The sequence below is a fragment of the Cimex lectularius genome, unplaced genomic scaffold (genome assembly GCF_000648675.2).
Source record: "Cimex lectularius strain Harlan isolate CLEC.00 unplaced genomic scaffold, Clec_2.1 scaffold49, whole genome shotgun sequence".
NCBI lineage: Eukaryota > Metazoa > Arthropoda > Insecta > Hemiptera > Cimicidae > Cimex > Cimex lectularius.
The window spans coordinates 857205-985259 of record NW_019392644.1 but is presented as its reverse complement, the minus strand read 5'-3'; the positions used below and the strand labels follow the sequence as shown (position 1 = coordinate 985259).

The window sequence follows — 128055 nt, the reverse complement described above, 5'->3', positions numbered from 1 at the left end:
TTAATTGCTCGATTTTTATACCATCTGAGGTGTGAACATTGTTTTGAATTATTTACAGACCTTGCTTCCCCTAGTCAGTAACTGAGACGTGGTTTAAGGGGACTATCAATGACGAAAAAATTACTTACAAAGAGATTTTCTGTCTGTGATTTTCCTTTCAAAAGGTCAGAGATCACAATTTATATTTGAACTTTTAACCCAATTGTAACTTTTTTAAATTTAGATTAGAGTTTAACTTTACTTTTTAAGTGGATTTTAAACTATCGTATGAGTGGTGGTATTTTATTTTTTAATGTTTAGATAATGTGCTTAAACCGTTTTTGTTGATGTTTTTCCTGTTACATTGCCAAGCCCAGGGAGGTAATTTTTGTCCAGTATGTATCCAAAGTTCCAAACTATATTCATCAGTGATAGAAAATTCTCTCTCTTGCCTAAAAAATATTGCGAGATTGAGGACGGAAAACTCCAACAGAGGTGGAGGCGGAGGAGCTCTTTTTCCTCCGCCCCCTCGATTTTGCCTGTCTGAGAAGCTCAATTGAAAACTTTTATGACTTATCTGCCAAAGATATTTTTCCTGTTGATGACAATTAACCAAAAATCCCTGATATCCAAGACCACCCCCAACTGACTTGATTTTTAGATTATAATTCAAAATGATTATTTCTTTTTAATTTATATTGTGTTAATTGGTAATAAACCTTATTCTTTACATCTTTAGTGAATAAGTTTTGTTTTTAAACCGATTTTGTTGTTTAAATTTAGCCTTTATTAAGTAAAAGAGTGTAAACATGAATTTTTCAAATTGTATTCTTTGCGTCGCGGGAAATACAAATTTAAAATTCAATTTCCAGAAGGAATTTGTTAATAAACTTACAACGTATAAACAGTTACAATCAAAATTAAAAAAAAAGTTTTTATAAAAATATTTAACTTTTTTTTCTTTGCCAAGTTAAAGGTTTCCTGAACAAACTAGACCATCAAACTGCGTAATTTTAGAAATATTAGTCGGTGTTTGTGATTTACATTACGAAAAGTTAAAAAATAATAATAATAATAAACTATGAAAAACCGGAAGTCAGAATGATACAGACTAGTCCAAGTGAAAAATGAATCAAATATGAATCAAATATCGATAATTATGAAAAAGGCAAAAATAGGCAAAAGGACTGGTTCTGGCTATTTTGAATTTTCTAGTTTTAAGACTTTTTACATTTGTCAATCGTCCCATTTGTCATAAACTGTTTATTCATCCTATTCCGAGTAATTAGGAAGTGAAAAATGAATCAAATATCAATAATTATGGAAAATGGCAAAAGGAGGCTAAAGGACCAATTTTGTTTTTCAAATTTTCTAATTTCAAAAATTAGTCCAACTTAATAGGAGGTGAAAATTGTACGAAATATCGATGAATCTGGAAAATGGCAAAAATAGGCAAAAGGACCAGTTTGGTTTTTTAGAATTGTCTAATTTCATAACTTTTTACATTTGTCAACCGTTCCATTTATTATAATCTGTTTTTTCAGCCTAGTCCAAGTTAGTAGGAGGTGAAAATAGTACAAAATATCGGTGAATCTGGAAAATGGCAAAAATAGGCAATAGGACCAGTTTTGGTTTTTCGAATTTTCTAATATCAGGAATTTTTACATTTGTCAATCGTCCCATTTGTTATAAACTGTTTATTGGGGCAAGTCAACGTAATTAGGCAGTGAAAAATGTACGAAATATAGATTAATCTGGAAAATGGCAAAAATAGGCAAAATGACCAATTTTGGCCGTTTCAACTTGTCTAATTTCAAGACTTTTTACATTTGTCAATCGTCCCATTTGTCAAAAAACTGTTTATTTATCCTAATCCGAGTAATTAGGAAGTGAAAAATGAATCAAATATCGATAATTATGGAAAATGACAAAAAAAAGGCTAAAGGACCAATTTTGGTTTTTCGAATTGTCTAATTTCAGGACTTTTTACATTTCTCAAGCGTCCTATTTGTCATAAACTGTTTATTCAACCTAGTCCAAGTTAATAGGAGGTGAAAATTGTACGAAATATCGCTGAATCTGGAAAATGGCAAAAATAGGCAAAAGGACGTTTGGTTTTTTTAGAATTGTCTAATTTCAGGACTTTTTACATTTGTCAACCTTTCCATTTATTATAATCTGTTTTTTCAGCCTAGTACAAGTTAGTAGGAGTTGAAAAATGTAGGAAATATCAATAAATTTGGAAAATGGCAAAAATACCCAAAAGGACAAGTTTTTGCTTCTCCAATTTTCTAATTTCAGTACTTTTTATATTCGTCAATCGTCCCATTTGTCCTAAATTATTTATTCATCCTCGTCCGAGTAATTAGGAAGTGAAAATGAATCAAATATTGATAATTATGGAAAATGGCAAAAATAGGCAAAAGGTCAGGTTTTTGCATTTTTGAATTTTCTATTTTCAAGACTTTTTACATTTCTCAATGTCCCATTTGACATAAACTGTTTTTTCAGCTTAGTCCAAGTTAATAGGAGGTGAAAATTGTACAAAATATTGATTAATCTGGAAAATGGCAAAAATAGGCAAAAGGACCAGTTTTGGTTGTTTCGACTTGTCTAATTTCAAGACTTTTTACATTTTTCAATCGTCCCGTTTGTTTTAAACTGTTTATTCAGCCTAGTCTCAGTTAATAGGAGGTGAAAAATGTTTGAAATATCGATAAATCTTGAAAATGGCAAAAGTAGGCAAAAAGGCCAATTTTGGCTTTTTCGTATTTTCTAATTTTAAGACTTTTTACATTTCTCAATCGTCCTATTTGTCATAAACTGTTTATTCAGCCTAGTCCAAGATAATAAGAGGTGAAAAATGTAGGAAATATGGATAAATTTCAAAAATGGCAAAAATAGCAAAAAAGCCAATTTTGGCTTTTTCGAATTTTCTAATATCACGAATTTTACATTTCTCAATCTTCCCGTTTGTCTTAAACTGTTTTTTCAGCTTAATCCAAGTTAAAAGGAGGTGAAATTGTATGAAATATCAATGAATCTGGACAATGACAAAAATAGGCAAAAGGACCACTTTTGGCTTTTACGAATTGTCTAATTTCATGACTTTTTACATTTCTCAATCGTCCTATTTGTCATAAACTGTTTATTCAACCTAGTCCAAGTTAATAGGAGGTGAAAATTGTACGAAATATCGATTAATCTGGAAAATGGCAAAAGGACCAATTTGGTTTTTTTAGAATTGTCTAATTTCAGGACTTTTTACATTTGTCAACCTTTCCATTTATTATAATCTTTTTTTTCAGCCTAGTACAAGTTAGTAGGAGTTGGATTTGGAAAATGGCAAAAATAGTCCAAAGGACAAGTTTTGGCTTTTTCCAATTTTCTACTTTCAGTTCAAGTTTTTTCAGAATTCATTAGAATTAAATTCTTAAACTTATATAGAACATTAAACTGGTCTTTTTCAATTACAGAATAATTCAAGTGTAAACAGCGGATCTCTGACAAAATGGTGCATTCAGCTAAAAAATGAACTATGTCCTCCCTAACACCTGAATCGCATAGACACTGTTCATTTCCCAAATGTTGAAAAGGGGCACCATTTAGATATAAAAGATCACCTCTGATCTTGAAAAGCCAGCAAAGTTCACCCAAATACAACCCTTGGGAATTATGTATCTGTAATTAAGCTAAACATATCTGAGCCATTTGTAAAATAACAAACGTGAAGTAGGATGAGACTCTTTACTAGAGTGCAGAAACAAATTTTAATTTAACAAGCATTTCTTTAAAAATAGCGGGCCGATTGTTTACATTATGTGGCGAAAAATCACCAACTCTTCCTGTTACAAAAAAAAAAAAAAAAATCAAGAAAAAACATCAGCACCTAACGAATAAGCCAATATACCAAAATAGCCCAAAAATCAACTCCTAAAAAAAATTTATAGTTCATTCACAGCTCATTAGAGAGATAATAGAAGGCAAATAACTTTCTTTAGAAGAAGCGTTGAATCTTGTCCCGCGATTCAAACCTTTCATAGCATACCTGAGCAGCATAACAGAGAATCAAATGGCATATTGAATTAAATAGTTTTAATTTTGTAGGCAGGGGAATCATATCATGTGAGATGAAGTCATGCCAAATGCTGTTCAGAGCTAGTTTTGTTGCGGATACTTTTCTATTAATGTGATGGAGTAGCGACAAACGTGAAGACAAGGAAACACCAAGATACTTATACTCATTTACAATTTTGTGGTAGTTTTTGTTAAAGATTGACTGGTCCCTAATAGCCTGTCTCCCTTCTTGAACTCAATTATTTTAGAGCTTGCCGTATTAACCACTAAATTCTTCAGCATACATCAAAATCTTGATCGCTGTTCTGCCAGTTTCCACTCCTGACTAAATCATGCTGGAAGAGTGCAAACAGGAGTGGGCTCAGTATGCAGCCTTGTTTCACCCCAACAGTTACCAATCTGTTATGCCTTCTCTAACATACTGACGATTGAGAATTTGTGTAGAATGCTTGTATAACTTTTATTTTAAAATAAATTTCTCAGTATATGTCCAATCCTTTTTCATATGTTCAGGATATATAGAAGCTGGCCAGTTCTGTTCCATAGCTCTACGTTTCTTATTTGTTCAGAATCTGCTTCATCACTTGTCACAGTTTTGGTGATTTTCCAAGTCCCTGATCCATATAATACGATGAACTTGACATCCATGTTGAACTGCTTAAGTTTGGTTTGCGTAGAGATGGTTTTGTTTCTCCATGTCGGGTATAAATTGACAGTCGACTCCTAATTTTATTCTTCACCTCCTCCTAGGTAGGTAAAGAAATCAACGGCTTCTAGTTTGTCTTACAGCACCAGCAAGCTAACCATTCTAGGATTTATTCTTATTTCCTTCATTATTTTATACTTTTTTTTAAAAGCCCTTTGGGTGTAATTTAGGGCCATTATTTTGGCTTACAGGTCACTTATACCTGCAATACCATTGAATACCTATTTCCCTCAATTCCAGAGTGTGCATTGACTTCATCCTGTACCAGAAACGAATAGGGTGGGTGGCAAGACGCATCCTTGATTAACCCCACATTTCACTGTACTAAAAGCCTTCATAGATCACTTGACAATCGTATCCTTGGTATATACATTTAATCACGTTACGATTTTTGTGAGAATGCCATCTTTCCAGAAGGAAAGGAACCACATTTGTCCACAATTGGTCGATTCAGCCTTTTCAAATATGTATTTAAAAAATACACAGGCTCTGCACTTGACACATTGCTCGACTATAATTTGCATTGTATTAATATCTATACAGCTGTTTTTCAGTAGCTTTCCCACAGCGGCTTTAATTCTTTTAACGACAATCTTAGCCAAAACTCTGCAGGCTGGTAACATCCCTTATTGTTGCAGGTGGTATATATATTATATATTATGCGGGGTGGGCGACCAAGACCCGAGGGGTTAAATGCCTGGGTAGACTCGTACCCCATCCCTAAAAGGTCCGGGACTTGGTCGGTTCACGTGTCCTGCATAAACCTCTTGGACTTGTTCACAAACCCCAAGATTTTGGACCATTTTATCTCAGGGAGTGATGTCCTCTCCTTCAAAGATTTCAAATCTAGACCTAGCATACCTATCACATTCTGCGAGGTAGTGCCCTGCCGTTTCTTCTTTTATTTCGCAAAAACAGCAAAAGGGATCTGGTAGGATACCCATTACGAAGAGGTGTCTTCTCAGTGGGTAGTGGCCGTCAGAATACCTATCAGCCTCCTAATTCCCTTCCTTGAGATAGAGAATAGCCATTTCGATTCTGCTGGTTTGATCGCCTTAACAAACTCTTCGATTTCCTGTGTCCGGGGGATAAATTCCACTCCCTAAGGAATTGTTTCATGCCCCAGTTATTAATACTCTCTTTCGCTGTGCTCATAGAGTGAGGTAATACCGGTTGTGGTCAGACAAATGCAGTATTAGAACCTTCTTTGGCTAGGCCATCCGCCTTTTCACTGCCATGGTGTCCTTTATGTGCTGGTATCCAAATAAGGGTCACCTTATTCTCAAACCTGAAAGAGATCCTATTGATAAGATCTATAGTTTCCTCCACCAGTCATGAGGTTGACAAATCTTTTTGTAATGCCCTAAGACTAGCCAGACTGTCAGAAAAGATTTTAATATCTTTTCCCTTAATTTTATTTTCCATAAGTGTTCTACAACACACTTGATGGCCCAGATTTCCACCTGAAAAACGGAGGTGTTATTGCCAAGAGGGGAGGAGATGCTGATTCCTAATTTTGGTATGTAGATTCCTGCACCACTCCCTCTACCTTTGATAAGTGAACCATCTCTGGTAGCAGTTACGATAGTCTTCATCAAAACTATAATTGTAATCACAAGGGGTGACTACCTGAAAGTGCCTTTTCCCCGAAGGGGTTTTAATCTTTTTATCACTAACGCTTAATAATTGATCGTTAACCTTACACAATAGTTGTGAAATTTTTGAGTGACCTATGTTGTTGCACTTATGATTCCAGTTGCCCTCGCTAATTAATCTGTAGCAGCTCTGACCTTAACCTCAATGTGAAGTGGTGTGGTATTGGTTATGATTTCAAGAGCTAGGGTGGGTGTAGTTGAAAATGCTCCTGTCATCATCAAACAACCTAGTCTTTGAAATGACCTTAATTTATTACTATTCCCTTTATTTTCTAGACCTACTAAAGCTGCGAAAAAGAATCTAGGGAGAATAATTGCAATAATTTGGCTACCCAATGTTTTACTGACAATTCTCCTACATTGTACCATTGATATAGTGCCTTTCCTGTATGACCTATATATGACTACCTGTATGTTTCCTAATATGACCTATCCAATCGAGTTTCCTGCCGTGTCACACCAAGGAATTTGATGGAATCCACTAACTTTAATTCTATGCCCTGACATTTAGGGTTTTTAAAATTACCTGTTCTCCTGCTAAACATCAATTCTAGTTTAGCAGGATTAATTGATAAACCTTTGTCACAACACCACCTATAAAGCAATCCCATGGTGTTTTCCATCAGTAGTGAGAGTCAAGGGATCTCTATCTGTGAGCATTATGGTACCATCATCTGAAAATAATTGACTGTAGAAGCGTGAATTATTCAGAAGTTCTATTAAGCTGTTTACTGTAATTAGCCATAAAAGAGGTGACAAACAGCCTCCTCATTAATTCTAAGAGTGCTACCACCTAAGCACATATTGACCATCCTCCCCACTTAGTAGGTCTTCACCCATCTAGTAAGGTGATGGTCGACATTGTAATTATCTAATGCTGATATAATGCAAGAAGTATCAGCATTATGAAACGCCCCTTGGGTATCAAAGAAGCAACCTAGTGTATATTCATTATTAAATGATTTCTCGATCCTGCCTATTAGTGAGTGCAAGGCAGTTTCCACTGATTTTCCTGCTAAGTTGCAGGTGGTAACACTTTCATGATCTTTACTCTGAGACCAGAAATGTAATCAACTTAAAGAACCACGGTGACCGAATGGTTACGGCTTCTGATTTGTATTTGCCATGCTAGGTCAGTTCAAATCCTAACTATTGTAATTGTCAATATGCAAAAAGTATTGTAAAAGTGATTTGACCATTTTTCAGCTGGAACTAAAGCTCTCCTGGCTCCTTTACAACAGGAAATACTTAACTTAATCTAAATTTTAAATTAATTACTACTAATCTAATCTGGGATGAAATTTTAATCAACCAGCAATTATTTAATTTTTTTTTAATTCAACAAACTAATCCTAGTATTCTTTATAAATGAAATTATTATCCTTGGTAATATAAGTTTATTAAATGAACAAATTGAAGTATATACTTAAAATAAACATTGATATTAACCAGACAATTTGAATAAAACCACAAATAACTTTAACTTCATGCCTTTAACATATATAAAAGTCATTTTAATTTCACAACCAATAATTAAATATTATAACTGATATAACCTGAAACATAACGCATTATTTTAATAACATGTTATTAGATAAAATTATAAGTTGTGATGTTTGAGTAAATTGTCATTTGTTCCACTATTACAGATGATAATAATCAACAGATATAAATCCGATGAACCATGATCATTAATTATCAAACATCTGACAAGAAATAAAATCGATGAAATAAAAATGTGCTAAAGTTCTGTTTTCTCATGTCCTTTCTGCCATAGTGAACCAAATACAAAATTTACTATTTTTATACAATTATCTTTTACAAAATGTTCTTGTTATAGTTTTGGACATTTCTTTGAGACAATATAAATTAAATTAAATAACGAAACGTGTTAAGGCTTGCAATTGAGTCTAATTTGAACCGAGTGTTTAATAAAGCATAGCTATGTTGAGAACGCTTGTTCAATAATCTCTTGGAAGCGTTTTTGCTTTAATTGCGTAAACAAGTACGAGCTAAACCAGAGAGGTCATCTTAATCCAAAAATAAACGCAAAAATAAAATATTTACTTACAAAATAATTTTGGTGGCACAATTACTGACTCAGTCCATTCCTTATTTTCACAGATATTTATACAAAGTTATGACAATAAAATAGACAACAACAAAACTGAATGATATTCAGTTTTTCCTTTAACATACCTTACCAAAAGACTTCAGTTTGGTTTAAAATAAAGGTAACCCACATGCCACATCTTTTTTCACTAATGACCAGATACCTCAAGGTTGAATACACATATTTAAAAAAAAAATAATAATAATAATAAAATAAAAGGGAGTCAAAAAGTTCAAATTACTGAAAATAATGGGAAATACACCACTATGTTATAAGAAATTTACCCTTCTCATGATTTTATGTTTATCCAATGTTTATAAAGGAAATAGCATTTTATAAAAATTTAAAATTATCAATGTTTTTATCAATTAGGCACGCATTTGGTTTCATTTTTAATCTTATTTATACAACAAATGGCTCACTTTTATTTTACAAATATTTATTTATCTTCTTTGTATTATTCATTTGAAAGAAATTCTTAGGCGAAACACATTCACTGAGGGTTCGTTGCTGTAGGTGGTGATGCCGCTGGTGGTTCATAAAGCTGTTTGTTCTTCATTAGGTAAGCTGCTAAGTAGCTGATTGGATCTGGGGGCCTAAAATAAAATCTAAAGTTAGTCAAGAGAACAATCAAGTCTTCAGGTAGATTACCTTTCTTTCACTAATGTCTGCAAGCCTTGGAGAAGTATCGGAACAACAGTTTGGTCGAGGTATTGCCTCGTGGGTAAAGACTGTAAATCGACTTTTGATTTCTTCGTGGGCGGGTGTTCTGCGGCTTCTTTTTCATTTTGGATTATTTTCTACAACAAGAAAACTTGTCATTACAAAAAAGATTTCAAAAAATGTAAAGATACTCACGGCTGCAACTTCGGAAACACCATTTGTCGTGCTTGCAGGGAGCTTTTTTTCTACTGGTTGACCTGGTTGTGGCACTGTGGTAACATTTGGGGCGTCTTCTAAAAAATTACAATTAACAAATAATCATACAAATGGTATAATTATACTTCCAGACTTTAAAAAAAATTGCAATCAGAAGACAAAAAATTCATTATTCATCAATAAATAGAAAATTGTAGTATTTCGTTTTGTTAACTCTAAGGTAAATCTGTAATTTGGTCTGCTTATTCTCGCTGGTTTGCACTATCAGATTTTCACCATCGTCAGACCAAATTACGGGTTTATCACACCACAAACTACAGAAGGAAATTTTACTATCTACAGTGAAATTTAAAATAAATTTAAAAAAATTTAATTTCAGAGTATATTCAATCAAACAAATTATGAACAGGGTATAATTTTTTCTATAAATTTATTGACTTTCCTCAAGAAAAAACAACAGCAATGATCTAACTAAGAATAATTTTAATGGCCAAAACTTAGTGAACTAGCAGAACCAAGTTTGGGTTGGTACTCTGAGAATTTTCTCGGAGCTAAGCAAAATGTATGATTATATAGCATATACTTTTATCCTTAGATTTGTGTATTTTGCTCAGAAAAATTCTGTTAGCAAATGGACAGGTTGTAAATCTCGTTTCACTATCACCTCGAAAATTCAATATGTTTGAAACCATACGTTTCAGAACTGTAAGTAGAAAAAGAAGAAATATTAATAATATATTCAATGTCTTGATGAATTGGGTATATTCCTCGAAAACCTGATGATGAACAGAGTGTCTCTCAAATTGACCGTATTCCTGACTTTTTATATTAAAGATTGATATCAATCATACCAAGATAATTTAAAAAGTAATAATTAAGGAAATTATATAATTCTAAATTGAAGTAATAACAATAAATTATTATTTTACACATTAATATTTCTTATAGATTGATTTTTTCCTCCTGGATCTCCCACGTCCCCTCAATAGCGACAAAAAGAGAACAAACACAGTTTTAATGGAAATAATTACAATTATTTATGACAAAGTTATGAGCGGTGTTGCTGGGTTGGTTCTCCAAGTACCATTACATAGCATACTAAGCTGTCAATTTATGGGATTTTCACCAAGAATATTGTTAGGAATTATGAAACAGCTGTGAACTTATATAACCCATAGCTCATTGAAGTAATAACAATAACTGATTATTACTGCTTTAAATGGGTTCAACCCCGCCCCGAGGAATATCGAGTACTCTGGGGGAGTGAATGTGACCAGACTTCTATGTTTGTGGCGATATATATGTTATGTATTGTATGTTGTGTATCTATTCTTAAATTGACAACCTGAGGTACTAACAAGAGGCTAGCTTTTTAAAATAATGGCGTAATATACAAGTAAAAGCAGAGAGTCAGTAACCAGATCGAGATGCTCAAATGGCTGCAGTTCAATACAAAATACGCGAGAAAGACAGGAAAGAGAAGGAATACATGCGGAGGGCCGGCGATGACCTCAGCTGTTTGTCGGCCCATAAACCTTCCACTTTATATATATACTGCTTTAAACATATAATTTTGAACAAAATAAATATTTCTGTCAAACATTTAACTTGTGATGAAGGGTTAGAAATCGGAATGAATCTCAGATCTGACAAAAAGTACAATCAGCAGAAGTTATGCTAGAAACTTATGTTTTCTTCTGGAAAATTATCAGAAACAATCAAACAGCTGTGAACTTATATAACTCATAACTCATTGAAGTAAAACAATAAATTATCACTTTAACCTCTAATATTGATCAAATTAAATTTTCTGTCAAACTTTTAAGTTGTGATCAGAGTGAACCTCAGATCTGACAAAAAGTATGATCAGCAGAAGTTATGCTAGAAACTTATGAGTTTTTCTTCTGGAAAATTGTCAGAAACGATCAAACAGCTGTGAACTTATATAAACCATAACTCATTGAAGTAATAACCATAAATAATTGTTATTGCTTTAAACATATAATATTGATCAAATTAAATATTTCTGTCAAACTTTTAACTTGTGATGAAGGGTTGGAAATCAGAATGAATCTCAGATCTGACAAAAAGTATAATCAGCAGAAGTTATGCTAGAAACTTATGAGTTTTCTTCTGTACAATTGTCAGAAATGATCAAACAGCTGTGAAGTTACATAACTCATTGAAGTAAAAACAATAAATAATTGTTATTACTTTAAACATTTATAGGGTCAAACTAAGTTGTGATGAAGAGTTAGAAATTGAAGTTTATCTCAGACCTGACAAAAAGTACAATCAGCAGAAGTTACGCTAGAAATTTATGGTTTTTTTTTTTTTTTTTTTTTTTTTTTGGACAATTGTCAGAAATGATCAAACAGCTGTGAACTTATATAAACCATAACTCATTGAAGCAATAACCATAAATAATTGTTATTGCTTTAAACACTAATATCGATCTAATTAAATTTTCTGTCAAACTGGTGGTGCAGGGTTACAATTGTACGTTTATCTAAGAGCTGACAAAAATGTATGATCGGCAGAAGTTATGCTAGAAACTTATAAGTTTTCTTCTGTACAATTGTCAGAAACAATGAAACAGCTGTGAACTTACAACCCATAACTCATTGAAGTAATAACAATAACTAATTATTACTGCTCTAAACATATAATATTTATCAAATTAAATATTTCTGTCAATCTTTTAACTTGTGATGAAGGGTTAGATATCGGAATGATCGGCAGAAGTTATGCTAGAAACTTATGAGTTTTCTTCTGTACAATTGTCAGAAACTATCAAACAGCTGTGAAGTTACATAACTCATTGAAGTAATAATTATTTATTGTTATTACTTTAAACATTTATTTAAATTAATTTTTCTGTCAAACTAAGTTGTGATGAAGGGTTAGAAATCGGAGTTTATCTCCGATCTGACAAAACCTATGATCAGCAAAAGTTATGCTAGAAATCTATGTTTTCTTCTGGAAGATTCCTTTTGAAGATTAAACTGCCGTCAACTTGTAAAAGTCAGTCACAACAATCATGTGAATAACTAACCAAGTATTATGGGGCCGAAACTTAAAATTAAGCCTAATTAAGAGTAAAGGGTTAAATATTAAATTGTCTATGACGAAAAGCTAAAATTTTTAGTCTAATAAGGCGTTCTAGGTGTTTAATTTTGAGAGGGCAGGAATTTAAATTAAAATTTTGTTAATTTTGAAGTTGGAAGTGGGCAACTGGGACATTGCGAAACAAGCTTTTCTATAATTATTAACCTAAAAATATTTTATCCCTTCCGAGAGAAAATGAGCGCATTTTTAAAACTGATATTTTAAATTTGTAAATCCGTCAATTTAGTCGGATAAAACGAATTAGAACAAGGTTGAAAAATATTACCAGCCACCGCGGTTGACATTTTCTCAATCCTGACAGCGAAAACCTGGTGTAAAGGGAAACGATATCGCTTTTGTCCTCGTCGGCTTTAGATATAAAACGCTGCCGGCCCTTTGAAGGGAGAAACTCGAGTGCAGAGGAGGCCCTTTTTTCCGATCCACCGGGAAGAACTTCAACGTCGATTTGACCGAAGGGACGGCGAGCAATTCAGCCTTGCCTGGATTCTCTGCTGAAACTCCGAAAGTAAACTCGGCGGAAGGTTAACTTTCACAGGAAACAATTCATTTTTAGTTAGTTCGACGGCCGTAGGATATTAGAGCAAATTGGGCCTAATCAAACTATAAATCATAAAAAGAAAGAAATCTATTTAAACAAAGAAAAAACCTAATTAAAAAACAACATATGTTCAATGATTCATTAGAGATTTTTGTATGATTTATTTTTGTTCCCATTCGGTCACTCTAGAGACCAACAAAAAGACAAACATTGCTCTAGTTCATTTTCACTCAACTTTCGATTTTTTCTTATTAAGTCAAAATTTTGCCATAAAGATTAAAATTAAACCAATTATTTTTAGAATTTTTAATAATTAAATTAATCCAATAAATCATCTATAATAAAGATTTATCTTCTTGTCTAAATCTTGTAAGACTAAGTCTTGTCTAAATCCTCTTGTAAATCCATTATTTCTGAACAACATGAGTTCATGAAAAAAAATCTTTTTCTTCTAATTTGTTATTTCAAAACTATATTCTTGAAACTTTCAACAAATCACCTGCTGATGTTGTACAACACAGAATTTTCTTAATTCTTTGACACTATTTTTTAACTTGCATTCTAAGGTTTTGGTCCTAATTTGCTGGAATTGTTTTTCTTGCACTACTTGATTTTTCCAATGCATTTGGTTTCAAAGATTCATTAGAGATTTTTGTATGATTTATTTTTGTTCTCATTCTGTCACTCTAGAGACCAACAAAAAGACAAACCTTGCTCTAGTTCATTTTCACTCAACTTTTGAATTTTTTCTTATTAAGTCAAAATTTTGTCATAAAGATTAAAATTAAACCAATGATTTTTAGTCTTTTTAATAATTAATTTAATCCAATAAATTATCTGTAATAAAGATTTATCTTCTTGTCTAAATCTTGTAAGACTAAGTCTTGCCTAAATCCTTTTGTAAGTCCATTATTTCTGAACAACATGAGTTCATGAAAAAAAATCTTTTTCTTCTAATTTGTTATTTCAAAACTATATTCTTGAATCTTTCAACGAACATCTCCTGCTGATGTTATACAACACAGACTTTTTTGACTGTCTTTGACACTTTTCTTTAATGATTATTTGGAGATCGTGAGATGCGGTCTGGTGTGACGTAGTTTTCAGAAAAACATTTTCTTTATCGTGCCAGCGTTTTGATCTTTATTGAGATCATCTTCAGGGCCTGGGATTTATAAACATTATTTAAATTTTACAAATACATGTATGATGTTTAAAAAAATGAATATATACAATGCTAGACATTTTAAATTCAATCAAAGTATTTGTACTCATTCAAAGTGTTTGTTTTCCCTGTAGATGTGTCACTTTTGTGTGTACAAATATTTTAATTGAATGTAAAATTTTTAGCATGTACAAATTCATTTTTTTCACATCCTACTTGTATTTGTAAATTTTAAATAATATTTATGAATCCCAGACCCTGAAGATGATCTCAATAAACATCAAAACGTTGGCAGGATAAAGAAAATGTTTTTCTAAAACCTAAGTCACCCCAGACCGCATCTCATGATCTCCAAATAATCATTAACTAACGGTCACTAAACACCACACACTTTTCTTTAACTTGCATTCAATGCTTTTGGTCCTAATTTGCTGGAATTGTTTTTCTTGCCCTACTTGATTTGTCCAGTGCATTTGACTCCATAAATCATACTTCGCTTATTTGGACACATCTTTTCTGTTTTTCTTCTACTTCTCCCCATCTATCCGACAGGAAAAAATTCAAATTTTTTCAAAATAAATTCCTTCGTACTTTTATTTCAAATTAAACTGTCACAATGATAAAACACTCTCTCATGCTCCCATTAAATCTTACTTCAAAATTTCCAATCTTAGCTGCAAAAGAACGTGTTTTGAGATTATTTTTATTTTCAAATTAATTAATAATTGTATAGGTTCCCCAGAAATGTTTGGCAAACTTGCCACCTCAGAAATCAAAAAATATATTTTCTGAATATAAAGGAACAAATTTTTCACCACTCCCCAATGCATATGCAATACTGTTGATTTATTTAATACTTCTGTTTCCTCATTAAAACATCAATTACTTAAACCATAATAATTTTATTTAGTTAAAAAACCTAAAACTTTACTATGGATTATAGTATATACTACTTTTTCTTTTTGTCGTTTCCTTTTGTCTTCTTTCTCCTTCTTATTTCTTTTCTTAATATGGTTTCATCGCTCAATTATAAACAATTAATATTTTAGAGAATCTATTATTGTCATTAATGTTTTGTATGTTATGTTCTATGTTTTATTATTACTATTGTTATTATTTTACTGTTTATAAAACTAAATTTATTTCAAAGATATGAACATGTAGTGGAGCTTAAAGCCCTATTTGTACCTTTGAAACAAATAAAATATAAATGGTTAATAAAAATTAAAGTGTGATGTTTTTTAAGCCAAAACAAACAAATTTTTACAAAAATGATGTCATTGGATGACTAATTTTCAATTAATAAGTGTTTTAGTTTTACGGTATCTTCATCTTAGTAGATATCTTTTCTTCCATAAACATTTGGCCATCTGAACATAATTAATTTAGAACCAAGTGTATTCGTGCTATTTCCGATTTGTTTTCATTATTGGTTTTTCATTTTTCAACTTAACAAATGCTGATGATTATGATGTTATCAGCAGAAAATTGTCAGTGACTCATCATATATCGATATTGCATTGTGATTTGTGATTCGTTACCTCCTCAGTGAAAACTCCTGAGTCCTGTTGTCTGTCGTTCAAAAGCCGACGAACTAATCTAGTCAAAATTCGCCCAAAATTTTTGTAAGGTAGTGTAAATGTTTAGCCAGTCGAGTTTTACGAGATCATTAGAAGGATGGTCAATTTGAGCGATTTCGATTGGAGCTGGCAGGATTTCTGCAATAGAGATTCATTCGTTGTGTGGAACACAAAGCACAGGGATTTTGATTTATGCTTCCAGTTCCTTATTTTCCACATACCCGTCCTGACTCTGGTCGCTGTCTTTTCTGCTTATTACACAGGAGCTTTGTTCTATTACTTCAGGAGGTCTAGAATAGAGAAATGGGTGTTGAGGGTGAGGACGGTGACAACCCTGGTCCTGGCCGGTCTGCCGGTCGTTTGCGCTTACATGGAAGAGGTGATGTTCCCAGGTCATCTGAAGCCTGTCGACTACCTGTTGGTGGCGATCGAGTGCTTCGCCTGGCTCATGCATTTCTGCTTCCTTCTTGTCCTCTGCAATAAACTGGGCCCTAATCTCCGGGGACCGGTCTTCCTCGGTGTCATCTGGGCGGTCAATTACATGCTTTCGTGGGTCAGCCTTCATTCGAATTATTTGATCGTTCAGGACCCGGACTCTGATTTGTACGCCTCAGGTGTGCCGTTCCGCTTTTCCATAATTAAGGTTGTAGTCCAGTCCATTTATCTTTGTACGCTTATACCATCTGGGGCGATTCCTGCTCAGCTCCAGCACTTTCAGTCACTCTGCAATCAGGTAAGCAGACTCACATATATATCTTTAAAAAAAATCATTTTCAAAAAAACATTCCGTTTTTCAAGAGTTTTTATTAAAATATGTAACTTAAATCTTAGCTTAGTGTACTGAATTTTAATACCAATGATACTCGTTAAAATGCAAAAAATAGTAATCCATTTATGTTTTAATGGTCTAATTGACCAAATTACTTCTTTCAATTAATTATTCCTTTTATGTAAGGTCTTGGTTGAGGTGAAAAAGTTAGTGTCATGAGCGGGGATAGGGAAAAAAGAGGCAGACACAAGTCCTACCGCACCTCGACCTGTGGTGCTCCCCTGTTTTTTTATAACTCACTGGCCAGCTTCAGGTTGTTAATCAGCCTCCACAGCTTTGCCAGCGGCTCCTTAGCGTAGGATCTTGCTTGTGATTTTTTTTCCTGTCCTTGTTTCAAAAACATGCACCTATGTGGACCTTTACCTCCTCTCCCTGGCAGTATCTTCTGTCTATAGTCCCATCCGGTGCATGTGCTCCCTCAAGTGGTAGTACCCCGTCAGGAGTCCTACCAGAATCCTGGTTCGGTTGCGGTTGCCTTCCAGTAATTCTTTTGTAAGTTTTGTGATGGTCCTTCTATGAATCTCTTCATGTGCCTCATACCTGTGGTATTATTCCACCAGGTTTGGACTCATTAAGGATCCATTTTAAAATGGAGTTGCTAAGCCCAGTAGGTTTCAGGGCCCAGAGGTCCATGTTGGCCCCCTCTTTGGCCAACATGTCAACCTTTCCGTTGCCTCTAGGCCCCAAGCGCCCTGGGGACCACGCCAGGATCAGGTCATTACTGTTACGTTATGAGTTTTGTGAGAATGCCATCTTTCCAGAAGGAAAGAAACCACATTTGTCCATGATTGATCAATTCAGCCTTTTCAAATATGTATATAAAAAATACACAGGCTCTGCACTTGACATATTGCTCGACTATAATTTGCATTGTCTATACAGCTGTTTTTCAGTAGCTTTCCCACAGCGGCTTTAATTCTTTTAACAACGATCTTAGCCAAAACTCTGCAGGCTGGTAACATCCCTTATTGTTGCAGGTGGTATATATATATTATATATTATGCGGGGTGAGCGACCAAGACCCGAGGGGTTAAATGCCTAAATGGCAGAGCCCTGTCAGGAGTCCAACCAGAATCCTGGTTTGGTTGCGGTTGCCTTCCAGTAATTCTTTTGTAAGTTTTGTGATGGTCCTTCTATGAATCTCTTCGTGTGCCTCATACCTGTGGTATTATTCCGCCAGGGTTTGGACTTCCATCAGGGCCTCCATGCAATTCCAAACACTTTGCCGTCATCTCGCATGATCTAGGGCCTTTAATGCTGCCTGGCTGTCAGAGAAAATGGCTATCTTCCGGGAATGAATTCCTAGCCTTGTTATTCTCTGGCGCTTGATTTCAGATTGGAAAACAGTAGCATATTTACCTAGGTTATCTGTCAGTTCAATCTGGGTTCATCCCCTAATCGGTTTTGGAACCGTCAGTATATATATTATATATTATGCAGTGTCCATCACAGTGTTTGCATGATGTTTTTTTTACTACTAAGATCGTCCACATAGCCTAGGTAGTCGCATTCAAACCCATGACCTTCGGCTGAATACGCCGCTGCTCTAACTACTTGAGCTATTGTGATGTCAATCCACTCGGACGCCAACTCCTCATCTCAACCTACAACCTTTCGAATTTAACCTCTTTTTTTGTGCCATTTTTTAACTTTTTCATCTCAACCAAGACCTTACGCAAAAAGAATAATTATCCTAAAAATAGTCTTCCTGTGTGATTTCTTACTTGAGGGTCAATGAAAATAAGTATCATTTAATTGAAAATTTTCCCACTTAGATTTAATTAAATATTATAAGTATGGATTTGTTTTTAAGCTAATGTTTAAATTTTAAAGTCAGGAGAGCAATCTCCTCCCATAGGTGCTTATACGAGATTCAGGGAAGACCTCGATGTGAATTATTTGGGAGTGGCTATGGAAGGCTGGAACAGTTTGGCACGGCTCACATTCTCCTGGGTGAACCCTCTGATAGAAAAAGGCGTCCAGGGCCTGCTGGACTCCACCGAGGATCTGTATGACCTTCCCAACAGTATGACGGTCGCGCAGCTCAACATGAATATGTCCGTGGCTCTCTACCACCACCCCAGGTACAGGAGTACGCTTTTACGTGCACTCCATAAATGTTTTTGGAAGGAGTTCTATGGTATAGGTGTTCTGAAGTTTATCGCTGACGTCTCGGGGTTCTGCGGGCCCATTTTTCTCAATCTTCTTGTTAAATTTATCGAAGACAAAACTGAACCAGTTGGATATGGCTATATGTACGCCATCGGACTTAGCATCACAGCTCTAATCAGTAATTTTTATTTATTTATTTTTTTTAAATCTGAAATGTATGACTTATTTTGCAATTTCTGTTCAGGTGCTTTCTGCAATTCTCATTTCAATTTTCTTATGTCAAAGGTCGGCTTAAAAATCAAAGCAGCTTTAGTCAGTACAATTTACAAGAAGACACTGACAGTCAATACAGTCACTATGTCTCAGTTTAGGTAAGTTTACAGTTAAAATGTTGGAATGTGATATGCATATATCTATGTAATATTTAAAAAAAAAACTTCATTTTGGCTTGGTATAAATAGAAAATAATGGCCTGAAGATCCTGAGGGATATCAGAATCTTTTGTACTGTGAACAGTATTCACATCAACACAGGTGAACTCTCGTTCATACATAGCCATCATCTTGAAGATTTTTTTCTATTGCTAAAATTCTTTCCTTTTCTTTTTTGCATATACAACATTCTTCCTCATTTATCTAACGTGCATATCTCTAAGCCCCTTAAGCCCCAAAATTATTGGGGGACCGGAAAGTAATGCCGTTTCTGCCTGTGTCAATATTCATTTGTCGTTTATCAGCTCATTGTGTACTTCAAAGTCATTCCAAAGTCATTTTAAAGTTAGAATGACTTGTTTACTCGTTAATTAAATCTTTTTTCTTTTTTTTTTCAATTTATGGTGAAATGGCCAAATACCAAAAGAGGTACATAACCAGCATTGTATGCTTTTTGAATTTCACAAGGGTAGTAACGCAACAGTTGCTAACAAAAACATTTACGACGTTAGTTTTTTCTATTCAAATCCAGAAATTTTGATCTTTTCAACTCGTATTGATCAGGAAGTTCAACAACTTTAGACAATGACATGTTAAAGATGGAAGTGGAAGCAGATCCGTGTCAGACAATTGAGGAACTGTCAGACACAATCAACCTTGGCCGACCATCCAAAAACATTTGCAGTAGATTGATAAATTAATTATTAATTAACCGGTGTTTGCTTCAGCAGCACAATACAGAAGCGTTTTTTGATTGATTGATCACTGGATATGAAAAATGGGCCCTCTATGGTAATCCAAAATGCAAAAGGCAGTGGCTCTTTACGAGCCCGATTTACATCCAAAAAAAGGCAATTTTTGTTTATTTGGCGGAGTATTCGTGGGGTTTTTCATTTTGACGTGCTGAAACCTGGAGAAACTGACCTTCTTGACGGCAGACCTTTACTGAGAACAGTTAGATCGAGAAAATCAATCAATTGAAAAGTGCCTAGAAATTGTCAACGGAAAAGGGTTTTTTTTCTGCAGCACGATAATGGAAGACGAACCTGGAAAAATTAATGAATTGGGTAGGAGATGTTGCCTCATCCTCTACATTTACCTGATATTGCACTATTGGATTTCCATTTATTCCAATTGCTACATCATTTTCTAAGTGGCAAAAAATATGAAAATTTGGATAATGTCCAAAATGCCATTTCCAGATTTTTGCTCAAAAACTAATTGATTTTTATCGATCCTGCATTGAAAATTTGTAGATGGCAAAACGTTGATAATGAGGGTGATTACGTCATTGATTAAAAATAAAAACCTGTTAAAAATTTATTTATATAAGCCGATTCATTCTTTATCTTTTAACTCTCATCCTCCTCTTATTGCTCAAGTTCAGATCTGCATATTCGGGAGCAGAATTTTTTCCTGTTGTATCCAGATGAGTAGACGGTAGAGTAAATTTCCGCCTGTATCACCTTTGATTTAGTTTCACCACTGAACTCTGAAGTTTTGACTCTTACAACACTCACTAAATAAAATATTAAATAACATCTTAAACCTGTGCACCTGGGATAATTATTCCAAAATAAAAGGAATATCAATTGTAAAAAATTATTCAAGTCTATTCCTGGTCATTCTGGTATCAAAAACAACAAGACAGACAAATTGACTATTTTAATTAATACTACCTGGGATAGGGTCCTCTTCAGTGACCTCTGCTGTCAAGCCTGGAAGCAAGTTCCTTGGAATAAAAAATATTTACGATGGGAATCCCAGAATTTTCCAAAACTAAAAAACCATTCTAGCCTAGCGTAAAATTGGCCTGAGAGAAGGCCTGAATGAATGGACAAAAAATTGATAATCAAGCTCAATCAGCAAAAATCAGAACATACAAATTTTACATACAAAAAAGTGGTCGATGCATCTTGTCACATAAGGAATAAGGGCTTACAAACGGATCGTAAAATCGCTGCCAAAAATCGGCCAACACGAGAAAATTGAAGTGACCAAACTCCTACACAATCGATATATTGTTAGAAGTCTTAAGACCAGTTTTAATTAATAAATAAAATAAAAATTAACCATTTGCCCAGAAATACTCCTAGTCCTCTTTGTGTAAATTGTTAGAAGAGGAGAACATGGAGCATATAGTTTTAAATTGTCCAATTTACCAACCGCAAAGATCCTTTTATTTAAAGAAGTACGTAGATACAAGTGTAAGTAGTAACAATTTAGAAAAACTTGAGTTCTTGCTAAAATCTGAAGAAAGAAAAGTGTTCAATTTTGTTTATGAAGCACTTAAATTGAGAGCTTTTATTGTAAATGAATGATGTTTTATTGTTGCGTGATGTAATTATTGATTTTAAGTTAAGTGCCATGTAATTATTATTATTAGTTACTTTTTTAAATAGTGTCATGTCAATTTAAGTTGGAAGATATCTTTAATGATGTATATCTTTATTTTGCCATTTGGCTCCCCCACCCCGGATATACAGTATTAATCTATCAAATAAAAATTAATTGTCCTTTATAACAACACTTAATGATCTCTACTCCTTACTAAACAATAATTAATAAACAAAATTATCAAATTCTTAGCACACGTAAAATTTATATAAACACACATATTACACCCTCTCAGTTCTTGTTTCTTCTGCTGGAACCCCATGTCAGAGGTGTGTCTGGGCTCAATCGTGGACCGTACAGGTTTTGGGTGTGAGTCAGGCTGGATTGACGGATGCCTCTCCAGATTCTAAGATGCATGCCATTGCTTGGCTGTGTCGCTGACGATGCATTCAAGGCTTTTTTTTTTTTTTTTGACGGGCTTCCGACATCTAGGTCATTTCAGCCCCCAACTATGTCTATATTCTTCCCTTTCAAACACTACATTCATACACATAAATTCATCCGTACAGTACACTCATTCCGTTTGGTCGGTGGAGTACTTTTATAAATATTCCGTCATCGACCCTGAACACACACTCATATGCTCTCAACATTCGAGGGGCGATGATGACGTTATATTTCACCCTCACCCCTTGACATTCACGCTAATAAATACATGCACTCAGACAAAACATATAGATACAACACATAAGACATATTATATACAATAAAAAAAAACCAATTTCCCATAAAAAGCGGAACAGGGGACTCTGAAACTCGCTACCATGCTCGAGATCTCTTCTTAAGTCCAGCGGCATTAAATTTGGTTCAAAAGTTCCTTGTGTTCTATAAGTCCTTGTGTCAACCTCACATGGCCTATTCTTAACCGGTTGAATATGATCTATCTCTTCAACTTGTCAAATCCTCCAAGGGCCACCTACCATCAGCACCTTTGACACGCGGGAGCTTCACTGGCGATCCGGCCGACCACTCTGTTTTAATCATAGTGTGAATGAATGTGTGGATGTAATTTATTAGCGTGAAAGGTAGCTTATCCCCAATAACTTCGAGGAATATCGAGTACTCTGTGGAAGAGAGAATGTATGCGCAAATGTAATTTAATAGCGTGAATGGTAGGGTTTAACCTCAATTACCCCAAGGAATATCGACTACTCTGGGCTAGTGTGAATGCTAACCAGTCTATTACGTTTTTTATCTTGTTTTTGTGTATTTGTGTTTGTTATTTGTCTATTTTATCCACGATTGACGAGCCCTGATCATAAAGAGGCTAGAAATAGTACAAAGAAAAGAGAGAGTTGGCTACCGTAGTACTATAAAATATCTAAACTCACCTGGAGAAATATAAAAATAAATTAGTATTAGTAATATGCAAGAAAGGTAAAAAAAGAAATGTAAAGCTAAGGAAGAGATGGCTGGCGATAACCGGGCTAGTTTGTCGGCCATAAAACTAAAAATAAAAATAAAAACTATTAAAAAAACCACTACTATTATTGATGAGTACCAGCGTGTTTTTACAACAGAAAATATGAAAAATATTAAAAACTTTATGAACTGTTTAAAATTAAGATAATTTTTAATACATAAATAAAAATAGAATACAGAATTAATAATGTAAATATAAATTAAATATGACATTGATATAACTTAAATTTATGAATAATTATGCTGATTAATATTTTATCTTGTTTATTTAGCATTGTCACTTTGTTTCCTTCTCCCCTTTATTATATCTAAATATTATATTATTAACTAATTTTATTATTGTCTTTTTTCCAATCTTCATATTGAATAGTAAAACAAATTTAAACTGTTTTTAAAATAATATAAATTTTTCATATATGTTGTTGTTTATGTAATATTCAAGCTTGTTTGTCTGGGAATCTCCTGAAAGACAAATAACATACAACTATTTTTTTTTATAGTTTTTTTTTTTAGTACTTTTATAAATATTCCGCCATCGTCCTGAACACACACTCTTACGCTCTCAACGTTCGAGGGGCGATGATGACGTTATATTTCACCCTCACCCCTCGCCATTCACGCTAATAAATACATGCACTCAGACCAAACATATAGACACAACATGTAAAACATATTAACATACAATAAAAAAACCCAATTTCCCTTAAAAAGCAGAATAGGGGACTCTAAAACTCGCTACCTAGTTCGAGAACTCTTCTTAAGTCCGGCGGCATGCCTACACGCTCTCTGTATGGAGCCAAGGCATGACACGCCTCTATTAAGATTAGATCCGACACTAGATTAGAATTTATATATATAATCTTTTGTTCCAAACAAATAATTATTTTGCCTCAATTATTTAAAACTATATAATCTATCTATTTTAGCTAAAAAGAATCATAATTTAATTTTAGTAAAGGCGAAGTTGCAAATTATATGAGTACGGACATGGACCGGATAGTAAACTCATGCGCAAGCTTCCACGCATTCTGGAGCATCCCTTTGCAGGTAATAATTAGCGTTTGGAACGAAATCGTACAAATTTTACACGTTCAATTTAAAATTTCCAGCTCTTCGTCACATTGTACTTGCTCTATCTTCAAGTGGGGTTGTCTTTCTTGGCTGGTATTGCGTTCTCGATCGTCTTAATACCGATAAATAGATTTTTGGCCAAACAAATAGGTTCGGTGAAACTTATTGAGGAATATTTGACAGTTTTTTCCCCCCCAGTGTAAAACTTGCGCTGTTTCAGGTAAATTAAGCGAAAAAACCATGTCGTACAAGGATGCCCGTTTGCAGATAATGATGGAAATTTTCAGAGGCATTAAGACAATTAAATTACACGTCTGGGAAAATGAATTCGTTCAAAAAGTTGAAGGTCTGTTTCCTAGATGATAAAAGAATAGTAATAATAATATATAACCAAATATTGTATTAAATAATGATTTTTAAGAAGAAAGAAGGAATGTTCATCTTTATTTTAAAATTATTATTATTATAATGTTTGAGTTGAAAAATTAGTGTCATAAGAGAGACTCGAACCCACGACCACCAGATCAGTACCCAGGAGGTTGTGAGTTTGCGTCTCGTGTCACTATTTTTCAACTCAATCAAACTGAATAATATTTAAAGTGATTCTTTGGTCAATAGGGCAAATTAAAACATAATCGCTCATTTAAAATTTTTCTTTTAGGTGTTAGAAAACAGGAGATGAAATTTCTATCTTGGAGAAAATATTTAGATGCTCTTTGTGTTTATTTTTGGGCGACAACTCCTGTTTTAATATCACTATTGACATTTGTTACCTACACTCTTACAGGAAATCAACTGACAGCATCAGTAGTGAGTATTTAAAAAAAAAAAATTGAATTTAATTGTACAATTATTGCAAAATATTTAATTTTGATCAGGTATTTACAACAATTGCTTTAATAAACATGTTAATAACGCCGCTCAACGCCTTCCCCTGGGTTTTGAACGGTTTGACTGAAGCTTGGGTATCATTAAAACGCGTCGAAAGATTAATTAAGGTAGATTTTATATTTTTAAGTTATTCATTTTCTAAAGAGTTTCTTGCGTAGATTTGTCACGATTTTTGACCTTTTTTTTCATAATGGGAGGATTTAATTTGTTGCCTTTTTAGTGTAATACACTCAAAGTAAAAAAAGACACTTGTGTTTATTTTCCATAATTACTAGGGGTAAAGATTAGTACACTGCTCCACAAAAAAGTGGCACATTATGAAATTTTGATTTTTTTTAAATTTGACTACTTTAAAAGTGATTTAATAATTATAATTAGACAGAAAGTATTGCTTTTATCGCCGATAGTGAGGCAAAACTGTTTAATTTATAATTTGATTTCAATTCTAATTTATGCAAGAACTCCTATTATTAGTTCAAAACCCGATAAGAAAATATTTAATGCTTTATGAAGCTTCCAGATCGTGTGTTGAAAGCGTATTACGACAAATCTGAAGGTGAAGCGCTGGAAATAATAAATGGTAATTTCTGCTGGAATGAAACAAGGTTTTCGTTAAAGGGGATCAACGTAAAAATAGATAAAGGCCAACTCATCGGTATAATTGGACCCGTAGGGAGCGGGAAATCGTCGATGATTGCCGCCATTCTTTCAGAAATAGAAAAATCCTCTGGGTCGGTTTCAGTACTAAACTACGAAGAAGGTAAATTTCAGCGTTTATTTTAATTATAATATTCACTAATAAAAATGTAATTTAGGATTTGGTTATGTACCACAAACTCCTTGGCTTCAAAAGGGAACAATTTTAGAAAATATTCTTTTTGGCGAGCACTTTTTGAGACATAGATATTGGTGATTGAACAGTAATTTTAATTTTACTGTAATTCTTAATAAAAATCCTTTGTATATTTTATTAGGAGTGTGTTGAATGCATGTGGACTGACAGAGGATATCAATCTGCTACCTGGTAAAGATTCTGCTAAAATCGGTGAAGGAGGGTGTACGTTAAGCGGTGGGCAAAAGGCAAGAATCGCCCTTGCAAGAGCCGTTTATCAAGTATGTTCATAACGTTTACATTTTTTAAAGTAATTTCTTTTCTAAGTAATTATTCGTTTCCTAGGACAAACAGATATACCTTTTAGATGATATTTTATCCGCAGTAGACCCGCAAGTAGCAAAACACATTTTCACACAGTGTATCTGCGGAATTCTTCAGAACAAGACGCGCCTTCTATTCACTCACCAGTCGCGCTTCCTCATAAACGCGGATCATATCATCGTTCTACAAGACGGGAAAATTGTCTGTCAAGGTGGCAAAACCACTATCTGAAATTCAATGAATTTTTAAATTGTTTTATTTATATTTAATAGGAAGGCCTTCAGAGGTTCTACCCAATTATATAGAGTATGTGACTGATTCGGAGCTAGAAATTGACGAGAGTGCAAAAGTCGAGTCAGAGGAAAATCATTCTGATAAAAAATCACCCGAACCTGAAGTTGAAGTTGAAATTGAAGAAAGAGCTCATGGTAAGTGACGTGAGGTTAGTAGAAAATAAATAACAAACAAGAACTCAAGAGAAACGGAATAGTAATTAAAAAGAGGTCTGTTTAAAGCATTGACATTTTGGGTTCGAATCTCAACGGCCCTGAATGCAAACCAAAAAGTACTACTAAACGGATTTTTAATGGAAAACACATCTAAATAAGGTGAAATGTATAGTGGTGAATTGAGCTGAATATGTTAGACAATTGTTTCAAGTTGAAAAAAATTTTTTTTGCACTGGGATGACCGGATTCAGCCAGATAGGGGTGCCCTCGGCAAAGTTGAGTGAGGCCGATTACGTGTGGGGCCCATCTCGTGGTGTCATAAGTGGCCAGCGAGGACAGATGAGCTTGAACAGGTCAGCATGGACAAGTTAGAGTGGAAAAAGGAATTTTTTTCTTTTTGTCGCTGCTGTTGAGCAGAGTTTGTATATGTGTGAGGAGGAATGAGGTAAAAAAGATGTTCAAACTGTTATTTTACACGATTTGGTTTGTTCGTTTTATTATTTTTTGAAAGAGAACTTTTTCTTTTCTTAACACAGAGGAAAAAGCCACAAGAAAATATCCAGGCTGGGTGGATTGTCAAAAGTCTGAGGGATAACAATCATCTTACCTGTGTCTGTGTAATTCTATGTTTAGTCACACTGAAGAAGGCAAAAGTTTGACTACTCTAGTGAGGAGAGGTCAATCAAAATGATCAATAACAACCACATTACTAAACTAACCAAATCAAAATTTGTGTTAGGTGTTTAACATTGGGATGTGATATTTTGGTTATTTGTAAGGTGCTTAAAAATGAGATGAGACATTAATATCAAGATGTGACATTTTAGTTGTTTGTAAGGTGTTTAACATTGAGATGTGACATTTTCGTTATTTGTAAGATGCTTAAAAATAAGATGAGACATTTTAATTGTTTGACATGCTTAAAATCTAGATGTGACATTTTTGTTTGTATCGTGCTTTTAAAATCTAGATGTGACATTTTTGTTTGTATCGTGCTTTTAAAATCTAGATGACATTTTTGTTGTTTGTATGGTGCTTAAAATTAGATGACATTTTTGTTGTTTGTATGGTGCTTAAAATTTGATGGCATTTTTGTTGTTTGTATGGTGCTTAAAATTAGATGACATTTTTGTTGTTTGTATGGTGCTTAAAATTAGATGACATTTTTGTTGTTTGTATGGTGCTTAAAATTAGATGACATTTTTGTTGTTTGTATGGTGCTTAAAATCTAGATGTGACATTTTTGTTGTTTGTATGGTGCTTAAAATCTAGATGTGACATTTTTGTTGTTTGTATGGTGCTTAAAATTAGATGACATTTTTGTTGTTTGTATGGTGCTTAAAATCTAGATGTGACATTTTTGTTGTTTGTTTGGTGTTGAAAATTAGATGTGACATTTTTGTTGTTTTAAAAAAAATGTGACATTTTTTCTTGTGTACAACGTGCTTAAAAACAAGATGTGACATTTTTGTTGTTTTTAAAAAAAGTGACATTTTTTCTTGTGTACAATGTGCTTAAAAACAAGATGTGACATTTTGTTTTTTTATAAGGTGCTTAAAAATAACGAGTCATTCTTTTTTGTTGCTTAATATCAAGATGTGACATTTTTCTTGTTTCTAAGTTGCTTAAAAACGTCGTTCTTTTATGTATACAAAATATAATCACAAGAACATAAAGTTAAAACATTGAAACGTATGGTTTCAAATATAAGTTATCTTTACAGAGATATCCCATCCATTGTTTATAAAAATATGTTGAAAATTAAATATTGAATATGGAATTAAAATTTTTTTTAAATTGGCAATTATTGTATGTTCAATTTTTGTCAAAGTCAAATTACTAAACTAACCAAATCAAATCAATCCGAGAAATTTATGAGAAAAATTTCCTTTCTCTTGAGATCAACAAATGCTAGGTGTAATTTAATTATCTTTCGTAAAGAAAAAATACAATTTTTTTTAGGCTCTATGGATTGTAGAGTGTTTGGAATGTATATAATGTCTGCTGGAGTATGTCTGTGGCCGTTGATTTTAACTTCGATCGTTCTGATGCAAATTAGCCGAAATGGAGTTGATTACTGGCTGTCGTACTGGGTGTCAAATTTAAACTATACACAATTCCAAGGTCATTTATCTTTTTAAAAGGGAATTTTCATATAAATCCTTCTGTTATATATTTATAATTTTTTTTCTCTCGATTTTCAGAAGAATTGTCTTCCAATAGTACATCTAAATATTTAATAATTTACGCTGGAATCGCCGGAATGAATTCTCTTTTTACATTATTCAGAGCATTCCTGTTTGCGTTCGGTGGTCTAAATGCAGCGCGTAAAATTCATAAAAAACTTTTAAAGAAAGTTATTGATGTAATTATTTTACCAGTATTTTCATTAATCTAAATTGCTGATTTATTTTAATATTTTAAACACTTTTAGGCTAAAATGTTGTTCTTTGAAACAAATTCATCTGGAAAAATTTTAAACCGGTTTTCATCTGATGTCTATACTATCGATGATTCTCTTCCTTTTATTTCTAATATACTTTTAGCATCAATTTTTACAGTGCTAGGTAAAAAATTTATCTTACTTAGAAAAAATGTCTGTTTTAATTATATTTTATTTAAAATGGACGTTTCTAGGAACGCTTGCAATGACTCTTTATGGGCTTCCATGGCTATTTTTGATTTTGGCCCCTCTCGTTCCAATTTATCACAACTTACAGTCCAACTACAGATTGACTTCGAGGGAGCTAAAACGACTTACAAGTACGACAATGTCACCTCTTTACAGCCACTTTAATGAGACACTTCAAGGGGCAGCTGTAATACGAGCATTTAGAGTGACTTCGAGGTAAATTAAATTGTCTATAAATAATTCAATTTTTAATTTAATTTTTAACAAAGGTTTATGAGGGACAATCAGTCTTGGCTTGAATCTAATATAAAGGCTCAATTAAGCGCTAGCGCCGCTTCGCAATGGCTCGGTTTACGGTTACAACTCATCGGAGTTGTCATGATCACAGGAGTCGCTATATTAGCTACACTCCGACACCACCTCGATTTTGCCGAACCAGGTGATTACGACAAATAAAAAGTAAATTTCGTTTTACTATTTATCTCAATTTTAGGATTAATCGGATTGGCGATTTCTTACGCCCTAACACTAACGAGTTCGATCGGAGGACTTGTAAACGCAGTCACAGAAACCGAAAGGGAGATGGTTTCTGTCGAGAGAGTTAGCCAGTATTTGAATAATGCTTATATAGGCCTGGAGGGAGAAGACAAATCGCCCTCGTCAGTTGTTATTCCTTTCGGTTGGCCAACACAAGGCGTCATTTCTTTTCATAACGTATTTTACCGATACAGGTAAGAACTTAATTTTTTTTTTAAATAATTTGTTGTAGTGTATGGATAAGTAAATAAATTATATACATATACATAGGTTGTTTTTTTTTCATGACATATTAGTATGACTTTTTTTTTAGTGAATCTCTCCCTTATTCCTTAAATGAAGTGACTTTTGTGACAAGACCTGGTGAGAAAATAGGTGTTGTTGGAAGGACTGGAGCAGGGAAGAGTTCATTGATATCAGCTCTTTTTAGATTGAGCGATTTGACTAAAGGGGAAATTTCCGTTGACTTTGTCAACATCAAATTGATTTCTTTGGATCAATTGAGGTAAAGTTTTCACTTAATTTTTTTTAAACGAATAATTAATCGAGTAATCTTAAAATCTCTTAGGTCACGTATGTGTATAATACCTCAAGATCCATTCATATTCGAGGGCTCGATGAGGTCTAACCTAGACCCGCATAATATTCACACTGATGACGAATTGCGCGAAGTCTTGGAAAAAACTTATATGATGACAGCGGTGGAAGAAAATGGGGGCTTGTATGTAAACATCAATAAAGATACTTTCTCCGTCGGACAAGGTCAACTCATATGCCTCGCTAGGGCCATCCTTAAAAACACAAAAGTAAGCGACAAATTTAATAATATTTAAAACCAAACAACTGTCTTGAATTTTTTTTCCTCAGATTATTTGTATCGATGAAGCGACAGCAAATGTTGACGAAGACACCGACAGACTAATTCAACAGACTATAAGAAATAGTTTCCTTCAGAGTACTGTGATAACTATAGCGCATAGAGTTAAAACAATTATTGATTGTGACAGGTAAATAATATGACTGTTTTTTTGTTTTTTTTTTAAATTTGGATTAATTAATGATCTTTTCCCCCCTATAGGGTTCTTGTCATGAAAGATGGGAAAGTGGTAGAATTTGATACGCCGAGCAACTTAATGGAGAATCGTAATTCTCATTTCTACCAGCTCGCACACAACCTGTAAATAAATAAAAACCTAGTTTATAATTTTCTAATATTATAAAACAATAAATAATATTATAAAATTATAGACACATCGATAAAACAGCTTTATCCTAGCAATATATTTTTTGTTTTATAAGATTTATTGTAATATTTTTAACCAAAAATATATTTTTTAAAATCTCTGTATTGTAAACTTAAAAATGTGAATAATAAAAACATAATTAAATGTGATCTTTTAAACACCATTGTTTTTATATAAGATTTATATTTAATGAAAATTGATTGTAAAAATGTGATAATAAATTTTAAGAGTGTTTTGATTATAAATATAGTTTAAAACAACATCTGAAAAATCACATTCCACACGTAATAGGATTAAGAATAAGAACCTTATTTGTACAATGACTGTTATATATTTATAAATTTTATTGGTACATAGTATTTAAAGATATTTTTGTGTCAAATCTAATATATAAATGATTGCTCCAAAATTCAGATTTTTAATCCTGTAACAATTATACCCTTTCCTTTACAATCCTTTTTGACATTTAGTTCATACCAACTTAATCAGTATTATTATTTTTTTATATATATTGTTGTGGTGTTAATTACATCAGAATTGAAGTACTTTTTGCCCTGAGGATTCAGTGTAAAAATTATTAAAAATAAATTTATAATAAAATCCTTATTAAAAATTAATGTCTATACATTGGAATTACATTACTATTTGACATGACATAACTATAGACAAGTTTATGATTTTCACCAATGGCCAGAAAAACAGGTAGTACAATTATTATGTTTATTTTGTTGTATATTTATTTAAAATTTGTTTTTAGGGCTGGACCAACTGTCACGGTCATGATTGACTAACAATTTACGTTGATTCATCATTTTATTATATTGTCAATGTCCGTAAGTTAAAGTATTACGTTGAGAGGATATGTTGTACTGTCATCACAAATGATTTGCATTGTAGATGGTAATAAATGAGTGGATGTTTACGGTAACACTAATAAGTTAAATGCTCAAAAATAAGATGCGAAATTCTTTCAATAAGGTGCTTAAAAACAAGATTCGGTCCGTTTTGTTGGACAAGTACTTAACAATAAGGTGAGACATATTTTTATTGCTTACTAGGTAACTTATAGGTACTTATAGGATGTGGCATTTTTGTTGTTTGTAAGGTGCTTAAAACAATACGTGACATTCTTCTGTAAGGTGGTTACTACAAGATATAACATTTTGTTTTTTGTAAGGTGCTTAAAAACAAGTCATGCATTTTTGTTGTTTGAAAGTAAAGTAAGGTGCTTAAAAATAAAATAAGACATTCTTCTTTGTAGGGTGCTTAATATCAAGATGTGACATTTGTCATGTTTCTAAGGTGCTTAAAATCAAGATGTGATATTTTTGTTGTTTGTAAGGTGCTTAAAAACAAGTTGTGAAATTTATGTTGTTTTCAATGCGCTTAAAAACAAGTTGTGACATCATTTTTTGTAAGGTTGTGTTGTTTGACAGTGAAGTAAGGTGCTTAAAAATAAAAAGAGACAGTCTTCTTTGTAAGGTGCTTAATATCAAGATGTGATATTTTAGTTGTGTGTAAGGTACTTAAATTGAGATGAGACATTTTCGTTATTTTTAAGGTGCTTAAAATCAAAATGAGACTTTTTGTGGTTTGTAAGGTTCTTGAAATCAAGATGTGACATTTTTGTTGTTTTTAAAGGGCTTGTTAAATAATATCAAAATGTAATATTTTTGCTGTTTGTAAGGTATTTAACATTGGGATGTGACATTTTGGTTATTTGTAAGGTGCTTAAAAATGAGATGAGACATTAATATCAAGATGTGAATTTTTTGTGTGTGGTGCTTAAAATCTAGATGTGACATTTTTGTTATTTGCATAGTGCTTAAAATCTAGATGTGACATTTTTGTTATTTGTAAGATGCTTAAAAATAAGATGAGACATTTTAATTGTTTGACAGGTGCTTAAAATCAAGATGTGAATTTTTTGTGTATGGTTCTTAAAATCTAGATATGACATTTTTGTTGTTTGTATGGCGCTTAAAATCTAAATGTGACATTTTTGTTGTTTGTATGGTGCTTAAAATCTAGATGTGACATTTTAGTTATCTGGCAGGTGCTTAAAATCTAGGATGCGACATTTTTGTTGTTTGTATGATGCTTAAAATCTAGATGTGACATTTTTTTGTTGTTGGAAGGTGCTTAAAATCTAGATGTGGCATTTTTGTTGTTTGTATGGTGCTTAAAATCTAGATGTGACATTTTAGTTATCTGGCAGGTGCTTAAAATCTAGGATGTGACATTTTTGTTGTTGGAAGGTGCTTGAAATCAAGATGTGACATTTTTGTTGTTTGTATGGTGCTTAAAATCAAGATGTGACATTTTTGTTGTTTGTATGCTGGTAAAAACTAGGTGACATTTTTTGTTTGTATGGTGCTTAAAAGCAAGATGTGTAATTTTTGTTGGTTGTAAGGTGCTTAAAAACAAGTTGTGAAAATGTTGTTTTTAAAAAAATTTGAAATTTTTTCTTGTGTACAATGTGCTTAAAACCAAAGATGTGACATTTTATTTTTTATAAAGCGCTTAAAAATAACGAGTCATTCTTTTTTGTAAAGTGCTTAATATCAAGATGTGACATTTTTCGTGTTTCTAAGGTGCTTAAAAACGTCGTTCTTTTATGTACACAAAATATAATACAAGTTAAAACATGAAACGTATGGTTTCAATATAAGTTAAATTTACAGAGATATCCCGTCCATTGTTTATAAAAATATCTTGAAAATTAAATATTGAATATTGAATTTTTTTTTTTAAATTGAGAATTGTATGTTAAATTTTTGTCAAAGTCCTGAGGCTGAACGAAGAAACTGCATGTTGTCTTTCAAATTGGCATTATCCCTAATTTTTTGAGATAACGATGTTTTTATTTTGTTTTTCCCTTCGATATGAAGAGTTTACGCCAACGGAAATGGAAAGTGTCATGAACAATCGTTAACGGTATTCGACAAATGGAAGTTTGAAAATTCGAAATGAGCACGCAAGGGACTTGAAGGCAAGGTCGCAAGGAAGGCGTCTCCGGTCGTCAAGGAGACGGTCGCGAAGTAAAAAGGAAACAAAACGTCCCAGAGGCAAGGAATTTTTCGTAAAGGTCGGGGATGAAAAAACGATAACAAGCCTCATCACAAAAAGGGGTGCGTGTTCGGGAGGTGCACCTGTTCCGATCGAGGCTCAGGTACATAGAACTAGGCGGAATCAAAGATGGAGAACGGTACAAAAAGGTGGCTTGGTTCAACATCATGACGTTCGCGAGGTGGGAGGTGTGCCACGATGGAGGGGATCTGGCTTTCAGTTGTTTCGAAACAACGGTTCAGTTCGTCGGAGCTTTTCAGTTAATAAGTTTATTAAGTTCATTTTGGGTTCGGACGCGGTCAGTTTTGCAGAAGTTCCGGACCGACGGTGCTTAACGTGCGAAGAGGCCGAGACGGGCCTCCAGTGTCAAAGGGCAACGGGTCCGAATCGGGATTTTGCCACAAGAAGCCAGTACTCCTGAGGTGAATGGGCGTAGGCCAGATTTTCACCATATTTCGCGCTCCAGGCGCAAAGTGCAAAAATTGAATTCATCCCAGTGAAAGATTAGACAGAAAAAAATCGAAATGGGAGGCTGGAGGAATTTTGGGATTTTCCTCTTCTGCCTCATAGCCTTCGACTCCGCAGAGCAGACCACTCCGGACCCGAGCATGTACAACTGGTACTCCAGCTCGGAGCCGACCAGAAGCGGCTTCATCGAACTTCAGGGCGGCCTGATGACAAACAGAAAGCTGAAGATCGACCGTGGGGAGTACATCCTTAAAGAAGATCTCATCGTAGACCACACGTCCGAATTGGCCCTCCTCCCTGGTACCACTATAAACTTCGCACCCACGGTTGGCATCACGGTCAGGGGGATCATGAAAGCCGAGGTAAAAGGAATTTATGCAAACATTTGATTTATATTATCACACCATACTTATCGACTTAATTCATCTACTACTTGGCTATTTAAGAAGTGCAAAAGCTCCTTAATTATCCAATCTGTCAAATTATTTATAATGTTCACTTATTCAGTTCATACAATATCATAAAAAGCAAAAATACAGTTAAATATGCATAATAAGTCGAAATTTTTATGATTATGAATATTTTTTTTATCAAAATACAATATAAAACTTTATGAAATTCTTGTAAGTTTATTAATTTATTTATTATTAATGATAATATTAACACACAATGGACCATAGCCTAGGGGTTTTATGATTATGAGTTTACGATCACGATTTCAACGGAAACTTTTAGGTTCAACGGTTTTCAATTTGCTGAACGGAATCAGCCCTCAAGACTTAAAATCACAAAAATACCATTCATGGTTGCTAATATTAATAATAGAACCATACGTAAAAAGGACCAAAGCCCAAGAGTTGCTATGTTTATGAGTTTATGATCAAAATTCCAACAGAAGCTTTTAAAAATAATGGAATGTTTTCAATTTCCTGAAGAGCATCCGCCTTCAAGACCGTTCAGATCATCCAAAAATTCAATGCAATGTAATAATATTAACTATAGAGTGGCCGCAACGGTTTAGGCGTTGACTCGGCGCTCATCACTGTAAGGTAAAGGTCCCGGGTTCGAATCCAGCGGCCCTGCATTCGAATCCGACATACTTACAAATGGGCTTTTTTTTTTTTTTTAAACACCGGCACCCTGAGGGTTGATATATCTGTTGTTGCGAACCTCGTAAAAAAAGACAAAAATAGAGCTATACGTCTGATGGACCGTAGCCTAGAGGTTTTTATGATTATGAGTTTATGATCAAGATTCCAACAGAAGCTTTTAAAAATATCGGAATTCTTTTTCATTCGCTGATCAGAATCCGCCTTCAAGATCGTTCAGATCATCCAAAAATCCAATGCAATATAATAATATTAACAATAGAGCTATACATCTGATGGACCGTAGCCTAGAGGTTTTTATGATTATGAGCTTATGATGAAGATTTCATCAAAAAATGAGACTGGTCAGGCCAAAAAATCCGGACAAAAAGCAGATTTTCAATTTGTAAAATTTTATTTGAGCCTACCAGTTGATATATCAGTATTTTGTTCTGTCACTCTTTGCTACATACCAAACCAGCAAGGATAGTCAGACTAAGAATATCGGAAACGACTAAACTTTAAGTTATTGATTTGTGCGATTTTCTCTTTGGGTCTGCGAATGACAACGTGTTTTGGTCTGCCCAAGTTTGTCTACATACCAAAGCAGCAAGGATATCAGACCAAACACATCAGAAACGACTAAACTTTAAGTTATTAATTTGTGCGATTTTCTCTTTGAGTCTGCGGATGATGAGCCTGTATTTTGGCCTGTCAATCCTTGGTACAGACCAAAACCGCGAGCATAGTCAGCCCAAAAACATTGGAAACGACCAAACTTTAGGTTTTCATTTTGCCGAAGATGATTAGTTTTCAAGACTATTCAGACTAAAAACAATATTAAAGGTTGTTTAGAAGAAATATTAACAAAAGAACGGTTGCTTCATCGAAATAAGGTCGGTCGGTGGCAAGGAGTGTTAATTGGAACGAATCATTGTAAACGGCCCTGCTTAATTTCCCTGATCTTTTAGCATTCTTATTTTACACTTTGTGACCACCGGAAGATAACTGACCTAACGGATTGTTACACAGAGCGTGTGGTTCAACAAACTGAACGCGGTCCGCGCGGCGACCTTTTGTCGAATCGCGTTGAAATTTTTTTTGGGGGGGCTAGGATCAGGTCTAGGACCGATTCGAAGGAAGTTGAACCCGGACGGTAACTTTCACTCGGCGGAGTAACTGGACCCGGCGTGGTGAAACATTGTCCACGGCCTCTTCTGCAGGGGCACGTAACCGCAGGAAAGGGATTCGTGGAGATGAAAGCCTTGGCTTCTTAACATTGCCCCGGATCCTTGAGAATAGAGCTGGCAGAACAATGACAGAAAACGGTCGATTGGCTTCCGTTTACCGTTTTTCCCAGGAGTCTGTGTCAAATCCTAGATCGGACCAGTAGATTTGGCCATTTAGAACGAATGGACCGAGCAAATGACTTTTAAAATGCTACGAAACGGCCTCTGCTTTAACAGGTCATTTTTTTTACATTTCTTAGCGAAACAGAAAAAACATAATGGACAAATTTTCTCAGATGGGTCAGAGATTCTTAAGCATAAAAACTCCTGTCTGCCAGGCAGAAAGAATGAAACTTCATTATCAGGATGAATTACACCTTCATCATTGATGTCGTCTTTCGCCACGCCTATTGTCATTTTCTTAGCCGGACATCATCCGACGGTATAAAAAAAAGAAAATAGACCGAAGATCTTACAAATTGTCAATTGGACCTTACCATCGACTTTGAAATATCCAATTTTTAAGAAACCTCAGAAGAAAGCAAACTTAGCCAATGCTGTACATTAATAATAGTCAATTTATTTCAAAATATGTCCATAAATCGTAATAATAGGAAAAGCAAGTGAATTTTTGACTATATGATGGACTATTGTACTCCTCTTCTCCTATAGCGTCTATAGCTTCGGGCTTTTCTTCGCTCGTGAGTGAACCGACAGCCCGATAATTACATATTTTATACTTTTGTCATAATTGATAAAAACCTTAAAAGGTTAAACTATCTGGTCGTTAGATCTTAATAACCTTGAAACGTATTGCTGTGTGCTCGACGCTTTCGCTTATAGCTTTCCATCAGCTTCTAAAGTTATACTTGATGGATTGGGTTTTTCTTTCTAGTAAGTTAGGTTAAACTATCTGGTTGTTAGATCTTTACAACATTTGATATGTACTGTTGTGTGCTGCTTTCCTTTTCTGCTATACTTTACCATAAGTTTCTATAGCTTCAGCCTTTTTTTTACTTAACAATTGCTCAGGTTAATTGCTGGAGGGGCTATTCTTTGCTAGTAAGTTAGTAGCTATCTGGTTGTTGGATCTGTACAACATATGATATGTACTGCTGTGGTCGACTTCTTTTCGGTTATAGCTTACCACCAGTTTCTTTTTTTCACGCTTTTTATTACCTAATAGTGGCTTGGTTATACTTGCCGCAGTAGACTTTTCTTTGTTCGCGAATTAGGTTAAACTATCTAGTTGTTAGCTCATAAAGCATATGATATGTACTGCTGAGGGCTCGACCTTTCTCGCTTATTGCTTTTCATCAGCTTCTGTAACTTCAAGCTTTAAGTTATACTTGCTGGAGTGGGGTTTTCTTTCTAGTAAGTTAGGTTAAACTGTCTGGTTGTTAGATCTGTACTACACTTGATATGTACTGTTGAGTGCTGCTCTATTTTTCGGTTATAGCTTACCATCAGCTTCTATAGCTTCAACCTTTTTTTTACCTAACAGTTGCTCAGGTATACTTGCGGGACTGGGCTTTTCTTTCTTGTAAGTTAAGTTAAACTGTCTGGTTGTTAGATCTATACTACACTTGATATGTACTGTTGAGCGCTGCTCTATTTTTCGGTTATAGCTTACCATCAGCTTCTATAGCTTCAGGCTTTTTTTATTTAACAGTTACTCCGTTATACTTGCTGGAGTCGGCTTTTCTTTCTAGTGAGTGAGGTTAAATTATCTAGTTGTTAGGTCATAAAGCATATATGCACTGTTGTGGGCTCGATCTTCCTCGCATATAGCTTTCCGACAGCTTCTGTAACTTCAAGCTTTCAGTTATACTTTCTGGAGTAGGCTTTTCTTTCTAGTGAATTAGGTTACGCTTTCTGGTTGTTAGATCTTTACAACATAGGATATGTGCTCGACTTCTTTTTGGTTATAGTTTACCATCAGCTTCTAGCTTCAAGCTTTTTTTTATTTAAAAGTCGCCCACTTGTACTTACTGGAGTGGACTATTCTTTGCTAGTAAGTCAGGTTAATTATTTTGTTGTTAGTTGTTGTTAATATTTGAAGTGTACTTCTATGTGCTTGACTTCTTTGCGCTTATAGCTTACTATCAGCTTCTAAAGTTGCTGGTTTGGGCTTTTCTTTGCTCGTTAGTGAACCGACAGCCCGATTCGGTATTTTATTCTTCCCTTAAAAAGCTGGTACAAATGTCGAAACATAGTCGTATAAATCCGTATTGAGTGTGATAACATTTTAAAGATGATATTAATTGAGAAATTGTTTCGGTTTGTTTATTATGCTGACCATTGTTAAGTTTTGTTTAGGAAGAGAAGTTTGTCGGTGTCCTCGTTTAATCCACCGAGCCTTAGTCACCATTTTGTCCAGCTTAGCAAAAACTCTCCTTTGGACAAAAAATGTTCCTTTTGACGGAGTAACTATTAAAAGAAACGATCTGTGAGAGATCACGCAATGGAAAATTATAGAAAGTGTGAGAAGAACCCTTTTTTTGCGTTATACTCATTTTTCGCGTTGGTGTGGAACAGCTTGTTTAAAATAATCGTCCTTCTTTTTTTAACAACGGATTCACCTCGGATTTTCAGAAAAGGGTCACAAATCTTATCACGCGACGATGACTAATTAGCCGCGAATGGGAAAACGGTTGTCAACGTAGGTGATGCAACATCCGGGAATAATTCCAGGTGTCCATGCCTTGGTTTTTAATTTTCTCGATGGATGGTCGTGTACGGGTGGAGGAGAGCGTGGCCAATTTAAAAGTCTGATCGCTCCCGTATGGTGCATTGCCCTTGAAAAAGTGAACGCATACCTCGTTTCAGCTGGAATGATAATTGTTAAGAAAGCTCAGTGAAAATAAAAAAAAATGACTTAACTGAAGTTAAAATATGGATTGTCGAGCTAAAAACTCCAGGGTTTTAAAAACATGTTTGTTAAGCAAAAATCCTTATCGCCCTATTTCCGATCCTTATATACACGACTTTATAAAATATTTCTTACTACGAAGTATCGAGACTGCGAAAACCAAATTCGGTCGATATTAATCACTAGTTACTTACTCGACCAAACTGATTTTTTTAATATAACTTATGCTTGACGCTCACAAAGTCGACAATTTTTATTATTATGTCTAAAATATTTCTTTTATCACTATATAAAGTTCAGGATAAAGGAGATATTCATCTATTAGAATAATTTTCGCGTACATTTTTATCTACTTTCAGCCTTATTTTCTAAGCATGTTTTGATTTCCTGATTTAGTTTGCATATAATGTTTATAAAATGCTGCATTTTTTTATTATGTCTAAAGTCTTTCGATTAAAAAATAGAAAAGAGAAAATATAAGATTCGATCAATTTATAAGATATCCTGCTCATGTTCGTTTTTATCTACTTTAACCTTTTCTTTCTAGCCGTGTTTTGAATTTCTTATTTAATTTGTAATTAACTAATTAATAATTGTTTATAAAATTCGCAGAATTATGTCTAAAATATTTATATTCTTCTTATTACACTTATATCCTATTATATGCTTCTTACGTTCGTTTTTCTCTACTTTAAGCTTTATTTTTTAGGCATGATTTCATTTTATCACTTAATTTTACTTAAGGCTTTCAAAATGGTGCAATTTTTATTATTATATTCAATTCACTAGTTTCGTGGTCCGCTTGACCAATTAATATATTACAATTAATTAAGGTTTTTAGTTGAGATGAAAAAGTCAATGGCACGAGCGGGATTCGAACCCACGACCTTCGGCTAAATAGGCCGCTGCTCTACCACTTGAGCTATTGTGACATCGATCCGCTCGGACACTAACTTCCCATCTCAACCCCACCTTTTGAATTTTCCCTACTTTTTGCCATTTTTCGAATGTCGTGTAATCGGATTGGATTCTCGACGACAAATGAAATGGCCACGGAGAGCTTTAGTGAAGTATACTTCATTTTAATTAATTAAATTCACTAATTTCGTGGTCCGCTTGACCAATTAATGTATTACAATTAATTTATCTCAACTAAAACCCTTAATTAATTGTAATATATTAATTGGTCAAGCGGACCACGAAATTAGTGAACATAAGAAGAACATTTCACACTGATAGATCGAATTTTCTTATTTACATTTCTCAAAAAGAAAAAAAAATTAGACTAATATAAAATTAGCAGCATTAATTAAGCACGAAAATTAATATACTGATATACATAAAAAACCTTGAAATACAGGAACATGCATTAAAATTACTTTTTTTTTTTTTAATTTCTACCTAGAATCGCCAAAAATGGTTTAATTATAGTCATTGATCCAACCTAATAATCTTTTCTTTTTTGTAGAATTTATTATTTAAAAATTTTAAATTGGGCTTAAACGAATTTGAATTTTGTTTAAAACAAAAGTNTTAAACGATTTTGAATTTTCTTTAAAACAAAAGTGTTTTTGTTTGGCCTACTTTAATGAAATCGTCTTTTTGCTTTTGTTAAAAAAATGAATATACTGATATACATTAAAAAACCTTGAAACACAAGCACATGTATTGAAATTACTTTTTTTAAATTTCTACCTGGAATCACCAAAAATGGTTTAATGAAAAATGGTCAGTGAGCCAGCCTAATAATATTTTCTTTTGTTTACTGTATAAATTGTTATTTAAGAACTTTAAATAAGGCTTAAACGAATTTGAATTTTCTTTAAAACAAAAGTGTTTTTTTCCCTACTTTAATGAAATAGTCTTTTGGTTTTTTGTAACATCTTATGTAACAAACCTCATTTAATACGATTTTACATATTATTTTATTATCCTACGTAAAAAAATTAATATACTGATATACATAAAAAACCTTGAAACACAAGCACATGTATTGAAATTACTTTTTTTAAATTTCTACCTAGAATCGCCAAAAATGGTTTAATTATAGTCAGTGATTCCACGACCCTTGTGAAATGACCAAAATTACTAAATCATCAACTTAATATTTTGTTTTATTCGTGAATAAAATATCGGACGGAAAAATCCTAGCGGTTAAGAGAGGACTAGCGAGGGTAGGCGGACCCAAAGAGGAAACTATTAACCGTCATTCATTTATAGTTGTCAACCGTGACCACAAAACTATAAAACACGTTGGGTTATTTTTTTTAAAACTCTTTTATCATTAACGTGGCTTTTTTTTATATTTATCATGTTGTACGTTCGTTGTATGCCGATTGCAGTTTTATTTCTTCGGGAGACTTTAACACACCGGACCGAGAAAAAGGAAGGCGCTGTTGCCAGAATCCTTAAGTGCACGGGGTACTGGCCGATGCCGTGACGGGCCAAACGGCGCAAAGATCCGGCTTGAAACATACCTCTACCGGACTTAATTGCGAAAGAAAAAGATCTAGGAAAATAGGGCAGACTCGAGAGGCTAGAATGAGTTTTTTATTTTTTGGGCGTTTTTTATAGCTAGGTCGTTGTTTTCGTGAGGAAACAACTGTTGCAACTCACTCCCCGAGTCACTGTTTTGTCTGAAGTTAAATTGCATCCGTCCTACAAACAATAATACAAATAATTGAAAGAGCGGAGGCGTTGTGTCAGCCAAGATTCAAGTTGTCATATTGCTTTCTTGCTTATAAATCATACGAGAGCTTATTGTTGTACTTGGAGAATTTCATGACGAACCCTGAACGATGGGATTAGAAAAACCACTTATGAAGTTGTGTTATAATTAGGACATGTTAATGGACAAGTACTCTCTGGGTCCTTCTGGCTTATTGTACCTTCCTAGTTCCTTAGTGCAGTGCAATAGACCTAATCCTTCTCCTGAGAAGTATCAGGTCATTGGTTGTCTCTGTTACAATTTGATTCCCTAAGTTTTTTCGTTAGGTTAAATCTCCATTGAGCTGTTGCTTCGCTTTCGAAGATGATATGGGTGGCTGTTTCCTTCTCTTTATTACATAGTCTGCAAATGGGATTCATTGTTTGTGAAACTCCCTTTAGCAGTTTTTCACTACTTCAAGGACATATTGGTTATTAAAGTCATTGTGAATGGTAAGGTAGATAGAAAGGAGCATTGACGATGGTTCGAAGGATTTTTAGGGGGGTTACGTTGGGGGTTCCCAAAGTTCGTATGTCCAAATGGTCAGCAATATTTTGAGAAGTCTGAATCGTCTGTTTAGCTCTTGTCTTTTGGGTCGCGTGTGTGGGTTCCATGTTGTTTTTCAATATAAAGCCGAAAGTAGCGGACTGCAGCTGGTGGAGGAGGGATACTATTAAAACAGATGGGAGCAGTATTCTCCGTAGGGTGAAAAGTGACATGTTCAGATTCATCTTCCACTGCTTGAACCACTGCTCTCGGGATGTGACATGGCCTTGTAAGTTTCATGTTGAAAGTCTTTATAGCAGGAAAGGATGCATAGATCGTTTCCGGAAGAGTAGAAAGGTCTGCGGTATAAGTGTAGAGGATGGGTCCTAAGATACTTCCTTGCGGTACTCCTGTATCTGTGCGATATCCGGCTGATAGAGAGTAGCTACTGATGAAAGTATCAGTCGGTTATGTAGTATTTTAGGATCAGGTAAAAGTTAGGATTTCTTAAGCTTCCAGACGAGCCCCGAGTGCCATATCCGAAGGCTTGCTCACATGTAGGAATAGACCGGATCACTCCTTTTGCTCATTAGCGGTAGATATCTACAACACGATGGCAGCGCTGAACAGTGGAAAGAGAACATGCAAACCCAAATTGGTGGTCAGGGATAAAGCTAAAAGAAGGGTGGGAAGAATGTGTACAAGCAGAGGTTTTTTTAAGATTTTGCCCATTGTAGGCAACAGACCAATTAGACCTTAGGATGATGGAAGGTTATGTGGTTTTTAAGCTTTAGAATCATTCGGAGGAGGGAAAATTTCCAATGAGATGGGAAGTATGTTGTTCTAAGGAGACACAAAAAGCGGACGCTTGTATTTTGTTTTGGATCGCAGAGGGCCTTAAGCCTCCTAAGCATTGAGTAAATAAGCAATCGGATTTCGTCTTATGAAACAGAGTGCCATTCTGAAGAAGAGCGGTTTGAAGCTGTTCACGGCTTGTTAAAGGCGGCGAAGGATGTCAAATCCGCTCTTTATGATGTCCCATAAGTGTTCCATGGGATTCATGTCAGGAGGACGTGATGGCAATTCATTGTGGTAGTCCTTACATGGTCTAAGTATTGGACAACTCGAGCTACATTCATTACTCTAATAGGTTGAAAAATTCCAAGTTCTCCGTGGTTGAATAACCTTTATTCAATTTAGTAAATTACATGGCGTTTCGGGCTCCTGGCCCATCATCAGCAACTAAACATAGAGAAATGTCATGGTATAATTCCCATTCTGAAGGCACACCCGTTACTAATTTCCAATTTTTTTATTGGAATTATACCATGAAATGTCTCTATGTTTAGTTCCTGATGATGGGCCAGGAGCCCGAAACGTCTATGTAATTTATTAAATTGAATAAAGGTTTTTCAACCACGGAGAATTTGGAATTTTTCAACTTATCAATAGAGAAAATATGAACCGTGGAGTTGGTAATATATAAAATACATTCATTACATTATCATGCATTAACACGAAGTTGTCCCAAATGGAGCGAATGGGACAACAGTTCACAGGAGTGTGTGGTGATTAGTGACCGTTAATAGATATTTATTTAGAAATCGTGAGATGCGGTCTGGTGTGATGTAGGTTTCAGAAAAACATTGCAACAAGCAAAATTGGCAAACACCAGACCGCATCTCACGATTTCTAAAAAAAAAAGTTTCACAGAAGAATTTCCTCAATGTACCTTAATTCAGGCTAAGATCAAAGATTAGTCAATTGATGAAATAATTAATTTTAGTCCATTATATTTAGTGGTCTTTTGGCTAAATCACTTCTTTCATTTAATAACCTTTTGTGTACGGTCTTGGTTGAGATGAAAAAGTTAGTGTCACGAGCGGGATTCGAACCCACGACCTTCGGCTCAATAGGACGCTGCTCTAACTACTTGAGCTATCGTGTCACGAGATGTAGAGTTGATGTCCGTGTGGATCTAAGTCACGATATTTTGAGCCGAAAGTCGTATGTTCGAATCCTGCACTTGACACTAACTTTTTCATTACAACCAAAACCTTACATAAAAAGATTAATTAATTGAAAAAATTAATTTTACTATGGGATTTCCAAGGGAAGTTCCGACAAACTTTCGTTGTTTACCAGTGGCAAGTAGGTACAATGAGGTCGGTTATAACAGCCATCCTCCGGTTCTTTCGCACTGAGATGAACGTAACTTTACAATTGTGCAATCGTCATTCAAGACCTGGAAAATTTCGAAAACTCTGTTGTATCATTGTCGTTATTACAAAAGGTCCTGAAGCACTATTGACCGGGGCGTAATGAATTTTTGCCCCGAAGACGCGTTGTTTTATTCCGATACTTTCTTTCGGTCCAAGGAGGAAAAGCGTAACGACGTTCCAAAACAGGGCCGGGGTTTTTTTCCATGCCGATCTTCGATTCCGGATCTTGTGGAAACTGCCGCAGCCTTTGGACGGTGATGATTTTCCACGCGCTCACGATCATTGATCTCCTTTTATTCTCGAAGAGGGCAACAGTCTACGGGGAATTTTCTCTTTCAACTCCGGTCGTTTACAATTTCACCGATGAAAAGAACTATACAATGCATACACCTCGGAACACCTAAAAAAACACCAAATGTCCAAAAACCAACCATTTTCCTTTAATAACGAATCACCGAGGAAAGTCGAAACGTGCAATTTTTGCATAAGCAATGAAAGAGATTTCATGATCTAATTGTCTCATTTCCGTTGCCCGGTGGAAAAGCATACGTGGGAACGACCCGGAGAGTACTTCTGACACCCTTCTTTTCGAATTACCAGCTTCATTTTGATTCTCTCCTGTAAATAAAGGAAAGTTTTGCAACTTTTTTTCTCTCTCCCTCCATCTCTCTATGTTAAGCAAGCATGAATTTATTACCTAATTTTTATACCGATAAAAGACACGTATCCGATAAAAAGCAATGATTGAATTGTTTCTTAGTGAAAAACTTTCACCAAGGCTATTGTTATCTTGTTAGGCCATCGGAATAACTTTAAACAAATAAATTTTCTTTTTGTACTGTATTAACAAATCGATCAACTAAAACCGATTTTCATTTCGATGAGTGAAAAGGGATTTAATGATGAGACAGCATAAAAAAATCATGAACGTCATAAGCAAGACGAAAGTCTTAAGCATTTTGATTTCGATGGGAGAAAAAGTGTAAAAGACGAGATTTTTAATAATACATTGCACAATATTTACAATTTTAAAATCCTAGATTTACTTTATTTACATATACCACACTTACGATGGAAGCCACACTCTGTCTCCCAGTTTTTTTTAATTCACGTACAAATAGTAGATTTCGAGTGAGGACCCCTGAGATACAAGAAGAAGCCGAGAGAAAATTCTAGAAAGATAATTATTCAGAAATCGTGAGATGCGGTCTGGTGTGATGTAGGTTTCAGAACTCTGGGGTGAGTATATGACGTCTGGAGAGTAAAAGTAATTTATTAGCGTGAAAGGAAGGGGTTGCTTATAACCCCGCCCCGAGGNATTATTCAGAAATCGTGAGATGCGGTCTGGTGTGATGTAGGTTTCAGAAAAACATTTTCTTTATCGTGCCAACGTTTCGATCTTTATTGAGGATCATCTTCAGGGCTCAAAGTGTTTTTCTTCTGTATAATTGTGCCATTCTTGCGTGTCGTGTCGAGAGTGCCTTGGGCCACACTTTGAGCCCTGAAGATGATCTCAATAAAGATCGAAACGTTGGCACGATAAAGAAAATGTTTTTTTGAAACCTACATCACACCAGACCGCATCTCACGATTTCTGAATAATTATCGATTAACTGTCACTAATCACCACACATTCTAGAAAGAATTAAAATAAATGAAGTACCAGATAAAATTAGAGAAAGACTTTGACAGACCATGTGGTCATAGATAACAGAGACCTTTGAAAGAATGGCAACCCAAAGTTTCAGAAAAGGGCACTAATATGGTACATTGATGGATCAAAGATAAAAAAAAGGTATATAAAAAAGGGTAAACTGGGCGAATTATACCCTAATAAAACCTCCTGGACTTCAACTATCTTACACGCTGAAGTCCATGCAATCCAAGTCTGTCACTGGGATGGTTAAAGGACAAAATTGGAGAAATACTTAACTTTGACAAAACTTCCCAAGAGGTCATAGATAAAAAAAGACCGTTGGAAGAAAGACAACCCCATGTTTCAGATCTGAGCCAGGTACAATTATGCATCAAATATATAAAAAGGTGTTTAAGGGTAAACTGGGCGAATTACACTCTAATGAAACCTCCTGGACTTCAACTATCATACAAGCTGATGTCCATGCAATCCAAGTCACTCACGGGGATGGTTAATGGAGAAAATGAAGGGTCCAAAGATCTACATACTTTCTGTCAGGCTATAAGACGCTAAATACGTGATTTGAACTCCAGACGCCTGACAAAATTGGAGAAATACTTAACTTTGACAAAACTTCCCACGAGGTCATAGATAACAGAGACTGTTGGAAGAAAGGCAACCCCATGTTTCAGATCTGAGCCATGTACAATTATGCATCAAATATTTAAAAAGGTGTTTAAGGGTAAACTGGGCGAATTACACCCTAATAAAACCTCCTGGACTTCAACTATCTTACACGCTGATGTCCATGCAATCCAAGTCTGTCACGGGGATGGTTAAAGGAGAAAATGAAGGGTGCAAAGATCTACATACTTTCTGTCTATAAGACGCTAAATACGTGGTTTTAACTCCAAACGCCTGACAAAATTGGAGAAATATTTAACTTTGACAGACCAAGTGGTCATAGGTAACAGAGACCGTTGAAAGAAGGCAGCCCAAAGTTTCAGAAAGGGCACTAAGGTAATATCCATTAATAATGGATCAAAGAAGGAAAAGGATGTGAATTACACTGCAGCAAAACCTTCGGGCTAATTTCAATTATCTTCGAAGCTGAGGTCTATGCCATCCAACTATTCTTAAGTGGACGGATTTACATACTGTCAACCAGCTTTAAAAGCATTATTTGTGCATGCTTTTAGCTTCAAACAATCATGAGAATGCCTAAATTGCCTACTGCATGAACGCAAGCACCGGCTTGAGGCAAGCAATAAAATTCGTAAATCTCTCAAAAAAGAGGAATATCTCTCTCTCAGCAGGCAAGATTTGAAGAAAATTATAAGCCTCTAAAGAAACAAATGTCCTCTTCTCTATCACCGCACTTTCCACGGGATGGACTTAAATCGCAGTGGAGTAAGCATAAAGTCTTTACTTGACGCCCCCGCAAAGCAACAACCATTGTTTACCTGTTCTGGCTTTTCTTTTCTGTGTGGAACAATCAGAACTTCTACTTACGACCTTTTTAGAAAAGAATGTTAAACGAAGTTTTTTAAGTGTGGAGAAGTATCTCGTAGAACTAAAGTTCATCATACCATTACATGCTAATTTATGCAAATCCTCTATGTCCCGTACATTTTTGTATTGTTCTGACTGGTTAATGAACGTTAACCTCAACGAATTACAATTCGTTAGCTGTTAGGAAAATTACAACTTGATAAAGCTGGTAAAACACAATTGACTTGATTTTTTTAAATAGTTTACATATTTAAGGTTCGACTCTTGTAGTCGAATAACCTTAGTGTATGGTATCTCAAAGATGAGGCGCCTGGCTTGTGATGCCATCTTTGACTAGATGTAACTGGTCATATGCACTCCTTGCTATTCTCGCAAATTCCTAAAGGTTTAGTTACCTATGGAAGAGTACTTTCGAATGAATCTCCGAAATGGCATTCCTTAGTGCTTCCTTTTTTCTAATAAATTTACCTGTACACATTTAAACTGAGATTCTGATGTGATTAAGAACTCCATAAACAAGATGAACCTTCAAAAATTCAAAAAACTGTTGCTGTTTATTTTTTTTTTAGAAAAACCAGTACTTTGCGTCCCCTTGCCATAGATGGACATATTTTATTTGTTTAAACAGTGAATAATCTGGGTTTTAGTTTGACTTGGAGTATATCAAATACTGTCAGTAAAACCTTACATTTTTTAGGGTTACCTCATTGGGTACCACAGAACATACTTAGGCTATGGTTGCATTGAATGCGTGTTCTGACGAACTCTATTTCATCAGTACTGCTCAGATTTATTATTCAGAACTCAGTGGGTAAACAAGGTGAATATTCTGAGCAGTATGCCTCTGGTTTTTAGCATAAAAAGAGACATGTTCAGTTATTTTTTTTCTTCCTGGCAATATCTACACAGGCATGCTTTCCCGTATACTCGGTCATCCTTAAAAGAACAATGAGGATCTTTAACGTCCGCACCTAGCCTTCCGGCCTTATCGGACGTTTAGCTTCTCAAGATGAGAACTGACGCACCTCCTCATACGACAGAAGTGTGTTACTGCCGCAGCGTTGGTGTAGAGGCAGCTCAGCCCCGAGGTCCAAGACAACCTCGCTCCCCGCTTGACCATTCCGAGTGGTCGGTTCCGCATTAAGCATCGAACCATGCCGCGCGCAAAGGGCTACCTGAGCTGAAATACATCAGCCTGGTCTCCCGCGCACTCCCTAGATAGAAAAGAAGGTCACTCTATCTCCCAGAGTATTGGGGCTTCCCAAGCGAAGAAACTACCGCATCTGCTCCGGCCGCGGTTTTGTTTAAAGTGGAATTGCTCACCATCCCCTAGAGGAGACTGTCTACGGTAAAAGCCGCCAATCGAACTCAGCCTACACCTGCGTGCAAAGCATACTCGAATAGGCTTGCTTCTGCTACTACTAGTCTATAACCTCCGGAGATGCAGTGTACAGTCAGTAGCCCTGCTATCATTCTATCCTAAAATATTAGTTATTCTGCCGTTAGTTGCCATGGTCGCTTGATGCATTTTTTGCTTCTGTCCTGGAATTCCAGTGAACCAAGTGCTTACTTTTAACTAATTAAATGATGGATCTATATTTTTGGCAATTTCATATGGTGCAAATGAGTTCAGGGCTGATGGGTGATCTGATCGAACTTTCCTTGGCTAATTTATCTTCCTCTTCTTTGCCCCTCTGCCTTGTATGCCCTACAAGGGTAATTTTGTTGTAGTCCACAATGTCTAACAAGGCCTTGATGCATTCCCAAACAGCTCTGGACTTTATTACTATAATGAAATGTTGTAGTTAAATACGAGCTTAAATATTTAGGAATAATCTTTGATAAGAAGTTAACCTGGATCTCTCACCTGCAGCGTACCCTAGCAAAAAGTAAAATATCGCTAATGAACACAAGAAAAACCCTTGGCAAATCTTGAGGGTTAAAACTGATAATGGCCCATTGGCTATACACTGCATTAATAAGACCCAAAATAACTTATGGGTCATTAATCTGGCGGACCAAAGCTCAACAAGTAGCTATTCAATCACTAGGCAGCATACAAAGATTAGCAAACCTATGTATCACAGGGACAATGAGAACAACCCCTACAAGTGTACTAGAAATTTTCCTAAACCTACCTCAACCGGAAACATTTATACAAGGTGAGGCTAGGAATAGCTCATTTAGGCTACAAAAATATCAAATCGGATAGGAACTAAGCAATTCGGGCACACAACCAAAACTAATAAAATCAGACACCCATTCCTAGAAATGGGGACCACTGTAAAGGAGAGGAAGAACGCAGAGGAGCATCAGATACAGTATACAGATGGTTCCGAAACAAAAGAAAGAACAGGGTGTTTTCTGAACAAGCCCAAAATATGAGCAATCAAGCTCATTAGGGAAGTATACTTCGGTCATTAAAGAAGAAATACATACCAACAACGCTTATAACATAGAAAACATTATAACATAGCCATTTTTGTTAGACTTTTAGGGTCTTTTTTATGAAAAACTTAAAATACAATTTTAACAATTACAATAATAATTGTAATTTTTTTACTATTACTATTATTTTAATAAAAGGAAAAAATTAAAAATAAAAGGCACTGTAAGAGAACCAGAATTTATTCAATCCAATTATTTCTTTTCTAAAATTATATTTACACTCTTCTTTCTTTTAAATTGATTCTTCAAACTTAAATTTTTACAAAAAAATAAAATCAATTCTTCTTGAAACAATATTAAAAAAAACTTAAAATATAACTAAGAAGTATTTAAACTATTGTTAAAAATAAATGAATTCATATCTACAATACGTACGCGCAATCCCCAAGGAATAAAATTAAGGGAATATGGAATAGGAAAAGACTCACACGATGTATGCTGTTTTCCTGATGTTTTCTCATAAGATGATTCTTCACAAGCCAAGTTGAAGCAGCTACGTTCGAGGTGGTTTGTCCGCAGTCTCTCAATGGAATGCTTCCTGGCCACCGCCTTTTAGCCTTTCTGCACTTTTGGCTCCCACGAGTTCCAAAGTCCATCGCCTCCTTCTCGTTCATTTCAATTTGTTTGTTACAAAATTTCTAAACCCCAAAAAATGTGCGAAAATACATGACGAAGTCTGTGGGAGCACATAATTGGTCTGCGAGATACATAACTGGTTGTTGAAGATGAAGATCATTCTATGTAGATTGTTTTGAGTTCCTTCCAGATGGTAGTCGGATAGGTAGTAGGATAGGAGAAGAAAGGAGTACCCCAGTGTTTTCTTTTTGACCCTACAGAAATTAAAATTAAAATATAATCTTGTATTCTTAATATAAATTATAATTTTATGAATTTAATACACTAGATATGTACATATTATTATATTTACAGAAAATTATTGTTGGTTTCTTATTTTTAAACAAAACTGTTGCACTATGTTATATAATTTGGTGCTGGGTGTACTATTTAATTTATTAAATTTTATGTATACCTTATTAACAAATTTACTAAATTCAAAATCTATTTATTATAACTTATTATATTTTTTTGTTAAGTGCCAATTATTTCTAATGTTTAATTTAATTTAATTTAATTTTTATTTAAGTATTTTTTAATTTTTTTACGACTTCAGGATCACAGAATTTCAATTGTGTGTGCTACAATTATTTTATCTTGTGCAACTTTGCAATTTATTATATAGGAAACTCTAGAACGTACGTTTATGATTTCATATGGGCCTGAAAATTTCGGCATTAATTTGGCATTTTTTTGGTGCAATTTACTTGATAGATGATATGTTTTATACGAAATCGCCTACTTTAAATTCTACATTTTTTGCATTTTTATTAAAATTCTTGGAGGCAATATAATGTGCATTTTGTAAGTTTTTTAATGCATTAGTCCACATTTCTATCATTTTATTTTTGTCTGTTATTTGATTAATGGATTCGTCTACTGTAAATTTAAAATTTAGTGGGTGATTCATTTGTCTTCCCAAAAATAACAAGGCGGGAGAATATCCCGTTGAAGAATGTACAGAATTGTTTAAAGCAATTAAATAAAGATGTAAATTTTTGTCTCAATTTTTTTGATCATCACTAAAATATGCTGATATACAAGTTTTTAGGGTTCTGATTGTACGATCTGCGGCATTAGCTTGAGGGTATGCTTAAGTAGTAAGTGATTCCAAGAGAAAAGCAAAAGTTTTTATATAAATGGGATCTAAATATTGCTGCTTGATCAGAAAGAAAATGGTTATGGCCAAAAATTCCTCGTAAGTTCTGATAGCCTAGCAGCTATTAAAGCATGAGCATGTAAAAAATCACATCAAAATTAGACCGTGAATGCATCCAAAAACTCCAAAACCTGGATAAACACAACAATCTGATATCTTGCCAGGGAACGAAGGAATTTTGGGTAACGAAAAAGCAGATGGCCAGAAGAGGTTGTACAAGACCATACAAAGGCCCCGAACCTACACTTGGGATTACAAATAAACAAGGACAGAATCCTCCATCGCAGAATGGATCCAACTAAAACAAAAGGAGAAGTGGATAAACTCTAGCGTCACAGTAAACTTATCTTAAAACAACCCTCACCAAGACTGGCAAACTCACTGCTGCAGTTGGAGAGGGCTAGACTCAGAGCAGTCAAACTATTAACCGGTCAGTGGCATCTGAGAAAACATCAACACAACATGGGTATACAACGATGATCCCATTTGCTGACTATGTAATGAGGAGGAAACAGCCATCCATAGGCCCCGAACCTATACTTGGGATAACAAAAACAAATATAGAATCATCCATCGCAGAATGGATCCAAACAAAACAAAAGGAGAAGTGGATAAACTCTAGCAGTGCTAGACATAGTAAACTTATGATGAAACAACCCTCACCAAGACTGGCAAACTCACTGCTGCAGTTGGACAGGGCTAGACTCAGAGCAGTCATAGGACTATTAACCGGTCACTGGCATCTAAAAAAACATGGGCATATACAACGGTGATCCCATCTGCAGATTATGCAATGAGGATGAGGAATCTTCGAATGCGATGGAACGGAAATTGTAGCAGCAACAGTCAATGACCTAATACTTCTGAGAAGACGGATTGAGTCGATTGCACTGAACTAGGGAATTAGGAAGGTACAATAAGCCAGAAGGCGGCAGTGCTTGGGAGCACAAACCCGGCTTCCTAGTAACCTCATCACTATCACCACCGATGAGATGACTATGTACTGCCGGGTATAGAATAGCCATTCACAGATGATTGATCTTGGCTCTGTTTGAAATACGGTAGAATATTGCCCAAGGCTTATGTAAATACCAGTACTTGCTTTTTCCATAGACTAGTCGGCATTAACTAGGATCATTTTCCCCTAGCCTCAGCTATCAAGGGTTTTTTCTTCTCTAAGCTAGCTCAGAAGGAAATTAATTTATCTAAAATGGAAAGAAAAATTGGACAAAGCAGAATATTAACAATATAATTCGAGCATGTTTCCTTCAATGCGCGAATGCAGAATAGAAGAAACTGCTGTAACAAAGACTAAGAATCGGACATATTCGGCTGACACATGGCTACTCATTAGCTAATGTCAATCTGTTAACCCAACTATCTAGCATATTAGAGACCTCGATACTGTACAGAATCAAAAATCAATAAATAAAATAAATTGTTAATTAGACCTATTGATTCATATTTCCAATTCTGCAACGTGTGGATAAAAATGGGCCAATTATTTTATTTTACAACGGGAAAATCACCCACTCGTAGAAATTGTGAGTCATTATTATGACGATTTGTAAAAGGAGGCCAGGTTTATATAATTACGTAAATTCAAACTGACTCATTCAATTTAGAAGAGAGGAGGACAAGCCAGAAGGTCAAATTTGTTACGATTTGTCTAATAGATGTAATTATTAATATACATGCTTTTGCAGGCTTATTGTTGTTTATTAGTATTTATTCGAAGATTGGTAAAGATCTAAACGAAATTTGGTCTGTTCTTAATTATTCAGAAATCGTGAGATGCGGTCTGGTGTGATGTAGGTTTCAGAAAAACATTTTCTTTATCGTGCCAACGTTTCGATCTTTTTAAATTCACTAGTTTCGTGGTCCTCTTGACCAATTAATATCTTACAATTAATTAAGATTTTCAGTTGAGATAAAAAAGTCAATGGCACGAGCGACATTTGAAAAATGGCAAAAAGGAGGGAAATTCAAAAGGTGCGGTTGAAGTGGATCGAGGTCACGATAGCTCAAATGGTAGAGCAGCGGCGTATCAAGCCGAAGATCGCGTGTTCGAATCCCGCTCGTGCCATTGACTTTTTTATCTCAACTGAAAATCTTAATTAATTGTTTCAATCTTTATTGAGATCATCTTCAGGGCTCAAAGTGTTTGTCTTCTGTGTAATCGTGCCATTCTTGCGTGTCGTGTAGAGAGACTTTTTTTGTTCTGTCCGTTAAGGCAGGAATGTGTACCAAGTATCGGGAGAGCAGGGTCGATTTCCTGGTGGTACCACGCGATGGGTTTCGAACAAAAAAAAATCCTGCATACCAATTATATTGAACAAACTCGTTATAAATACTTACGAAAGACGGAATGACAGAACGGTCAGGTCGACCTCTTTCTACAAAGCCAGCCAGTTCCTAGATTACTTTGTCCAAAGGAAGCTAAAATGTTGAAACTTTTCTATTACTTTGCCTATAAACTAATCCCAGCATCATCTCCAGCTCGTGCAAGTTTTGAAACCGTACACATTTGTGATATACAGTCGTACCTTCCTCTTCCTAAGCCCCTTGAATTCTCAATAGGTAAAAAGAAAAGTGCATCCGGATTGGTTTAAAACGGTTTGTTTTATCCTTGAAAAAAGTGGGAGCTTTTGATATAAGGATTCCTTAAGTGGCTATGACTCAGAAACCGGTTGATATAATGCACACCTTGACTTACCCGCATTATGAAATAACTTTTGATTTTTTTAACGTAATAAGCCTTCGATGGAAACATTTTTGCGTTTCCATGATTATGATGATATAAACTGACAGTAGGATTAGATGAACACCTGTTTTATGTGACATTTATTGACAATTGACTTCTATCATGTTCATTTTTCTCCTAGACCTATCATCAGATAACATTTCTATATTTATATTTGATATTGCTTTCGACCTTTTAGAACTGAATTACAGAGTACACGATATCCAGCCAAATTGTAATTTTGGTGCATCATCGGGTGATTTTAGCAAAAAAAAATACCTTCAGTAGAAGTCAATATGTGCCTAATTTCAGACTGGTACCGATTGATAAATTTACCTGTAGACATTTAAATTCCGAGTGCAATAACATAGGTCACTCGAAAATCTCACAACTATTGAGTAAATTATTAAGCGTTAGTGATAAAAAGATTAAAACCCCTTCGGGGAAAAAGCACTTTCAGGTCACCCCTTGTGATTCTAATTATAGTCTGGATGATGACCATCATAACATAGACTGCTACACAGATGGATCATCAAAGGAAGAGGAAGTAGTGCAGGAATCTACATACCAAAATTAGGAATCAGCATCTCTTCCCCTCTTGGCAATAAAGCCTGTGACCTAAGACTATGGGTAGGTGGACCAAAACTCTTCAGGCCAAAGAATAAGGCTATTAAGTGGCACCCAAAGACAAGCCTGTCTCAGTGTCACTGGTGCCATGAGCACACCGCTATGCTGGAACTGTTGTTAAACCTCCCACCACTTCATATTTTAATCCAAGGAGAAGCCAGAGCAGAGGCCCACAGGCTCATAAATGGACAACCATCTGCAAGGATAGGCCATGTAAATAAACAACGGAAACTGAGGGAGGAGATACAGGCAGATGCCATTCTAGACATGCCAAGTGATGCCACAACTCCAAAGTACAATTTTACTAAAAAGTACAAAGTAGATACCAAAACGGGAAGAATGGGCCAAAGGAATACGGCTAAAAGCAAACTCCTACTGGTATACTGACGGTTCGGAATCAGCATCTCCTCCCCTCTTGGCAATAACACCTCCGTTTTTCAGGCGGAAATCTGGGCCATCAATGTGTGTTGTAGAACACTCATAGAAAATAAAATTAAGGGAAAAGATATTAAAATCTTTTCTGACAGTCAGACTAGTCTTAGGGCAAAAAGATTTGTCAACCTCACGACTGGTGGAGGAAACTGTAGATCTTAGGATCTCTTTCAGGTTTGAGAATAAGGTGACCCTTATGTGGATACCAGCACATAAAGGACACCATGGCAATGAAAAGGCGGATGGCCTAGCCAAAGAAGGTTCTAATACTGCGTTTGTTGGGCCACAACCGGTATTAACTCACTCTATGAGCACAGCGAAAGAGAGTATCAATAACTGAGGCATGAAACAATTCCTTAGGGAGTGGAATTTATCCCCCGGACACAGGCAATCGAAAGAGTTTGTTAAGGCGATCAAACCAGCAGAATCGAAATGGCTATTCTCTAAATCAAGGAAGGGAATTAGGAGGCTGATAGGAATTCTGACGGGCCACTGCCCACTGAGAAGACACCTCTTCGTAATGGGTATCCTACCAGATCCCTTTTGCCGCTTCTGCAATAAAAGAAGAAACGGCAAGGCACTACCTCGCAGAGTGTGATAGGTATGCTAGGTCTAGATTTGAAATCTTTGAAGGAGAGGACATCACCAAATCACTCCCCGAGATAAAATGTTCGAAAATCTTGGGGTTTGTGAATAAGTCCAAGAGGTTGATACAGGACACGTGAACCGACCATGTCCCGGACCTTTTAGGGATGGGGTACGAGTCTACCCAGCCATTTAACCCCTCGGGTCTTGGTCGCCCACCCTACGATCTGATTAAGAACTCCCTAAACAAGATGAACCATCCAAAAATTCAAAAAAACTGTTGCTGTTTGCCTTCCCTTGCCATAGATGGACATATTTTATTTGTTGAAACAGTGAATAACCTGGGTTTTGGTTTGACTCGGAGTATAACAAATACTGTCAGTAAAACCTTACATTTTTGAGGGTTACTTCATTGGGTACGAACTCTACCTCATTAGAACAGCTCAGATTAGTCAGAACTCGGTGGTTATACAAGGTGAATATTCTGCGCAGTATGCCTCTGGTTTTTTAGCATAAAAAAGGACATGTTCAGCTATTTCTTTTTCTCCCTGACAATATCTACACAGGCTTGCTTCTGTTGCACTTACATATATTAAACAGGGTGGGCGACCAAGACCCGAAGGGTTAAATGCCCGGGTAGACTCGTACCCCATCCGTAAAAGCTCTGGGACTTGGTCGGCTCACGTGTCCTGCATAAACCTCTTGGACTCACAAACCCCAAGATTTTGGACCATTTTATCTCGGGGAGTGATTTGGTGATGTCCTACCTGCGAACAATCTAGGTAGAATAATTGCGGTATATAGCCATTTGGCTACCCATGGTTTGAGACCCTGTTTTACCAACAATCCTCCTATATTGTACCATAGATATTGTGCCTTTCCTGTATATATTATTAATATGACCTTTCCATTCAAGTTTCCTGTCAAGCGTCACGCCAAGGAATTTGATTGAATCCACTAATTTTAATTCTTTGCCCTGAAATTTAGGGTTTTTGAAATTACCTAATGTTCTTCTCCTGCTAAACATTATCAATTCCAGTTTAGCTCGATTAATCGATAAACCTTTATCACAACACCGTTAGAAAGCAATCCCATGGCATCCTTCATCAGTAGTGAAAGAGTCAGAGGATCCCTACCCGTGCTCACTATGGTACCATCATCTGAAAATAATTGACTGTAGAAACCTGAATTATTCAGAAGCTCTATTAAACTGTTTACTGTAATTAACCATAGAAGAGGTGACAAGCAACCTCTCTGTGAACAGCCTCCTTGGACATTAATTCTGAGAGTACTACTACCTAAGCACATATTGACCATCCTTCCCTCCAAGTAGGTCTTCACCCATCTAGTAAGGTGATGGTCGACATTGTATCTATCTAGTGCTGATATAATGCAAGAAGTTTCAGCATTATCAAACGCCTCTTGGATATCGAAGAAGCAGCCTAGTGTGTATTCATTATTAAGTAATGATTTCTCAACCCTACCTATCAGTGAATGCAAAGCAGTTAGTCTATAACCTCCGGAGTCTGCAGTGTTCAGTTAGCATCTATCATTCTATCCTAAAATATCCTTTAGTAGTTCTGCCGTTAGTTGCCCTGGTCCTTTGATGCATTTTTTGCTTCTGTCCTGGAATCCCATTGAATCAAGGGCTTATTTTTAACCATAATAATAACCATGGATTGGTTTCGATTCAATATGCGCCTAATTTCAGAGAGCGAGGGTCTTTATAAACCATGGTCTTTTGCTATATGTGGTTCTTATTGAAACGGCTTATTCGGGACAAAGTCCTGGCCTTGAACTTTTAAGCAGGACGAAATGTTTCGCATCGCTGTGCCATACTAGAATCCACGTCGGGAATCACCTGAACTTTCAACAGCACAATAAAAATAAAAAGAGTTTTTTTACCACTCATTAAAATAACAGAAACTTGTAAAGATCATACAGACATGAATACAACCGAGCAACTAAAGGCAAAAAGTTACTTAACTTCCAAGATTTACTTCCAAAGAAACAGCAAACAAACAAAAAAACACCTCACAGTCATACTAGGTAACTTATTTTCATGATAACGATTCTATAACTATACTTAAAAATACTAAGGAGTTGAGCAATCCAAGACATACAGTATTTCCAAAGGAGGTTGAAGAAAGCTGAAATAAACTTGAATCAAACCAAAATCAAAAAGGCTCCTAATTGTCAAAAACGTCACCTCTGATCGTCATGGTTTTGCCTCATCGACTCATGTTTGGCATAAATTGACAAAAATAGGCAAACCAGGATGATCGATCAAGTATACCCGATTAAAAAACTTTTCCAAAGGGGCATTGGACCATCTTTACTCATGGATCTTGACACCCATGAGATGTTTAACGTCCGGACTTATCCCCGAGGGGACTTCTCAGACGCCCAGTATTCTCAAAGAAAACACCAAGAAGATTTTACATGAACTTGTCACATTCCTTGGCTAGCGAGGTGGTGCAATGCTAACCAAGTTCAAAAAAGCAGTTTTGTAGTTTCTGGCACAGCCTTTCAGCCGTGCCTTTCACCACCCCCGGAGAGATAGAGAAGGCACTCTGACTGATCGCCCACCCGGGAGTTCAAACGAACACCCGTTGCCTGAGGGGTGCGGGTTCAGTAACCCAGGAAGCCTCCACCAAAGCAGAGAGGGGAAGAGAGGGAAAAGGAAAGTTTTTGATACCGCGACGGACAAGACCCAAGACAAGACAAGACTGCAGATGTTTGAAGAAAGCTGACATAAGCTTTAAAAATCTTTTTTTCTCCTAATTCAACCACGACTCAAGTGAAACATATCAGCATTTTTGTGCCAATGTGTTTGTCAGTTGTGCTCATTTTACACTTTGGAAAAATGGAAAGCGGTGAAAATCGTCTATTGACTGACAAAACAAAGTAAAATAGGCAAAGGGGGGGCGTCGGTGGCCGCAACGGTTTAGGCGTTGGCACGGCGCTCATCACTGTAAGGTGAAGGTCCCGGGTTCGAATCCAGCGGCCCTCCATTCGAACCCGACATACATACAAATGGGCTTTTTTTTCAAAAACACCGGCACCTGAGGGTTTTATATGACCTCTGCTGTTGCGAACCCTCGTAAAAAAAAAAAAATAGGCAAAGACATCGAAGATCAAGTGTGATCAACGTCATCAATGTTCTGGGTAAAGGAAATAGTTTATTAGGGAATGACTATGATTAGGTCAAAAATTGCATAAGTTTGAACCTGAAAAATTACCTATTTGTTACCTTGAGCCTAACTTGGACAGGACGGACAAGATTTGACCTGTCAACAGCAATGGAGAAAGTGAGAAGTCCTAATCTTAGTAAAACAGTAGTACATCTTACTCAGGTAGAATAAGCTCGATTATTCAAGTTCAAAACACTAAAGAAACCAAAATCTGATCCTTGCAGCTACCTGAGCAATAATAACTCTTAAACAATTTCTGAAAGGCTCCTACCGAATCATCTACCTCACCTAGGAACCCTAATAAACGATATTTTGGATTTCAGTAGGCAAACTCTTACTTTCAACCAGGTAGTTATCTTTACCCGAGATTTTATGGAATGGTGCTAGACTATTCCTAGACGGTGAAAGCCTCCAAACAAGCCATTACCTGACCATAGGATAATCGAGTCACCTTTCTAAATAAAACGTTTTCCATAAGATGGGCTGTTAAAAGACCCAAGGAAAATACACAAAAGGGGTGTTAAATGGGGAATCATAAGCCAATTGTATCCTATTTTTATCAGACTTAACTAAAATTTAGGACATCGTGTTTTAAGACTTACTGTCTATTGGTCATGATGGACTGTAAAGCAATCACCTCGTTCTTCGGTATTTAAAAAATTACATTAATTCTGAAAAGAAAATAATGAAACTTTAATAATAAAATAATTCTTTATGTTGTCTACGGGTTGAGGAAAATGTAGTTTGATCGTTACCAATCATTTTGGTCTGCCTATCCTCGCTGGTCAGCTGTCAGACGCGCTTCGGCATTTCGTGGGTCATGCCTTAAGCAGCCTCTGCATGCATTTGGACGATAGGATCAAGGAAGGGTATGCTAAGACTATGGCTATCTAGTCCCTCGAAATGCGTTAAGGAAGTAGCTGGCCGCGAACGGCGGATGCTGCATCAGATGCACACGCAGGTTAGGGTACCAGATCCTGTTTATATATATTTATATGTACGGACGGGGAAGGTTGCATGACCATCTGAACTGCGGGCCAGCGAAGTTTCGTTCCAAATTCAAGCCCAACTGCATGGATAAGGACTCGACCTAGCGGGTACCTAGTGCAGAGGTTGTGTTTCATTCGTGGCGGTGGACCTTGCGTATGACCTCCGTGTAACCTGACCTCGCGGGAATCGGAGCGATCGGACTGCCGAAGCGTACATGCTTTCTCGAATATTCGGTCGTCCTAAAAAAGACAATGGGGATCTTTAACGTCCACACCTAGCCTTTTCGGGCTTATCGGACGTTTTAATTCTCAAGATGAGAGCTGACGCACCTCCGCGAACGACAGAATGGTGTTACTGCCGCAGCGTTGGTGTAGAGGCAGCTCAGCCCCGAAGGCCCAAGACAACCTCGCACCCGCTTGCCCAAAATCGCGGCCGGAGCGGATCCGTAGATTTCGACGCTGGCGGAGACCCTCCATCCAAGGAGATAGAGTTGTCTTCTCTATTTAGGAAGTGCGTGGGAGACTCAGTCGATGCATTTTGACCCTTTTTGGGTTTCCCTTTACACGGCAAGCGGGAGAAGTCGACTTGTCGGCAGGATGATGTGGGCTTCTACACCGAACCGGAAGAAGCAGATTTTCCGTGCGCGGAGGCGAGTCGCTCCCAACTTGAGAATCTAAACGTTCGATAAGGCCGACAAGTACCTCTATGTTAAAAGACATTGCGACCCCAGTGGGAAACATAAATTTCGTGCGTCAAGAATGTAAGCTAGTCCTAAAGCATTGTCTAACTCGTCTCACAGACAAAAGCAGCAATGCTAGACAGACTAAGCTGATCGGTAAGGATCAAAGAAAAAAAATTAATTTAAAGAATCAAGACTTTTGAAAATTGCCTTGCCAAAACCAGATCTGAAACTATCGGTTTTCTGCTTTTCTAAAGAAGGCCTTGAAGAAACACTCCATACCGGGATTCTTACCATGTTTTCATATGCTTCACTACAAATTTCATCTACTAAATCTTACTTTTTGTAACTTTATACAATTTAAACAACCAGTCCGTAACTTTTGCCTTTTATTGGTTCAACTGCCATAAAAATTACACGGTATTGAAAAACGATAAAGAAGGATAATAACGTTTACTTCCTATATTTCTTTTAGATTAGGTTATCGCCTGTAGAAATAATAACGAACACTTAACGCACCCAGTTTATAAATGGTATCTCGCAAACACTTAAAACACTCCTATCTTTACACAAAAAAAAATCTTTGTGGAAGCTTTAAAATTATTGAAGATGATAAAGTTATCAATTTAATTTTTTACTTGATAACCAACGACGTGGGATTCTGTATTCGAATAATGTTATATCGTTAATAAAAACAATATTTTATTGACACAGTCAATTGGTATTGCACAAAGGAAAGGTTTGTGCAATATAAGAGGCATTTTGATATTTTCTGCACTTTTCATCTTTCGGTCCTATTAAAGGATCGTTATCTTCACTCAATTAGAAACAGTCTGTCGGTCAACGAACGTGTACCAGACTGATAAGGCCAAGTTAAAAAAAAAAAAAAAATGTAAAAACTACCTTAGCTCTCTCAACCGATTAGACGTGGATAAAAGATTTAGGTTTTATTGTCATCCTTACTAATCAATAGAAAGAGACTTTGTTCAGTGCCTTGCCTACGTCAAGAACGGACAACGAACTGAATTGTTGAAAGTTTTTACAAAATAATAATAACTTTAATAATAATAATGGAGAGAGAGAGAGAGAGAGGAGAAGGGACATGGAAGACAAGCAAAAATTAAAAAAATCAAAGAGAATGAGAGACTGTTAGAAAAAGAGAAAGAAAGAGAGAGAGAGAGAGAGAGAGAGAGGAAGTTACGGGGGAAGGAGGAAAAAGGGAAAGATAAACAGCAAAGACAGAAACTCAAATCTAGAACATCAAGAACGAACTAAAACGTTCAATCTTTTTAGAAATTGACAACATTTAAATAAATATTAATTTAATATTAATATAAATAAGAAAGCGATAGATAGGTAAAGAGAGAGAGAGAGAAAAAAGAGAGGAGGAGGAACATGGAAGACAAGCAAAAATTTAAAAAAATCAAAAAGTAAGAGAGACTGTTAGAAAAAGAGAAAGAAAGAATGAGAAAGCGAGAAGAAGTTATGGGGGAAGAGGAAGAAGGGAAAGATAAATAGTAAAGACAGAAACTCAAAACTAGAACATCAAGAACGAACTAAAACGTGCAATCTTTTTAGAAAATGATAACATTTAAATAAATAATAATTTAATAGTAATAAAAATAAGAGAGCGATAGATAGATAGATAAATGGAGAGAGAGAGAGAGAGAGAGAGAGAGAGGGAGGGAGGGAGAGAGAGAGTGTTAGAGAAAGAGAAAAAGAGAGAGTATTAGAGAAAGAGAGAGTATCAGAGAAAGAGAGATGGTGTAAGAAAGAAAAAGAGAGAAAGAGAGAGTATTAGAGAAAGAGATATGGAGTAAGAAAGAAAAAGAGAAAAAGAGAGAGTATTAGAGAAAGAGAGATGAAGTAAGACAGAAAGAGAGAGAGAGAGAGAGTGAGAAATGATAAGTAGCACAGACAAACAAACTCAATGTTAAGACATCAAAAACGAATTGAAGCTACTAAGTTTTTGGAAATTACAAATATTAAAATTAATAATAATAAGAATGATCATATAAGATATAGATACGAAGATAAATAAATACATAAATCGATAGCTAGATAGATAGGGAATGGCTAAATCCAGAAGAAAGCGAAATAGTTCATGGTTCATCACCCCGCAGACATCACAATTTTCGGCTGAGGGAACCGAAAAATCGACAGTAGGGTTTGAAATGGGCAAAGCCAAATAAATGACCATTAATATTACCAAAAAAAAAACTCACAAATTAACAACAAGCGGAAATCTTTTAAAAAATACACTTCAATCTACGAAATTAAGCCAATAAAAATTCGAGAGGATTGTTTTATTTTTTGAACTCGAGAGGCTATGTTTAGTTTTTGCAAAAGTTGCAATATTTTAATAATATGGTTCATTCCAAAAGAAAGAATTTAGGTAAAATTACTAGCACTCCATAGTTGTTTATATTTCAAAAAAATGTAAAACAAAAATAGTTCAGAATTATTATTTTCGTTCTGTAGAGACCTGATCAAGGCTGAATGAAAGGTGGAAAGCTTGGCATAAAATGAAATTTCAATAGAATTATCATTTTAATTTATGTAAACAGGTAATGTTTTCTCAGCTCATGCAGTTTGATAACGCCTTGTATTCGTAACGTTCCAAAATCCACAATGGCTTGTTGCCACAATTACAAGACGGTAATCTGCCGAATTGCATTATAGTTGTTTTGGTTTAGATGACCTCTATAATTCGCCAGATGTCCAGTTTGACGTCTGGATTGTTCAGCTATTCAACTGCAAACCGTGATCTATTTAAAATATTTGAACTATCGAAAGTTTACAAAGATATAAAATGAGTTAGGCAGGGTTTATACTTGAAGCATTGTAAATATTTGGTTTGTTAGGCCCGGAAGAAAGAGGTCGTTCGTGCGTGAATTGCACGCTCCCTAAAAACCCATGTCACGCAGGCAGAATCCAAAGGCGAGACAGTCCTTGCTTAAGCATCCTCCTTATACAATATAATTTCAATTATTTTCCGACCGGCTTTTAAGTAAATAACTGGGTGAAACCGTGGCGAACGGCCGTAAATTTCCAATTAGAGCCAATCTTAAAAGGGTAAAGAGGTCGGCCTTTATTCCCTGAGATTCCTCCTGCTGGAATTATTTAAACAATACAAACTCGAATTTGTAAATATGTTTTTTATATTACGGAAAAAACTGTTAGAACTGGTAATCTGGCTCTAATAAGCACTGATATAAGCTTTGGTAATCCTAATTCCTACATTACTTTTTTATCCCCAGATTAAGATTATCAGCCTTAATGTTTTCTTTTTTTGTAGAAAAAAATATATAAAATATTTAGAAGATCTCTGAGACTCTTATTTTAAAATAATAAATAACAAAAGATTTATTTGTAGAAATTATGAATGGTGGGGTAAGTAGTTTTCCAACGTAACGGATTTCGAGCTTTTAGCTCATCATCAGGTTGTAGAACTCCTTCAATCTGATGATGAGGTAAAAGCTCGAAATCCGTTACGTTGGAAAATAACTTTCTAAACAACAATCTAATAAACAATTAAAAATTTCTGCTGATAGTTTGGGGTAATTAAGAAGAAGAAAAAAAAGAACAAGAAGGAAAGGAACTAAGGAAGAAACACGAACAATAAAAGTAAATCTTAAATCCATTTTAAAAAGATAGTTTCTACTCAGAGTAAGTTGTTTTCCAACGTAACAGATTTCGAGCTTTTAGCTCATCATCAGCTTGTAGAACTCCTTCAACCTGACGATGAAGTAAAAGCTCGAAATCCGTTACGTTGGAAAACAACTTTCTAAAAAAACAATCTAATAAACAATTAAACATTTCTGATGATAATTTGGGGTAATTAAGAAGAAGAAAAAAAAGAACAAGAAGGAAAGGAACTAAGGAAGAAACACGAACAATAAAAGTAAATCTTAAATCGATTTTATAAAGATAGTTTCTACTCAGAGTAAGTTGTTTTCCAACGTAACGGATTTCGAGCTTTTAGCTCATCATCAGGTTGTGGAACTCCTTCAATCTGTCGATGAGGTAAAAGCTCGAAATCGGCAGGAATTTTTAATTGTTTATTAGATTCCTAAGTTGAAATTGAAATAATTCCGTTGAGAATGACGTATTTCCTTTATGTGAGGAGTATGTCGAACCCAAAAGGCAAAAGTTTCATAAGGGCGTTGTCGACGGATTCCAGCCGCTTCCGTTTCCGTCCTTTTCAAACTGAAATAGCAACGGACGAATGTGTAATATAAATTTTACGATCACAAAACCGATAAATTTCTTCGTTAATCAACTTCGGTTTATTTCTGCCAGTCTTTCCTTCAAATTCTTTCTGTTGCACAATTCCGGTTGGGAATTACTTGAATTTGTCCTTTTTAACATGAGCTATTAACGATGGCGTGGGATACTGGCTAATTGGATGTTGCACTGGTGAAAACTAGGGGTCAACGAGACGTGGGATGCACTTAATTTCCCCCTTGGTTCCTTTTTTTACAATATGGCATCAGGTGAACAGAAAAATCAATAATGATCATTCCTGACACAAGTGGCCTAATCTTATCTAGTCTAGATAGCACAAAAACAAATGTTTTTTGATCGTAACATTCAATTTTGCTCTAATACGTATTTTATGCAAATAGAAATTATTCAACTAAAAAGCACTAAATTTTAAGTAAAACAATAAAACTCAATTGTTCTTCTTATAATGTATTATCTATTCATACATAATCATTTCAAATATATATAATTTTTTTTTCTGCAGGGAACTCCAACAGACAGGATTATCTTTCAGAGCTTGGAGTCTGCTGAAAACATTACGAGAGCGACGAAGTACAGGCTGGTGGATGGCGCGAGCATTTTATCCGGTAGGCTGCAAGCATTTCACAATGGAAAGTGGAGATCTGTATGCTCTAATTCAAGAAGGTATACATTTTTTCCCAACAAGCTTCTAGATATTTAATCAATTATAATAATTATTTAAATTTAATAAATTTTCCTCAGGTGGTCGGTGCGAGATGTTGAAGTCATTTGTCGAGAGATGGGCTGGCTCGGGGGCAGCTGGGTCGGTTGGATGGACAGAGAATCAGGCAGAAAACCCCGCCTGCTCATATTGCCCAACTGTACCGGTACGGAAACGACGTTGCAAGAATGCGAAAAGAATCTTCGTCAAATGGGCGGACCGACTTGCGGTACTTCATTTAAATAAATTTATATTCAGGATCGAAACTGTTTTTCAATTCGTTTGTTTTAGATTATCATCCTGACATAGCCATCCAGTGTTTTCCTCAACACGATCCTGGACTCGTCCGTCATAACTGGAGAGGGTTGAGGTTTGAAAATGCAAAGTACGACAGATACCTGACCCAAGACAACACATTTTACGTCCCATATTCAGCTTCAACTCTCTCTTATGTCGACATAAGGTAACACATTGTTAAAAAAAAAATTTAGAATAATATTATTAAATTTTTATTTATTTCAGATCCGGTGGATCAGGTCGTGATTATAACGCTAGTTCTTCTATTGAAGTTATTGGAGTGCCACCTCAGATATCAAACATCACTATATTCAACAGTGCATACAACGCTATAAATATTACCCACCCAGTTGGCCCTATAACAATATCTAACACTACAATAGCAAATAACGGAGGTAAAATCTACAACTAATTAAAATAGCAATCATAATTACAAAAAAAAATTATATGTTTCAGGTTATGGCATATTTGTTAATAGCTCTGACGGTGGTCTGAATATCGAAAACAGCCAAATCTCTGAAAATGATGGAGACGGTGTCAGATATTTCGGACATGAATATAGAATATCGAATAGAAAAAATGTCTATGACTTATGCACATTGCCCACAACGACTACACAAACATTCCCACTGATTGTTGCCCTTCAACAGAATGTTTACAGTGCTAACCAAAAGGATTGCAACAAGGTTTTATTTTAATACAATTTCACATTTTAATTCATTTTTATATATTTCGATATAAAAATTACTGCTTTATGTATTTTACAAATGTTTTTACAAAGCTTTCAACATATACGTCATAGATTATGGCAGGATGACATGTATGTTGTAAGTTTGGTGACAACACTAATTTATATAGTCTGCTGATCATATAAGGATCACAGAATGTTCAAATTAAATGCTTTCGGCATATATTTCATCAATGATGGAAGAATGACATATATGTTGAAAGTTTGATGACAACATTAATTTTTACTGACTGCTGATCATATAAGAATCAGCAGACTGCACCACAAATTAAAGTTTTTGCCAAGTATTCGATGTATATGTCATCCATGATGGCTGGAAGACCTATGTTGAAAGCTTGGTGATGATATTAATTTGTACAGGCTGGTTATATCAGTTTGTCAGATCGTGTAACACATTTTATTTTCTGACAGCTTCAATTTGTAGTATGCTGATCAGGTTATCAGACTATAAAGTTTTTGTCAAGTATTCGACATATATGTCACTGATAATGACGGGATGACATATATGTTGAAATTTTGGTGACAACATTAATTTGTACTGACTGCTGATCACATAAGAATCAGCAGACGGTATTAGATTAAAAATTTTACCAAGCATTGAACATATATGTCATCCATGATGGCTGGAAGACATATGTTGAAACTTGGTAACAACATTAATTTGTACATAGAAATGATGAATGATGGAGTGAGTGCGGTGTTCAATCCTTTTTAAAAAAAGGATTTGTACAGTCTGCTTATATCAGTTTGTCAGGTTGTGTAACACGTTTTATTTTCTGACAGCTTCAATTTGTAGTCTGCTCATCAGGTTATCAGACTATAAAGTTTTTGTCAAGAATTCGACATATATGTCACTCATAATGTCAGGATGACATATGTTTTGAAATTTTGGTGAAAACCTTAATTTGTACAGTCTACTGATGAGGATAAGGATCAATAGACTGTACAAATTAAAGTTTTTGCCAAGCTTTTGTCATGTCGTGGATGACATCATGTATGTGACAACTTTAATTTGTACAGTCTGTGGAATGTATAAGGGTCAACAGTCTAAACAAATTAATGCTGTCACCAAGTCTTTGACATGTATGTCATATCATGAATGATATTTCAGTTGTTGCCAAGGTTTCAACATATATGTCATCCATGATGGAAAGATAACATACATTTTGAAAGCTTGGTGACAACATTAATTTGTGCAGTCTGCTTACGTCGTGCTGTCAGGTGATCAGGTCAACAAACTACAAATTAAGGGTGTTGTCAAGCTTTCACGTCATGTCATGGATGACTGTGACAACTTTAATTTATACAATCTGTGTGGTGTTTAGTGATCATTAATTAATGATTATTTGGAGATCGTGAGATGCGGTCTTGTATGATGTAGGTTCAGAAAAACATTTTTTTTATCATGTCAATGTTTCAATTTAAAAAAAGCCATTAGCAAACACTTAAGGATAAGTTATCTCACTATATTATCACAAAACCAGTGACTTATTCAAAAATAACTGTGTATCAATCTGCAAAAAAAATTTATACTATTGACCCAAATTAATACTAATGAACAAACTGGAAAATTATATTTACTTTGTTCACTTTTCAGCATTTTTTTACAAAATCTGGCCATGTATTGACAATCAATTTCCTGCCGATTCAAACTAACGAGAACGGCTCTTCTCAAGTGACTGTTTATGATGGCTATTCGTCTAGTGAAAACACGCTCGCTTCATTTTCCCTTTACAACGCAACTAAACCTCAGAGTGTTACGACTACAAAGAACAACGTGTACATATCATTTTCGGCCAAAGCGTTCACAGACACTTACGCTTTGATCAGAATCACTTCAGGATTTGGTAAGTACTTAATAGACTTTGGCTCAATCAATATTTTAATCTTTGGTTGTTTTTAGATAAATGGGTTGATGTGAATATAACAGATTCGACCATATCTGACAATAATGGAAGAGGTGTAGCTGTGGAAAATCTCAGAAGCAGACTGTATTTGTACCGAACTTCCATATCCCATAACAACCATGTTGCAGGGGTGCATGTTAAAAATGGCGCAGGTCATGTCAATGTGACCGAATCTAGAATTTCGTTTAATATTGGTGATGGTATAAATGTCACCTATACGGGAGGATGTACTAATATAAGTAAATCGTCTCTTTCGTCAAATATCGGAAGTGGAGTCGCGGTTTGGTTCAACGATACAATGGAAACACCAGAATATCCTGCGTTCAACTTCAACACCATTATCCAGTACAGTGAGATATTTAAAAACGTTGACAAGGGGATTTTAGTGGGCAATTTTTGTGGCGACGCGATAGTTAACATCACTGGAAATTGGTTCAACCTAAGTTTGGACACAGCCATCGAAGTGAAGTCTTGCTGGAAAGAAAACGTCGAAAGTTTGAAACTCTTTATCGGTCATAATATTTTCATACAAAACAGAAAATTGGGCATAAAAATCAGACCCGCAGTGAATTTAAAATCAATAATCGAGTTCAACAGATTTATTGAAAATGTTTACGGAGGAATTTTGATTAAAAACGACCCATTGGAAACATTTGACACCCTCCCGAGCGATATATTAATAAGGAATAATGAATTTTATAAGAATCAAGGCGTTTATGTAGTAAACCTCGGCCTCTCACCATACTCTGACCAACATAGCATACATTTTACATGGAATTTCGTCAAAGATAATAAAATATTAGAACCATTTGATTGTAAGTTGGTTTCAACTTGTAAATCCATGTTTAAAATTTAAAAAAATCTTAAAAACTTTTTTAATTTTCAAGCTGATGTCGAAGCAAAGGCGTTGATACCAAGAAGCAGGGTTGCAGCCCCGTTGGTGATTTCTTCCGAAAATGTTATTGTGTTTAGAAACATAATACAAAATCCTGATTCGCAATACGAAATCGGTGCTCATTTGCAAGATCAAAGCAAAATGCTCAACTGCACATACAATTGGCTCGGCTCTTCAGAAGAGAAAATAATATTTTCTCGTATTTTTGACAGGTATAATTTTTTGGCAATTATTACTGGAAAAAAATCATAATTCTGTTTATCATATATCTTATGTAATTCAATGTTAATAATTAAAATATTTATTTGTTAAAATATATATTTATTTTTTAGGAAAGACCGTTACAACTTAGCAAAAATTCTATATTTGCCGTATCTTCTTCATAGGAGTAATCCTGGTGCTAGTGCAGTAATTTATTTTCCTACATTCGTTCCCCTGTTTATTACAAGTAATTCAGGCCCAGTTGGCACAGTCGGTGGAGAAGTCGATGGTTTGGAAAACCTCAGAGCCGGTGAATACATAGTAGAGAGAGACATTAATGTCAGACCTGGCGGCCGGTTGACGTTGGAGCCAGGCGTGACTCTAAAGTATGTTTTTTAAAGTGACGAATCAAAACGCCTCGTTAACTTCTACACTTTTAGATTTCCTCCCGGCGTTGGGATGATGGTCGCTGGGAAACTAGAAGCTAGGGGAAAAGGTCCCAATGATATACTACTTATGCTCAAAGAAGATCCTCAGATTGAAGAAAGCACAACACTCCTTGATAATTTAGACGGAGAAACTTACATACCACCTGCACCAACTAAACCTGAGCCGAATGTAAGACTAATCGGCGGAAAAACTTCATTCGAAGGAACGCTTCAGGTAAAATACTAGTTATTTTATACAGGGTGTCGGGCTTCTCATGTTACAAACTTTGACAGTAGATTCTACATTCAAAATGGAACCAAAAAGTCCTAATTAACTATGGTCCGAATCTCAACAGTTTCGGTGTTATTCCACTTTTTCTGATTTTTTAAGATTTCACAACCTTGCTTTAAATAAACAATGATAACACCAAAACCAAAAGGTTTTGCACAAATCCATTGATACCGTTGAAAACTACATTAAATTTCCAATAAGATGTGATCAACACTAAACTTGTAAATATTTGTGAAATAAGCATTTTAGTAGCCAGAACTTTGAAAAATATTTTTTTTTCAAGGATGAAAAACTTACTAATTTTAAACTACTATTTCCCAACCTAGGAACCAGCAAATTTCATCAAACATACTCCATTTAATATCCTTTTTAATGGTGCAATTGCTCTTTTAATTACTTTTTTTAAAGATGAAGAAATTGATGAAGGAAAGGAAAAAACGTAGTTGAAGGATTGGTAAGGTGGAAAGACTAATAATAATAAAAAATTTAAGAAAATTTTGAATGAATTTATTAAACATTTTTTAAATTTTGATTTGAAATGCTCTCCACCCTCCACAATGTATTTTCCGTGCGCTGCCTTGCATTAAACCCGCAAAACCCACATATAAGATATCAGCGTATTCTTCATTAGAAAAAGTATCTTTAGTGTTAACAAGATATCACTTAGCTAACTAAAAATGTTTTGAATAATAAAACTTTTATTCTGGAGATTAATAATACAATAATTCTTTACTCAAAGTTGCAGTCGTTTTGGTAAATAAGTACACTTGCACTATTTCAGTTTCAGATCCAAATTTTAAAAAAAAGTGTAACAAAATCATTCAAAATTACCTTACAATTTTTTTTTTAAATTTCCACCTTACAAATCCGTCAGCCAACAGTTTTTCCTCTCTATCAATTTCTTCATCTTTGAAAAAAGTAATTTTTTAAAAAATTACACCACTAAAAAGAATATTAAATGGAGTACGTTTGCTGAAATTTGCTGGTCTCTTGGTTTGGAAATAGTAGTTTAGAATCACCATAGTAAGTTTTTCAACTTAAAAAAAAATTTCAAAGTTGTCACAACTAAAACGCTTATTTCACCAGCGTTTAAAAATTTAGTATTGATCACATCTTATTGAAAATTTAACGTAGTTTTCAATGGTATTTGTACGGATTTATCCAAAACTTTTACGTTTTGGAGTAATCATTGTTTTTTTGAAGCAAGGTCGTGAAATCTTAAAAAAAAAACAAAAAAAAAAACAAAAAAAAAACAGAACAAGCGAAATAACACCAAAACTGTTGACCACTGTTAATTAGGACCTTTTTGGTTCCTTTTTGAATATAGAATGTTCTTCTAAATAACTCCAAAACTAAAAGGTTTTGGACAAATCCATTGATACCAGTGAAAACTACGTTAAATTTCCAATAAGATGTGATCAATACTAAACTTGTAAACTTTGGGAAAATAAGAGTTTTAGTAGCCAGAACTTTGAAAAACAATTTTTTTACAATGTTGAAAAACTTACTATGGTGATTTTAAACTACTATTTCCAAACCTGGAGACCAGCAAATTTCGGAAAACTACTCCATTTAATATCCCTTTTAGTGGTAATTTCTTTATTCAAAGATGAAGAAATTGATGAAGGAAAGGTAAAAACCTGGTAAAAAATGAAAACTTAAGAAAATTTTGAATGAATTTATTAAACGTTTTTTAAATTGGGTTCGAAACCGAAATAGTGCAATGGTTTACGTATTTACTGACAAAAATACAATTTTGATTAAAGGATTATTGTATTATTATTCCCAGGAATAAAAGTTTTAAGATTCAAAGGGTTTATAGTTCATTCATTCAAAATTTCCTTGTGTTTTTTTTACGAGGGTTCGCCACAGTAGAGGTCATATAAACCCTTGGGGTGCCGGTGTTTAAAAAAAAAAAATGTAAGTATTAAATTCACTAATTTCATGGTCCGCTTGACCAATTAATACATTACAATTAATTAAGGTTTTTAGTTGAGATAAAAAAGTCAGTGTCACGAGCGGGATTCGAACCCATGATCTTCGGCTTGATACGCCGCTGCTCTACCACTTGAGCTATTGTGAACTCGATCCACTCGGACACCAACTCACGATAGCTCAAGTGGTAGAGCAGCGGCGTATCAAGCCGAAGATCGTGGGTTCGGAATCCCACTCGTGCCATTGACTTTTTTATCTCATCTAAAAACCTTAATTAATTGTAATTTGTAAGTATGTCGGGTTGGAATGCAGGGCCGCTGGATTCGAACCCGGGACCTTTACCTTACAGTGATGAGCTCCGTGTCAAAGACTAAACCTTGTAGCTACCGATGCCCCTATTTTTTTATTTTTTTTATTATTATTATTTAATATCTTTCCAACTTACCGATCTGTCAATCACGGTTTTCTCCTTTTCTTCATCAATTTCTTTATCCTGTTCTCTAGGTTTGGAAATAGTGGTGTAGAATCACCATAGTACATTTTTTAACTTTGAAAAAAAATTTTTTTTTTTCAATGTTCTCGCTATTTGTTTATTATTATTAATCTTTCCACCCTTACCAATTTGTCAAACACAGTTTTTTCCTTTCCTCATCAATTTCTTCATCTTTGAAAAAAGTATTTAAACAAGAAATTACACCACTAAAAACGATATTAAATGGAGTATGTTTTCTGAAATTTGCTAGTCTCTTGGTTTGGAGTATAGTAGTTTAGAATCACCGTAGTAAGTTTTTCAACATTGAAAAAAATTATTATTTTTCAAAGTTATGGTTACTAAAATGCTTATTTCACCAGCGTTTAAAAATTTAGTATTGATCACATCTTATTGAAAATTTAACGTAGTTTTCAATGGTATTTGTACGGATTTGCCCAGAACCATTTTGTTTTGATGTTATCATTGTTTATTTGAAGCAAGGTCGTCAAATCTTAAATAATCAGAAAAAGTGGAATAACTCCAAAACCGGTGAGATTCGGACCATAGTTAATAAGTACTTTTTGGTTCCATTTTGAGTGTAGAATCTACTGACAAAGTTTGTAATGTGAGTAGCCGAACACCGTGTATAAATATATATTTAATAAGAAGAAAATATATTCACAGAATCTTATATTTATTATAATTATAGGTTAAAATAAACAGTCAATGGGGAACTGTTTGTAATTACGGATGGACACAAAGAGCAGCATCTTTAGTGTGTAATCAACTCGGTTTAATTCTAAATCCAAATGACTGGCTTTTATACAGATCCGATATTCCTCACCCTGGAACAAACGACCCTATTCTTCTAACGTAAGTTTTATCATTAAATAACTTTTTTAAAATAGTTTAATTTTTTTTTTTGTATATATAGAAATGTTGAATGTGGCGACGATGACTTTGATATTACTGAATGCAAATTGCAAAGGACAACAGATTTTGAAAATGCGTGTACACATTTGCAAGATGTTTTGATGAGATGCTACCCTCCGCATTGGGCGGGTGTGAGATTGGGCCCGCTAGCCGAACGCAGTCACCTTCAGTACATAACAATACAACAAGCCGGAATTTTAGATTACAGTACCAACGAATTCAAACCGGGTAAGACTGAAATACTCAACAACCCATGATTATTTTGTACATAATTACTTTCTATGTAGCTCTTCAGATCGATTTTTCACGTCACACTATGGAAAACGTTAGGCTTATCGACAACGCCCATGACGGTCTTGGGATCGTCTACTCCGATATATATTCTACAGGAGGTTCAAACACAGTTAAAAATTGCGAGTTCAGCAACAATAAAGGCAGCGGTGTTGGTTTTAAGCAATTAGGCTTGAGGATCTCAGGTATGTTTTAACTCTATATATAATACAATTAATTAAGGTTTTTAGTTGAGAAAAAAAAGTCAATGGCACGAGCGGGATTCGAACCCACGATCTTCGGCTAGATACGCCGCTGCTCTACCACTTGAGCTATCATGACCTCAATCTACTCAGACACTAACTTCCCATCTCAACCCCACCTTTTGAATTTTCCCTCCTTTTTGCCATTTTTCAAAATGTTGTGTAATGGATTGGATTCTCGGCAACAAATGAAATGGCCACGGAGAGCTTTAGTGAAAAATGGCAAAAAGGAGGGAAAATTCAAAAGGTGGGGTTGAGATGGGAAGTTAGTGTCCGAGTGGATCGAGGTCACGATAGCTCAAGTGGTAGAACAGCGGTGTATCTAGCCGAAGATCGTGGGTTCGAATCCCGCTCGTGCCATTGACTTTTTTATCTCAACTAAAAACCTTAATAATTGTAATATATTAATTGGTCGAGCAGACCACGAAATTAGTGAATCTATATATAATCTGATGTTTGTAATAAATATGCGTTTTTAGGAAGTAAAATTGAAAACAACAAAATCAGTGGAATACGGCATAATCCGACTATGACTAATTTAGAGCAGAGAGAATTTGCAGGGTGGTTCAAACCGCTCACAGATGTTACGTCGCAGTTCTCTCCTTACGATCCAATCATGATCCCTCAAGCTTCGCACACCATTGAAATAGAAGAAGGAAACACAAAATACATCATTACTCAGAAAGTGACTCAAGATTCAATCGAAAGTACCTATTACATCAAGGTAAATTATACAATAATAATTTATATCGTGAATTATAGAAACTGTCGTTTTTTTATATTTTAGTGCAAGCCGGGCTTCGTTATTGGTTTGAATTTATTGAACCCGATTCACAACAGGAGTACAGAAGAAATCTGGATTCACGATTCTCCTGAATTGACCTCCCAATCGGAGAATTGGAATGTAAAAAGGGACATAAACATTTTTCCAACGACTTCGGCATCATACGGTGTTGTCCTTCAATACCGAAGCGGAATTGATGCCTTCGGTATGACAGTTATAGCAGTTTCAACAATAAGAGGTAAATAAAGAAATCCGCACGAATTTCTATAAAATATATTTATTTATTTTATATTTTATAGCTCCAAAGCAAGTTTTGGTTAATAAAATAATTAAAGGCCCAGTGCCGACTTTAACCGTTCATAACACAAGGATTAAAGGAAATCAACGAGGAATTTGGGCATCATTTTATAATAGGTAACAAAACTTTTTTTTCTATCTCTCTCTCTCTATGGTGTAAATAGTACATATATTATTTGTGGGCCAACAAAAATGTAGAGGTCATCACCAGCCCTCCAGGCATGTAACCGAAAATTCTGCGTTTTTTCCCCTCACCAATTTTATCCTATTTTTGTCCAGTTTTCTTATCTTCAAAACTCTTTCATTGTTGCTGCAAGATGGCAAGTTTAAATCCTCATTCACACTAATAAATTACTTTTAATCTACAGACATTACATTCTCGCGTCAGAATACTCGTTATTCCTCAGGGTTGGGGCTAGTTATTCACACTAATTATTTACATTTAGATCCCACTGTCATGGGTTCGATTCGTACCTTCGCCCCAGCCCTTTTTTCACACAATACTTCCCCCATATTATGATGAAATAATCAATGGAATCGAACTATAGCTAATATGCATACTCATAAAACCATTTTAAAAAAATACTATATAGTTTTAAAACTCTGATAGCCCTAAGTGTACCATTGTAGTTCATTCCTCAGGCTTCTAGTTCTCTGCTGTAAAATATGCTCAACTGTTATTCTATTATATTATATAAAAAGTGGATACACAAATGAAAAATTAAACTATCTCTTAATTATTTTTTCATAGTTTCAATTTTAGAAAAAATTGTCCTCATAAAGTTAAATCTACTAAATTCACTAGTTTTCGTGGTCCGCTTGACCATTAATATCATTCAATTAATTAAGGTTTTTAGCTGAGATAAAAAAGTCAGTGTCATGAGCGGGATTCGAACCCACGACCTTCGGCTTGATACACCACTGCTCTACCAGTGAGCTATCATGTCTTCGATCCACTCGGGCAGTAACTTCCCATCTCAACCCTACCTTTTGATTTTCCCCTTCGAATCCCGCTCGTGACACTGACTTTTTACCTCAACTAAAAACCTTAATAAATTGAATGATATTAATTGGTCAAGCGGACCACGAAAAATAGTGAATTTAATTAATTAAAATGAAGTATACTTCACTAAAGCTCTCCGTGTCCATTTCATTTGTCGCCGAGAATAAAATACATTACACGACATTTGAAAAATGGCAAAAAGGAGGAAAATTCAAAAGGTGGGGTCGAGATGGGAAGTTAGTGTCCGAGTGGATCGAAGTCACCATAGCTCAAGTGGTAGAGCAGCGGTGTATTGACCCGAAGGTCGTGGGTTCAAATCCCGCTCGTGACAATGACTTTTCTATCTCAACTAAAAACCTTAATTAATTGTAATATATTAATTGGTCAAGCAGACCACGAAATTAGTGAATTTAATGATTTAAAATTGAAGTACACTTCACTAAAGCTCTCCGTGGCCATTTCATTTGTCGTCGAGAATCCAATCTGATTACACGACATTTGAAAAATGGCAAAAAAGAAAATTCAAAAGGTCGGGTTGAGATAGCAAGTTAGTGTCCGAGTGGATCGAATTCACGATAGCTCAAGTGGTAGAGTAGCGGCATATTCAGCCGAAGGTTGTGGGTTCGAATCCCGCTCTTGACACTGACTTTTCTATCTCAACTAAAAACCTATTTATATTAATATAGAATATTTTCCTTTAATGTTAATAAAATACACATTTTCAGATACCTTACGGAACTCGGTGAGCATTATTTGAGAAAGAGTAATGAAACGATTCAAGTGATAGGGTGTGACATATCTCACAACGAGAGAGAAGCTGTTTTCATCGATGCGCCGTATTGGAGCATCACGCATTCCAATCTGAGTGAAATTACGCTGGTTTTTAATAATTCACTCATAACTGACAATGGGAGAGGCTTTTATCAGTACAGTAGGTAAGTCAAAAATTCACATAGAAAAAAATAGAACAAGAAAGAGAAATGTAGCTTTTAACTTTTTGTCCGTTTGCTATGCAAAGAGGTAAAAGGTAAATAACTTTAATGAACTATTAAACAAGTAAAATTACAATATGTCTTTCTTAATCTTAAATGAAGAAACTCATAAAACTTTTTTATTTATTTTTTTAAACAGAGATCTCAGAAATTCTACAAATCTCTTTCACTGGAATTTAAACGACAACTCCATCGAGAGAAATTCCTACGGGGGGTTTGAAATTCTCCTTCCGTACGTCTGGGACTACAATGAAAATTTCACCCATTCTGTGTCATTGAGAAACAACACCTGGAGGAACAACAGACAGTTTGGCATAATTGTCGGCGGGCATTTTTCCGACGTAAACATAACGAACAGCGAGTTTGTCGAAAATATCTGCAAGATCGGATTGATATCGATACAAGGGATGGAAAAACGTATGAAAATATCGAATAATATCATCGAAAAGAACGTCGGCGTGTTCATGTTGCAGTTCAAAGCTGACAGTCAGTCTGAAATCATGGGCGAACTAAAGGCCAAATTTGTCTTCAATTCAGTTAAAAAAAATCGTGCACCAACTCCAGAAGTAAGTAATAAATTTTTTTTAAAAATATATTTGTTTTATTTATTGAATTTATTACAGACTCCTTCTGGTGTTATATTATTCGATGGGATTCAAAGAGTGAGAGTTAAAAGAAACTTGATATCAGAAAACAACATGGATTATTCGCTGGTGGCCGGAGTAAGGACATCGAGGCTCGAGTCTTCCCTTGATGTTTCCGAAAACTGGTGGGGAACAAAAGATTCATTGATGATAAAACAGCACATCTTTGATTTTGATGACTGGAACGATCATGCACTTGCTATTTACCATCCATTTTTGGTTGAAGATGCTTTTGAGGGTTCTCTATCGGTAAACTATCTGTTCTATTTTTTTATTTTTTGTTTTATTAATTTGTTTTAATATGTCAGGTTGGATGGGAGCAGCAGCATCCTGTTGATTTAGAAGTCTTGGGTGGAAGATTGACATCTTCCTTGACGCTTTTCCCTCGTCCAAAACCTTATTTAGTCATATCTGACATTACCGTTCTTCCTGGTATCAACCTGAGAATAAATCCTGGTGTTACGTTGGAGTTTTCGCCTAGGGTTGGCATTCTTGTGTTAGGAACATTCTCAGCACAAGGATTAGGAGGAAAGGAAATCGTAATGAAACCCACAAGGAGTCGTAAAAAGAATCAAAGCTTACCATACATGGAGCAGTGAGTTTTATTTCTACCTATTGATTGTTTATTTAACGCCAATAATTTTTTTTTTTTAATCAGAACTGTGCGTTTATGCACTGCTACCAATTGCACTGGTAATGAAGGATTTGTAGAAAGGTGGAACTCGACGACACAACAGTGGGTTCCAGTTTGCGACGAGCGTTTCTCAGAAAGAAACGCCCAGGTGACTTGCCGCCAGTTAATGCGGGACAGTCTTGACATTTATGTCGGTCATGATAGAAGGTACGAGCTGCATCATAGTGACACGTCGAGGATCTGGTCTTGGCACGAACCGTTGCAATGTACAGGTATGTCTAAAGCGAGAAATTCTGAAAAATTATGCTGTTTATTATTTAATTCTGTTTTATTTGTAGGAGATGAAAGCAGACTGGAGGATTGTGAGATAAGGCTAAATGGACAGGTTTATGGCCATATACACCGCTGCGACTGGGACAGTCAGTTTGTCTTTGTTCATTGTGGAAAGCCAATCGTTGAAAATAACCAATGGGGTGGAATCAGGTTAGTTTCATTTTATTTCTTAAGCTATAATAAAGTAATTTTTCTCATATTTTTTCTCTACTTATTCTTGTTTGAGAGACTAAAGAAATTTTTGTTAGGGATGAGGGATAAGACCTATTAGATTAGATAATATAGAAGCTGGCCTCTTTACAATCTGCTCACTGTGATCAGCATTAGTCTATTATGCATCTCCATTTTTTTTTTAATCTAGAGCTCCTCTTTAAGTTTAAGGCATTTTACCAGACCCCAAAGCTTTTCCTAGGGCTCCCGTGTGTATCCTTCAAGCCCTGGCTTTTCTTCTCCCAAGATTAGGAATCTCAGCCTTCTTAAGGTGGCCATTCACGATCGCTCCAAGCAGTCCAAACAGAGCGACGCCATTCCAAAAACCACGTCGATGGCAAAACTGAGATGGCGTGCCCAGCAGTGCCGAATATTCCACCGGTCCAAACTCCATCGCGCCACTCTAAATATCTACAGTGCGACGACGGCATGGTGCGTTCGTGAATGGGAAAACCTGGCGTGAACGGTGGAATATTGGAGTGCTGGCTTGGTCGTGAATGGGAAAACCCGCGTTTTTTGGCGCAGTCTCCGTCTTTCTGTCACTGAGCAAACATCTCCGTCCTACGTTCTCAAAAAGTGAAAAATGTTTTTTTCTTTATTGGCAAAAAGATCTAATTGAGATTTTATTGTTGAGGTGATTGAATTTGTAATGTTAGGGTAAATTAAATTAAATAAATTCCACTATAATACTATTTATTAAATAATTCTTTCCATAATTAAAAAAATAAAAAAATAAACAAATACTTTACTATAATTGAAAAATAATAAACAAATACTTTCCTTCTCATAAACTCAAATATATTTAATTAACTTTTAAAAAAAGGTAACCTCAGTTTATATACAAAATAAAATAATAAAAATATAAACTAATCCTCTTTTGGCCAAAACTATGAGCTCATAAAATATTGAAAAAATTATAATTCGTACGTACGATGTAAAAAAATAATTAGCACACTTCTTCTTTTCTGGTTTGCGCAGACTCTTACTTCTTTCGTCCTTTCCGTTTCTCGCTCGAAACCCGACTCCCCCACCATTCCTCATAGAGCCTCTTCCTTTTCCAATTGTCTCGCATTGAACAATGGGATATTCGAGCAGTAGGGTTTGGCGACAATTTGAAAGTTCGCCGCCATAAATAGTACGAAAATTTACTATGTTTATGGAAAGTGGTGGACAATAATTACCACGATAGAAATAAAAGAAATTCGGTCCTCAACCAGTTGGTCGACATTTTCAAAACAAAGGATACAAATGCAATGAGAGATGCGGTATTAATAACCACTAAGCTCTGAGCAGAAATTGTAGTAGAGAACTTAAAATCCTTCGTGGTTCATCCCTGTACCGACAAAACGAAATGTGGCTGCCAACTTTTCATGTAGAGTGATGATTTCTCTCATGAATGTCTTTTGTTTTCCAATCAAGGAGGGGTAACAAGCTGGAGTAAATATAAATAAGACGTTAATCTTTTTTTTGTCAGTCACGATAGCTCAAGTGGTAGAGCAGCAGCGTATTTAGCCAAAGGTCGTGGGTTCGAATCCCACTCGTGGCATTAGCTTTTTTATTTCAACCAATACTTTACAAAAAAAGATTAAATAATTGAAATAAGTAATTTGGTCAATAGAACACTAAATATAATGAATAAATAAGACGTTTCATCCATCCTTAAATAGTTCGTCCCATCAGCGGGTTCAAGGGAAAGATCTTTCATCAAATTGATGTGGGTATTACAGCTTCTGTTCAGGAGCCACTTCTTACACCATTTCCTCTTCGGTTTTTTGCTTTTAATATATAAACAGCACAAGAGCTCGTCATCCATTTTGAGAAGGTAATTCACTAGAGCTTGTAAATGCCCCCTCAAATTTCAGACACTCCAAATGGAGCTATACGGCTTGGTGCGGTTCCATTTGGAGCGACCGTGAATGGCCACCTTTAGGCCTTTGCACCAACAGAGGACATGTTCCGCTGTTTCTTCTTCCTCTTGGCAATATCTAAACAGGTTCTTTTTCTGCCACTCTGAGTCTATACGTATTCCTCCAGTCTGCACTGTCCAGTCAACAGTCCAACTATTATTCTATTCCTAGCTTGTTCTAGGAGTAGTTTTGCCATTAATTTCTGTGATGGTCATTAGATAATTTTTTTTATCTATCCCAGGCTACATTTCCATTGAAATTGAATGAGAGGACTTATTTTTAATCCATTGTTTTTGGCAGTTTGTTAAGGGATAAGACCATTTACAATCTTTTTTCAAATTTATATGCCTTTAAATTGAGATATTTGATATTAGGATGTCCTAATGATTTCACAGCTTCAATTTGATAAATTTTTATGGAAACATGAATCCAACTTGTGAATTTTTTTTTATAGATTTGCAAATGCAGATTTTGAACAGAGCCAATTTGAAAATAGGATTCATGATGTTGTTACGCACAGTACGTTGATGAAACAAGAAAGTATTATGGAATTTGTGAATATAACTGGTGCAGGACTCTTGCATAGTCAAAAATCACCAGCCATACTCGCCGTTTCCAAATCACCGACAATAAACAATGTCAATATAACAGACTGTGCAGACCACGGTATATCTCTTATTGCTCCTACGGACAATGTCAAGCTTTTGTTCAATGGGTAAATTTAATTTTAATATATTTTTGTTAAATATTGAATCAATTTTATTTTATTTTTATAAGAATAACAAACAATCTTGGAGTCGGAGTAAATATCGCTTCGATTACTGGCGAAGGAAGAGAAAGTGGGGAAAGCTCTTTTACACCTTTGAAGGAAATACTCCTGCCTTACAAAGTTTTCAGTTTGGTCGACATGTGTGATCCTTCAAAAGAAATAATCGTCCAAGAAAGGCTTATTCTCTATTACATTTACGACAACAGGCCGGTCAACTGTGTTAAGATATTTTACAGCGCCTATCAAATTAAACCTTTCGGGTTTAGACTACTTCAGTTCAACTTGTACAATTCGACTGACCACCTGGACCTCTTCGACGGCGGCCTGTACAACCATTCCGTGAAACATATAACATCATTCAGTTCATACTCGCCGATCGGAAGTGAGAAAAAATTTGTCAAAACGCTGAGCCCAAGGATGAGCGTACATCTCGTGGCCAGTGCCGCTTCTCAAAAATACGGTTTTATTGCTGAAGTTGTAACATTGCCGATATCAGCCATTGGATTTAGTATGTATTAGTTTTTGGGTTTTTTTTAATTCGATTATTTTTCAACAATATTTTTCCGTTATAGATCGAGATGTCCAGCATAATATTTCTTTCTCTGTAATATCTCAAAACAAAGGTGGCGCCATACATTACAGTAGTGTAGGTGAAGTCAATCCTAGGATAACTATAGAGAAAAACCAGCTGAGGGACAACTGCATAAAAATGTATGGAAACTTCACATCCTGTAAATCCGGAATCTATATGGATCTTCAAAACACGCAAAATCTTCATTTCAGAGTATGATTATTATAACATTGCATTAAAATTTAAAATATTAACTTTTGATGTTTTAGAACAACCTTGTCCAGAACAATCAAGGCGGAGTTTTTATAAGGTCCGACTCGAGGGGTTCGGCTACGTCTTTGAAAGGCTGGATACATAATAATTTGTTCACTAGAAACAAAAATCGCCCGGCTCTTTCAGTCGAGGGCCGACAGAGTAGCCCGTATCAACAGGTCACCATTTACAACAACTTCTGGTCTAGAAACAAAGCCAGATACGAAAACACAATCAGGCTGCAACAAGTAAGCTTCAGTTAAAATCCCTTTTTATGATGTTTTATATTTATACTTTAATACAAATAGGTCGTTTCAAACTTCACCTATAATTACCTTTATGAGAATATCGGTGCAAATATTCTTGAGGTGTCAGGATTTGAGAGGGTGCGGCTGCCGATATATCAGAGTACAACTCATAACGGTTTCTACTGGTATGTTATTACCTTGCTGTTTTACTTTTTTTTTTAATTAAACACGTTTTAATTTATTTTAGGAATCTTGCTGTTGATAGAGACAGGCGTAGTACAATTACTGCTGGAACAGCTGGACAACACTATGTCGATAATATTTTCTTCAACCCTGACAACGATTATGAAATCGTTACAGTTAACAGATCCCTGTATGTTTTTTTATTATTCATAAGTCACTAATTTCGTGGTCTGCTTGACCAATTAATATATTACAATTAATTAAGGTTTTTAGTTAAGATAAAAAAGGTTCATGGGTTCAAATCCCGCTCGTGCCATTGACTTTTTTATCTTAACTAAAAACCTTAATTAATTGTAATATATTAATTTGCCAAGCGGACCCTGAAACTGGTGAATTTAATAAGTTTAAAATGAAGTATACTTCGCTAAAGCTCTCCGTGGCCATTTCATTTGTCGCCGAGAATCAAATAAGTTGCACGACATTTGAAAAATGGCAAAAAGGAGGGAAATTCAAAAGGTGTGGTTGAGGTAGGAAGTAGTGTCCAAGTGGATCGAGGACACGATAGCTCAAGTGGTAGAGCAGCAGCGTATCAAGCCGAAGATCATGGGTTCGAATCCCGCTCGTGCCATTGACTTTTTTTATCTCAACTAAAAACCTTAATTAATTGTATTATTCATAATATTTATTTTTTATTATATTTACATTTTTGTTTAGAATTGATGTTTGGCAAACACCTATCGATGCGAAGCATAATTATTGGGGTTATAATGAAACGCTCGCAGTCATGGGGAGGATAAGAGACAGGAGCGATCAAGCAAACCTGCTTGAAGTTGATTTTAGGCCTTTCCTCATGAGCAATTCGACAATTTTGGATGTAAAATGTCCCCCTGGATGGTTTTTAGTCGGCGACACTTGCTATATATATATCGGCGCACCTATGAATTTTTTTGAAGCGAGAGAATTCTGTCGAGTAAGAATTTATTTTATATTAGACAAACACTTGAAAACTATCCGATTTAATTATTTAAAATTATTTTTCTTAGGCGAATAATGCTACAATGCCTTATGTCATGGGTAATCATTTAGAATTGTATAAATTCTTGAAAAAATCTCAGGAGACTTATCAGTTCTACGACCGAGTATGGGTTCAGCACATAGATCGAATTCATCAGTGCACTGTTTTCTCATTTCAAAAAATTGAAATCGACTATTGCAACAGACTGAGCCCGTTTGTCTGCGAGATGGGTAACTATCAAGTTTATTACTTATTTAAGTCTTTTTTTAATATGTTTTTTATGTAATAATTTTAGATCCGAAAGTTGTCATTAACCCTTTGAGTTGGAGAGCGGACGTTTTGGTTATTGCACTTATTGGGTTTGTTTGCCTCGCTTTGCTTCTGATTGGATTGTTGATCGCGTTTTGGTTCACAAAATCAAGGCATAGACACCTGGAAAGGTTGGAACGGAGAAACAGCATCAGACAGTCCTTGCACTCGGTTCGATCGTTCGGCTCATCGCACGCCTTCAGCGACATGTACAACAGAAGGAACGGCGTAGCAACTGTAAGCAGACGCAAACTTAACACATTTACAATGCCTAATCACGCTGTTCACTTTTAGAGCACACAGTCTTCTCCGACGCTTAACAAAAACAGTGAGTACAAAAAAATGTCAGGTAGCGTCGACAGTATTGAAAAATCCCAGTTTAATTCATCAAACGAAGATACACAGAGTTACGACATTTACGAAGCACATAATCCAACTACAACTGAAGCCATTAATCCTGGTTTTGATCTCTCATTCCGAAACCAAGGTATTTTGACACAAATTTTCGATCTATTTGCTATTTTATTTATCGTCAACATTGACAAAATCATCTTGATATAATTATCATATATTATCAGTCTTTAAAATCATGATTTATTTTAAAAAATCAGGGATAAGGTGTACATATGAAAGAAAATTTGATTGCTTGTCAGTTTGCCTTTATTCAGATCCCAACTTTTCTTGCCTTGAAACTCTCTTCAATACGTGTCTCCTTTTTTACCTTTACACCTTGATTCTTTACTCCTCTTGGTATCAGGACTCTCCTCATCAGTGGAATCATCTCTACTTTGGTACTCTCCATGTGCCCTTACTCAGGTCTCGACTCTCATTGCTTCACGACTTTCCTTGTCATTCGATTCATCTTTGTCCTTTAATTGGGTCTCACCTCTCCTTGTCTCAGGACTCTCCTCGTCAGTCGAATCATATCCATCTTTTAATCAGGTCTCAATTTTCTTTGCTTCAGGACTTCCTTGTCATTCGATTCATCTCTGTCCTTTACTCAGGTCTTGACTCATTGCTTCGGGACTTTCCTCGTCAGTCGATTCGTATCCGTCTGTTTAATCGTTTGATATAAAGGATTCGAAAAGAAGAAGAAAAAAAATAATAATTTCTTAAGAAAATTAAATAATAAAAAATCAAATTTAACCAAAATAAATGAGAAAATTAAAGTGAGCCAATGTTTCAAATTAAATGAAATAACATTAAATAAAACCATTCACCTGAAAATAATGCCTGGAAACTCACCTTGCTGAAACCTGTCGAATTCACAGCGGCGACGCAACTTCGGGCCCGAGTCCGTTGTAGTCTCTGGTGTGTTATTAGCTTCGGCTAATTTTCTTATATATTTCTTATATTAATTTCGGGTTGAACCAAAAAAACATTTAAATCACTGGCACACCTTTAAATACCGAAAACGCCAGAGAGAATAGGAGGAGTGAGTGGATCGTAAAAGAATTACATGAGAAGTGAGATTGGCTCGTGTAAGCGGAGGAGATCAAAGGAAAAACAGCTGCTTGTGTGATTAAGAGTACGATCAATGTACATATGTACAGTTGGTGTAAACACCGTCTTTTAATCAGGTCTCAATTTTCTTTGCTTCGGGACTTCCATGTCAGTCGATTCATCGCTGCTCTTACTCAGATCTCGACGCTCATTGCTTTGGGACTTTCCTCGTCATTCAATTCATCTCTGTCCTTTACTCGGGTCTCACCTCTCCTTGTCTCAGGACTCTCCTCGTCAGTCGAATCGTATCCGTCTTTTAATCAGGTCTCAATTTTCTTTGCTTCAGGATTTCCATGTCAGTCTATTCATCTCTGTCCATTACTCGGGTCTCGACTCTCCTTGTCAGTCAAATCATACCCATCCTTTGTGTCTCCCCTCTCCTTGGCTCAGGACTCCTCGTCAGTCAAATTTTTTTCACACCTCCAGGTTTTTTGAAACGCTCCTTTGAACCTTTTTGCCGTTTACAACCTACCAAAAATAAAAGTTTCTTCCAAAATTCTTTATAAACTATTTCTTTATTGTAACAATTACTCCAATTTATTTACTTTAATTCATATTAATACAGATCTTACAGAAAGTCTTGATGAAGTGGACTTTATTCCTCAAAAGCTTGGAAAAAAAAAATACTGAGTTTTCTTTTCTTTTAAATTGTCCTTATCCCAGAGTTTTTAATACAAAATAGATAAAATCGTTTGCATAAACATAGTGTTTTTTCATTAATTAATAATTTTTTTTCAATTTTCAGGCTTTAGAGATAATTCAACATTTGCATCTCAAGAGAACAGCACATGGCAGTCGACCGATGATTATTTGAATAACTCATCGACATTGCCTTTAAACACTAGCTTAGCGATGACAGACTCGACTGTCGATATTATAAATAAGTCCAATTATCAACGAGAGCCGGATTATCAGGTGAATATTTCGCGCAAAACTCAACAAAGAGCGAAATTCATCGTTGATTTGTTTTCAGGTATTTTACGAAAGGCCGAAGAGTTCAGCTATTCTCGAGACGAACCTGGACGATTCTCTGCCTCCTGCGCCTCCTACAAGGACGCAGTCGGAGAACCTCCTTGAGACGAGTTTCGACAACCATTACACCCCTCAGGATATGAGGTCATTCCAGCCCTTGAGTAAAAGTCAACCTTTAGAAACTGCCATGTAAAATTCGATTCAATTACTAGACCAATGCCAAATGTGATATTTTGTAATATTTTAATTGTTAAGTATTGTTAGAAATGCTTAGTTTTTTCACTCTTTATGTTTTATCAATTTTGAACCCAATTTTGTAAATATGTGACAAAGTGCCTAGAATATTTTAGCGTATAAGTAAATAGTTTTTAAGGTAAACAAATGTGATAATTTAATTAATACTCACTTTTCCGCCTGTTTACATTTATATTAAATCAACTGATTTGATTGATATCGTTATAAATCAGTAATTTTTCGTTGATGCACAATTAAAATGATAAGACTGCTACTCTTGAAATAAACATTTGTGTTCAAAATACATTTTAATAATGTTGTGTAAATATTGTATAGATAATTGTTGTGTTCAACTAGTAGGACTATGAAATTTTTATAAAATGTTATTTATAATTTTTTTTAAAAAGCATAATATAATATTTTTCTTCTATTGGGTTGTCCGGAAAATAATGCAGGATTTTGGTATTAAACAAAAAAAAAGAAACTAGTTACTTTAAAGCAATGTTCTTTAATCAAAATAATTTCCNATTCATACAAATGAGTAATCCTGTAAACGTAAACAGAATATTTTATATAGATTTTTTTTAATGAAAACTTAAAATCCTGCATTATTTTCCGGACAACCCAATATATTTTTGACTTTTTATAAAAACTCCCCTAAATATTTTCCTCTATCAAGAAAGGATTATAAAATTGTAATTATATTTTTGTAATTGTTTAATTGTGCACTTATTAAAATAAGTAGATTGCGAATGTATGCTTTTACCATCTTCAGTGAGTACCTTAAAAGGACAAAATGAAAATGAAGAAAGTGTAAAAAAACAACACAGTGTGCCATTTGCCCCCCACATCAGTGAGAGGTTCAGGTTCTTGCTAATGCCGGATAATGCCAGGCACCATAAAACACTTACTTGTGGATGGCTACTTGAATGAGGGCTGGAAAAATACCTTTTTCTGAAAAAAAAATCCTCTCATAAAAGCACTTAAAAAGGAAAATAAAAAGAAAACCTAGGATTGTACGGTTAGAGAAGAGGAATGAAAAAACTAAAAAAATAAAAATTTTTATAATGATATATCTAAGATTGATTAAATGTATCAAAAACAGCAAATTTTAATAAATATTCATATATTTTTGTACAAATAAAAAAAATATTTACAGTTTTAAAAATTTTCAAAGGTAACTTTATATTCAAAACTTTGTACGAAACTAATTTTGGCTTGTAGTTAGTATGAAATGGTAATCTGGACCTGCTTGTTGAACTCTGGCTCGCTTGGATTCTCTTCGCACAACTTACCGTTGTTAGGAGGCCGTACTTTATTAAACCTGAAAAAAAATGCACAATAGCACAAAAAGAGAAAAGCGTAAGCGCATTTTGTACCTGGTGAAATCCCCTTTGCAAAGCCTCCAAGGTAGGATGTCGATTTTGTCGTGCAACACGACAGAGACGTCGGGCGAGATGTAATTCGGACTTCCTGCACCCGAACCACGTGTTATCAACTTTCGGTCCCTGATATAATAATTCTTTACGTACAATTTTTTTTAATGCTATTTTTAATATACCTGTCATAACAGCAATGCTGCGCTGAAAGTGAAGTGCTTCCGTGGTCAATCTGTGACCTGATGCAATATTCAGCTCCAAGTTTGTAAATATCCAAACGCTCATTGCTTGCATCTTTCCAGTAAAAAAATCTGAAAATTATTTAATTTATTTTTCATAATAGGTTAAAGAATTTTTTAAAAACTGACTTGTTTTGAGTTTGGTCCCAAATCCTGTTTTCATAAAATATACCCGTAGGGTAATTACAAGGGCAGTCCGGCAATGGGCCTAAAAATATACCTTGAAGCTCCTGTCTACAATCAGCCAGCTGAAATGTTTTAAATTATACTTATATTTTAATACTTCCTGTGAGGTGATGAATTATTTTGGCCTGTCAAACATATTTAGGCTTCTCATCATCTTTCAGGCCAAAATGATTGGAAACAAGAAAACTACATAAATATATTTTTCTTAAGATGTATATTGTATGCTTAATAAGTAACCAAGTGACAATAATCAAGAAAAGACCCTAGCTAGCGGAAAATGTAAAAAATAAAAAGTTACCCTATCACATGGTGTCATTCCTTCAGAATGGACTGATGTGAAGTTTTCAATGGCAGATATGATGTGTACAAGAGCGTTATTGAGGTTGAACTGTACATCGTCTTTTAAAGAAGAAATGTCCAGGTCGTATTCCTCTTTATCAAATTGAACGACGTCCAAAGGCTCTTTGAACCGTTCTTCTTCGTCTTCTTCAGCTTGACTGCTGTTTGTATTCAGCGTATTTAATAGTTTCATCCCTTTATTGTGCCCAGTCCCAGGTCGGTTCTGATTTTTTACTCTCCTGGTGACATTTTTGAATTTTCTTTGAGAGCTGTTCTTACGCTCTGGGTAAAAATGGGACGAGCTTTTCAGCACAGGGCGTACTGGCCGGGGTGATTCCCGGCTGAAGGTTTTCGTCGTACTGTGAAGTATCCTCTGTACCTCATCACCTGAAAATATTTTGTTAAACATTCTGTTCTGGGCTAATTATAATTAATAAGAAAAAAAAAATACCAAGTAGTGCTAATGTTCGATTTTGCACTAAAAACTGTTTTTCAAAATATCTTCTGGCTGAACCATGCTTCTGTTTCCTCTTCCCTCGTCCACCTCCCATTCTCATTCTTTTCTTTTTACCATGTCTTATCGTCTCTTTGTTCGTTTCCTAAAAATGTTAATTACGGGTTAATTGGGTTTTCAAAAACCTAGTTGACTGATTTTCATGGTTGATAATTAGTTTTAAAGAAATTGACAAGTGCATTTTATAACTGTGTCAAAAAATTTCTGCCTAATAATTTTCTCATTTTCTTATAGAAATATTTTATATATTTTAATGGTACATACGTCGTTAAAAAGCAACATTTCTCTTTTTTTCAAATGGACCTTTCCACCTTAAAAATCCCTTTACCAGTTTTTGAATTATAGCCGTTTCAATCAGATAATCCAATGATGACTTTTTAAAAATCAGAAAAATTGTATGGGTCAAAAAAAGATATATTTTTTAACAATAATTCAAATTTAGGGATTTCTACAGGTGCTGAAATTTCATGTTAGTTCCAAGGAAAAAAAAATTATGACAGTTTACTTGAAAAATATTTGGTTTTTAGAAATTGATAAGCTTCGATAGCATTTACTATATGTTTATTGCAATTTACACAGAAAATTTTGTACGATATATTCATATAATTGATTTGAGCAAATAGAACGGCAAAATAGAAATATTTAAAAATGGAAAATATCAACTTTCAAAATTTTTTGGCAAAATCCAATTCACAAGAATATCTGATATTTTGGAGTACATGATCACCAAAAAAAAGTTTGGTCCAAATTCCGGACACACCAACATGGTCGTTCCCTTGTAAGTTAACAATTGTAACTCACTTCTAATATGCAATACTTCCCCGTGGTTAGATGTGGGGACAGAAAGCAAAAAAAAAAACTGCCCTGAGGATGGCATTATAAAAGCAGAAAGCTTTGAGCTTGTATTGGGTTGTCCGGAAAATAATGCAGGATTTTGNTTTGGTGAAATGTTGTATACTAAAAAAAAAACTAACTGAAAATTGGCAGATTTTAGGACCTAAAATAGTCAGATTTTTCTATTTCCGCTTTCTTCCTCATTTCCAATTAAACAAACTCTAGTAGGACGAAATGGATTTTCTTGTTAAAAGGATGTTACAGGCAGTCGACTAGATGCCGTTAATATGGTTTTATTATAGGGTAATAAAACGAGAGAAACAAGGTAGCTGAAAGCATAAAGAATGTCCCGTCGTATTTTACTCGGTGACCTCTGAGGCGGCGAGCCGGCCAATTCTTGATGATTATCATCAAGGCTGGAAGTGCCGAAGGCACCGCCTCGGGCCGGCCATGAAACCCCAATTCGATTCCAATAAATACGATCATCTACTCGGTCCATGCATTATTTATCTCCCCATTCCCGTATTATCCATTTGACTTCGTGCTTTTCGGTTTTCGTTATTAGAAATTTAGTACGCCCGTTTCAGTCGTACACATTACCCACACTGAACCACCTATGGAAGTGTCGGACTTTTTTTTTCTTAAAGAATTTCTATGAGAAAATTTATGAATTTCAGCCATGTTTTATAACAAAAATATAACAACTTCGGCTACTCGTGTTACAAACTTTACCCGTAGATTCTACACGCAAAATGGAACCAAAAAGTCCTAATTAACTACGGTCCGAATCTCAGCAGTTTCGGAGTTATTTCACTTTTTCTGATTCTTTTAAGATTTCACGATCTTGCTTCAAATAAACAATGATAACTCCAAAACTAAAAGGTTTTGGACAAATCCGTTAATACTTTTGAAAACTACGTTAAACTTCCAATAAGATGTGATCAATACTAAAACCTGTAAACCGTCCTGAAATAAGCGTTTTAGTAGCGATAACTTTAAAAAAAAAATCTTTTTTCAAAGTTGAAAAACTTTCTATGGTGATTCTAAACTACTATTTCCAAACTTAGAAACCAGAAAATTTCAGAAAACTTACTTCATTTAATATCTTTTTTAGTGGTGTAATTTCTTTTTTAATTACTTTTTTCAAACATGAAGAAATTGATGGAGGAAAGGAAAAAAATTCATCCAAAATTTCCTTACGTTTTTTATTTTTTATTGTCATTAATCTTTCCATCTTACCAATCCTTCAACCACGGTTTTTTTCCTTTCCTCCATCAATTTCTTCATCTTTGAAAAAAGTAATTAAAAAAGAAATTACACCACTAAAAAGAATATTAAATGGAGTACCTTTTCTGAAATTTTTTCGTCTCTAGGTTTGAAAATAGTAATTTAGAATCACCATAGTAAGTTTTTCAAGTTTCAAAAAAAAAATTATTTGTCAAAGTTCTCGCTACTAAAAGGCCTATATTACGAAGGTTTACAAGTTTAACGTTAACCACATCTTATTGGAAATTTAAAGTAGTTTTCAAAAGTATCAACGGATTTGTGCAAAACCTTTTAGTTTTAGAGTTATCATTGTTTATTTACATTTTGGATGTGGAAAAGTGAATTTATACAATGCAAAATATATTTTTTATATATTCAATCAAAGTATTTGTTCAAAATGTAATTGTTATATGTAAACAATGTTTGTAAATCCCAGGCCCTGAAGATGATCTCAATAGAGGTCGAAACGTGACACGATAAAGAAAATGTTTTTCTAAAACCTACATCACACCAGACCGCATCTCACGATTTCTAAATAAATATTTGTTTATATACTTCATCATATGAAATCAACACATTTGCTCTTTCAAACAAATTCGATAACAAGAAAAATCTATATATCATTATTGTTTAAAGTATTCAATATTGTTAAGAACTTTTTATGGGAAAAATGATTAATTCAGTACAAAAATTCTGCATCTTCGGGTCAAAACTGGGTAACGAACATTCAGGATCAAGGTGACTTGAAGAAGAAAGCACATTCAGTTGCTACTGCCTAACTTTCCTTGGCGATATTAGGTCTGAGTCGGTCAAGGAAATTTGAGATAACTTAATCTGTAAAAACCTAAATATGACAATCTGTAGACATGTTTAAGATTGTATCGCCTTGATGATGACCTTAAAAAGATCGAAATCTTGGTAGTAGTTTTTTTTGCTTTCTTATTCAAAAGTCTATACCTTGATCGTGAGTAGTTCTTGTACTGAAAACAAAAAACAGTTCAAAAACAAATTTTCAGGAATTTAAAGTTTAAGCGTTTTGGTATAAATTCAATTTATGTTTTCCATTTCCTTCCCCTGTCCTATGAGAAGTCTTCCTTCTCGACTTCATCAGTTATACAGTCTGTCATTCCTAGAATAATGCCAAAATTGGACCAGTTTTTTGATAGCCTATCCTCGCTGATTTCTGTTAATCCAATTAACAAATTAATGAAATAACATTTAAAAAGACAACAAATAAATTAACAAAAATCACCAACGATAGACCAGGATGATAGGTGACTGTCAAACAATAGTTTTATCATCACGCAGACCCCAGGAGGAAATCTCACAATTTTTATTTTTGCCCCAAGGTATATTTAGTAATATGATAGCCACCTTAGACCACAGCATGAACAACAGAGACCCCACATAGAAAAACCCAACTGCCAAACATCCCTCCCAAAAACCTCTCCGTTAGACCTATAGTGAAATAAGCCAGCCCCTACATACAAAGCATGTTGCAGACATTCTAAAATTCAATTTAAAGTTTTAAAAACAAGAAGATGTCAATCCCCTCAACTGCCAAACCAGTCTGCTTTCGTAGAAGAACCAAATCAATCTGTCTAAGTAAAGAGGCTATCGACACACTAAAAAATATAGTACACAAAAGCACTGCGACTTACAAAACCCGTATACATTTAACTGAGACATACACACCCGAAAAGATGGAGAACCAAACATCTCCGACCCCTCGAGGAGAACCAGTTCCTAAAGATTATGGCTGATAATGGACACCATCTATCTAGACGTACTTTAGACCCACTGAAAAAACACTTAGCGATCTTAACACCATATACTAAAGCATCCATTAGAGAAACTGAAAAAAGCCAAAAAAAATCCATCAATTAGGTTTAGACACTCACCAAAATAACGAAATTGACTTCCAAATATAGACAACACCCAATGGTTTTCGTAGGTACATGAATTCATCTTTAGATTTTTTAAAATATATTTAGTACTCCTAATAACCTTCGTTGCCAGATCTAGTGAGAATTTATTTAAATATGACGCTAGTACAAATTGAAATTTATATACGCTTTTATTTTAAATTGGTTGGGTCAAAGTTCCTTACTATCGTCCAAACAAGCTTTAGCTGAAAGAACTGATTTCTTTTATGAGTGCAGATCTTTTCTGAATCATTTAGCAGATTTGAAAAATTTCGCGAAATGACCCATATATGAAATAAGGCAACAAATTTTGGCTTCCTTACGAAAAAGTAAACATTCTCACTGCAAACTGGGCAGGGTGGGCTGTTAAAAATTAGTGGCCGTTATAAAATTCTTTGTCAATCGTTTGTACTCATTCCGCGCATATTTATCCGGGGGTTTTTTTTTTATTCACAAGTGAAATATAGAAAAACGTTTGGACCTTTGGTCGCATATGGAGCCTCCTAGTTTGGGAGCTAAAATTCTTGTAAAAGAAGAGACAACATCGATTTAAATTTTTTTTTAAATTTCTTATTTACAATCTTAGGTACAATGCCTGGTCTCTCCGGAGGATAAAGATACGTTGCCTTGCACGAAATTTTGGCCAACTTTGAAAATGCTTATTTTCTCAGCGTTTTAAGTCACAGACCCGCGCTAGATCTCATTTTTTTTTAAATTTCACGCTGAACGATATGGCTTTTTTTTAAATGTTTTTCCTCGCTCCAGTTATTCATCGGTAAATTTAAAAATTCGAGAACATGTTAATTTTTCAGTTTTTACAAAAACTTCAAATTGGGCTATGGAGCCAGGAAATCCTATAGCAATCGATAGGAAATTTTAATAAGCTTTCAGTCTTCCACTTTGCCCAATTTCTCAACCGTTTTCGAGTAATTCGGTGGGTTTTTTACGTGCTCGTGGGAGGGAGTGAGAGAGAGAGAGAGAGAGAGAGAGAGAGAGAGAGAGAGAGAGAGAGAGAGAGNAGATGTTTTTCTGAAACCTACATCACACCAGACCGCATCTCACGATTTCTAAATAAATTTTCTAGCATTGTATAATTAATTTTTTATCTAAAATTTTCTAGCATTTTATAATTCCTTTTTTTATCTAAAATTTTCTAGCATTGTATAAATTCATTTTTTTAATCTAAAGTTTTCTAGCATTATATAAATTCATTATTATTATTACTTTTTAATCGAAAATTTTCTAGCATTGCATAAATTCATTATTATTATTACTTTTTGATCTAAACTTTTGTAGCATTGTATAATTAATTTTTTTATCTAAAATTGTCTGGCATTGTATAAATTCATTATTATTATTACTACTTTTTTATCTAAAATTTTCTAGCATTATATAATTCATTTTTTTCACATCCTACATGTATTTGTAACATTTAAGCAATGTTTATAAATCCAGGCCCTGAAGATGATCTCAATAAAGATCGAAACGTTGGCAAGATAAAGAAAATGTTCTTCTAAAACCTACGTCACACCACACCGCATCTCACGACCTCCAAATAATTTTTACAAAATATTTCGGCCAGGTCTTCCTCGTGCGATTCAGTCGTATTTATAGCTCGTGTTGAAATCTCGTCCCCGGGCTTAATTTGATTAGCGAATTCCAATTATTTTCCCAACGCCGAACACCTTTGAATATTTAAATTTCGCCTCTTACTGTTCACTCTGTCCGTTTGAAGTCGACCGACCGATAACTAATGATGATGATAATGACCAAAGGAGCTAGTAAGAAAATGATCGCTCCCCTTCCACTTGAACAGCTTCTTTGTCGGCTCTTTAAGACCTACTTGGAACCGATTTTTTTTTTCTTAAAAGAATTACTTTGATACCATTTTCGGGACTTATTTTATAAAGTATCATCACGTCGATTAATCAAACAAAAGAAAATAAATTGTAAGTCGGTCATACAAACTTGAGTTATAGTTAAAGCTTTGGATCGAATCTTGGGAAATCGAGAATTTCCGTTTCCTCACGGATGTAATGGGAATGCGAGTGAGAATCGGGAGAAGAGAAAGAGCTAGAGTGAGATGGAAGAAAAGAAAGCAATCTGTCGAGAGTCGGCGGAGATGAAAGGCCGGCAACAATAGTCGGAGAGCACTCTGCCCTAAATCTATTGTCGGCCCCTCTATTCAACTCTCTCATTATACAAAAACAACAAAAAGCTTCGGCCGAAATCCGGATCCGTTTGTAAGCTGTTTACAAGGCCGATATGACGATGAAAACTTCGGTTTAGTGTGTACGATTTGTTCGATTTGAGTGGGTGGTCGTTACGCATTTTCACGAACAAAAAAAACCTTTGTCCGGACAAAGTACAAATACAGGTGTCTTTCGGGTCTTTTTGGCTTTACACAGTCGACTGTCACCCTGACGTTTACGGATTGATAAACGGATGAAAGGTGCCCGGGGCTGACCACAATGAAAAGAATACCCAAAACCCCCAAAAAGGAAAATTCCTGAAATCCCCTGACATACATAAGTATGCTGAATTTCCAAAGGTCGGCTATAGATCCAGGAAGTCATGTTCGACTGGCGCTGGGTCACTTATTGCCTTGCCATCTTTAGCGTGTACATTAATTTCCTTCTTCCTTTCAAAAGCATTTGAGTAAGTAATCCAATGATCCAATGCCTGATCATTATGTACATGTAATACAAAAATTTGAAAGTTTTATTACACTAACGATTCATTTCTTCTATGGTTAAGCTAAAATTTTCTAGCATTGTATAAATTGTGGTCTGGTGTGATGTAGGTTTCACAAAAACGTTTTCTTTATCGTGGCACGTTTCGATCTTTATTGAGATCATCTTCAGGACCTCGGATTTATAAACATTGTTAAAATTTTACATATACATGTAGGATGTGAAAAGAAAAAAGAATTTATACAATGCTAGAAAATTTTAGATTAAAAAAAATAATAATGATGAATTTATACAATGCTAGAAAAAAAGTCGATTAAAAAATATGAATTTATACAATGCTTTTTAATCTAAAATTTTTTAGCATTGTATAAATTCTTTTTTTCTAAAATTTTCTAGCGTTGTATAAATTCATTTTTTTATCTAAAATTTTATTATTATTATTATTATTGTGTGGTGATTAGTGACTTTGATTGAATATAAAAAAATATATATATTTTGCATTGTATAAATTCATTTTTCCACAACCTAAATGTATTTGTTAAAAGGAAACATTGTTTGTAAATCCCAGGCCCTGAAGATGAGCCCAATAAAGATCGAAACGTTGGCACGATAAAGAAAATGTTTCTGAAATCACACCAGACCGCATCTCACGATTTCTGAATAATAATAATAATAATTATTATTATTACTTTTTAATATAAAATTTTCTAGCATTGTATAAATTCATTTTTATCTAAAATTTTCTACCATTGTATAAATTCATTATTATTACTTGTTAATCTAAAACTTTCTAGCATTGTATAAATACATTTCTTTTTATCTAAAATTTTCTAGCATTGTATAAATTCATTTTTTCATATCCTACATGTATTTGTAAAATTTAAACAATGTTTATCAATCCCAGGTCCTGAAGATGATCTCTATAAAGATCGAAACGTTGGCACGATAAAGAAAATGTTTTTCTAGAACCTACGTCACACCAGACCGCATCTCACGACCTCCAAATAATCATCAAATAAAAACGGTCACTAAACACCACACATTTTGTAAAAATTTCAAAGTTTTATTACACTAACGATTCATTTCTTCTCTCAACGCCACAAAAATGATAAATTGACAGACGAGAATTTTTTTTTCTTTTAGTTTTCAAGACTGTTTCAAAAATCGAATCGAGAACATTTCGGATTTATGATTAAGCTGACATATCCATATATTTCTCCTTTTAATACCTGCACAGAATGGATTTCTTCGCAAAATTTTCTCTGGTCATTTTTATACACCAGAAAACTATTGAATTTTTTTCTAAAAACTTTAAATTAGCTTGATAGGTAGAAGAATTTTTTCTGTATGAAAATCCGATGCTAAATTGAAATAAAATATTTCAGAAAAGGACCCAAGGAAATTTAGATCCTGCAAGAAAATCCTCTAAAAATAATTAATGAAAGAAGATCAACAGACAGAATGAAAGAAAAACGGGAGATGATCAAATAAAGGACGAAGTCCGGTTATTATTCCCGAGCTTTTGTATTATGTATTTTATATCAGGTCCTAAATTCATCATAAAACATAACTTTAAACAGACAAAAAATTAATTAGACACATGTGGACTACTCTTTTGTTCTTCCTAAATGTGGTTTAATAGTCTTTCAATAATTAATTTTCTTTAGAGGACTAAATTTCCTTTGGTCCTTTTCTGAAAGGCGATTTTATTTGGATTTAGCATTTATAAAGGCAATTCAAGGTAAAAAAATTATTATAATTTTTTTTTTTAAATTATATTATGTATTATTTTTGTACATAGTTTTTTTACTATGACCACCAACCTCGCGTTAATTTAATATTTTAGCGGAGAATAATTAAACAATTATTTGTAAAGATGATGCGTGAAATTATCAAAAAACAATAAATACAAAACTTTTGCACTTATTCTGTGAGTATTAAAAACAGGATTTTATAGATTTATTATCGTACTTAATCACAAACACGCATAAAATCGTTTTCCAGAAAAAGTCGCATGGAAATTTAGATCCTGCAAGAAAAATCCTCTAAAAATTTGAAGGAAGAACCCATATTCAGAATGAAGGAAAAAGAGGTGAGGTCATTAAAGAGGAAAGGCCGTTCCTTCTTGCCGAGCTTTCGGAATGCATTTTTATCATAAATTTATGAAAGGAACATAACTCTGAACGAAGTAAAAATTATCAATTATAAAAAAAACGTTCTTCCTAAATGCGCTTAATCTTCATTCAATAATTATCCTTAGATTTAAATTTCCTTTCATCCTTTTCTGAAAGACGATTTTATTTGGATTTAGCATTTATACATATACTCAATATTCAAAATATTTAAAAAAAATTGGTTTATATTGTGAGGGGAATTTTATACATAAAAAAATATATATCAATCTCTTGTTAATTTAAGATTTTAATAGAAAATATTTTTAAAAAATATTTGGAATGATGACATCCATAAAATTACCAAAAAAAATACAGTACTCTTAATTTCCATGAGTTCGGTGCGTTTTAAAGACAGGATTTTATAGATTTATTATTATAGTTAATCACATCCAAGCGTAAAATCGTCTTTCAGAAAATAACCCAAGGAAATTTAAATCCTGCAAGAAAAATCGTCCAAATTGTGTTGATCAGGAAGTTTTTCACTCCTTCTTCATTTTAACACATTTCAGCAACCTCAAAAATCAAGGAGTTAGATGGACTAAGTTCAAATGCGGGTGTCTTTCGGGTCTTTTTGGTTTTACGCAGTCGACTGTCACCCTGAATGAATGATAAACGAATGAAAGGTGCCCGGGACTCACCACAATAAAAAGAATACCCAAAACTCCAAAAAGGAAAATTCTGAATTTCCAAAGGTGGGCTTTATAGATCCAAGAAGTCATGTTCAACTGGTGCTGGGTCACTTATTGCCTTCCATCTTCAGTGTGTACATTAATTTCCTTTTTCCTTTGAAAAGCATTTGAGTAACATCCAATGTCCCAAAGCCTGATCAATATGTACCTAATCGCAGACCAAGACCCACATAACCTTTTTTTATTAATCTGTTTAAGTCGTTTCTTTAAAGTAATTACAAATAGCTTGGAAAAGTTTGACATTACGGCTTAGTTATTTACAATTCAAGGATTGACTTTTTGTATCAGGAGGATTATGTTCTATGGTCTTCAGAGAAGGCACATAATTAAGACAGAAACCACCCATAAAAAGAAGCATAGAAGGGTAGAAAAAACAAAGAAAATGAGGATTATATTTGATATATATTTTTCTAGGTTTCTTTCTGATTTTAGCTTTATAGTTATATCTGTTCTTTCGTCAACAAATAAAACAGGGAACAAAATAAATAGCAAAAAGCCAAGCGTATACAATTATAAATAAACAAGAGCCTTTGGAAATTTTGTTTTTAATTCAATTTTCAAATGTGTGGTGATTAGTGACCGTTTGTCGATGATTATTCAGAAATCGTGAGATGCGATCTGTTGTGATGTAGGTTTCAGAATTTTTTTTTTATCGTGCCAACGTTTCGATCTTTATTGAGATCATCTTCAGGGCCTGGGATTTACGAACATTGTTTAAATTTAACAAAAACATTCACTTTTTTCCACATCCTAAATGTATTTGTTAAATGTAAACAATGTTTGTAAATCCCAGGCCCTGAAGATGATCTCAATAAAGATCGAAACGTGGCACGATAAAAAAAACGTTTTTCTGAAACCTACGTCACACCAGACCGCATCTCACGATTTCTGAATATCATTCTTCAAATTTTCACAGGTTCAAACATCAGGGGGTAAATTTGAGGAAGTTGTTCTTTATAAAATTTGTTTTACAGAATCATAGCATAATATTTAGTAATTATTCTAATTTATAATGTCGAGAAAAAAGAAAACTTCTACTGAGAAGGTTTTTGAACAAATTTGAACAATAATCAGAATTTTTCTTTGAAAGTGTTGGAAATATATAATGAGAATATCGTTCTAGAGACTAAACATTAAAAATGTATGAAATATGATAATTATAAATAGATGGCAAAAAATTACAAAACTTATCCTACATTGAATATTCCAGTACGTATACATAAATAAGAGTTTCATTTTCAATAAATGTGTACAATTATAAAACCAGAAAAGTTTTTCTTGTTTTTCGTTTTTTTTATGCGAGAAGTTGGTCTTTTTCGTTTGTGTAGTCTCTTCTTTGTAGTAGGGTAGGAAGTCATTCTTTATAATATTTTTTTTTAAATCATAGCATAATGTTTAGTATTTTAATCTATAATTTCGAGAAAAAAAAACGTAAAGGAAGAGGATTTTTTTTTTTAAAGTGTCGGAAATATATAATGAGAATATAGTTCTAGAGACAAAACATTAAAAATGTATGAAATAGGATAAATGGCAAAACATTATAAAACTTATCCTACAGCTATTGAATATTCCGGTACATCTACATAAATAAGATTTTAATTTCCAATAAATAATTAAACAATTATAAAACCAGAAAGGTTTTTCTTGTTTTTCGTTTTTTTATTTTTCCTTTGTGTAGTCTCTTTTTGGGAAGTCTTTCTTTATAATATTTTTTTAAGAAAATCATAGCATAATGTTTAGTATTTTAATCTATAATTTCGAGAAAAAAAAACTTAAAGTTAGGATTTGACCTTCAAACAATAGTCAGAATTTTTCTTTGTAAGTATTAGAAATGTTCAATGTATCTCTAGAAACATACTAAACATTAAAAATATACGAAATAAGATAAATACAAATAAATAGATAAAAAAGACATGATAAAACTTATTCTACTTAGACAACAGTAGACCTTCAGAATATTCCAGGAAATCTATACAAATAAAAATTTAATTGCCAATAAATGTATTCAATGAGAAGCAAAGAAAAAAAGTTTAATTTTGTGAAATCTAAATCAAATCGTATCTAAAATCAACCCACATTAAGGATGAGGTCATCAAATTAAGAACAAAATCCGTTTCTTCTTGTCTAGCTTTCGTAATAAATATTTCCATCATGGCCTAAATTTATTTTTTTAAATTAATTCTAAGCATTTATTCGATGGCCTCACCTGGTCTTCTTTCATTCTAAAGATAAGCCTATTTAAAATTAATAATCTATTTTAATTCTGTTAGATTAAGATATGCAAACGTGCATTAATAGATTTACTGCTAATGGGGAAAATTAAGCAAACTAGAACTCGAGGTGGGCGTGCTTTATTTATTTATATATTATATTTATGTGTGGTGATTAGTGACCGTTATTCGATAATTATTCAGAAATCGTGAGATGCGGTCTGGTGTAGGTTTCAGAAAAACATTTTCTTTATCGTGCCAACGTTTCGATCTTTATTGAGACCATCTTCAGGCACTCTCAACATGACACGCAAGAATGGCACAGTTACACAGAAGACAAACAGTTTGAGCCCTGAAGATGATCTCAATAAAGATCGAAACATTGGCACGATAAAGAAAATGTTTTTCAGAAACCTACAACACCAGACCGCATCTCACGATTTCTGAATAATTATTATATTTATCTTGTATCCCAGGTTGTTTTTATAGATGTTACTGTTATCTGTTCTTGTTATGGATATCTTAATTGCAAATATTGTCATGTATTTTTTTTTAATTTATGCAAAACAGTGCATCTAGAATTAATTTTCAACAAATTGATGAAATTAGCAAAGCTTTTTCTGGCATAAGTGTATTTTATTCAATTTATGAGTGTTTTAGTTGATAATTTTAGTGTTTTCTTCCATGTCGATCAAATTATAAACAAAAAGGTTCAGTCATTTGGGTTGCAGTTTTTACAGAATCCAAATTTTTTTTTTTTAATAATTGAGTTTCGATCTTACTTGCAAATGATGAATTTTCGATTGGAGGGAGGTCGCCCCTCGAGGGTTGGGGTGCCTGGGGCCGACGGCAGAAGCGGAAGCGGCGAGGGCGAAGAGAAGAAGGAAGAGAAGAGCAACCGCCTTCATCCTCCCGTTTGCTACCCCGTCTCGGATCTCACTGATGTTGGAAGAGCCCCTCCTCCGAGTCGAATCCCTTCGAGCCGAGGGTCTCTTTGATCTCCGCCGACACCACTTGTTAGGGGCCAGGTGAAGTCTAGTCGGCTAGCTAGATAGTTTATCTAGGCCCCCTCCATATACACCGCACCGGTTCAGAAACAATCCTTGGCAAATGACAAAAAGCCCACCTTTCCACGGATAGTTTGGATTTCAGAACTGTTCCCCCCCCCCTTACAACCGCTCTTTACCGGTATAATTTATGTTGGCTTTAAAGTTAATGTATGCTCCCTGGAGTTTCCTGGAAGAGGCGGCTACATAACAGATAAGCCTACCTCCATCTGACCTCTCTTTTTTAAAATCATAAACATTTATCTGCCGAATGATTTATTTTCCGAGAATCGACTCATAAGCCTACCTCACCATATCCCTGCGAGGGAAGTTTTATAGTGTACGACCTGATTTTTTTCCGCAACTTTACACAGAACCCGACCAAAGATGAGATTTTGATCAATGTTTATCACCAGGCTCATTATCCCTTTCCCTCAGCACTTGAACCAAAATCTTTGAAAGTAATCCTAATTTTTTTATTAGGTAAATGGTCATGGAATGAAGAAAATACCAAAAACGTGACCTTCTGTTGTCACATATTGAAACATCTTCAGGATAGTCATGGTCCAGACTAAAATTTACAAAATATGAAGTTAACCAACATTCTTTACAGGCCCCAAAATGGGAAATACATATTTTAAATACAAAAGTGTGTGGACATAAAATATGTATTTCTTAATCAGGGGCCTGTAAAGAATGCTTGCTAACCTTCAAATTTGGTAAATTTTATTCAGGACCATGACTGCCCTTAAGATTGGAAAATATATATTTTAAATACAAAAGTGTAACTTTACAAACTTGTTTTTTCATAGATATGGATAGATCCATAAAGAAAACCTTAGTAAAGTCCACACACACTTTTCTATTTAAAATATGATTTCTCACTCTGGGGCCTGTAAAGAATGCTTGATAACCTCAAATTTTGTAAATTTTAATCAGGACCATGACTACCCTTTATATTGGGAAATATATATTTTAAATACAAAAGTGTAACATTACAAACTTGTTTGTTCATAGATATGGATATATCCATAAAAAAAACCCTTAGTAATGTCCACACCCACTTTTCTATTTAAAATATGATTTCCCATTCTGGGGCCTGTAAAGAATGCTTGATAACCTCAAATTTTGTAAATTTTAATCAGAACCATGACTACCCTTTAGATTGGGAAATATATATTTTAAGTACAAAAGTGTAACATTACAAACTTGTTTTTTCATAGATATGGATAGATCCATAAAAAAAACCTTAGTAATGTCCACACACACTTTCCTATTTAAAATATGATTTCCCATTCTGGGGCCCGTAAAGAATGCTTGATAACCTCAAATTTTGTAAGAGTTAAAAATGGAATCTAAAAATGTAAATAAAAAAAACAGTGCTGTTCATCCAAAAAATGGTTTACTTACCTCCTCAAACTACTAACAGGAAAATACAAAATATGTTTGTAAAAAGATTATTTGGAGATCGTGAGATGCGTCTGGTGTGAGGTAGGTTTTATAAAAACATCTTTATTCTGCCAATGTTTCGATCTTTATACAGATCATCTTCAGGCTCAATAAAGAGTTTTTCTAAAACCTACCTCACACCAGACCGCATCTCACGATCTCCAAATAATCATTACTAACGGTCACTAACCACCACACATTTGTAAAAAGTTTGACCAGATGGTTCCCAAGTAATAACACAATGAATTTGTATTGGCTGACCAAGATGCTTTCTAAACGACCTTGCGAACCATGACCTATTGTGCAATCTCCATTATAGTTTTGAGCTCTTCGTTAAGCTCAAAGCTTTTTATCAGATCCCAAAGCTTCGTAAAGAATGCGTTTCTTTCAGTCTTGAGCTTTTCTTCTCCTATAGGCCTTCGCACAACAATTTCTTGTTCCTGCGAAGAATGTTCTTCCAATATCTGCACAGGCTTGTTTCATCTGGTCCGAGTATACATATGCCTCAAGAATATGTAGTGTCCAGTCAGCAGTACTACTATCATTCTAATTGTACATGTCCTTAGTAGTTCTGCCGTTAGTTTCTGCGATGATAAACTTTTTCGCTTCTATCATGGAATACCATCGCATTTAACCGAGGGTTTATTCTGACTCCATTGTCTGGTGGATCTGTTTTTGGCAATTTGGTATGCCAAAGAAGGGCCGATAGGTATCCTCACCGAGCTTTAATCGGCCAATTTATCGTCGTCCTGATACCGATTGTGTACTATTCAACGCCGAAACATCTGACAGACCAACTCAGCAAGGATAGGCGAGAAACATTTTCGATCAAATTTCAACAATTTCACACGGGGAAATCTCACAAGTTATTTTAGTTTCAAATAAACTAAAAATTATGACAAACAGGCATAGAATTTGTTAGTGTAGTTTGGTAGAAGCATATAGGTTATTGCACCTCTGGATGCCAAGCGTTAGTGACTATAGAATTTGGTTTTAAGTTTTTATAAAACGTTTCGTCTCTTTATCTAATGTGTCAAATTTATTTGGATAACTATATACAGTATCTTTTTTGGTTTCTGTTGATACCCTTTTTCACATATTCCTTTAACCAGGTGACCTCACATTAGGCTCTAAACCGAGTATAGCGACTCGGTCCATTTACAAGAAGAATTTTTGATTTTCGTTTGGAATGCCTTGCTTCTATTTTGGAGTTTGCTAGTTGGATTTGCTAATGCGTAATACAGGTTTTGGTCCCTGTCTATATCTTGTAGAGGCTTCTTGTTTAGCAAGTTTATCAGCTTTTTTATTGCCATTCCTTTATTCCACGACACCCCAAGTCAGAAAGAATGTTATTAGTACATTCTTATACTAGTTGAGCATTAATTTGTTTACAATAAAAGTCTGTATATTTACATCATAGAGGATTATCTATCAAATTTAGGATTATTGCATCTGAGCCTGTCACTAATAACCTTTATACTCTTTAATCTTTACTCAATCCACAGGTAGTTTTGAAGCCATTAGGAACATAATACAATTAAATATGATCAAATTTATATTTTTAGTCGAAAAAAAAACTTGAAAAATGTAATGTAGATTTTTGATTGGTTTAGGTTGATTTTTTGATAGCCATTAATCACCAATGGTTCAGTAAAAATTCAAACATGTTTTAATATTATATTGTTTATTCGGATATAAATTAAAACACTGAGATAAATTATATTTTGGTATTTTTTTAAAATAGATTGTTCAATAATTTCCCTTCGTAGACCCAGCCTGGCTAGTACTTAACAGTTCTTGCCCCTTTTGACAGCACAGGCATCCAGGTTACAACAACAACAAGAGTTCTTGTTGTCAAGGGAACAACAGCTAAAACTCCAGTGAAGCCGAACGAAGAAAATACAAAGAAAACAATGGTAACTGTTAAAAACCAACAAAGAAAATAGCCAGCGTTTTAATTAAAATTATATTTCAGTCTAACGTCAACGTGTGCGAAATTGAAGATGATGTCAAAGAAGCATTGAAAAAATTCCGATTCAGAAAGGCAGAAACAAGCGCCGCCCTTATCCGTAATATAATAATAATTGAGTAATAAAAATTTTAAAATGTCTGATTCGTTTGATTTTCAGTTAAGGTGGACAAACAGGCGCAGAAGATCTGCATCGATGAATTGGTCGAGGTGAGAGACCATTTGATAAATTTATTTTTATTGCAAATAATTTTTTTAAATATTAAACTTATAGTTAAATTTGCTTCCATCGTATACATTTTGAATAATTTAAGACAGTGAATTTTTCACGCATGACTCATTATGACTAAAGCTGCGTATGAAAAAAAAGCAGTTTTATCTATTCTCAAAAAACAAAAAAATCAATTTATGCATAAGGTACATAAAGAACAAACTGTAAGACTAACTACTGTATATTATCTAGCATTACTTGACTAAGCATATGTGATTATTCTTTTACACCCAATTAGCTTGATTAGGAATTAACGAGCGATGTTTTATAAACATAAAAAGCAAACTAACGTTCAGGATGTTTTACCCTTGACTCCTAATTAGGACTATAATTAATAATAGTAAGTCACTTTTACAACGTTACTCAGTTTTAAGTTAATTTTAGAGTTGGTGGGTTTGAGGGAATCTGTACTAAAGTTTTATTATTAGAACTGAGAAAAATCAGTTCCTCACTGAAGAAGGCCCAAAGCTTATATAAGATACATAGTGCCAGTTCATAATATATGCTGAAAAAACAGTTTTGGTTTGATATGTTCAGATTTTTTTTTCATGATGATTGGGTTTTTAAGGCAGGGTGATGATGATCAACTTAAAATTATGACGGAAAATGATACTCAGTATATAAAAGGTTTGACAATTCTTCATATTTGTTGGAAATTCTGTTCGTCCAGGAGTGACAGTTTTGGTTTGTCATGTTTGGAGTTTTTTCTCATGATGATTGGGTTTTTAAGGCAGGGTGATGATGATTAACATAAAATTACGATGGAAAATGATACTCATTATATCAAGGTTTGACAAATCTTCATATTTATTTTTTATTTTTTAAATAGGGTTTGTGAAGTTGTGACAGCTTTGGTTTGTCATGTTCGGTGATTTTTCTCATAATGACTGGGTGTTAAGGCAGGCTGATGATGATTAACTTAAAATTACGATGGAAAATGATATTCAGTATATCAGTTTGACAAATCTTCGTATTCTTTGGAAATTCTGTTCGTGCAGGAGTGACAGTTTTGGTTTGTTATGTTGAGAGATTTTTTCATGATGATTGGGTTTTTATATGCACGCTGATGATAATTAATATAAAGTTATGATGGAAAATGATACTCAGTATATCAAAGATTAGACAAATCTTCATATTTTTTTAAAATAGGGTTTGTGCAGGTGTGACAGTTTTGGTTTGTCATGTTCTGAGTTTTTTCTCATGATAACTGGGTTTTTAAGGCAGGGTGATGATGATTAACTTAAAATTACGATGGAAAATGATGCTCAGTATATCAAAGTTTTGACAAATCTTATTTGTTGGAAATTTTGTTCGTGCAGGAGTGACAGTTTTGGTTTGTTATGTTTGGAGATTTTTTTCATGATGATTGGGTTTTTATAAGCAGGCTGATGATAATTAACTTAAAATTATGTTGGAAAATGATACCCAGCATATCAAAAGTGGATCAAAGTTCATGTCTGTTGAAGATACTGTTTGGTGTATAAGTGTCAATTTTAGTTTGTCATATTTGGAGATTTTTCTCATGATGATTGTCTTTTTAAGGCTGTCTGATGTTAAACTTAAAATTATGATGGTACATGACACTCAGAATATCAAAGGTTTGACAAATCTTCGTATTTGATGGAAATTCTGTTTGTGCAGGTGTGACAGTTTTGGTTTCTTATGTTCAGTGATTTTTCTCATGATGACTGGGTTTTTAAGGCAGGGTGATGATGATCAACTTAAAATTATGATGGAAAATGATGCTCAGTATATCAAAGTTTTGACAAATCTTATTTGTTGGAAATTCTGTTCGTGCAGGAGTGACAGTTTTGGTTTGTTATGTTTGGAGATTTTTTTCATGATGATTGGGTTTTTATAAGCAGGCTGATGATAATTAACTTAAAATTATGTTGGAAAATGATACCCAGCATATCAAAAGTGGATCAAAGTTCATGTCTGTTGAAGATACTGTTTGGTGTATATGTGTCAATTTTGGTTTGTCATATTTGGAGATTGGTCTCATGATGATTGTCTTTTTTAGGCTGGCTGATGATGTTCAACTTAAAATTATTATGGTAAATGACACTCAGAATATCGTAGATTTGACATATCTTCTTAATTGTTGAAAATACTGTTTGTGCATGTGAGACAGTTTTGGTTTGTCATGTTTGGAAAATTTTCTCATGATTACTGCATTTTTGCTTTCATAGTTGGTTGATGATTAATGTGAAATGATGTTTGAAAATGATACTCAGCATATCAAAAGTTGACAAAGTTGATCTATATTTCATTTATAGTAGTTTTGGCCCTTTTACATGTTGGTGAAATGTGTAGGCATTCAGGCTACAATGAATGTAATGAGAACAAGTTCATATTGTTTAGTTATCCCCGATCATTTTGATCTGGTCGTTTACCCAAAGGAGGGTTTGTCTGATTTTTGTTTAGTCTGGCGGTTAGAATAATAATACCGTGTTCTAGCAAAAAAGTGAAGGGACAAGCAACAAAAGAAGGCAGGAAGCCAAAATGACAGACCAAAACAGTGACTATAGACAGATGGCAATTATCAGGAATGACTAAGCAAATTAATTAATGTTTAGTTATGTCTGTGTGATAAAATTAGGAATAAGCATATTCAACAATTAAATTGAGTATAATCATTTTTTTTCCAATACAGTCCAGCTTTTCCAAACTGATTGGGACCAAGCCTTGTTTAAATTCGCGAAAATGCAAATTATTAATAATGCAAAAGGAAGCAAGAAAGCCGGAAAAAATAGGACAAAGTCGTTTCGGATCATTTTGGTTGACCTATTTTTGCCTTGTCGGATACATTAATTTTATACAAAACCCACCAACAAAGATGGTGACAAGTCAAAACACGTTTGACAGACCAAAACGTTTATTACGGACCAAACAGGTCCAATTATTATGCTGACAGAATTTCTTCATAAAAGTACAGCTAAAATTCGACAGTAGAGTTTGGAATGGGCAAATGACCGTTAATAACATTGAAATTTAACTGGGAAATACAAAAAAAAAAAAAATTACATTGATAACAGCTGAAGAGGGGAATGGGCAGCACCCCGAAATCAATACTTGTTTAAACTACAAAGATTACTTTTTATAAAAGTGTGTTTTTGGTCGTCTTTGGAATAGAGCGGGTCAAGATAAAAAATATATTGTTCAAACTAAAAAATTTCACCTCCACCAACCGAAAGGCATTCGACTTGGTCTCCACTCTAAGGGAGAAATATGTCTTGATTACCCTGGGTATGATTCCGAGGTATCCCAGGATAGAGGCATGTAAAAAAATTCATCCAAGTTTTATCACAGAAATTAATATCACAACTACTAAACCTGGAATTCCTGACTTCTGAAGTATATATAGACTTCTAACAGCAGAAACAATGAATGAGTGAAAAAAGTACTTTATTAGAAAAACAAAAGAGAGAAAAAAATTGCACATAACGGCAGTGGTTATCAATACCATATATACCAGAGTCGGACTATAAATTTTTAATAAACAAAATAAGACTAAATATTTCTTCTCCAGCAATAAACAAAAGAGAAAAAAAAACTATATAAGTAAAATAAAATAACATATCTAAGTAATATTTACATACACTTATGCATATATAAATAACCTGGGTGTCTCTTTTTTGTACATTAAACACTTAATAATTGAAATAAAAAATAGTTCTTTTCTGTAGTTCCAGGCTTCCATTGCAAACTTTACTAACTTTAAGCATTTGGGGTTATTTAATAAAGACATAAGGGGGGCGTTGGTGGCCGAACCGTCTTCCTGAGGGTTGATATGACCTCTGCTGTGGTAAACCCTTGAAAAAAAAAAAAAAAAAAAAAATAGGTGCTCTCTTGTTAACATTGCCTATATGCCGTACTCAGAATTCTGCTAAAACTGGGCATTCTGCTAAAAAGTGAAAACAATCTTCTCGAGCCTGCCTGTTGCAGAGCACTAATCAGAACTGTTGACTCTTGTGGAATTATAATTAAGGTAAAGAGTAATTCGCACCTAACTTTCAAAAACCAGCGAGTTAGCGGAATGGATGGAATTTTAGAACTTGAGACTATTCACTATTTTTCGTGGTCTGCTTGACCAATTAATATCATCACGATTACACGACATTTGAAAAATGGCAGAAAGGAGGGAAAATTCAAACTGTGGGGTTGAGATGGGAAGTTAGTGTCCAAGTGGATCGAGGTCACGATAGCTCAAGTGGTAGAGTAGCGGCGTATCAAGCCGAAGGTCGTGGGTTCGAATCCCACTCGTGACACGACTTTTTTATCTCAACTTAAAACCTTAATTAATTGGATGATATTAATTGGTCAAGCGGACCACGAAAAATAGCAAATTTAATTAATTAAAATGAAGTATACGTTCACTAAAGCTCTCCGTGGCCATTTCACTTGTCGCTGAGAATCAAATAGATTACATGACATTGAAAAATGGAAAAAAGGAGGGAAAATTCAAAAGGTGGGTTGAGATGGGAAGTTGGTGTCCGAGTGGATCGAGGTCACGATAGCTCAAGTGGTAGAGTAGTGGGGTATCAAGCCAAAGGTCGTGGGTTCGAATCCCGCTTGTGACAATGACTTTTTTATCTCAACTTAAAACCTTAATTAATTGGACTTTGCACTATGTTCAAGAAAGGTTGATTGACATTAAGATCCTTGTACAGAAAAAACCTAGAGGGATTTTGAGCATGAAGGAAACATTTCACTGAGAGGTGCGGATATGGTTGATCAATTTTTAGTGTAAAAGTGGCCACTCTTTATAATTGTCCAAAAAAATTGGAAAAATTGTCACTGAGATGAACTTGTCGAGCCAAGGTATTCCAGCAAGAGAACCATGATATTTTGGACCTTATGATTTTCAGCACAATATTCCTGGGAAGGTTAGGAAGCTGCAGATATAGGAAGTATGTAAATTGAAACAAAAAAGTTCAACTGAGGGGTCAAGGTAGATCATGTAGTTAAGGGTGAAAGAAGGGATGAGATAAATTTTACGGATAAAATAGCGTTGTAGGGATTCAATTGTTTCATAGCGCTGGAAACCCCAAGCCTGGGAAGCGTAGGACACAATCGGGCGGCAAACAGCCAAAAGTTTGTATTTACTAAACCCGGGGCAGATTATTCGAAATGAGTCTTTCGCATGAACATTGAATGAAAGTTTAGTTGTGAGAATTAAGCCCAAATATTTATACTCACTGACTATTTCAATGCGAGAGCTCTTAAAATACCAGAGTTTATTAGCCGCAAGCCTAGCAGCAGAAACAAGCCTGTATAGATATTGTCAAGAAAAAGAAACCTAAGAAAATTTAACAAAGCTTTGGGATCTGGTAAAAATCCTTAGGATTTTAGTAGAGCTCTAGAAATGGAGATTGCACAATAGATCAATATTTGTCATCGGGCGCAAGATCCTAAATAGGCCGACTCCTTTTAACCAGATTTCATTTTTTACCAATTATTGAAATAGTTTAGTTATAAGTGAAATTATTATTTACCCATTTAAATGTTGGTTTATTTGCTTTTATGTAAAGGACACCAGCTTGGATGATTTGCAAGAAGTGTTACCCGGGCACCAGCCCAGATACGTCGTTTACACTTGCCGTCTAGCCCATCCGGACGGAAGAGTATCATTTCCGATGTGCTTTATATATGTCACACCAAGGGGTAACTAGTAATAGCTTAATAAGGTTCTTAAAATGTTCAGTGTAATGTGAATTTTACCTCTTTTTCTACTGTTTGCACATTGATAAGTAAATTATATTTGTTTTACCTTTGTGTTTTTAGACTGCCAGACCGACTTGCAGATAATGTACGCTGGGACGAAAATAGCCGTGCAAAGAGAGGCCAATCTTCCTCTCGCTTATGAGGTACGTGAGCTGGACGAGCTCACCGACGAATGGCTTTACTCGAAGCTTTTAAAATAGATCGCAACATAAATCACATACTGTATTACCTTAACCAATAACGTTACCTTTTTTTAATATACCGTCGTCGTTTGATATCTGTGGAAACATTTCTAAGCTGCCAAGTTTTTTAAATTGATGCATTGTGATAATTGTGCATTTATATAAGTCATTACTTACCAAATGCATTTATATACAAATTTTGTTTGTGATATTTAACATTGATATTAACATCTTATAACAGACATAGTTTTTTCTACCAATTATTTAAATGTGTCAAGAGAAAAATTGCATTATGAAAAAGAGAAAAAGTAACAGGATGAGTATTTAAATCATTTTATTTATGTATTCAATTAACAATGTTTTTTGTAATAAAGTTTTATTGTAAAAAAAAATTATTTACAAAATAATAATAGTTAATTTATCTACAATTAATACATAAATACAAGTTGATTTGACTACCAGACAAAAAAGAAAATAATACTACAGGGTCTATAAATTTTATTTGGATTTTTTTTTTAACACGTCATGCCATGCTGATGAATGCTTTACAAATCATAAAAATTTTAAAGTGTGAAAGTATACCTGCTGTAAAGTTGACATAAAAACAAAAATAACTTATAGAATTGATTAGCATAAAATTTAATGTTGATGTTAGACGATATAAAAATACAATCTTAGTAGTAATTTTACAAAATAAAATGCTGTANAAAAAAAAAAAAAAAAAAAAAAAAAAAAAAAAAAAAAAAAAAAAAAAAAGAACAATGGCACACCTCACTGATAAGACTCTAAATGTATTGTTAGAATAGCAAACATTCCTCTCATTTTTGTGTCTCGTAATGATTGTAAGTCTTAAATTGGAACATAATTTGAATTTTCATCAATTCTTCATGTTGTGATGAGGGAGTGGATCATCCTGCATGTAAAAAATAGAATTAAGTTAACAAAATACCTGAATAATACCACCTATTTAAATTATTGTTGTAATTGTAATTATTGTTATATTTTTATATTTTACTAAAAAAAAATTAATAAATAATTAAAAACGACCGAGATATCTTGCACAACCAAAGTCTAAAAAATATTAACTTTGTATTAAAGCTATTGAAAATAAAAAAGAATTTGCATACAATATTTGAAATAATTTATAATAATCCTTACAGTATACAAACTTACCCGTATAAATAGTAGAAAAACGACATTAGATAAAAGGCTAGTTTAACCCATCCTTCTCTTTGGCATTTTGTAAGAACATCAGTGTTCATAATATCTGTCGGGTCGTAAAGGCCTGCACAAGACATGACCGGCCGATTCTTATACCTAAAAAAATAAAATAAAAACAACGATGACTTTTATGTTCCTATCATACGAGGGTCATACCAAATATAAACGAAACTGATTTTCTTAAAAATGTCAGAGGGTTCATAGACTTGAAATAGGTTGATATGTAGGTACTGGGTTATCCAGAAAATAATGCAGGTCATAACATAAAAACAATTAAATGATTTTAAATCTTTTTTATTACTAAACCCAACACGATTTCTCTTTTTTCTTGTTTTCTAACAACCTTTGATTAATAAATTTTTTAAGTTGTAAAACGTTGTCCAGGTGTCAGAAAAAATGGTAGTACGCAGGAGAGAGGATTGGAGAACGATAAGGCAGAACTTCAAAGATCCAAACGTTTTTAGGTTGTCACACAGAAATCGGCCTTTTCCGATTGACCAAAGATGGCTTCAATAATGCCAATTTCTGGCGGATTGCTTCAATTTGAGAGCAATACACTTTGGCATTGATTGTTTTGCCAAGATTAAAAGAGCTATTGTAAATAAACACAAATGAAGCCCACAAAATCACATCACATTTTTTAAATGAGTTTGTAGCTTTGGAAAATGTACTGTTTTTCTTCAATCTGCTGTTATCGTAGAGATATCATCTTTTCACCACAAGTAACAATTCTACCACACAGTTTTGTGACAACCAACCTGGGTTTTGGGTGTCGGTAGCTCTGTGGAGAAGTTCGTGGGACTGTACAAATGAATATATAGTTCGGGCGCCACACTATTTTTTCTCCCCCAGGGAATAGTGACCCTATGAGATTGCCAGTCTGGTTGGCAACGACAAACTAATAAGACCTGAATCGATTCCAAAGGGAAATAAAAACAAAAAAAAGTGTATTAACTAAACCAGAAATTAACACTCTATTCGTAATGTGAAAATTGGAAAACTGTTGGCCAACTCACATTAAAAAATTATAAAAATAAAGTAATACAGATCTCTTTCTAAAATAAATAAAACTTCTTTTTTTTAAAAAAAAAAACCTAAATAAAAGTCTGGCTTGATTTTCACCGCTGCACTCATCACTTGGATTCATCTGTCGCTCCTCGGCGATCTCTCCAGTTTCCTCTGGTTTTCTAGACTCCCCCGAGGTCCTCTGGATACTTGCTACCTGACAAAGAAGCACTCAGAAAGTCCAGAAACGATCTTTTTTCCTCTAGTAAGCTCGCGCCCTTTCCGGCCTTGGCTTGCCGTTTCTTGCCTGTCCTCGCCGGCCAGCCTCTCTCCGCTCAAGCGCTCTGGCTGGGCCCCTGCTGTCCATGCTACTACCTCCTCCACTTCCTGAACCACCTGAGCATTTTAGGACCGTCGTCACCGCCTAGCTTTCTTAAGGGGTACTCAAGCCAGAAACATTGAACCACCCCAAGAAAAAGAATTTTTTTTCATTTATGTGACACGTTGGTATGTGTTCCACCAGAAAAGGTTGTTTCTGTTTCGACAAAGTTGCGCAAACTTAACAACGATGATTTTTTGGCTGTCGTTTAATGCATGAAGAACCCAACTTTTGAGCTTTTTCACCTTTTCAATTACTTTAAAGTGGTCAGTGGTGGTTGATCTGCTAACTGAAAGATTCTCTGCAAATTTTCGAACTATTTTCTGGGATTTTCTTTGATCAAAGCTTGCAGAACATAAACTAGGGAAGAAATCCTCCCATGAGCTTGTCTTCAAAGATAAAGTCTCAAAAATTTTTAAACCACCTTTGAGCGGTGCTCTCCTCACACTGCCATTGTCCCAGACTCCATTAATGTCTGCCTCTAGGCACCATCCCGACCGAGATTAAAATTGTAAAACAAAATTACACGAAAATCACGTGTTGGCATCTTATTAAATACTGACTTCTTACCAAGTAACAAAATGCTGCTGAGTAATCAAACATTTTTGTTTGGAAGAGGTTTAGTGTTGACATTCGTACAAAAAAATAATCGATTAAACATAAAGTTTATTATATGGAACAGTAATTGAGAGAAAAGCCAATAGATTGTACCTACAGGGACAGGGAAGAATGGCAAGAAGTTCCCTTTAGTGTCATTAGAAACCATGAGTGAGAAAGAAGTCATTTTCTTCATACAGCGACGGATTGTTATCCAGTTTTTGACCAAGGAGAAACGATTAAAAGAAGGGAAAGGATGCCCGGTTGGCTTGGCACAAAAAATTTCTGGGGAGTGTGAAAAGGTTCAAAAAAGAGTCATGTTCAATGCCCGAGTACGAATATAACTGAGGCCAACATGTCTCCATGATCAATGCGCAATATTGTTGTCAATTATTGAATGCTGTGAAGTTGTCATTTTGAAGGAAAAGGAAGAAACAATGGGCCAGAAGTGTCAAGACTTCTATATGACAACACCAGGCCTCGTATAAATAATGCCAAGAGGCAAAAACTGGATGCAGTAGGATGGGAAATGTTGGAAGTTTATTCCAGGTTTGTCACCTTGCAACTTTCATTTTTTGACCCCTCAAAGAAACTCTTGTGGGCCAGCGTTTCAATGACAACGAACCAGTGGAAACATTTGTACTCAAATGGCTATGGAAAAAAAAACAACCCTTCTAGGACAAGAAAATATTTAGAGAAATAATATATTTTGTAAGTAAAATTGAAAAAAGTTTATTTGGTCAAGTGGACCATGAAACCTAATATTTTGTAAGCTTAATTAAATAAAGTTAGAATTTTAAAAAAAATGCGTCCCATTTATATTTTATACACCTTATATTTATCATCGTAATTGTCTTGTTAAAAAAAGTAATGATAAATAAATAAAATGTTAATTGACTTTGACTGCTATTTACAATCTAATAAATAATTCATAACTCATGATCGTCCAAAACAGCTACCACTTTTTTGTTTTTGAACGGAAATTCCTCAGTACTTGTATACTTCTGACGTTCAATGATTAATTCAATGACCTATTTTAATTGAATTTTAAATTGTTTTAAATCAAAACTTTTTTGAATTTTCAATTTGTAATGGAGAACAATTGAATTTAAATAGCGCAAATTCACTGAATGATGTTGATCTTTTTTCTATTAGACTGTTTAACCCTAGATGACTTAATAAAGTTAATTTATTTTTAGTTAATCATTCGATTTTATGAACTATTAAAGACCGTGTAATTTGATCTGTATCTTGGTCATATCCTCGCTAGGTTGGTCAGACGTGTTTCGACAATTCAACATCTTCTGTGAGTCTGTGTGATTTTAAGTACAAGATCTCACAGTCCTTATCACAATTGTTTATAATTATTTAGAGATTATGAGTTGCGGTCTGGTTTGATGTGGATTTAGAAAAACATTTTCTTTATAAGAAGTTGGCTTCTTTTTCAAAGCCAACTCCTCATAGAAAAATGAATTTTTATACCTAAATATCATTAATTAACAGTCAATAAATACCACACACTGTTTATAATTAACAATTGTGTGTTAAAAATGTAGTTATATGCAAACAACAGTCTGGGTTGGATTATAGAACAACGAAAGTGCAGAATGCAGCAAAATGTGGGTGGTCCTATTCTTTTATTTAATTATGTATACTAACTGACTCTACCTTTCAGTCGATTTTATAAATCTCACCGAAAATGTAGGAACAAAAAATTGACATTTGTTGTCTACTGAGGCACTACTGGAGAAAAGGACTAAGTGCAGCAGCCGAAGAAATTAGTGCGGTGTAAGGTGAAAATATCATGCATCGTAACACTGCAGCGTTTTGGTTCAGGCGGTTTAATTCTGGGAATAACAGCTTTCAAGATGACTCTCAGTGGTGGATGACACTGAATTACTCAAGCTAGTCAATAAGGATCCTTATGCAACCACTCGAGGATTATCATCCAAAATCCAAAAGCTTAATATCTGAAATATTCGACCTAGATCATGATTTATCAGCTGCCCAAGGTCAACGAGTTGATATCTGTAAAAGTTTGCTTCAAAATCCAAAAGATGATAGATTTTGGAAGAGAATTGTAATGAATGATGAAAAATGGATATTTTTAAAAAATCCTATCCACCGAAAACAGTGGGTACTGCAAGGAGAAGAGGTTCGGTGGAATTAAGAAGGTGTTTTGCACTTTGAGTTGGTTCCAGATGGCAGGGCTATTGACTGTAAACAACTAGAAAGAGTATACGGAGTTTTAAAAGAGAAGTACTCTACTTTGCTCAATCAGGATAAAGTGATATTTCAGCAAGACTCCTGCCCATCGTTCGCTTTTAACCGAAGAAAAATTTTCAGAAATGAAAGATGTTAGCATCTTACCCCACCCTCCCTGACTCACACCGACTACGGTCAGAACTTTGTAAACTAGGAGTTCTTCGCCTCGAAAATCAAGGAATGTTATCACCACCAAATTTAACTTCTGGCAGAAAGATAAGTTAAAGTAGTTGTTAACAATGGCTTATATTTTGAAGAATAATTTTCATGTTTACATTTTACACTGAAATTTAAATAAAAAACTTAATTTATGCCCAAAAACTTTTGTAACGACCTAGTAATTTTTTTAAAATAAGTTTATTCTTTATTTATACTTTACCTTATCAGCCTAAGTTTGTCAGGGGTTTTACTAAAGTGTTTTAGCATAACAAACCTATAAGTTAACTGTATCTAGCACCTTTAGAGTTTATCCCCTTCTTTTGTCTTTTATGGAATCATTCTGTGATGGTGGATTTCATTTTTGTCGTCCCAAGAGTAGGTTCAAGGCCTGTATATTTTTCTTTACCCGAGATTCCTTGTTTCCTCGTACGCAGGTAAGTTGTTGCATCCCTAGAGTTTGGAATTTTTGGATGCATTCAATGACCAATTTTTACATGCTAATGCTTTAATAGACTTGGCTATCCAGTCTTAATTTTTTTTTTGCTGGTATAACCTCTTTTGAGATTTTCTAAAGGTAAGTACACACTGGGATTCTTTGAATCTCCAGAGAGCCTCAGCTGCGTCTAGCCTGAGTCCAGGCTGCCCCGAAAAATTGTTGCGATGAATCTGGTGTGTTGCGGGCTAGTATTTTTGGACTCTTTTGAATCCCATACGATGTGGGATTCTTTGACTCAATGTGCTCAATATTTGCCAGTGCGGATGTGAATCGGAACAAGAGCAATTGCTTCTTTTGTTTACTTGACGTTCTAGTGAGTGTTTTCTTGAAAATTTTGATAGTGACTTGTATAAAAGTATGTTGTGGGTACCGAGTTGACTTATAGTTTATTGAAGACATGCATTCCCATCGGGATGTATCATTCATGGAATACAGAAATCGGGAATTGAAAAGCCAAACATTGAACGGTTTAGCCCAAAAATTCAGTGTTTCCGTCGCCTTAATTGAAAAAAAATGCACACTTTAAAAGGACAGTTTTTTAATGCACTTCCGATTATGGATACGTGCAATGCAAAAAAGAGCAAGGGAAATTCCCAAGAGAGCTAGTTCCTCCGTCATTTTCGCAAGCACTGTTGGATGTGAACTGAATCTTTGTCGGGGAGCAGAGTCGGGGCTTCATCAGAACAATGAATCTACACAGCCCCGACTCTGCCCCGCAACATGAATCAATTCAAAGAATCCCAGTGCGTACTAGGCTTTAGATACAAGCGTTAATGACGTGTATTTCAGCTTCAAAGACCAAGGTGTATTTTTTTATATTTTGGGCTTGTAGAAAAAAACATCTGATCAGGTTCATTTTGTTGCTACGCCCCAAACTTCCCATTTCATGACCCTATGGTCCAAATTTTCTGTGAAATGGATAAAAATAGTTGTCTTTCTCAAATACGTAATGTATAATTCAGCAGCAATGCCCTGATGATGCGACTATATGTCGCGAAAGCTTTGCTTAAGTTTGTAATTTCATTCAAGAACATAAAACTGATCCTCTTCATCGAAAAAACTGGTCATTCCTCTCCATAACATTCAACCATGTAAACTTAACAAGCGTGTGTGGTGGTTAGTGACCGTTAATCGATAATTATTCAGAAATCGTGAGATGCGGTCTGGTGTGATGTAGATTTCAGAAAAACATTTTCTTTATCGTGCCAACGTTTCGATCTTTATTTAGACCATCATCAGGGCCTGGAAATTCATACCTATATAAAGTATTGAAAAAATATGTGTGGTGTTTAGTGACCGTTTATGATTATTTGGATATAGTGAGATGCGGTCTGGTGTGACGTAGGTTTTAGAAAACATTTTCTTTATCGATCCTTTTTTAAAGAGTACTTACTGTGAGTAGGAACTGTCTTTTTTTTTTAAAAAAAGGACTGAACACCGCACTCACTCCATCATTCACCATTTCTATTTTCTTTATCGTGCCAACATTTCGATCTTTATCGAGATCATCTTTTAATTTACAAATGAAATTATTGGACCTAGAGGGTGTTCAGGTTTATGTGTTTTTATAGAAATCGTGAGATGCGGTCTGGTATAATGTAGGTTTCAGAAAAACATTTTCTTTTTCGTGCCAACATTTCGATCCTTATTGAGATCATTTTCAGGGCCTGGGATTTACAAACATTGTTCACATTTAACAAATACATGTAGGATGTGGAAAAAAGTGAATTTATACAATGCAAAATATATTTTTTTATATTCAATCAAAGTATTTCTACTCACAAAGTGTTTGTCTTCTGTGTAATTGTGCCATTCTTGCATGTGGTGTTGAGAGTGCCAGTGAGATTTTGCTATTTTGTGTTTATATACGTTGGATTTTGAAGGGGTGGGGATGGAAGTCGGTATAGAAAATTTTTGTATGGCATCGGCTTTTTTGAGGTGAAAAATAGGGAAAGGAAAGCTAAATTGTTGAAAAATTAGATTATGTGAAAAATGTTTGATGTGTGGAATGTAATGTGATGATATAGGTATGTTATCTGTATTGAATTTAATTAATGATATTGACGTAGCTGCGACTGAGTTTACATGTATCTGTTCTGTAATTGATGCTGTGTTTATCTCCGTTGATGTAAACCATTTCTAAAAAATTACGTTTATGTTTTGTTCTGTGTGTAATATTTTGGATTGTTGAAGTCGAAATTGTTCAAAATGGTGGGTAGCGAGTGCTGTAGGATTTTGCTTGGGTGTTTTGCAATCAGAGGTATGTTGCTTTACTCTCTTGTCCAGATGTTGGGATGTAAGACCGATGTAAGTTTCCGGACAGTTTAAACAGTTGATTTTGTAGATTGTCAGATTTGTTTGTTATTGGTGTAGGATCTTTAAATTTGGAAAAAAGTGTTTGAATTGTTATACAAAAATGTCTTTTCTATACCGACTTCCTTCCCCGCCCCTTCAAAATTCAACGTATATAAACATAAAACAGCAAAATCTCACTGGACTCTCAACACGACACGTAAAAATGGCACAATTACACAAAAGACTTTGAGTGAGTAGAAATACTTTGATTGAAAATATAAAAAAAAATATATATTTTGCATTGTATAAATTCACTTTTCCACATCCTATATGTATTTGTTATATTTAAACAAAGTTTGTAAATCCCAGGCCCTGAAGATGATCTCAATAAAGATCGAAACGTTGGTACGCTAAAGAAAATATTTTTCTGAAACCTACAACACACCAGACCGCATCTCACGATTTCTGAATACTTAACAAGCATCATGAAGTCACTTATGATTTTTTTTTTTTCAAAAAGAAAGGAACTGAGACTCACCTCATAACATGATAGGCGATGAGAGGTATGTTCATGCAAAGAGAAAACCACTGACCACTGAGCAAGAACAGTACATTGAAGATCATATGAAGCAAGTACTCAGGCAAGACGAGCTATAAATTAATCCACATTAAATACTTACACAAAAAAAATCCACATTAAAACAGTTTTTCTTACAGGGTTCAAGCTGTTACACTGATCGATTGGATTTTTATAATCCGTTTTCAGCTCGTCGAAAGCGATCACCTATAAATTTTATAAATAAGTCAAATTTTTCTGTATTAATTGAGCCGAAGATAGGACTACTTACGTGAAATATAGCGAAGAATATAAGAACTGCGTCCGAGATGAGGGCGAAAATGTACGCCACTGCTGGATAATTGAATGACATTTTCACTCTAAATCAATTCAGACGTTCGGCCTAAAACGAGAATTCATTCACAAACCTCTAACATAACGAGACTGTGATTGATATCGGCGAAGAGACGGTAGAGCTGAGTGTCGAGTGACTCTAGAGTTATCCGTTAGAGTAACAACCGGCGAAGTTTCGCTCAGTGACGACACTCACGGCGTTTTACAAACTCACTAACTCGCGGGAGTTCTCAGTTGCAAAATGACTCAAAACAATTTTTTGTAATTTATTACCAATTGTTAACTAAAACACAAAAATAATAAAAACAAGTATTTAAGCAAAATTTAAAACTGATTAAAAAAAAAAAATTAACACGAAGCTTTTGAGCAGGTTGTTATCAAATATCCTATTGAATAAAATTAAAGCTTCTGCTGGGTGTATTTAAGCTTTTTTATGTGAGAATCAAGGTGCCTTACTCAGTTCGAGTTTATTCTCCTTATTCATTGGGAAAAAGATTAATTAGAGAGAAATGTGGTTAAGGTGTGTCTGAGATCAAAATTCTGGCTTTTCGAGGTGCATTGTAAGCTTTTCCAGGTGTGAAGCAACCACCATATCACAATCTTCACACACCTTGTCTACCTAAATAATCTACTTAATGAATAAGGAAAATAAAAATGGTCTAAGAAAGGCACCTTGCTTTACACCTNGCCAATTGCATCATTGCAATATAATTAAGAAGTATCAATTTAAATCCAAAGTTTTAAACAATTTGAAAAAAAATCACAACTTCTAGCTTTTCAAGGTGCATTGCAAGCTTTTTCAGGTGTGAAGCAAGGTGCCTTACTTAGTCCACTTTTATTCTCCTTATTTGTTAACCAGAATATTATTCAGATAGAAAAGGTGTTTAGGATCAAAATTCTAGCTTTTCCAGGTGTGAAGTGAGGTGGCTTACTTAGCCCACTTTTGTGTTTTTTTCATTAACTAGATGATTATTCAGAAATAGAATGCCTGGATAAGATGAAACTTCTAGCTTTTCTAGGCGCATTGGAAGCTTTTTTTAGCAATAAAGCAAGGTGCCTTTCATGGCCCACTTTTTTCTCCTTATTCATTAACTATAATATTATTTAGATCGAGAAGGGATGGTATGGTATGGTAAAAAAGGATACTAGGAAGCGGGGTTTGCGCTCCCCAGGCACTGCAGCTTTCTGGCTTATTGTACCTTCCTAGTTCCTTAGTTCAGTGCAGTAGACTCAATCTTCTTAGAAGTACCAGGTCATTGACTGTTGCTGCTGCAATTTGATTCCCTAAGTTTTTTCCGTTAAATATTCATTGAGCTGTTGCTTCGCATTCAAAGATAATATGAGTGGTTGTTTCTTCCTCCTCATTACTTAATCTGCAAATGGAATCATCGTTATAATATACCCATATTGTGTAGATGTTTTCTCAGATGCCAGTGACCAGTTAGTAGTCCTACCACTCTGAGTTTGCACCTCGGAAAGCTAGAATTTTGATCTCAAACACTCCTCGATCTAAATAATATTATAGTTAATGAATAAGGAGAAAAAAAGTGGGCCATGAAAGGCACCTTGCTGTATTGCTATAAAAGCTTCTTCGAAAAGCTTGAAGTTTCATCTTATCCAGGCCTTCTATTTCTGAATAATCATCTAGTTAATGAAAAAGAAACACAAAAGTGGGCTAAGTAAGCCTCCTTACTTCACACCTGGAAAAGCTAGAATTTTGATCTTAAACACCTTTTCTATCTGAATAATATTCTGGTTAACAAATAAGGAGAATAAAAGTAGTCTAAGTAAGGCACCTTGCTTTACACCTACAAGCTTGCAATGCACTTTGAAAAGCTAGAATTTTGATCTCAAACACTCCTTCTCGATCTAAATAATATTATAGTTAATGAATAAGGAAAAAAAAGTGGGCCATGAAAGCACCTTGCTTTATTGCTAAAAAAAAGCTTCCAATGCACCTCGAAAACTTAGAAGTTTCATCTTATCCAGGCCTTCTATTTCTGAATAATCATCTAGTTAATAAAAAGAAACACAAAAGTGGGCTAAGTAAGCTCATGGATCACTAATCTGGTGGAACAAAGCTCAACAAAAAGTATCTACCCAAACATTATGCAGCATACAAAGACTAGCAAACCTACGTATCGCAGGGGCAATGAGAACAACCCCTACAAACGCATTAGAAACTTTGCTAAACCTACCTCCACTGGAAATATTCATACAAGGAGAGGCTAAGAAAAGCTCACTTATGCTCCAGAAACAATTAAATTAAAGAAACTAAACAATTTGGGCTATACAACCATAATCAACAAAATCAGACACCCATTATTAGAAATGGGGACTGATTATATGATCCCGGAAACAATCTTCACAACTTCCTGTAAAGTCTCAATGGACTATAAAGGAGTGGAAGAACACAGGAGAGCATCATATACAATGATATGGTACACAGATGGCTCCAAAACAAATGAAGGAACCGGATCAGGCGTTTTCTGTACAAGCCTAAAACATGAGCAATCAAACTCATTAGGAAAGTACACTTCGCTCTTTCAAGCAGAAATACATGCCATCAGTGCTTGTGTCTGGGAAAATCTTAAAAAAGGTTGCACTGGTAAGAAAAATCCTCATAAGATCTGTTAGTCAAGCATCACCTGAAGTAGATTATTTAGATGTGCTTAAGATCAAAATTCTAGCTTTTCCAGGTGTGAAGCAAGGTGGCTTACTTTTGTGTTTCTTTTTCATTAACTAGATGATTATTCAGAAATAGAAGGCTTGGATAAGATGAAACTTCTAGCTTTTTGAGGTGCATTGGAAGCTTTTTTTAGCAATAAAGCAAGGTGCCTTTCATGGCCCACTTTTTTTTCTCCTTATTCATTAACTATATTATTTAGATCGAGAAGGAGTGTTTGAGATCAAAATTCTAGCTTTTTGAGGTGTAAAGCAAGGTTCCTTTCTTAGACCATTTTTATTTTCCTTATTCGTTAAGTAGAAGATTATTTAGGTAGAAAAGATATATAAACAAGTATATTTATTAAAACGTTTTTCCATACTAAGAAATAAAAATTTTGGACAGAAGATTATTAAAAGAAATGCGACACATTAGATCTGATGTCAATTCACTAAATTTGAGAAGTGATATCAATAATCTTAGCGCCCTCTACAGTTGCCTAATTTAAGAAGAAGAAGAAGAAAACTAACTTTATTCTGGGACTGGTGCCCCCTAAGAATAATGTGTAAAAGATGTGTAAAGATTGTGGATATGGTGAAGATCAAAAGTCTACTTTTTCAGGAGTGAAGGAAGGTGGCTTATTCAGCCTACTTCTTTTTTATTAACTAGGTGATTATTCAGAAAGAGCAGCGCTGGCTAAGATGAAATTTCTAGCTTTTCGAGGTGCATTGAAAGATTGTTCAGCAATAAAGTGCCTTTCACAGTCCACTTTTATTTTCCTCATTTGTTAACTAGAATATTATTTAGATTGAAAAGGTGTGTTTAAGATCAAAATTCTACCTTTTCTGGATGGTGTAGTTTTTTCAGGTGAGAAACGAGGTGCTAAAATCAGCTCAATTTTATTCTCCTTATTCTTTAAGTAGAAGAATATTTGGACAGAGATTGGTTAAGATGCAAATTCTAGCTTTTTCAGGTGTGAAGGAAGGTGGCTTATTCAGCCCACTTTTGTTTATTCTATTAATAGATGATTATTCAGAAAGAGAAGGCCTAGCTAACATGATACTTCTAGATTTTTGAGGTGCATTGCAAACTTTTTCAACAAGGTATTTTCTCGGTCCATTTTTATTCTTATTCATTAACTAGATAGCTGAGGTCGAATTAAGATCAACATTCCAGCTTTTCTAGGTAGCATTGATATATGAATATCAAGTCTATCAGACCTATAGTAGATATTCTCATTAAAATATTATACAATTTGTAGTTACAAAGCAATGTTGGAAAATTATATACAATTTAAGTTGGGAGATTCCTCTCAGTTATGAAAGGCTATAATTTTGTAAGATTTGTAATGTTTATATGTTTTTTCCATAGACAAATCCATTTTGGAGTACTTTTGTTTGAATTGAGGACCTTCCAACAATGACTCGACGTGTTAATGTCTTAGCTATTGCAGCAATTTATTTTATTTTAATAATTTTGATTAATTAAGTTATAAATTTAATAACAAAAATTTGCTGAAACTTCGCAAGAACACTTTAATATTTTTTGTTTTGATTACATTCAACCAATAAAAACTAGTGCAATCTAAATTGTCCAATATGGAAATAAAAAAGGAGAATAAAAAAAAAAGAAATAATATAATAACAAGATTTATAAGATTCATACAAAAAGTAAATGTTTAAAAATGCACTACACTACGAAAGAATCTGATTAAAAAATGTAATCTTTATTTTATATATCACAGCATCATTTTCTTAATCATCCTATTATTTTCTCTAATTTGCTTAATGAAATTCCTAATCACATCTTGTGTAGAAATTCATTGTGAGAGTGGAAGATAATCATACTTTTTGGTTAAGGTTATTATACAGCATAGAAATTATGTGTGTGCAGGCAATTACGTGGGTTAAAACCTGCCTTTATGCAATTGTTTCAAGTTTAATGACTTAATTTTTTTTAACCAATGTTTATTGAGCGAAAATTTCATTATATCATATTTTTTTCTAGACATAAAAATACAAATTGAGGCAACAAATTAAAATCATAAGTTACAAAAATAATTACATCGATGTTACCGTTTTACGTATGAAATATATCTTTAATAATAGGTAGTAATAATAAAGTAATTAACAAAAAAAAAAAAAAAACTGTATATTGACAATGGAATTATGCTACTCTTCTCGTTTTTCCAGACTTTAGTCCCTGTTCGTTGTGATATTATTTGCTCGTGACCATGCGCTTCTACGTCCTCTGAAAAAATGTAGAAAAACAGAAAATAAATTTTTAAAACAATTTGGAAAAACTTACCCTACTGGACTAGTTAAATCAATTATATCAACCCTTCGACGGCTGCTGGTTTCTACTCTACTTGTCTGTACATTCCTGAAATTATTGAAATAGGATGATTCGTTAAAAAAAAACATAGAGAATTATTGCAATCTCGACTCACGCAGAATAAGGACCTCCTCGCCTCCGTACCCCACGTCTAGGCCGGGGGGTGCCTCGTCTTGCGTTGTGGTGAGAAGCTATCGATATAACCTCGTTAACGTTCGCAACTCTATCTCTAATGATTTCCTTCCGTCTATTAACAAAACTATTCCCGAGCAAAGGCGCAACCCTTTCTATGAATTTGTCAACAAGTAAATTGTGCGTTTCGTGTTTTATTTTTGTCCTACACTCAGGACATTCCTTTTTTTTCTTTTTCCACTCGTTGAGACAAGCTTTACAAAGCGTGTGTTTACAATTGAGTATAGTCGCCTGTAAATTATT

At 34.7% G+C, this 128055-nt stretch overlaps 7 protein-coding genes and 1 non-coding gene across 12 annotated transcripts in view; 4 read left to right on the top strand and 4 right to left on the bottom strand.

The window, feature by feature from the left end:
- Positions 1-7735: 7735 nt before the first annotated feature.
- Positions 7736-13238, bottom strand: LOC106670083 (protein dpy-30 homolog). The gene is made up of 4 exons (XM_014400095.2): positions 12804-13238; positions 9389-9486; positions 9182-9330; positions 7736-9126 (listed from the first exon to the last, which is right to left on the bottom strand). Exons 1-4 carry the CDS (start codon positions 12820-12822, stop codon positions 9024-9026), a joined length of 369 nt encoding a protein of 122 aa, XP_014255581.1. The 5' UTR covers positions 12823-13238; the 3' UTR covers positions 7736-9023.
- Positions 13239-15652: 2414 nt separating this feature from the next.
- On the top strand, positions 15653-31084 carry LOC106670079 (multidrug resistance-associated protein 7). The gene is made up of 23 exons (XM_014400090.2): positions 15653-16554; positions 18484-18940; positions 19007-19133; positions 23966-24059; positions 24122-24233; positions 24304-24429; positions 24745-24893; positions 24962-25081; positions 25488-25734; positions 25790-25883; positions 25949-26087; positions 26152-26341; positions 26403-26558; positions 28542-28703; positions 28784-28944; positions 29014-29146; positions 29217-29427; positions 29481-29650; positions 29705-29942; positions 30062-30253; positions 30317-30554; positions 30616-30755; positions 30827-31084. The coding sequence occupies exons 1-23, from the start codon at positions 15919-15921 to the stop codon at positions 30927-30929; spliced, it is 4395 nt and encodes a 1464-aa protein (XP_014255576.1). The 5' UTR covers positions 15653-15918; the 3' UTR covers positions 30930-31084.
- A 2722-nt stretch (positions 31085-33806) lies between these two features.
- LOC106670060 (protein bark beetle) lies at positions 33807-88641 on the top strand. The gene is made up of 35 exons (XM_014400061.2): positions 33807-34891; positions 66504-66664; positions 66743-66930; positions 66993-67164; positions 67224-67393; positions 67455-67684; positions 69344-69593; positions 69650-70468; positions 70541-70760; positions 70881-71135; positions 71190-71412; positions 74586-74749; positions 74811-75037; positions 75097-75285; positions 75822-76066; positions 76130-76364; positions 76426-76540; positions 78152-78361; positions 78558-78984; positions 79042-79311; positions 79371-79657; positions 79721-79968; positions 80035-80179; positions 82601-82861; positions 82924-83423; positions 83488-83699; positions 83756-83986; positions 84047-84171; positions 84234-84359; positions 84884-85139; positions 85213-85414; positions 85480-85730; positions 85788-85980; positions 87742-87911; positions 87970-88641. Exons 1-35 carry the CDS (start codon positions 34586-34588, stop codon positions 88159-88161), a joined length of 8475 nt encoding a protein of 2824 aa, XP_014255547.1. The 5' UTR covers positions 33807-34585; the 3' UTR covers positions 88162-88641.
- A 150-nt stretch (positions 88642-88791) lies between these two features.
- Positions 88792-113030, bottom strand: LOC106670084 (isthmin-like). Of its 3 annotated transcripts, none has more exons than XM_014400096.2 (7): positions 103433-103754; positions 90797-90944; positions 90305-90732; positions 89950-90068; positions 89764-89892; positions 89582-89710; positions 88792-89526 (listed from the first exon to the last, which is right to left on the bottom strand). In XM_014400096.2, exons 1-7 carry the CDS (start codon positions 103556-103558, stop codon positions 89427-89429), a joined length of 1179 nt encoding a protein of 392 aa, XP_014255582.1. In that variant the 5' UTR covers positions 103559-103754; the 3' UTR covers positions 88792-89426. The 3 variants fall into 3 exon arrangements, with proteins under 3 accessions (XP_014255582.1, XP_014255585.1, XP_014255583.1); XM_014400099.2 differs by lacking the exon at positions 103433-103754 and adding an exon at positions 112884-113030 and having other exon boundaries at positions 88794-89526; XM_014400097.2 differs by having other exon boundaries at positions 89437-89526; positions 89582-89675; positions 103433-103761.
- LOC106670085 (glia maturation factor beta) lies at positions 106670-113389 on the top strand. 2 transcript variants are annotated; one of them, XM_014400101.2, is made up of 6 exons: positions 106670-106732; positions 106915-107061; positions 107121-107214; positions 107275-107324; positions 112920-113052; positions 113173-113389. In XM_014400101.2, exons 2-6 carry the CDS (start codon positions 107059-107061, stop codon positions 113310-113312), a joined length of 420 nt encoding a protein of 139 aa, XP_014255587.1. In that variant the 5' UTR covers positions 106670-106732; positions 106915-107058; the 3' UTR covers positions 113313-113389. The 2 variants fall into 2 exon arrangements, with proteins under 2 accessions (XP_014255587.1, XP_014255586.1); XM_014400100.2 differs by lacking the exon at positions 106670-106732 and having other exon boundaries at positions 106843-107061.
- Positions 111584-111656, top strand: Trnad-auc. The gene has a single exon. It is a non-coding gene; the product is annotated as a tRNA-Asp (tRNA).
- Positions 113390-114010: 621 nt separating the features above from the next.
- LOC106670086 (protein cornichon) lies at positions 114011-122925 on the bottom strand. Its single transcript, XM_014400102.2, has 5 exons — positions 122560-122925; positions 122427-122495; positions 122250-122362; positions 114468-114611; positions 114011-114207 (listed from the first exon to the last, which is right to left on the bottom strand). The coding sequence occupies exons 1-5, from the start codon at positions 122638-122640 to the stop codon at positions 114180-114182; spliced, it is 435 nt and encodes a 144-aa protein (XP_014255588.1). The 5' UTR covers positions 122641-122925; the 3' UTR covers positions 114011-114179.
- Positions 122926-126996: 4071 nt separating this feature from the next.
- Positions 126997-128055, bottom strand: part of LOC106670080 (E3 ubiquitin-protein ligase rnf8-like) — a 9216-nt gene continuing 8157 nt past the window's right edge. For both annotated transcript variants that reach the window (XM_014400092.2, XM_014400091.2), the window contains exons 8-10: positions 127736-128043; positions 127594-127668; positions 126997-127536 (exon numbers count right to left, since the gene is read on the bottom strand). In XM_014400092.2, coding sequence (XP_014255578.1) covers positions 127482-127536; positions 127594-127668; positions 127736-128043 — 438 coding nt within the window. In that variant the 3' untranslated portion in view covers positions 126997-127481. The remainder of the gene's footprint in view (positions 127537-127593; positions 127669-127735; positions 128044-128055) is intronic.

Coding starts and splice junctions, on each gene's coding strand:
- LOC106670086 (XM_014400102.2), bottom strand. CDS start 122,640: ATGTCATTCAATTATCCAGCAGTGGCGTACATTTTCGCCCTCATCTCG. Junction 122,496..122,559: donor TATTCTTCGCTATATTTCAC/GTAAGTAGTCCT, acceptor TAAAATTTATAG/GTGATCGCTTTCGACGAGCT. Junction 122,363..122,426: donor AGTGTAACAGCTTGAACCCT/GTAAGAAAAACT, acceptor ATTAATTTATAG/CTCGTCTTGCCTGAGTACTT.
- LOC106670085 (XM_014400101.2), top strand. Junction 107,215..107,274: donor AACAAGCGCCGCCCTTATCC/GTAATATAATAA, acceptor TTTGATTTTCAG/TTAAGGTGGACAAACAGGCG. Junction 107,325..112,919: donor GCATCGATGAATTGGTCGAG/GTGAGAGACCAT, acceptor TTTTATGTAAAG/GACACCAGCTTGGATGATTT.
- LOC106670060 (XM_014400061.2), top strand. CDS start 34,586: ATGGGAGGCTGGAGGAATTTTGGGATTTTCCTCTTCTGCCTCATAGCC. Junction 74,750..74,810: donor AACGACCCTATTCTTCTAAC/GTAAGTTTTATC, acceptor TTGTATATATAG/AAATGTTGAATGTGGCGACG. Junction 79,969..80,034: donor CGAACCGTTGCAATGTACAG/GTATGTCTAAAG, acceptor TTTTATTTGTAG/GAGATGAAAGCAGACTGGAG.
- LOC106670084 (XM_014400096.2), bottom strand. CDS start 103,558: ATGAAGGCGGTTGCTCTTCTCTTCCTTCTTCTCTTCGCCCTCGCCGCT. Junction 90,069..90,304: donor GAATGACACCATGTGATAGG/GTAACTTTTTAT, acceptor AAAACATTTCAG/CTGGCTGATTGTAGACAGGA. Junction 89,893..89,949: donor TGGGACCAAACTCAAAACAA/GTCAGTTTTTAA, acceptor AATAATTTTCAG/ATTTTTTTACTGGAAAGATG.
- LOC106670079 (XM_014400090.2), top strand. CDS start 15,919: ATGGTCAATTTGAGCGATTTCGATTGGAGCTGGCAGGATTTCTGCAAT. Junction 24,430..24,744: donor ATTCGTTCAAAAAGTTGAAG/GTCTGTTTCCTA, acceptor TTTTTCTTTTAG/GTGTTAGAAAACAGGAGATG. Junction 26,342..26,402: donor CGGGAAAATTGTCTGTCAAG/GTGGCAAAACCA, acceptor TATATTTAATAG/GAAGGCCTTCAGAGGTTCTA.
- LOC106670083 (XM_014400095.2), bottom strand. Junction 9,331..9,388: donor GTGTTTCCGAAGTTGCAGCC/GTGAGTATCTTT, acceptor TTCTTGTTGTAG/AAAATAATCCAAAATGAAAA. Junction 9,127..9,181: donor CAGACATTAGTGAAAGAAAG/GTAATCTACCTG, acceptor ATTTTATTTTAG/GCCCCCAGATCCAATCAGCT.